Below are 144,179 nucleotides of genomic sequence, written 5' to 3'. Positions count from 1 at the left end.
GGATTAAGATGAGACTATAGGAGCAGCCAGTCCCATTGAAATAAAATGACTATTTAACTAATAATATTTCTTTGAGCAGTACACACAAAAGAGACGGCCCGCAAATGGTGTTTCCTCAAGATGTCCCCTGTGATCATGTTCTTAAAATGTCATGTACTGTAGGAAATGTAATCACAATGTACAATACAATGTACAGTGAAGGGTGGATGAGAAAACAAAGCATTATAAACCGAAATGATTGGACAGCAGTTGGGCTTGCTGTGGGGAGGCTTTCTGTGAACTGTGATTACAGACTCTTGCCAGTATCACTTAATTTATTTAAGCCTACGTATCGTCCTGTTGGCCTTTATCAGAGCTTTTGGGATTTTCTGGCTAGAGCAGTCGAAGATATCATCAAATTATTCCCACCCACAACAAGCAAACTCAGATGTGTGAGTGTGTTTTCTAATTTGGAAAATTGAAGTCTGTTTTGCCGTTGTGCTCATCTGCTTTAACAGTCCAGGACTGTTACAAGATACACATTTTAGGAGATGAATAACTGTCTGAACCATTGTCTTTAAGAAAGATCACCTTCAGTGTTCTGTTGTCTCCACCCAGTGTGTCCCCAAACAATTTGATTTACTGGTTTTAAGCATAACACTTTCAAATAGATCTTTGTTGACTGTTGCTGGGTGCTATCGTCCTCCATCAGCACCGGCCTGAACCCTACCTGCCCTAAGCTCTCTCCTGGTCCCTTGCACTAAGTCTGAATTTGTCCTGCTAGGTGACCTACACTGGGACATGCTTAAACCACCTGACCAAATCCTAAAGCAATGGGACTCCCTAAATCTTTCTCAGATTATTACCAATCCCACAAGTTATGACTCCAAACACCCAGAAAAAGCTACTCTCCTCTACGTTGTCCTCACAAATAATCCTGATAGGTATCAGTCTGGTGTTTTCTGTAATGACCTTAGTGATCACTGTTTTACAGCCTGTGTTCGTAACGGCTGCTCAGTGAAACGACCTGTCCTGATTTGTCATAGACGCTTGCTAAAAAACATTAATGAGCAAGCCCTCCTTCATGGACTGGCCTCTGTAAAATGGTATAGAATCAGCTTGATCACCTCAGTCGAAGATGCTTCTTTTTTGATATGTTAAAGAAAATGAGAATTAAAAGCAGGTTCAGGCCAAAGTGAATTACTTTAAGGAGCAGTTCTCTCTCTGTGGGTCTAACCCCAAGAAGTTCTGGAAAAAGGTTAAAGACCTGGAGAATAAACACTCCTCCTCACAGCTGCCCATGTCCCTTAATGTTGGATTTGGTTGTTACTGACAAGAAGCACATGGCTGAGCTCTTTAATCACCACTTCATTAAGTCAGGATTCCTATTTGACTCAGCCATGCCTCCTTGCCCTTCCAACATTTCCTCATCTCCCACCCCTTATAATGGGACTATCCCCGATGCTTCTCCCTCTTTTTACCCTGTCCCGCTACAAAGTTTCTCCCTGCAGGCGGTCACTGAGTCCGTGGCGCTAAAGGAGCTCCTGAACCTTGACCCCAAAAAACATCTGGGTCAGATGGTTTAGACCCTTTCTTCTTTAAGGTTGCTGCCCCTATCATTGTCAAGCCTGTCTCCAACCTTTTCAACCAGTCTCTCCTTTCTGGGGAGGTTCCCATTGCTTGGAAGGCAGCCACGGTTCATCCTTTATTTAAAGGGGGAGATCAAGCTGATCCTAACTGTTATAGGCCTATTTCTGTTATAGGCCTATTTCTATTTTGCCCTATTTATCAAAAGTGTTGGAAAAACTTGTCAATAATCAACTGACTGTATTTCTGTCTATAGTATTCTCTCTGGTATGCAATCTGGTTTCCGCTCAGGTTATGGATGTGTCACTGCAACCTTAAAGGTCCTCAATGATGTCACCATTGCCCTTGATTCTAAGCAATGTTGTGCTGCTATTTTTATTGACTTGGCCAAAGCTTTTTATACGGCAGACCATTCCATTCTCGTGGGCCGGCTAAGGAGTATTGGTGTCTCTGAGGGGTCTTTGGCCTGGTTTGCTAGCTACCTCTCTCAAAGAGTGCAGTGTACACAGTCAGAAAATCTGCTGTCTCAGCCACTGCCTGTCACCAAGGGAGTACCCCAAGGCTCGACCCCACGCTCTTCTCAATTGACATCAACAACATAGCTCAGGCAGTAGGAAGCTCTCTCATCTATTTATATGCAGATGATAGTCTTACACTCAGCTGGCCCCTCCCCAGATTTTGTGTTAAATGCTCTACAACAAGGTTTTCTTAGTGTCCAACAGGCTTTCTTTACTCTTAACCTTCTTCTGAACACCTCCTTAACAAAGTTCATGTGGTTTGGTAAGAAGAGTTCCCCTCTCCCCACAGGTGTGATTACTACCTCTGAGGGTTTAGAGCTTGAGGTAGTCACCTCATACAAGTACTTGTGAGTATGGCTAGACGGTACACTGTCCTTCTCTCAGCACATATCACAGTTGCAGGCTAACGTAACCTAGACTTGGTTTCCTCTATCGTAATTGCTCCTCTTTCCCCCCAGCTGCCAAACTAGCCCTGATTCAGATGACCATCCTACCCATGCTAGATTATGGAGACATAACTTATAGATCAGCAGGTAAGGGTGCTCTCGAGCGGCTTTATGTTCTTTATCATTTGGCCATCAGATTTGCCACCAATGCTCCATATAGGACACATCACTGCACTCTATACTCCTCTGTAAACTGGTCATCTCTGTATACCCGTCGCAAGACCCACTGGTTGATGCTTCTTTATAAATCCCTCTTAAGGCCTCACTCTCCCCTATCTGAGATACCTACTGCAGCTCTCATTCTCCACATACAACACCCATTCTGCCAGTCACATTCTGTTAAAGGTCCCCAAAGCACACACATCCCTGAGTCGCTCCTCTTTTCAGTTCGCTGCAGCTAGTTACTGGAACGAGCTGCAACAAACACTCAAACTGGACAGTTTTATCTCAATCTCTTCATTCAAAGACTCATTCATGGACACTTACTGACAGTTGTGGCTGCTTTGCGTGTTGTATTGTTGTCTCTACCTTCTTGCCCTTTGTGCTGTTGTCTGTGCTCAACAATGTTTGTACCCTGTTTTGTGCTGCTACCATGTTGTGTTGGTACCGTGTTGTTGTCATGTTATGTTATGTTATCAAATCAAATCAAATTTATTTCTCACATACACATGGTTAGCAGATGTTAATGCGAGTGTAGAGAAATGCTTGTGCTTCTAGTTCCGACAATGCAGTAATAACCAACAAGTAATCTAACTAACAATTCCAAAACTACTGTCTTATTCACACACAAGTGTAAGGGGATAAAGAATATGTACATAAAGGTATATGAATGAGTGATGGTACAGAGCGGCATAGGCAAGATACAGTAGATGGTATTGAGTACAGTATATACATATGAGATGAGTATGTAAACAAAGTGGCATAGTTAAAGTGGCTAGTGATACATGTATTACATAAAGATGCAGTAGATGATATAGAGTACAGTATATACGTATACATATGAGATGAATAATGTAGGGTATACTAGCATGCTGTGTTGTCATGTGTTGCTGCTTCGCTATGTTATTGTCTTAGATCTCTCTTTGTTTACTGTTGTGTTGCCTCTTGTCGTGATGTGTGTTTTGTCCTATATTTCTATATGTTTTTATTTTTAATCCCAGCCCCCGTCTCCGCAGGAGGCCTTTTGCCTTTTGGTAGGCCGTCATTGTAAATAAGACTGACTTGCCTAGTTAAATAAATGTTAAATAAATAACAAATATTTTCTAAATTGCACTAAAGTGAAGTGTTGAAGTGGTTGTATACTTCCAACTGTTTACACAGTGAATTTGACTGAGTCTGTATTATCAGCAGCATTTGAAGACCTATTGGGATCAAAGGATGTGTGAGTTAGAAATTAATTGTTTTTGGAATTTTCAATTCTCTTTGACTGTCTAGCTTTTATTCTGGTGATTTATTATCTTTTCTACATAGTTTATATCTGGTTTTAGTCATTTAAGTTTACGCTGAATGTCACGTGTGCTCCCTCTCCGGTCTCTAGGTCACCAGGCTGCTCATTATGGCACACACCTGTTGCCATTGTTACGCTCACCTGCATGTCATCAGACTCACATGGACTCAATCACTTCCCTGATTACCTCCCTATATATGTCACTCCCTTTGGTTCCTTCCACAAGCGTCATTGTTTCTGTTTCATGTCTGTGTGCTGTTCGAGTTTCTTGTTTTGTATTATGGTCTATTGATTTATTAAAATACTCACTCCCTGAACTTGCTTCCTGACTCTCAGCGCACATCGTTACACTGAATGCATTTTCCATCCTGAAAATCACACTGTTTGGCCCACCCAAGAAACACAATGACAGAAATATCCCTGTATACATTTTTGGCACATTTGAGCTGATCACTTTGTCATGTCGGTGGCTATCATTGGACACTGCATTTCAGTGTGTTGCATAATGGGGATAGAATCAAATAAAATGTTATTGGTCACATATACATATTTAGCAGATGTTATTGCGCGTGTAGCGAAATGCTTGTGTTCCTAGCTCCAGCAGTGCAGTAATATCTAACAATTCACAACAATACACACAAATCTAAAAGTAAAAGAATGGAATTAAGAAATATATAAATATTAGATCGAGCAATGTCGTAGTGGCATTGAATAAAATACAGTTAAATAGAACACAGTATACGCATATGAGATGACTAAGGCAGTATGTAAACATTATTTTAACATTATTAAAGTGACTAGTGTTCCATTATTAAAGTGGCCAGTGATTCCAAGTCTACGTATATAGGGCAGCAGCCTCTAAGGTGCAGGGTTGCACTGGCTAGTGATAGCTATTTAACAGTCTGATGACCTTGAGATAGAAGCTGTTTTTCATTCTCTCAGTCCCAGCTTTGATGCACCTGTACTGACCTTGCCTTCTGGATTATAGTGGGGTGAACAAGCCGTGGCTCAGGTGGTTGATGTCCTTGATGATCTTTTTGGCCTTCCTGTGACATCATGTGCTGTAGGTGTCCTGGAGAGCAGGTAGTTTGCCCCTGGTGATGTGTTGGGCAGACCGCACCACCCTCTGGAGAGGCCTGCAGTTGCGGGCGATGCAGTTGCCGTACCAGGCGGTGATCCAGCCCTACAGGATGCTCTCAATTGTGCGTCTATAGAAGTTTGTGAGGGTTTTAGGGGCCAAGCCAAATTTCTTCAGCCTCCTGAGGTTGAAGAGGAACTGTCTGTGTCCGTGGACCATTTCAGTTCATCAGTGATGTGTATGCCGAGGAACTTGGAGCGTTCCACCTTCTCCACTGCGGTCCCGTCGATGTCTATAAGTGGGTGCGCCCTCTGTTGTTTTCTGAAGTCCATGATCAGCTCCTTTGTTTTGTTGATGTTGAGTGAGATTTTATTTTCCTGGCACCACTCTCCCAGGACCCTCACCTCTTCCCTGTAGGCTGTCTCGGCAATGTTGGAAATCAAGCCTACTTCTGTTGTGTCGTCTGCCAACTTGGTGATTGAGTTGGAGGTATGCGTGACCACGCAGTCATGGGTGAACAGGGATTACAGGAGGGGGCTGAGCCCCCTGTGTTGAGGATCAACGAAGTGGAGGTGTTGTTTCCTACCTTCACCCCCTGGGGGCGGCCCGTCTGAACCCCAGATGCACAGGGCGCGGTTCAGACCCAGGCTCCGAGCTTAATGATGAGCTTGGAGGGTACTATGGTGTTGAATGCTGAGCTGTAGTCAATGAACAGCATTATAACATACAGTTGAAGTCGGAAGTCAACATACAATTAGGTTGGAGTCATTAAAACTTGTTTTTCAACCACTCCTCAAATATCTTGCAAACAAACTATAGTTTTGGCAAGTTGGTTAGGGCATCTACTTGTGCATGACACAACTCACAAGACATCTACTTGTGCATGACACAAGTCATTTTTCCAACAATTGTTTATAGACAGATTATTTCACTTATCACAATTCCAGTGGGTCAGATGTTTACATACACTAAGTTGACTTTAAACAACTTGGAAAATTCCAGAAAATGATGTCATGGCTTTAGAAGCTTCTGATAGGCTAATTGACATAATTTGAGTCAATTGAAGGTGTACCTGTAGATGTATTTTAAGGTCCACCTTCAAACTCAGTGCCTCTTTGCTTGACTGTTAGTGGAATTCTAAATTCCTCTGTATTATTTCCCAATCAGAATTATTACTCTGTCAATGCATTCTAAAGGGATTGTAAGACCCAATATTTTTATAAGAAATGGACAGAGTCCCGGTCTGAAAAGTCAGGTAACAGCGTTTAATTCAAGAGAGTACTGAAGCAAAATACAAAGAACCTTACATTTTAAAGAGAGGACATGAAATGACATCATCAGTTTCTCACACTCTCTCTGATCCACACAATGGCACAGTGTTTTCAGGTCTGGAGATGTCTGCTACTCCCCTCATAAACCAGACATTCCAATCTGTCTAAAAGATATCTTCTCCTCCACTAACGAAATATCAAGGACCATTCTTATCTGTCAGAAAAGATATATCATCCCTCTCCCTTAAACTTCCCGCAAGGTACAGACAATTAATTCGTTTTGCTTACATTTTCAGAAACAGCTTAACCAATAGCCCATACATTTCGTACCATAACATGATAGTATTAGAATAAATGGTTCTAATTGAAATGTATACATTATTAATCATTTCAACAATAATTTCCTCCAACAATCCTCCCTTTGATTAAATATTATACATTCAAATCTACATCTAGTTTTGTTAAACATAAAAAATAAAAATATTAACCCACTTATACTAACCTTATTATAAAGGTTTATCAGATTATCATATGAATAGACACATAACCAACATTATTATAAATGTTTATCCGACTCTTCACCCATCATTAATCAAATCTAACCTTAACCTTAATCTAACCTTTAAACCTACATCAGAATTATAACTCTTCTTATCAAGGATTTTCCGTTACAATCTTTATTAAAAAACAGTCTAATCATTGAAACAAAGTACAATCTAATTCCCCTTCTCAACACTAGTCTCATCAAATATAAATTCCCCAATGATGAAAGATCCAGATTCGTCCACTTCCTCTGTAGACATGCCTTCAGTCCTCCACGGGTCAGAACCTGGAATCTGCCCATATCTCTCCATCTGAATCGTCATTGATTTCTCCAGAGTCCTGGAAATTATAACTTTCATACGTACACACAATTAACCACGTCCGTACAAAACTAACACAGTCACACAGGTGAATGTAGTCCATAACACAGTGATCATAACATTTTTCCATTTTCCAAACATACTATCAAAACCCAATCAGTCAGAGAAGTATCCACCCCAGAGTTTCTGCCAACCCGTGAACTAGGGTGTGTAAACCAGACAAGGCCTTGGTCACTGATCCATCCTAACTGTATATCCCGGAGTCAAATTACCTATACTCCCCCACCCTCTTCAGCCAGCAAACATCCAAGACTATTCTATTCTGCCAAGTCATTCATTACATCTCTAAAATAATTGGTGAAGCGCTGTGGATTTTTAATAGATATAATCGATCCAATCCACATTCTCATTGAGAGTGGACCACCAAAAAATACTTGACTCTAATTCTGCCAGGATCTAATTTATAGCTTTGATCTCATCTGCCACCCTTGGATCCACAATGTTATTAATACAAACCCTATCATCAAAAAAAAAAAAAAAGCTAGTCGGAGTACTTATTTTCTCCCGTTTAGTCAACACAATGAATGTAAAAGGCATTCTCAAAATGTACCAGTACACATACCTCTGTTCAATTAGCCAGTAATACTCGGCCATCATGTCATTCTCCCACACATTCAACAGATGTGAGCCCTGAGCCTCCTTATCTTACTGAAATCCCCAGATCTTGACCAGTCTGCCAAATCACTCATCACCCCATCAGTAGTAATATTCTCTGTCCCATAAGCACTATACCGGGCCAGACAGTATCAATCTCCTCTTGTCACTGTGAAGGGAGGAAGCCTAGATTTCAGAGGAACATGTGGATATAAATAGTGCAAATCCACACAACTGTTGTTATCTGGCTTTCCTGCTTTCATGAATAGCTTTACTATACAGGCTGTTCCCTTAGGTGAATAATTCCATTTCTGAACCATCCACACCGGCTCTTGGCTCTGGACAACTCCACCGTCAGTATCTGCTTTGTCAGGGACAATGCTTGTATTCAGCTGCCTATAGAGCAACCAGCTGCTCTAACTTTTTCTACCTGGAATGCACTAGGTTATCAACTGAAACCCTTACTTTCACTAAACTCCATCTCCTTCCATGCTGGGTATGTAGATTTATGTAGCCTTCTCACATGATGTGATCTATAACTTGTTTCCATGAACTACAGAGACTTGCATATATGTCTTCCATCATAGCTATCTCTTAGTCCTGAACTGCCAAGGAGTCAGACACCACTTGATTTACATAGAACTCCACTGAGACATCCCTCCCTATCCTACTCTCACTTCCTGTTTATCCAGATCAAGTGATCTCTTATGCTTGGTTAATACTAATTTCTCGTTTAATTATGTCAATATTACCCTCTAGCCTTCTCGGGTTCATGTTGTAGGAATAAGATCTCCAACCATACAGTTTAGGATGGACAGCTCACCTATAAAGCCCCACCCTCTTCCAGAAAACACATCATTAGCAAGAGTCAGACACATTTTCACTTCTATGAACAAGAACAGTGAGGAAAGGACAGGTAAGGTATTCTTCATTCGAGAGATGGCCCCCAGAATTCTGTTAATTCCAGTTCTCCTCTCGAACTCTGTTATTGTTCGACAGTGTTAATGTGCCTTACCCTCCCGCAGTGCGATATGAATCCGGGTAGCTCTTTCAGCTAGCTGTCACCAGGAGTCCTATGGTCCCCCCAACAAGCCTATGGGACTGGATTGAGTGACTTCACCTGTAGTTCACCTGTAGTGCATAAAATCTTGGACATACAGGTTTGGTTAACAAACAGTTTCTCATTTGTTCTGTTTATAAGCTAAATTTTTATTTTTTATTAGTTAATTATCCCGTAGGTCACATCCTAATCTAGAACACTATTTACCCAGCCCCCCTCTGTTACCTGGCTCTGCCCAGGTAACAACCTTGCCTTATTCTTAAACAATGACTTAGGTAAGATTTAGTGAATTATCCTTATGTCTGACATCATCATGTAGGAGCCCTTTTTAATTTTCCACATGTCCAATTCTCCCTTGGGCGTCAATTCATGTCAATACTGTACCAATTCCCTGTCAAGTTTCTTATCTACTTTAAAGAACTATCTGTGCTACTTATATATTTCCTTAAATATATATATTCCGATAACCCTTTTCTCTCATATCTCTCACATTCCACTAAGCTCCTAACTGTTTGACTTTATCTACAATCATTGATTTTTAGAAAAAAAAACATGTCTATGAGCGGCTTTTCTCTAAAGTCCTTACATTTCTTTAATCAATCTATCTTAATCCTAACAATAATCCTAAATCATCACAGATGTCCTATATTCCTGTTAAATGTAATACTATTTAAAAACTTATAATAATCAAACAAAGTCTAATAAATGCTAACCATATTAAAAATCCTTCCTACACTAACAAGCCCTCTCCTTCGGGGACCCTCAGTATTCTATCTGACAATAACATGAATTTAATATGTGTTGCAAAGTGTGGAATACCTTATCTACAGTAATTTATCACCCTTAAAAAACTGCAACTTATTTTTCTATGTAATTCCCTGGCTTAATCTATCTTATCTTCCCCTATTTATTCTCAATGATAAATATGACTTTTTCTCTGTTACAATACCAAATCATTAATAGCCCATTCAAAAACTTCACAGCTAATGTTGTAAAACAGAATCCTGAACCACTTTCTCATTTGCGGTTCAAACAGTAATTCTAAGCCCCTCAACCAAAACTCCTTCATTTCTAATGAATTTACCTTAAAACTAGTAACTCAATATGACCACATTCATTATACAAATGACTCTCCCCCGAGGCTGATCAGACCTCAGAAGACAGTCACGATAAGATCAATAGGTCATAAAAATAAATTCACTTGTATAATTAAAACTCAGAAAGTTCCATATGTGAGCGTGCCTCTTTAAAATACCTTTGCACTAAAACAAATAGTCCTAAATGGTTTTATGTGTATATACTTGCAGACCTGTTTTAATATGGTCGTTTATGGCCTCATTCTCCCCCAGGTTATAATCCCAGGAAACATCTAAAATTGAGACCCTTTAAACATCCATTTTCCCAGAAGAACACAACACTCCTAACTAGCATTCACTATGCTAATTCCGATTCAGAACTCAAAAGTGAACTATAAACTTAACCTAATGATGATTCCCCTTTAACTCAAATCATTGATCATAAGTTTTAAACAACGTCAATGTATTTGTTTACTTAAATGAACATGTTACCCTTAGATACAATTAACCCGATAACATTATTGTATTACTTTTTCCCCTCTGCCGCAAATGTCGTACATTTCTCAGTGTAAGAAATCCGTAATTTAATCCCCGATATTTAATAAATATGCATTCGCATTCTCCCATGGCTCCTTTAATTGACTTATTTAAGATAACTTCGATCCGTCCCGGAATGAAGAATCCTACTTAAGCCCGCCAGAATACAATGTTTACCTGAATTAAATCAAACTCCAAAATTGACCATAACTAGCAAACAAATAAACAAATCACTTTTATCAGCTAAAAACAAACTATACGAAAACTCACTACTTATAATGCTTTGGATGGCAAAATTACTCAGAGACTCACGTCCCCATCTGTTAGTTCCTCAAGTAATGTAAGAAATAACACACAAAAAAACGAAATACTGCAAAGTTGCTTAGGAGCTAGAAGCAGAGCTGCCATATCTGTCGGTGTCATCTTAATAACATTATTAATTGTCTGATTTGCTTCTACATGTCGACTAGATGAACTTTACAAAAATCCTGTGATCAAAGGTCACGAAGTTTTGACTGTAGTCGACAGCAAGTTCCTGCAGTTGCTCTTCACCAACTTCCTCCTGCAGCCATCACCTGCATTGTGAGAGACCCTATTGTCATCCAATCATTAGTATGTTTTTGATTGACCCGAACGTGACCAAAGACAGATCTGAAACAGGAACCAACTTTGCAGAAATTCATGTATACAGTGGATATACTGTACACCGAGTGTACAAAATATTAAGACCTCCCCCTCTCCTTAGCCCTCAGAACAGCCTCAATTCGTTGGGTTATGGACTCTAGAAGGTGTCGAAAGCATTCCAGAGGGACGCTGGCCCAAGCTGACTCCAAAGCTTCCCACAGTTTGGTTGGTGGACCATTCTTGATACAAACTGTTGAGAAGGGAACAAACCACAGCGTTGCAGTTCTTGACACAAACACACAAACCGGTGCGCCTGGCACTTACTACCATAACCCATTCAAAAGCACTTAAATATTTTGTCTTGCCCCATTCACCCTCTGAATGGCACACATTCACAATCCATGTCTCAATTGTATCAAGGATTAAAAGTCGTTTTTTAACCTGTCTCCTCCCCTTCGTCTACACTGATTTGAAGTGGATTTAACAAGTGACCTCAATAGGGGATTTTTGCTTTCAACTGGATTCACCTGGTCAGTCTGTCATGGAAAGAGCAGGTGTTCTTAATGTTTTGTACTCTCAGTGTATGTAAATTAATGTATGAATGAGGATCTCACTAATTAATTGTACACACATGATTTTAGTTTGTGAGTGTGTGATATGGGGGTTGGAGAGTTTATTTCGCCATTATAAAGAAAAACTATAAACAATGGCAACACTGGTATTTTGCATTGAGCCTTGCTGTTGGCAAAGCACATCATTGTCCGACCTTTGCCTGTCGCAGATGCACCTCCCCCGATTTCACTCCTCGACTTTCATCTGTAATCGATTGCTTCAGCCTTACTGCTGACTTATCATGGGGCAGAGAGATTTTCTGATGTTGCAGCTTTAACTTGAATCTAAGTTGATTTGGATAAAAGTGGGTGCTTATGAACACTAATACCCTGCAACTCTACATGTTCTTCCATGAGGCAGTGAGAAAACCTAACATGTTTTAATGCTTAAATTACAGTGTATTTATGTAATATACAGTCCTGGCCAAAAGTTGAGAATGACACAAATATTAATTTTCACAAAGTCTGCTGCCTCATTGTCTTTAGATATTTTTTGTCAGATGTTACTATGGAATACTGAAGTATAATTATAAGCATTTCGTAAGTGTCAAAGGCTTTTATTGACAATTACATGAAGTTGATGCAAAGAGTCAATATATGCAGTGTTGACCCTTCTTTTTCAAGAACTCTGCAATCTGCCCTAGATAGCAGTAAATGAACTTCTCGGCCACATCCTGACTGATGGCAGCCCATTCTTGCATAATCAATGCTTGGAGTTTGTCAGAATTTGTGGGTTTTTGTTTGTTTGTTTGCCTTTTGAGGATTGACCACAAGTTCTTAATGGGATTAAGGTCTAGGGATTTTCCTGGCCATGGACCCAAAATATCGATGTTTTGTTCCCCGTGCTACTTAGTTATCACTTTTGCCTTATGGCAAGTTGCTCCATCATGCTGGAAAAGGCATTGTTCGTCACAACTGTTCCTGGATGGTTGGGAGAAGTTGCTCTCGGAGGATGTGTTGGTACCATTCTTTATTCATGGCTGTGTTCTTAGGCAAAATTGTGAGTGAGCCCACTCCCTTTGGCTGAGAAGCAACCCCATACATGAATGGTCTCAGGATGCTTTACTGTTGGCATGACACAGGACTGATGGTAGCGCTCACCTTGTCTTCTCCAGACAAGCTTTTTTTCCAGTTGCCCAAACAATCAGAAAGGGGATTCATCAGAGAAAATGACTTTACCCCAGTCCTCAGCCGTCCAATCCTTGTACCTTTTGCAGAATATCAGTCTGTCCCTGATGTTTCTCCTGGAGAGAAGCGGCTTCTTTGCTGCCCTTCCTGACACCAGGCCATCCTCCAAAAATCTTCGCTTCACTGTGCGTGCAGATGCACTCAGACCTGCCTGCTGCCATTCCTGAGCAAGCTCTGTACTGGTGGTGTCCCGATCCAGCAGCTGAATCAACTTTAGGAGACGGTCCTGGCGCTTCCTGGACTTTCTTGGGCTCCCTGAAGCCTTCTTCACAACAATTGAACTGCTCTCCTTGATGATCCTATAAATGGTTGATTTAGGTGCAATCTTACTGGCAGCAATGTCCTTGCATGTGAAGCCGTTTTTGTGCAGAGCAATGATGACGGCATGTGTTTTCTTGCAGGTAACCATGGATGACAGAGGAAAAACTATGATTCCAAGCACCACCCTCCTTTTGAAACTTCCAGTCTGTTATTCGAACTCAATCAGCATGACAGAGTGATCTCCAGCCTTGTCCTCGTCAACACTCACACCTGTGTTAACGAGAGAATCACTGACACGATGTCAGCTGGTCCTTTTGTGGAAGGGCAGAAGTGCAGTGGAAAAGTTTTGGGGGGATTCAGTTCATTTGCATGGCAAAGAGGGACTTGCACTCTTCATAAGATTCTGGAGAATATGCAAATTGCCATCATACAAACTGAGGCAGCAGACTTTGTGAAAATTAATATTTGTGTCATTCTCAAAACTTTTGGCCACGACTGTATATACAGTTGAAGTCGGAAGTTTACATACGCCTTAGTCAGATACATTTAAACACAGTTTTTCACAATTTCTGATATTTAATCCTCGTAAACATTCCCTGTCTTAGGTCAGTTAGGATCACCACTTTATTTTAAGAATGTGAAATGTCAGAATAATAGTAGACAAAATAATTTATTTAAGCTTTTATTTCTTTCATCACATTCCCAGTGGGTCAGAAGTTTACATACACTCAATTAGTATTTGGTGGCATTAGTAGTTGCTGGGTCAAACGTTTTCGGGTAGCCTTCCACAAGCTTCCCACAATATGTTGGGTGAATTGTGGGCCATTCCTCCTGACAGAGCTGGTGTAATTGAGTCAGGTGTGTAGGCCTCCTTGGTTGCACACGCTTTTTCAGTTCTGCCCACAAATCTTCTATAGGATTGAGGTCAGGGCTTTGTGATGGCCACTCCAATACCTTGACTTTGTTGTCCTTAAGCCATTTTGCCACAACTTTGGAAGCATGCTTGGTGTCATTGTCCATTTGAAAGACCCATTTGCGACCAAGCTTTAACTTCCTCTGACTGATGTCTTGAGATGTTGCTTCAATATATCCACATAATTTTCCTCCCTCATGACGCTATCTATTTTTGAATTGCACCAGTCCCTCCTGCAGCAAAGCACCCCCACAACATGATGCTGCCACCCTCGTGCTTCACGCTTGGGATGGTGTTCTTCGGGCTTGCAAGCCTCCCCCTTTTTCAGACCAGATGACATTTCTCCATAGTCTGGCAAACCTTAGTCTGGCTTTTTTACGATGGTTTTGGAGCAGTGGCTTCTTCCTTGCTGAGTGACCTTTCAGGTTATGTCGATATAGGACTCGTTTTACATGTGGATATAGATACTTTTGTACCGGTTTCCTCCAGCATCTTCAAGGTCGTTTCTGGGATTGATTTGCACTTTTCGCACGTTAATCTCTAGGAGACAGAACTCGTCTCCTTCCTGAGTGGTTTGACGGCTCCGTGGTCCCATGGTGTTTATACTTGTATACTATTGTTTGTACAGATGAATGTGGTACCTTCCGGCAAGGATGAACCAGACTTGTGGAGGTCTACATTTTTTTTCCGAGGTCTTGGCTGATTTGTGATAAATTGTGATGCAGTGAATTGGATTTGTGATACAGTGAAATATAAGCGAAATAATCTGTCTGTAAACAATTGTTGGAAAAATTACTTGTGTCATGCACAAAGTAGATGTTCTAATCGACCTGCCAAAACTATAGTTTGTTAACAAGAAATTTGCGGAGTGGTTGAAAAATGAGTTTTAATGACAACCCAAGTGTGTGTAAACTTCCGACTTCAACTGTATATAATAGTGGAGTACTGTGAATACCAATATCCCTGTGGGCCTCCCGGGCTGATGTTGCCTAGGTTTAAGAACATAAATTGTAGATTAATAATATTACATTTTATTGTATTACACACTGTAAACATATTACACAGATGCCTTGGCCAAAATGTGTTTAACCTGTTGTTGTTAGTAATATTCATAAATACAAAATTAAATTAAATGTTTTATTTTATTTTTATCTGGCCCAGCCACAGACCCCATGCAGTTCCTCCCCAGGGGTCCCCTGGCAAACATGGGCCTGGGAGGATCACATGTACCGTATATTGGCATCCACAAAACATTTTAGTCATCCTGTCGATCCTGGTCTCCCATGGAACTCAAACCCACAACCATGTCATTGCAAGCACCATGTTCTAACAACTGAGCCACTTCTTGAATTCCAAAAAATTGCTTTACTGCAACTGTGGTTTGTGTCTACTATGATTTCCCTTTGTGGCCAATTCAATTGCATCCATTCTGTTACAGATTTCTCGGTCACTCTGTTACCTTTTTGATAGTTCTACCTTTACTTTACTAATCCTTTCTCTTCATGAGGAAGAGAGATTAGAATATATATTTATGACAGGGTTTTGGTAACAGAATGACAAGACACTAGACAATATTTCTTAAACTTACAGAAGGGAAATCATTCTGAAAAATTAAATATAAATGTTGATATTAGTTGGCAGGGGTCTGTACTTCAACATTATTGTGTGTTGATGTACAGTGGGGAGAACAAGTATTTGATACACTGCCAATTTTGCAGGTTTTCCTACTTACAAAGCATGTAGAGGTCTGTAATTTTTATCATAGGTACACTTCAACTGTGAGAGACGGAATCTAAAACAAAAATCCAGAAAATCACATTGTATTATTTTTAAGTAATTAATTTGCATTTTCAAGATGACGGTTCACTAGGCCGTCATTGAAAATAAGAATTTGTTCTTAACTGACTTGCCTATTAAAATAAAGGTTAAAAAAAAATCTGGTTTTACAATGTAAAACGCAATTTCCACATCCATTGTTTAGATTGGTACATTTGTCTTAATCAGACTTAATGATTATTAATGAGATTTCAACACCATGCATACATGGAATAATCGTTTGATCTTATTCAACGTTCTGACTCCAAAGCGTGGAGGGCAGGCCACGTAGCCTATTTATATGCGGACTGAGGCTTGCACGCTCCTATTATGCACAACCAGAATGACAGACCTAGGACACAGACACACGAACCTCCAACTTAACCCGGGAAATATGAACAAAGAAAACCATACATTGAATTAAATAAACATAACTTCTACCTCATGAGTCTCGTGAACGTTCATGTGCACAACAAACATCACGACCACTCAGCGTATAGAAAATGGTTGGCTAAATTAAAATGTATCATAGGCCTATCAAACATGAAACAGACATGTCTACTTGTTGCAAATAAATAGTAGAGGGATGGAATGATGAAACGCTAGCAATTATTGTCCTTGAGATGTTTCTACAACTTGAAAGGAGTCCACCTATGGTCAATTAAAATGATTGGACATGATTTGGAAAAGCACACACCTGCCTATATAAGCTCCCAACCAAGCCATGAGGTTGAAGGAATTGTCCATAGAGCTCCACTGAAGGTCCCCAAGAACAAAGTGGCCTCCATCATTCTTAAATGGAAAAAGTTTGGAACTACCAAGACTCTTCCTACAGCTGGATGCCTGGCCAAACTGAGCAATCGAGGGAGAAGTGCCTTGGTCAGGGAGGTGACCAAGAACCCGATGGTCACTCTGACAGAGCTCCAGAGTTCCTCTGTGGAGATGGGAGTACCTTCCAGAAGGACAACCATCTTTGCAGCACTCCACCAATCAGGCCTTTGTGGTAGAGTGGCCAGACGGAAGCCACTCCTCAGTAAAAGGCACATGACAGCCTACTTGGAGTTTGCAAAATAGCACCTAAAGGACTCTCAGACCATGAGGAACAAGATTTTCTGGTCAAACCAAGATTGAACACTTTGGCCGAACGCCAAGTGTCACAACTGGAGGATACCTGGCCCCCTCCCTACAGTGTAGCACGGTGGTGGCAACATCATGCAGTGGCGATGTTTTTCAGCGGCCAGGACTGGGAGGCTACTCAGGATCGAGGGAAAGATGAACAGAGCAAAGTACAGAGAGCTCCTTTATGAAAACCCTCTCCAGAGTGCTCAGGACATCAGGCTGGGGCGAAGGTTCGCCCTCCAACAGGACAACGACCCTAATCACACAGCCAAGACAATGCAGGGGTGGCTTTGAGACAAGTCTCTGAATGACCTTAAGTGGCCCAGCCAGAGCCCGGACTTGAACTCGATCGAACATCTCTGGAGAAACCTGAAAATAGCTGTGCGGTGACACTCCCCATCCAACCTAACAGCTGGAGAGGATATGCAGAGAAGAATGGGATAAACTCTCCAAATACAGGTGTGCCAAGCTTGTAATGTCACACCCAAGAAGACTTGAGGCTGTAATCACTGCCAAAGGTGCTTCAACAAAGTACTGAGTAAAGGGTCTGAATATTTATGTAAATGTGATATTTCAGTGTTATTTTATACATTTGCAAACATTTCTAAAAACCTGCTTTTGCTTTGTCATTATGAGGTATTGTGTGTAGATTGATGAGAAAATAAAAACATTTAATACATTTTTAGAGAAGGTTGGAACATAACAAAATGTGGAAAAAGTCAAGGGGTCTGGATACTTTCCGAATGCACTATATATTTTGGGGGGTTGCTGTTATTGCCTGTTTTGCATGTTATTTTGACATTCATTCGTGCCACATATCAGTTTGCAAACAATGTTTAAAAAACTGAGTTAATGAAAACTCATACAAACATGGTCTCTTTTTTGCTTTCTTGAGTAAAGCAGCTCTAAAATGCAGGTGTTTCAGCCTAGGTCAGTGCTTTCTGTGTTGGTGGGGGAGCTAGCAGAAAATACGGAGTGTAGAGATTGGTAATCTTCTCTAGTTGCGCTGTGATGGGTTCAGTGTTCTGTCACTCATGGGGACACTACGTCACTGCAAAATGTATAGGTAGAGCTCAAAAATGTAAGCCCCTTGGGTGCTGCCATAGAGTTACTTTAGAAGTGTCCATCCAAGAAGACTCAAGGTCACTGGCCACAGATAAAATGACGGCAAATCACGTTATATCTACCGTAGCTTTGGACTGATCATGTCAACATCATACTTACAAAATCTTAGCTAGCAAGCTAGACAAGCAGTCATCGTTATGAATCTCATTGACAATCTACTGGCAAATCCTTTTCAATCCATGTCATATGAAGAGAAAGTATATAAAATGTATCGGTGCTCATCAGCCATTGGACAGGAACATTACATAACAAGTTGGAAATTGCAAATTCAACAATGAGTGGTTTGGAAGGAATCAGTGGCTAACTGCAAGCGCTGCAAAGCAATCACTAGCCTGCTATTCAGTGGAGTGGGTGTGTGGTCCAAGTCTGGGTTTAAGGGTCTGTTTTCCAAGCTTAAAAGGATAAACATTCACATGCAACACCATGGGACAGAAAAGGTTGAATACATTGGCCATGCTGTCAATCCAGCATGACTTCTGCCGCGTTCAAAACAACTGGAAACTCGGAACTGGGAAATCTCAGATTTCAGTGAGTTCAAGTCAAAAACGAGATCCACTGGGAAAATACGTATCGAATGGTCATTCATCTCTGAATTCCAAGTCGGAAACTCTGGCATCTTTCTCGAGCTCCGACCTGAAGACCACTGACATCATGATTCTGATTTGCCAGTTGTCTTGAAAGCACCATTCATCCAGAGAATGCCAGACTTTGATGACAAAGTTAAAAATTTGCCCACAAGGAGGACCGCTGCGCCACCTTCCTATTCAAGTGAGCACAGAACAACAAGGTGAGTCCAAAAATGTATTGTATGCTACTGCATAAATTATGTAATATGCCAGGGAGATGTATGTATACTGTAGATGTATAGATGTATACTGTAGCTAAGAAAGTAATACTAAGTGTACAATATGCTGTGTTAGTTGCCCATGTGTCTCACCCTAACAATTTGGTCCCTTTTTCCCTCATAACTTAGCCTACTGTTCTGACTTGGTGGTGCACATGTAGCCTATAGCATGTTTTAGAGAAATTGAATTATTTAATATTGTAAGAGCTTTCATCGTCTGCTTATATGCCCCCTTTAATTATCCTACGGTTCTCACTTGGTGTACAGAGAGAATGCTGTAAGAACAGCCCATGTTTTGACTTCTGTTGCTGTACATTTCGAAAGTGCTGAACAAATAGTTATATTGACTACGTCAGTCCTAGCTCGCTCATTAATGTCTAAATCGAAATTACGGATTGCCTCTTATCTGCTCATTGTTCCCTTATGTCACAGTTTGTACATCTCAGGTGTCAGTAGAAACCACATTTGTTTAAGCAAGTCAACCATATCAGCTATGATTTTTCAAAAGGCAGTACATGAGGCTGAATGAACTGTTTTGCTTCCAGACAAGGCTCTGCTGATAGCCAGGTGTAGCAGTGGTAAGGATTATCTCCATGATGCTGAAAAGAAAGCTCTACTGTTGGGACAGCTTTATGTTGGCCCTAACAGTTTGTGGGCACCGTTTGTCATCGTTATAGTGCAATTAATGTATTGTTTAGTATTGTGTTGGGTAATGGCTTTTCTGACATGCACATTTTGGGGGGAGTTTGCCCCATCAAGATATACAAGCTAAGATCGCCTCTTGTGGTATTAGATGGAATTCAGATTTACCACACAGGGCATATGCATTTAAACGTGTGAAAGCAAGAACAACATTTCAACAAGAGAAAAAAAAGCACTCTCCACTGGCGGGAGTTTGGAGAGCGCAAGTGAAGAGCCGTGTCTATGGTGCTTCTTCGCCAATGTAATAATTCATTTTAAACAAATTCCAAATGCAAGCTTCATAAGTAAATGATCACTTTCAAGCAATTGTTACATACCAAAATACCAGTAGGCCTATGTTAGTAATGGTCTCTGGCTTCTGCCTCTGGCTGCGTAATCCATGTAGACTCTGTGACACAAAATGAGTGACCAAACATTACAAAACCTGTCTAGATAAAGTCATCACTCTTAAGTCAAAGTTGAGGCCCGAGTGTTGAGCCTTCAAGTCCAAGTCAAGTCTGAAGTTATTTTATTTCTATCAAGTCGAGTCTCAAGTCATCAAATGTGTGACTGGAGTCAAAAACTCTTCAAACTAGGGCTGCAGTCCAAACATGTTATTTTTACCCCCTCCGCCCTCGTGCTAGCCACTTTCCCTCAGGGGAATCCCCGTCAAAATCGGATGCAGTTTTATTGGAGGTCCAATTCACAAACGCTGCGCCCTCAGCCCTCGATTTAGCTCAAGGGAGCGAGAGAAGAACTTTGATCACTTGTGGGGTTGATATGACCCACAATTCAATGTAAACTGTAGTCACGTGTCAAACTCTGGTGGCTGCGAAGTGTTTATTTATTTATTTACTTTACTAGGCAAGTCAGTTAAGAAAAAATTCTTATTTACAATGACGGCCTACTAAAAGGCAATAGGCCTCCTGCGGAGACGGGGGCAGGGATAAAAAATACATAAATATAGTACACGACAAGAGAAACAACACTACATAAAGGGAAACCAAAGACAACAACATAGCAAGGCAGCAACACATGACAACACAGCATGGTACTGTAGCAACACAAAATGACAACAACATGGTAGCAACACAACATGGCAGCAGCACAACATGATAGCAGCACAAAACAGGGTACAGTACAAATATTATTGGGCACAAACAACAGCCCAAAGAGCAAGAAGGCAACAATACATCACACAAAGCAGCCACAACTGTCAATAAGAGTGTCTATGATTGAATCTTTGAATGAAGAGATTGAGATAAGTCTGTCCAGTTTGAGTGTTTGTTGCAGCTCGTTCCAGTCGCTAGCTGCAGCGAACTACCGTCCCACCTGCCCATAAGAAGTTAATGAAGTGGTGATTAAAGAGCTCAGCCATGTGCTTCTTGTCAGTAACAATCACATGATCACCATTAAGGGACATGGGCAGTTGTGAGGGGGAGGGTTTATTCTCCAGGTCTTTAACCATTTTCCAAAACTACTTGGGGTTAGACCCACAGAGGGAGAACTGTTCCTTAATAAACATTTTGGACTTTAACCATCTGCCTCCTGTGCCTGCATCTGGGTCTCGCCTTGTTCCCTGATAGTATGAACTGGCCATGACAGACCCAGCAGACTCGGACCAGCTCAGCCACGCTGTCTCCCTGCAGGGAGCCACCATTGGTAGACATGAGGAGCTGTTACAGGACCTTCTGCAAGGGCTCCGTTCATTGACGGAATGCCATGACCAAGGGTTTAAGGCTATGTATAGTGGAGCAAATCAGGGAGTCAGAGGCAGTCTGACATCTCTGAGACTCCCCAACCATCCAGTAACTTTTTCCCTATTTGTGGTTAGTGTGTACAGCCTACCCCGGCTCCCTGAGAACCCCGCTTACCTCCGGAGCGATAATTCTGGGGATCCTGGTACCTGCTGGGTTTTCTTTCTCAGTGCTCTATTATTTTTGAGCTACAGCCATCTTCGTTTCCTTCAGACCGATCTAAGAAAGCGTATATTATTACGCTAATGTCGAAAAGGGCGCTCTCCTGGGCTACAGCAGTTTGGGAGCAACAATCCGCCATTTGTTGTCATCTGGAGGATTTCATGGCAGAGGTGAGGAAGGTATTTAAGTCTCCGGTATCCGGGAGAGAGGCAGCCAGTAAACTTCTTGAATTATGTCAAAACTCCCGTAGTGTGGCAGACTACGTGGTTGATTTTCACACGTTGGCCACCGAGAGTGCCTGGAATCCAGAGTCTCTTTTCGATACCTTTCTTCACGGATTATCTGAGGTGGTAAAAGATGAGCTAGCTGCTCAGGAATTGCCGGTGGACCTCAACTCCCTTATCTCCCTAGCCATTAGAATTGATGGACGCTTAAGGGAACGCAGGAGTGAGAGGAGGTCTGGCCTCGGGCACACTTGTTCATCCGCTATGGCTCGCTACCCTTCAAAGTAAACCGGAAGTTCCCAAAGGCAGTTTTTCTGAGAGGATCTGAAGCCACCTGAGTTCCCTCGTGAATCATCAACGACAGGTGAGTTGGATACTCCTGAGCCTATGCAATTGGGAAGAGCTAGGTTCTTGGTTGGGGAACGCTCACGTAAGTTGAGTTCTAACTGCTGTCTGTACTGTGGAGGGGCAGGACATTATATAGCTACCTGCCCTGTTAGGAAACCCTTGTCTCTGGTGGATACAAGTACTCTGGTGAGCCAGACTGGGAGTTCCCTAATTCCCATCACTGCACACCTTTTTTTGTGCTTTTGCTGTGGGGAGACCAATCTAAGTCTCTCCGAGTGCTCATTGACTCTGGGACTGATGAAAGTTTTATGGATGCTACTATTGCTATTGAGTTTGGTATTCCCAGTCTACCTCTCTCGGTTCCCATGGATGCTAGGGCACTGGACGGCCGCTCAATAGGTGGAGTCACCCATAGTACTGTGCCCGTTTAAGGGTTTCAGGTTTCCACAGTGAGACCATACAGTTCCTCCTCATTGAATATCCCTGTGTTCCTGTTGTCTTGGTATTTTCCTGGCTCCAAAAACACAACCCTGTTATTGACTGGACCATGAGCTCCATCCTGGGTTGGGGCCTATTTTGCCATTCGCACTTCAAGCAGCACAGCCTTCCCGAGACGTCTTGCTCAGGACGTTAGCAAGGCTTCGGATGTTTCTGCCATTCACACTGAGTACCATGACATCCTTGAAGTTTTCAGTAAGGCACGTGCTACTTCCCTTCCTCCGCACAGTCCTTATGATTGTGCCATTGATCTTCTCCCAGGCACCACACCACCTCGGGGTCGGCTAAATTCTCTTTCCGTGCCGGAGACCAAGGCTATGGAGGAGTACATAGAAGAGTCACTGGCTACTGGGGCCATCCGTCTGTCTGCATCACCTGCCGGCGCAGGGTTTTTCTTTGTGAAGAAGAAGGACAAGACCCTGCGTCCGTGCATTGACTCCCAGGGACTGAATGACATTACTGTTAAAAATTGTTACCTCCTACCACACCTCTCCAGGGGCCACCATCTTTTCCAAGCTGGACCTTCGGATTACCGACCACCTGATTCTGATACGCAAAGGGGATGAGTGGAAGACAGCCTTCAACACAGCCAGCGGACATTATGAGTACCAGACCAATGCCCCCACTGTTGGGACCAATGCCCCCACTGTTGGGACCAATGCCCCCACTGTTGGGACCAATGCCCCCACTGTCTTCCACGTTTTTGTAAACACTGTTCTCCGGGACATGCTAAACCGTTTGTGTTTGTCTACCTTGACGACATCCTGTTTTTTTCCCAGTCTGCCCAAGAACATGTTCTTCATGTCAGGCAGGTCCTTCTGTGCCTCCTGGAGAACCAATTGTTCATGAAAGCTGAAAAGTATGAGTTCCACCGCTCTACAATCGCCTTTCTGGGATATGTCATTGCTGAGGGTAATGTCCAGATGGATCCTGGAAAGGTGAAAGCAGTGGTGGATTGGCCTCAACCTACGTCCAGGGTGCAGTTGCAACGTTTCCTTTTTCAAACTTCTACCGCAGGCCTGGTGGGCTCTCTTGTTTACTAGACTCAACTTCACCATTTCCTGCTGCCCATGGACAAAAAATGTGAAGCCTGACACTCTCTCCTGCCTATACAGTTCGTCTGCCACACCCTCGGTCTCCAAAACCATTCTTCCTAACTTATGCCTTGCAGCCACAGTGGGTTGGGGTATTGAGACCCTGGTTCACAAGGCACAATGCTCCCAGCCTGAACCTGAAGGGGGCCCGGCTAACTGGCTGTTTGTCACTAACTCAGTCCGGTCCCGGGTTCTGGAATGGGCTCATTCCTCCAAGCTAACTTGTCATCCAGGTTCTCGCTGTACCCTAGCATTCATCCGACAACGTTTCTGGTGGCCCACAATGGTTCCTGATGTCTCTGCCGTCGTCGCCGCATGCACGGTGTGTGCCCAGAATAAGACTCCATGGCAAGCCTCTTCTGGCCTTTTTCCGCCACTACCGGTCCTTCATCATCCCTGGTCCCATATCTCTCTGGACTTCCCCTGGGCTTCCCCTGTCTGATGGCAACACCATCAGCTCTCTAAGGCTGCTCATTTCATCCCTCTTCTCAAACATCCCTCTGCCAAGGAAACGGCCCAGCTCATGGTGCAGCACGTCTTCTGGATTCATGGACTCCCGGTGGATATGGTTTCCGACCGGGGTCCTCAATTCTCATCTCAGTTTTGGAAGGCGTTCTGCACTCTTATTGGAGCTTCGGCCAGCCTATCCTCCGGATTCCATCTGCAATCGAACGGCCAGTCGGAGCAAGCTAACCAGGACCTGGAGACCACCCTAAGATGCCTGGTCTCAACCAATCCCACTACCTGGAGCAGTCAACTGGTCTGGGTGGAGTATTCCTGGAACACCCTTCCCTCGTCTGCCACGGGACTCACCCCATGGAGCATTCAGAAGGGGAATCAGCCTCCTCTCTTCCCAGAACAAGAACCAGAAGTCAACGTACCCTCAGCCCAGATGTTCACCTGCCACTGTCGATGTACCTGGAGAAGAGCTCGGGTAGCACTTCTCGAGACCAACTCCAGGTATTGTCAACAAGCAGACCACCGCCAAACTCCAACTCCCTGCTACCGCAGAGGGTATGACTGTCTACATGGGACCTGCCCCTTTGGGTAGTCTCGCAGACTGTCCCCCCGTTTCAAGGTCCGTTTCCCATCTCTAGAATCCTTAGTTCCACTGCTGTCCGTCTCTTGTTACCCCGTACCCTCCGTATTCACCCTACCTTTCATGTGTCTAAGGGGGGGGGGTACTGTCACATCTTGATCTGTTTCACCTGGCCTTGTGATTGTCTCGACCCTCTCCAGGTGTTGCTTTTCCCTGGTGTATTTATCCCTGTGTTTCCTGTCTCTCTGTGTCAGTTCATCTTGTATGTTCAAGTCAACCAGCGTGTTTTTCCCATGCTCATGCTTTTCCATTCTCTCCTCCTAGTCCTCCCGGTTTTGACCTTTGCCTCTTTTCTGGACTCCATTCCCGCCTGCCTGACCATTCTGTCTGCCCTGACCTCCAGCCTGCCTGCCATTCTGTACCTCTGGAACTCTGAACTGGTTTTGACCTTTTGCCTGTCCACAACCATTCTCTTGCCTACCCCTTTTGGATTGTTAATAAACATCTTGGACTCTAACCATCTGCCTCCTGTGTCTGGGTCTGGGTCTCGCCCTGAGCTTCATAAACATATATTTGGGGATTCTGACATGTTTTGGAATAAATTACCAAACTATAAAACTAGCTTGCCAGCTATGGGTAATTAGCTACCTGACAGGAGTGCTATGTTAGCGTGCTAGGTACATTAATAGCTTTAGGTTGATTGTTTTTAAGCTCAACTTCAAGATTTCCACCAAGGACGTTGCCTCTCCGATCAGCACTCTCTCTCGCTTGTTCAAGTGACATTTAAGGTACACTCGGATGTGACGATGTAAAACGTCATTCAAGGACTGAGGGTTTAGGGCAGAGGGCTGTCTACTTTAAGATTGACCGCAGCCTAGGAGAGTTACTGTTAACCATTAGGCTGGTATGGCATATGAAAACGAGATCCATATTCAATAGAGCACATCGTAGCAAAACTTTTTACAACGGAAACAAAAAAGTGTTTGTTATTGGAAATGTTTACATAGTCCCTCCCTGTTTCAGTACGTTTTCTTTTGTTTGGTGCCAAATGAATACAACCCTGTGTATTTGATCACTATGTTTTTAGACTAACATAGAAAACATTTAGACTAACTTCGACACGCTTTCTTCTCGACCCTGAATGGCATTTGTGTCGAAGAAAATGTGTTATGTATTTACACCCGGGGAACCTTTTCTCAGGACAAATAGATCACGGAGAAGGAGTTATTTTCAAATGTCAGGGTAAAAGCCACCTGTAATTCCCAGCCTCCAGAACTGTAAACCAATTTAGATAATGGATGAGAAGTGATGGGTAATGTCCTGGGGAGAAAAACGTAATGTTGAGGTTTTTGGGAGGAAAACACACCGTGATCTGAAAATGGTAAATGATGCCCCATGGTTTGTCTTTCTCTCTCCCTCTTCCCCTTCTCGTTTTCTCCCTCTCTATCTTTGATCTGCAGTTCTGCTTGATCTACCCCAAGGCCTGTCCCCTTGCTGATAATTATCTGGTCCCACACTAACTTTTGCTCTCCTCCCTCCCCATCCATCCTTTTCTCTCTCCCTCCATCCCTCTCCCTCAATTGTTGATGTATTGTGTGCTGTGCAGTGGGCATGCACTCTATGGTCCGATTGGCTCTAGCACCAGCCATAAACGTCCAGGCATCCCATAATGCACCGTCAGCATTTTGGAGAGATGATCACCTGTTCTTCAGGGCCACATATCAAACAAGAAGCCCTGCTGACTGGCTGCACTAAGGCTAAACTCACCCGGGTCACGGCCACAACCACACATATTGCTTTGTTTACTGGGCATTTTGTCATTATTAGTTTAGACATTGATTTGTTATGGATTTTTGATATACAGTGTACTGTAAGTTAGTGCATTTTACAGGTTGGTAAATGTGAAATATGCCTGCATACTGTACTTATGAATGTCTTGGTGACATGCTCAGCTGTTTTATTTTATCCAACTCGTGTGTCGTAATGCAAGTCAAGCATCTCCCCCTGTTGTGTCTTTGTCTTTAGACTCATTCGTTCAAGAGTAGATGATGTTTAAGAATTTCTTACTCTACTCCATATTACGTGGGAGACTGGTTGGTAGAGATTATCCCTGTAGATTATTCTTCATGTCAACCAACCATTCCTGTTGCGAAGACGCATTCAGGCCTAATGGCTAGAAAACATGCCAGCATTTTCCAATTGAATTGAAGATAGCCAATCGATATCATTGTTGGAAGGAGCTCCACACAGAAAACAGCAGTGAGTTCCATATTTAATCAAGGCATTTTGACACGGATTTCTTGACAGCTGGCTTCTCCATTCTTCACTCTGTCTCCAGTGATTCAAACCATAGCAAAAAGTAGCCAGCGACATATTAACTTCCGCAATACCGATACTAAAGCGAAAGAAATCTGATGAAAATATTGATCAATTAAAACTGCTCAGTCTTGCTATACCATCTGCAGCTATAGGAGTATGTCTGGCCAAGCGATACTGAACTGCTCACAACCTCAAACTATTTTCACCCAAAAAGTCACAAACAAATAAAACATTTATTTGGTTAAAGTAAATATATTTGGGGTTTGACTTGAGCTGAAGCAGCATTGATTTTCCAGGTGAGTCATAGACAGGCAGACAGATGTGTAATATTCATATGTGTAAACATACTGAATTGTAATTGGATGCATTTTACCGCCATATCATACTGTGCTATGATTGGTTAAGACCACCCAAATGGTTAGGTCATGGTCAGTTTGATCCTGGTTGGCGCTACGTGAACATGCCAGTTATAGCTAGCTAATAAAGAGATACGTTAAGAAATATCCTGTAGTACTGCATTTTATTATTTTGTACAAAGTGTGCAAAACAAGACATGGTGTCAGAGTAAAAGGTCTTACAAGATGGATTTTTCTGGAGTTCCTTCACCTCGAATGGACTGGGAGTCAACAAACTTACCAGATGCATGGCGTAAGTACAAACAGCATGTGGAGCGAATCTCTGAAGGACAGAGAAGAATAGGGAAAAACAAGACATGGTCTAAACTCCCAAGGGTCTTGGTATACTCCCAAAAGAAATCAAGACAGAACTCAACACACACACACACACTCCCACACACATGCCACACACACACACACACACACGCCGCACGCACACACACACACAAAATGTACATCTCAATTTGGGATCTCACTGCAATTCTTCCAGGGACTAGATACAATCATCAAATGACTGGAGCAGATTGAGATTGATCTTTGACCCAAACTGTTTCAATAAACATCAAGATCATAAATTAATTTCCAGCAGCAGTAGATTTGTGGGAGGATAAAAATGTAAGCTGTTCTCCAAATTGGATTACTGAATTCACACTGGCAGAGTACGCCAGCCCGCTAGTAACAAACGTCATTTCAATGTCTATTCCATGTTGGTTCAATGTTACTTAATTGAAATGACATGGAAATAATGTTAATTCAACCAGTCGTGCCCAGTGGGATGAGATTGAAACTCATAGTCAGTGGACTACACCAACCAGTCAGCAAATACTACAATATTTGTGAAAGAGATGTAAATATGGTTTGAAAGATTAAAGGGGAAACCTGGCATTTTAAACATCAACAAATACAATGGAAACATCTTAGCTAGGCTAAATAGTTAATTGACACATTTAATGTCAATTCATCATTTTATGTTCCATGGATCGATTAATTACATGACAATGACAATCAATACGATTTTAGTTCACTGAGAATATAACGCTTTCTATTTAGAAAAACAGAATCTCTTCACTGTATTTCTTAAAACCTCTTTATAATCGATGTATTTTTCAACCTTTTGGTCTTTGTGCATTTAATCCATAGCCTTGGTAATGCAGCTCCCAATGCTCACAGGAACATATTTGTTTTTCTGTTCAGATATACTTGTCAATCATCCTTAATCTTCATCAAACACACAAACATGAGGACTGTTGGAAGATAGCCATAAGGCATGAATCATGACATGTGAAACACTGCAGCAGTACCACATTCTTATGATCTGTAAGAAGAACCCTTCATTATTTTATAGTGCAATCGAAGGTGTTTGCAAATGAATTGTACAAACATATGTTAATCATTGGCACACGAGTCAAAACAATGAATTCCTGTTGAGGTTTTGATTGACGCGTCGTGAATGTTTTCAAATAAAAACAAATGTTATTTGTCACATACGCCAAACACAACAGGTGTTTGAAATGCTTACTTATGAGCCCTTATCCAGTGCAATTTTTTTTTTAAGTAAGAAAAGTGTGCTAAATAAACTAAAGGAAAAATAGTAACACAATCAAATATCAATAACGAGGCTAAATACAAGGGCTACCGGTACCAAGTCAATGTGTAGGGGTACGGGTTAGTCAAGGTAGTTGAGGTAATATGTACATTTAGGTAGGAGTAAAGTTAATACGCATAGATAATAAACAGAGAGTAGCAGCTGCGTATGTGAAGAGTAAAGGAATGTAAATGTATGTGAATGTATGTGTGTGTGTGTGTGTGGTGTCAATATGCATGTGTGTGTGTGTGTGTTTTATGTTTGTGTCCATGTGTGTGTCAGTGTAGTATATGTGAATGTGTGGTTAGAGTCCAGTGAGTGTACATCAAGCCTGTGCAAAAAATAAATACGAATAAAATAAGGGAGTTAATGAAAATAGTCTGAGCAGTCATTTGATTAACTGTTTAGCAGTCTTTTGGCTTGGGGATAGAAGCTGTTAAGGAGCCTTTTGTTCTCCGGTACTGCTTCCGGTGCAGTAGCTGAGAGGACAGTCTAAGACTTGGGTGGCTGGAGTCTCTGACAATTATTGGGCCTTCCTCTGACACCGCCTGGTATAAAGGTCCTCGGTTGCAGAAAGCACCGCCCCAGTGATGCACTGAGCCCTACACACTACCCTCTGTAGCTCCTTGTGGTCGAATGCCGAGCAGTTACCATACCAAGCGGTGATGCAACCAGTCAGGATGCTCTCGGTGGTGCAGCTGTAGAACATTTTGAGGATCTGAGGTCCCAAGCCAAATCTTTTCAGCCTCCTATCTTGTTGTGTTTTGACTCTGATAGGTCCTTAGTGATGTGGACACCAAGGAACTTGAAGCTCTCGACCCGCTGCGCTACAGCTGCGTCAATGTGAATGGGGGTGTGCTTTGCTTGCCTTTTTCTGTAGTCCACGATCAACTCCTTTGCCTTTCTCAAGTTGAGGGAGAGGTTGTTGTCCTGGCACCATACTGCCAGATCTCTGACCTCCTCCCTGATACAGTTCTGGATATATATTCTAAACAAGTGATTTGTACATTTTTTAATTTACATTTTAATAATTTAGGAGAAGCTCTTATTCAGAGTGACTTATAGGAGCAATTAGAGTTAAGTACCTTGCTCAAGAAAACATGGACAGATTTGTACCAAGTCAATTCCAACGACCTTTCGGTTACAGGCCCAACACTCTTAACTGCTGGACTACCTGCCGCCCTAACAAGTAATACTGACATATGATAACTGTGTTGGCTTCCTTACCAAAAGAAGTTGCTACTGTATAGAAGGAACTAAACAGAAAGGGACTGACTTGGCAGCCCTGTAAAGGCACAGTGGCAGGGTTGAGGGAACCGTTCCTGCTGAAGAACTTGGTGAAGGCCTCTTCTAGTACATCCTGCTCTGGCCCACCTTGCTGATGAAGCCCAGTTGGACCAGCTCAACAGACAGTTCCTGTACATTCTCATTGGCTAACAAATCACAGCTTACAGTGCATTCAGAAAGTATTCACACCCCTTGACTTTTTCCACATTTTGTTGTGTTACAGCCTGAATTTGAAACTGGATTACATTAAGATGTTGTGTCACTTGCCTACACACAGTACCCCATAATGTCAAAGGGGAATCAGTTTTTAGGAGTAAAAATGTGCTTAACAAGTCACATAGTAAGTTGAATTGACTCACTCTGTGTGCAATAATAGTGTTTAACATCATCTCAGTACCCCACACAATTGTCTGTAAGGTCCCTCAGTTGAGCAGTGAATTTCAAACACAGATTCAACTATAAAGACCAGGGAGGTATTTCAATGCCTTGTAAAGAAGGGAACCTATTGGTAGATGGGTATAAAATAAAAAAACAGACATTGAATATCACTTTGAGCATTGCAAAGTTATTAATTACACTTTGGATGGTGTATCAATACACCCAGTCACTACAAAGATACAGGTGTCTTTCCTAACTCAGTTTCTGGTGAGGAAATCAAATCAAGTTTTAATCAAATCAAATGTTATTGGTGGTATACATATATTTAGCAGATAGTATTGCGGGTGTAGAAAAATGCTTGTATAACGCGAAGGAGGACTGGTGAGGCCAATGGTGACTTTAAAACATTTGCAGAGTTTAACAGCTGTGACAGCAGAACACTGAGGATGGATCAACAACATTGCAGTTACTCCACAATACTAACCTAATTGACAGAGTGAAAAGAAGGAAGCTTGTAACAGAATAAAAATATTCCAAAACACGCATCCTGTTTGCAACAAGGCACTAAAGTAAAACTACAAAAAATGTGGCAAAGAAGGCAAAATCATAGAGAAAAACCTAGTTCAGTCTGCTTTCCAACAGACACTGGGAGACAAATTCAATAACCTAAAACACAAGGCCAAATATACACCAAGATGACGTTGAATGTTCCTGAGTGTCCAAGTTACAGTTTTGACTTTAAATCATCTTGAATTATGTATGGCAAGACTTGAAAATGGCTGTCTAGTAATGATCAACGGCCAACTTGGCAGAGCTTGAAGAATTTTAAAAATAATAATGTGAAAATATTGTACAATCCAGGTGTACAAAGCTTTTAGAGACTTACCCTGCAATTGCTGCCAAAGGTGATTCTAACATCTATTAACTCAGGGTTGTGAATACTTATGTGAATGAAATATTTCAGTATTTCATTTTTTGTTTGTTGCTAAAATGTCTAAAAACATGTTTTCACTTTGTCATTATGGGGTATTGTTTGTAAAAGGGTGATAAAACAATCTATTTAATCAATAGATCAATGAATTCATGCTGTAACACAACAAAATGTGGAATAAGTAAAAGGGTATGAATATTTTCTGAAGGCACTGCAGGTGTCTGTTCAGTTTGTCCTCCAGCTTCCACAGTAGTGTCAGATAATGTTTTGCACTCTCCTCCACCGGCTCAATATTACACTACATCTGAACAACCTTGCATGTCCGTAGTTTAGCCAGACTGTTCTCACAGACTAGACGTAACATAGTGAAAGTAAATCCAGGACACTCAAATTAGTATGATATGTTACGTTAGGTATGGTTGCGTAAGACTGAAGGTTACTTAAGGCAATAACAAAAGAAGGGTGGTTGGTCTGGGTGCATGGGTGGGCATATAACGCAAACCTCTAGCAATCCAAAGGTTGCGTGTTCGAAACTCATCACATACAATTTTAGCTAATTAGTAACTTTGCAACTACTTACTACTTTATTGCTACTTTGCAACTACTTAGCATGTTAGCTAACCCTTCCCCTAACCCTAACCCTTTTAGCTAACCGTTTCCCTAATCCTAATCCTAAACCCAACCTTAAACCTTTAACCTAACTCCTACCCTTAACCTCTAACCCCTAAAGCTTGCTAATGTTAGCGTTAGCCACCTAGCTAATGTTAGCCATGACACATTGGAATTTGTAACATATCATACGTTTTGCAACTTTGTAACACATTGTACATTTTAAGAGTTCGTGAAATATCATACGAATTGTAATTCGTAACATATCATACAAAATGGATGATGGACATCCACAAATGAATACATACAGTACCATACGATACGTAACACATCACACTAAAGGGATTGTCTTGGATTGACAGAATAATACAAAATACTCTGAGACCATGTTGGTTCTTCGGGTTCTGGGGTGGGGGATTTGACAGAGGGGGTGACAATGGGGGATTTGACGAGGGACTACTGGGGCTGCTGGCGAGAGGGCAGCTCAAACGCTAGGTTGTAGATACCATTCCCGACATCCTCCAGGAACTTCTCCAGTTCCAAGTCAGGATACTGAAACAGCTTGCCCTGCACGCCTGCCTTTATCTCAGCGATGATGAGGTTGGGGTCCATGTTCTTAGTGTTCTCCTCTAAGGCATTCTCAGGGATCATATGCTGGTGGCTAACGATGCTGTGTGCAGCTAGCAGCTTCTACAGGGGCACCTAAAATAGAGCCTGGTAGAAAAGCAGCTCTCTGGCTGTAGGCCTCTTAAACAGGTCAGCCTCCAGAAACTTCTGAATAAACTCCCTGTAGGGGGATCTTCCAGTGACTGTATGATGTTGTTGATGCCCTCCTGAAATGGGAAGATTCTCAGTTTCCCTGGATCTCCAACACTGTCATCTCCAAGGCACACATCCCAAAGGAGTAGATATCCATTGCAGTGGTGACATCTACAACAGTTCCGTATTCAGGGGTGAAGAAGTACAGGTTTTTCTGTTCCTTTCTGCAGGTCTTCACACGGTTGTTGACGGTGTGTGGAGCCACTTATACTATCTTGATGAGTCCGTTGTGTTGGATGAAGATGGTGTCACAGGTCAAATGCAGAGTAAGTCTGCGTCACGAATGGCATCCCGTTCCCTATAGGGCTCCCCATAGAGCTCTGGTCAAAAGTAGTGCACCATGGGGAGTAGGGTGCCATTTGGAATTCAACCTAAGAGATAGCGATCCAGGCTTCTTCGCCTGGCTTACTTTTGGGGATATCTTTATCAAATGTCCACTGTCACAAATTCAGGTAGACTCCGCCAGGTGACACGATCATTCATTTTCATGTGTCTGATTTGCCTGACGTTGTGAGAGCCATTTGTGATGTAAGCTGTGAAATACAGTTTCCTTAAGGTCAGGAAGATTTCAGAGCTTCAATCCAGAGATGACTTGAGCCTTACATCAACACCTACCAGAAGCACAAGACATGGGAAGTGATCCATATTGAACTGACAAGACATTCACATTGACAATTGATACAGTGGGAAAATAAATGACAATGTCATTTCAAAATAACCCTTATTCATTTCAGCCATTGCAGTAGAACACGCTATGTGAGTACCTGGAACTGACTGGTAACCTCAATGCATGTAGTAATTAAGTACTTATGTGTTCTCTTCATATATTTTCTCAAAAAAACATAATTAACACAATTAAACACTATTCCTGTATGTAATACATAGGGTTGCTGAAATGCCATGACATATTACCATTATGTTTACAAGCTACAAAGTAGTTAACCCTTTAAAAGAAATTCTGAGAAATGTGTTAGGATGACCCCCTATCCCAGCAGATAAAACGAAACTTCCAGGAAAGCATTTTGCTGTACTAGTGCTTGAACAAAATACGAGATGATCTGTTCAACCAAAGGAATTTCTTTTTTTGAGAGAAAGGGGCCTTGCAAATACGACACATTAGAGTATGACTAAAAGCTCTTGGACAGAAGAGAGTGAGGTTGGGAGCCATGGTGGATGCCCTATGCACCCAAGGGGGCCAAGAGGATTAAGTCAAGTCAGAGTATGACTCAGTAATCATCAGTACTGAAGCAATACAGAATAAAAGTGCACCAATTATAGACATCTACGGATATGATGACTGCTAAACATTTGAAAGATCTGTGCTTAAGTGCTTCAATCTGCTTCCTGTTGTCTGTGTATCTGTTGAACTTATTTGAACCGAGGACCTATCGTGCATCATATCCACTATGTAAATCACCGTGGGAACATTTTGGGCTGTAATAACAAGGTTTGACTTCCCATTTGCTTTCTCCTCTGATTAGCTGTAATTAGTGTTTAGAGCTCATGGATCCTTGGCATCCCTCAGGCTACCCAGAAGACTACAAACCGAGACTGAGACCCAGCATTTCCACTCACATCAGTTACAGCTTGTACATGCATTTCAGGACATACACAGAGTAGCCTATATTTACCTACATTACAGGATAGAGGGTAGGAAATATATCACCATATGTCATATTCATATGGCACAGCATATGATTGGTCACAGTGCATAATCACATAGCGTACATACAGGACATCATCTTTGTTAGAGGGTACTTTGTGTGGCTAATTATGAATGATTGGTTCTGTGCTGGAATGATATATTATTCATGGTCAATAACTTCCACAAAGAATATTATATAGTGTGATATAACTGATATGATAAAGATACTATTATTGTGATTTAAATCATGTAATAAGGAAATGGATGTCTGTATTTTCTTTGCGCACTTTACCTCTCACAGTTGTGGGCTAGTCCATGGTTACATCGAACAATATGGTTACGTGGGGACGCTATGCCTTGGGGTTATTGTCACTTCTCTGATGTCATATTTGGGCTCGATGGGGGGTTGTTGGGTAGGCTACTGAGCTGGAGTGACTCGAGTCTCCGCCGAGCCGCGGTGCTGTGATTGTTGCTCACATACTCCACTCTACAAAGTTTGGCGAGCCATAACCTTCTGAAATCCAACAGCAAATATATTTTTGTTCAGCAACAATTCCATATTCTACAAACACAAAAAAGGAACAGAAGGAACTAATATCCAGAGGGTAAGTTACCGAGGGCCCGGGTGGGTGTAATTACGCATTATGCATTACGTTTTAATTGTTAATATCACATTAAAAACAGGATTGATTTGACCTGTATATATATATATATATATATATATGAATTTGAACGGCATATAATAAAAAGTTGGTTTAATTTACAAACTATAATAATTTGACGCATATCTTCAACTTTCTTACCGTTATTTTTTCTTCGTTCGGGCTTACTTTACGCATAGCCAACAGCCAGTCAAAGGCATATGCACTTTTCTCCTTTTCGTTAGGTGGTCAAACATAACCAAAAATGGAAGCCACCCCGGTTGAAATTTTCAAAGCCGATAAGTGCCATTTGGCGCTCGGCGAAGAATGTTATATGAATTCTACTTCGCAGTCTGGATTTGCAGCAGGTCACAATCTGACTTTGGACTCTGACGGGGAAGAGGAGTCAATGTCCCCAATAATCCCCATTATCACAGCTGTGTACTCCGTGGTGTTTGTGGTGGGCTTGGTGGGCAACTGCCTCGTCATGTATGTTATCATCAGGTAAGGTTTATTTTAATTGATTTGCACACTCACCTCAATATTGCATTGATATCAATTGCCAATATATAGGCTATTGCCAAAGAGTTTAGGCAAATTAAGGGTTACACCAAGTATGCTAAAAATACAACATTTCAGTAAGATGCCCATGCAAACACCTTACCACATTTTCGCACACAAAATTAAACTAAAAAGTGAAGTTTTGAAACATTTGCAACACTTGTGAGCCACCCAGTGGCAGGTGCATGTTTAAACCTAATAGTACATGTACAATCACTATATGATTTGTTAGGCTTGATTATTTTTGTTTCAATCATAACATACTGTACAGTTCTATTGGAAGGAAAATACTTTTTTTTACTATTGGGACTATTTACAATTGGAATGCGACATCTGTTGGGGGCAATGTTGAAAAGTGTTCTAAATGTGTAAATGAAATGTGCCAAGCCTATGAGAAATAGTGTTCTTTGGGCAGAGAGAAAGCGCATTAATTGCATTTAAAACCAATGGCGCTCTATCATGTTGATAGGGTTGCTTGCACCTCGTTGGGTTTTATTTAAGGTGTGTAAAACAGATACAACAGTGCTGGTGTCATACGCAGTGCACCAACGGCTCACAAAGCACTCCAGACTAGAGACAATTACCTCAAATCAGATTGATTGCACATTATCTTCCGGTGAGCAGAATTCCGTATTTTAGACGTCCATGGATGTCTGCGTCAGAACATGCTCGTTGGGCTGTCATCCACAGGGCCTTTCCGTCACCTCGCCAAGTTAATTCCATTGATTAGTAAATAGCGATATACTCTCAGCTCTCTGTTTTATGTAGCCAGCTCAGTTTACAATTGATATATTTTTTTCATCTGATTGACTGATTTTTTCCCTTCTCATTAGACGGAAATGTGCTATCAGAGCGGTGATTTAATTGTCGTACAGGCCTAGATTCAATCAGATCGAGCGTTAACCATTGATAATCAGCATTGGCCAACATCCGCATAGCAGATGTTTTGGCCTTCCTTATTATCCCTACCGCGTTATATTTTCAAAACGGCAATGGTAAGTGTAGAATCTGTCGATGATAGGAATAATGACAGTGTGAAATGGGAGCATGTCCAAGGTATTGATCCAAAAAAGCAACAGTCTCAACTAACTTCTAGTGGATCATGTGTATGGTAACTGACCAATAGTCTATAACGCTATACTGTATGTAAAATGCATTCAGAAAGTATTCAGACCCCTTCCCTTATTCCACAATTTTACATTACAGCCTTATTCTAAAATGGATTAAATACATTTCCTCATCAATGTACAACAAAATACCCCATAATGACAAAGCCGAAAACAGGTTTTTAGAAATGTTTGCAAATTAATTTTAAAAAAACAAAAAAAACAGAGAAACCTTATTTAAATAAGCATTCAGACCCTTTTCTATGATACGAAATTGAGCTCAGGTGCATCCTGTTTCCATTGATCATCCTTCAGATGTTTCTACAACTTGATTGGAGTCCACCTGTGGTAAATTCAATTAATTGGACATGATTTGGAAAGGCACACACCTGTCTATACAGCGTCCCACAGTTGACAGTGCATGTCAGAGCAAAACTGAAGCCATGAGGTCAAAGGAATTGTCCGAAGAGCTCCGAGACGGGATTGTGTCGGCACAGATCTGGGGAAGGGTACCAAAAAATGTCTGCAGCATTGAAGGTCCCCAAGAACACAGTGGCCTCCAGCGATCTTAAATGGAAGAAGTTTGGAACCTCCAAGACTCTCCCTACAGCCAAACTGAACAATCGGGGGAGAAGGGCCTTGGTCAGGAAGGTGACCAAGAACCCGATGGTCACTCTGACAGAGCTCCAGAGCTCCTCTGTGGAGATGGGAAAACCTTCCAGAAGGACAACCATCCCTGCAGCACCACCAATCAGGCCTTTATGGTAGAGTGGCCAGATGGAAGCGATTCCTCAGTAAAAGGCACATGACAGCCCGCTTGGAGTTTGCCAAAAGGCACCTAAAGAACTCTCAGACCATGAGAAACAAGATTCTCTGGTCTGATGAAACCAAGATTGAACTCTTTGGCCTGAATGCCAAGCATCACATCTGGAGGAAACCTTGCACCATCCCTACAGTGAAGTATGGAAGTATGGTGTGGGGATGTTTTTCAGGGACTGGGAGACTAGTCAGGATTAGAGGGAAAGATGAACGGCGCAAAGTACAAAGAGATCCTTGATTAAAACCTGCTCCAGGGAGCACGTGATGCCGCGGAGCTGAGCAGACGTTGACAAACCGAGCTCTTCAAAGTTATTCCATTATTACCTAAATAACAACATTGAAACAATATTCTAACATCGGCTGATAAATTGTCAAAAACTTACCTTCCCAAAGAGCCATGGACCTCCGGCTGAGAGGCAAGAAGGACGACCTAAACGTTGTTGATTCTCAAGATAACGCTACAGCTAGCAAGATTAGCATTAGCCCTCATAACTCAGATGACAGTTTCAGCCTCTTGCGAGCCTGCCGACATGCTTGCTACTCTCCTCTGGGAAATTCAGGATGGTAACAAAGGTCTTTCTCTGAAAATTGACAAGAAATCGGCTGAACTCCATTCTTCCATTGACAACCTGAAATCCTCCATGAATGATCTCCTTTTGAGAACGACTGAGGCTGAGTTACGCATTAGCACAGTTGAGGATACCATCACTCGACATGACCAGATTCTGATACAACTGCAAAAGGACAATGCCTACCTCAAAAACAAGGTAGACCAGATGGAGAACCAGAACAGACGTAGTAATATCCGTGTGGTGGGATTGAAAGAGGACAGCGAGGGCCGTGACCCGGTCCGTTTCTTCACTCAATGGATCCCGGATGTCCTAGGCATAATCAACGTCACTAAGCCATTGGAAATCGAACGCACCCACAGAACATCAGCACCGAAACCCCAGCCAGATGAGCCTCCACGAGCCATCCTGATCAGGTTCCTCCATTTCCAGGACAGAGAGAAGATACTGCAACTCGCAAGAGCCAAAGAGGACATCACCATCGATGGCAAGAGGGTCAGCCTTTTCCCGGATATGAGCGCGGATCTCGCCAGACGTCGCAAGCATTTCAGACCTGCCACCAAAGCACTGAAGGAGAAGAACATCACCCGCTACCTCATCCACCCTGAGTGGATGAAAGTTCAGTACAAAGGCCGAAGCCATCTCTTCAACACACCGGGAGAAGTGCTCACTTTTCTCAAAGAACTGAACCACTTCTGAATCAGGATGGTCTCTCTGGGGGATAAGATACAGTTTGTTTGTTTTTTCTTTTCTGTGCTGTCCTGGGACTGGACTGCTGATATCTTCTTGGAATTTGAATCCGTTTACCCCGCTATCCGGTCGCTATAATTGATTTGTACTTTTTCAACTAACTGTTTTTTTCCCGGGCTGAGTCCTATTACATTTACAGGAGAGTATATTTTGGTTTAGTCAATATCCACTAGGCGAAGCAAATTAGTGGGCTTAGGCCCACTGCTTTCCCCCCCATTTATGTTTCTCCTCTCCTGAAAAGAGACTCAAGCAGCCCTTACTGTGTGTGGGCAGTAAATATTCAGCCATAAATGTCTATTCACAACGTTTGTTTTCAACTTAGAGAGCTTGCAGGTTTTAGTTTACGCCAAGGTTTAGCACTTGAGCAAGATGGATAGCGAGCAACAACGTATCTCTACAATTGTATTCGTGTTTGATTGTTGGGATTGTGGTTCTACAATTGGGGTGGATGGGGTTTCTGTTTTTGTTTCTTTTTCCATGTTTTTTGTTGTTTCTTTCCTAAAGAGACACATAGGTCACTTCAGTGTTCATACTAAAGTTGAAATATTACCTGACTATTTACATACGAGAGATTCCCATTCGGTTATATATTTGCAATACAACCTATGCTTATTCCAAAAAGTCTTAAAGGTCTTAACAGCACGAATAAGAGGAAAAGAGTCTATACATACCTTAAGAAATTAAAGGCTGACATTGTGTTTTTACAAGAAACACATCTTACAGCCAGTGAACACAAGAAATTGAAGAGGGAATGGGTAGGACAATTTTTTGCATCCTCTTTTATTAACCCCAAAGCAAGAGGAACTGCAATTTTGATAAGTAGACACATCCCCTTCTGCGTCAACAACACCATCTCTGATCCCTCGGGCAGGTTTGTTTTGGCAGGGGCATATGATTTCAGAGTCTTGGACCCTATTGAATATTTATGCTCCTAACTTCGATGACCATATGTCTTCCTTCAGGCTGCTCAACCAGGATAGCTACTGGCTGGAGGAGATTTACATTTTTGTTTAGATACAGTTCTTGATAGGTCCTCTGATAAAGCCTCACTTCTTACCAAAGCCGGCAAGCTCACCATGCAATTCATGAAAGATCTTAATTTGCTAGACATCTGGAGACAGTTGCACCCACTGGATAGGGACTACTCTTTTTATTCACACCCACACAACACACACACGCATAGATAACTTTTTACTATCGACCCAACTGTTTCATAGAGTGTTAGATATCGAGTATCTCCCCAGATTGCTTAGTGACCATTCTTCTATGGTATTATCAATCTTCATTCCTACCAAGGTAAATGGGGCATATAGATGGAGACTAAATTCTAAACTCCTGAAGCAACCTGAATTTTGTGCATTCATCAAGGAGCAGATCAATATTTTTTACTTTGACAAACAAACCCTCCGCTCCTGACAGTTTCATTCTTTGGGACACATTGAAAGCCTATCTGAGGGGACAGATAACAGATAAAGGGTTGAAGAGAAAACACGGTGTGGAACTGAATGTCCTTGAATCTGAAATCTCAGAGCTAGAGAAAACCTACCAAAGAGGCCCGGCTAAAGATCTATACAGGCTTTTGGTAAATAGAAAACTGAAATATAATACTCTGAACACATATCAAGCTGAGAGGGCCCTCACTAAATCAAAACAGTGTTACTACGAGCTTGGAGAGAAAGCACACAAAGTATTGGCATGGCAACTGAAAGCAAAGAAAAGTAAGAGGACAATTAATGCTATAAAAACTCTTACTAATGAGATATCTTTCGCCCCTACTGAAATTAATGATACTTTTAAGAAATACTATGGAGACCTCTACACTTCCCAATCAAGCGATGATCTATCAGAGATCGACTCCTTTCCCTCCTCTCTCAACCTCCCATGCCTGGCAGAGGAAGACAGAGAGCGCCTGAGTGAACAGTTCTCAGTTCCTGAATTGTTGGAGGCCATTAAATCCTTACCTTCTAATAAATCTCCTGGGAAGGATGGCTTCCCTCCAGAGTTCTATAAAGAATTTAGGGAGCTGTTGGTCCCCTACCTTTATGGAGGTACTTAAAAAGCCAGGGAGGACAACTGCTTTCCAGAGTCTTTCTCTCAAGCAGTGATTACTGTGCTTCACAAGAAAGGGAAAACCCTGATAAAGTGCGCATCCTATAGACCAATCTCTCTCCTTAACACAGATTGTCAACTGGTCACCAAGATGCTATCTAAGTGACTGGAGTCATGTCTTCCCCTGTTGGTCAACCCGGATCAGACTGGCTTCATAATTAATAGATTGTCCTCCAATCTCAGGTGCTTTGATATAATTCACCTTGCTAACAAAAACAAAATACCTAGTGTCGCAGTCTCCCTCGACAACGAAAAGGCCTTTGATAGGGTTGAATGGCCATACCTCTTTCGCGTCTTGGAAAAGTTTGGTTTAGGTACCGTGTTTGTACATTTAATAAAATCACTCTACAAATCTCCTAAAGCTAGGATTGCTATCAATGGGATTACTTCCTCCTCTTTCCCTCTCTATAGGGGGAACAGACAAGGTTGCCCATTTAGCCCCCACCTCTTTGCCCTCACCATCGAACCATTGGCTGAGGCTATTAGAACGTGCCCTGACATACATGGCTTTGAGGTGGGCCCCCATACCCATAAGTTATCACACTTTGCGGACGACCTTATCTTATTTCTAACGAACCCAGAACATTCCCTCTCTCACTTGCAGATCCTACTACGGTGTTGTAGTTCTTTCTCTGGATATAAGGTCAATTTTGATAGAAGTGAAAACTTACCGTTGTCTGTCTTTGACCACCATACCATCAAGCACAAGTTTACTTTTAGATGGTCGCCTATGGGCTTCACATATTTGGGCATAATGGTGGATGATAACCTGAAGAACCTATCCCCTTACACTTGTGTCTATAAGGTAGTAGTTTTGGAATTGTTAGCTAGATTACTTGTTGGTTATTACTGCATTGTCGGAACTAGAAGCACAAGCATTTCGCTACACTCGCATTAACATCGGCTAACCATGTGTATGTGACAAATAAAATTTTATTTTATTTGATTTGGATTTGGGTTTATAAATTCAATCTGGCCGGCTTGTTGCAAAAAGTGGAGGGTAACCTGTGTAAATGGATGGACTTGCCTCTCACTCTACTGGGTAGAATCAATGTAATTAAAATGAAGGTCCTGCCCAGATTTCTATATTTGTTTCTAGCCCTGTGCCCGCAGCATTCTTTTCCTCTCTCGACAAGCTGACCAGGCGGTTTATCTGGCATGGCAAAACCCCTACGGTTGGCCTGGATAAACTGACCCTTGATTACGGTCAAGGGGGCTTAAGCCTCCCCAATTTTATAATATACTACTGGGCTGCACAGTCTAGGTTTCTGGCAATGGTCCCACTCCCTCATGATTGAACATTGAAAAGTTTGAGGTAAATGATGACACTGGGGCAGAATTGTTTTACAAATGGGACAGAAAATCTATAAAAACCATCACCGACAACCCTTTAATCATACATTCTGTCCTGGCATGGTGCAAACGGCATGAGCTGTTCAGACGGGAGGGATTTCTTTCCCCTAAAACCCCTTCATGGAACAATAGATTGATTCCTATGTTTTTCCAGAATAGTAACTTTAGACCATGGTCTGTGTCACTCTTCTGCAGAATTGTTATGAGGAAGGAGTTCTTATGTCTTTTGATCAGCTGAAACAGAAATACCACTTGCCTAACAGGGACTTCTTTAGCTACCTACAACTACGAAACGTTATTAGAGTGACTCTCAAGGACAATGGAACCTACCTAAGATGTCACCTATTGAACAACTCTGCCACGCAGACCAACCACTGTTCAAGACCATTTCCCGTGTTTACAATGCTCTTATGTCAGGATTAACACTGTCTGAGCTAGATAAACCCTGACTTAGATGGGAAAAAGATCTGGGTATTAATCTTGATGAGGGTCTATGGAGTGACCTATGCAGGGATGGTGTTACATCCACATTGAACTCCAGATACAGACTGATCCAGTTTAATTTTCTCCATCAGCTCTATCACCCCATCTAGACTGCACAAGTTCAACCCTGATATCTCCTCCCTGTGTTTTAGATGTGGCTCAGATGAAGGAACATTCCTCCATTCCACTTGGCAGTGTTCAAAACTACACAGATTCTGGAAGGGGGTATGCGATGCCATATCCTCAATTCACGGGGTTGCATTCCCTTTAGACCCGGAGGTCTGTGTACCGGGTAACTTTACTAACTCGAATCTTAGGCAAAGCCATACTATAAAGCTAACAGAAATATTGCTAGCGATTGCCAAGAAATGTAGTGCCTTGAAATGGAAATCGGATTCCCCCCTGCCAGTTGCAATGTGGCTATCGGAAGTTAATAGTTATATCCCAATGGAGAAAATCACTTACTGCTTAAGTTAGAGACATTTTACAGAATTTGGCAACCTTTTATTGACTATATGGAGAATCTCCCCCCACATCACATTGATTGAATCTCTATATAATCCTCACATAATGTTTCACACGTAATGTATAATATGTAGAGTACGGCAGGTATATGATCCAATATCTCATTATTATTATTTTTAATTTGACTCTTTATTATGACTTATTTATTGTATGTTTGTATATACAGTATATATAAAAAAATACACTTGTCTGTTACTGTCACTTTGTCATAGTGTTGTCTAATATCTTTTCACTTTTGTTTTGAATGTTCTTAATTGGAAAATGCAAAAATAAAATATATTTAAAAAAATAAATAAAAACCTGCTCCAGGACACTTGAGACCTCATACTAATGTGAAGGTTTTACTGTCCAACAGGACAACGACCCTAAGCACACAGCCAAGACAACGCAGGAGTGGCTTCGGGACAAGTCTTTGAATGTCCTTGAGTGGCCCAGCCAGAGCTCGGAGTTGGACACAATCAAACATCTCTGGAGAGACCTGAAAATAGCTGTGCAGCAATGCTCCCCATCCAACCTGACAGAGCTTGAGAGGATCTTTAGAGAAGAATGGGAGAAACTCCCCAAATACAGGCGTGTCAAGCTTGTAGCGTCATACCCAAGAAGACTTGGCTGTAATTGCTGCCAAAGGTGCTTCAACAAAGTACAGAGTAAAGGGTCTGAGTACTTATGTAAATATCATATCAAACATTTCTAAAAACCCATTTATGCTTTGTCATTGTGGGGTATTGTGTGTAGATTCAACAGGGGAAAATATATTCAATCCATTTTAGAATAAGGCTGTAACATAACAAAATGTGGAAAAAGTCAGGGGGTCTGAATACCTTCCGAATGCACTGTATATATGGCTATAGCCATTTTAGATCTTAAAGATTATCTGGGATTCAAACAACAACAAACGGCCACCCAACCCCTTTATGGGGTAAACAGCTGAGGAATGGGGCTTGAGAAATGTAACCACACTCATATGAGAGAGAGTGATGGATGCAAGGACTGACCATCCATGAGATCAGCATTTTTTGTTTTGAAGCTTAGACAGTTGAGACAGCTACTGACAGTTGAATTAAACTTTTGAGACATTTATAAGTCGTCCTATTTTCTTCAAGAATCAATGGCTATATTCACTGAGTGTATGAAACACTAGGAACACCTTCCTAATATTGAGTTGCACCCCCTTTTGCCCTAAGAACAGCCTCAATGGACTCTACAAGGTGTCTAAAGAGTTCCACAGGGATGCTGGCCCATGTTGACTCCAACGCTTCCCACAGTTGTGTGAAGTTGGCTGAATGTTCTTTGGGTGGTGGACCATTCTTGATCCGTGAAAAACCCAGCAGCATTGCAGTTCTTGACACACTCAAACCAGTGCGCCTGGCACCTACCACCTACTACCATACCCATTTTAAAAGCACATGATTTGTCTTGCCCATTCACCCTGTGAATGGCACACATACACAATCCACGTCTCAACTGTCTCAAGGCTTAAACATCATTATTGTCTCCTCCCTTCATCTACACTTTTTGAAGTGGATTAAATAGGTGACATCAATAAGGGATCATTGCTTTCACCTGGATTCACTTGGTCAGTCTATGTCATGGAAAGAGCATGTTTGTACACTCAGTGTATAATGTATTTGAAAGTCAAAACATGTATTTACTAATCGCAGATTGCCACTTTAAAGTATAAATTGTTTAATGTAGATCACTTACGTGTTTGGGACACCATTTAAAAGTATGACAGCTGCTAAGCTAGCCCTGCCAAGTGTCATTTTCTCCCCTAGTTACAGATATAGTTTTTCAGAGATATCAAAAGACCTTGTATGATCATTTTGTATTACTTTTAGTCTGCCCCATGTTGTTGGGACTATCAATAGAAATGAAAATCACCAGGTCAGAGGATGGCAAGATAGACGCTTATTCCTGCGGACGAATGACAAAATCGCCCTCTAGTGGCCTCATGGGTGGAACGTTAGTCATATTGTTCATAATTAATATAAATAAATAAATAAATAAATTCATTATTTATTTTTTAAATGCTGAAAATCCAGTATTTCTCTGTCTCAGTCTTTTGTGATGTATATCATGTCTAATATTTGGATAAAAACTCAAAATGTAATACATTTCAACTCTCTATCTGACATGGTACATGTGTATTCTTTTTTAAAGACCATAACCTGTGTGTGAGGTGTATACTTTTGTGTCAATGTAGATCTGTTTAAGACTACCAAGAAATCCTCTGTGTGACCCTGATTTAGCCCACTGCAGTAAAAGGTTTAACAGATGGAAAAGTTTTCCTTTGGGTTTCATTTCGTTCTTTCATCAGCTGTCGATAACAATAATTGCCTGGGTTCAAAAACCATTCGAAATCTTTCAAATACTGTTGGCATTTGCTCTAGTCTAGACTTTTTCAAACCTCTCCACGGGGACCCACAGCCATTCTATGTACAGTGCCTTCAGAAAGTATTCCTACACCTTGACTTATTCCACATTCTGTTGTTATAGCCTGAGTTCAAAATGGTTGAAATGTATATTTTATCTACACACAATACTCCATAATGACAAAGTGAAAACAGAAGTGTTTGCTAATTTATTGAAAATGAAATACAGAAACACAGCATCTCATTTACATAAGTATTCACACCACTGAGTCAATGCATTTTAGAATCACTTTTGGCAGCGATTGCAGCTGAGTCTTTCAGGGTAAGTCTAAGAGCGTGGCACACCTGGATTGTACAATATTTGCACATTTGAGTCATTCTTCAAGCTCTGTCAAGTTGGTTGTTGGTCATTGCTAGACAGCCATTTTCAAGTCTTGCCATTGATTTTCAAGCCAATTTAAGTAAAAACTGTAACTAGACCACTCTCGAACGTTCAATGTTGTCTTGGTAAGCAACTCCAGTGTATATTTGGCCTTGTGTTTTAGGTTACTGTTCTGCTGAAAGGTGAATTCATCTCCCAGTGTCTGGTGAAAAGCAGACTTAACCAGGTTTTCTTCTATGATTTTTCCTCTGCTTAGCTCCATTCCGTTTCTTTTTTATCCTGAAAAACTCCCCAGTCCTTAACGATTACATTCATAGCCATAACATGATGCAGCCACCACTATGCTTGAAAATATGGAGAGTGGTACTCAGTAATGTGTTGTATTGGATTTGCCCCAAACTTAACACTTTGTATTCAGGATAAAAAGTGAATTGCTTTGCCACATTTTTTGCAGTATTCCTTTAGTGCCTTGTTGCAAACAGGATGCATGTTTTGGAATATTTTTATTCTGTACAGGCTTCTTTCTTTCTTTCACTGTCAATTAGGTTAGTATTGTGGACTAACTACAATGTTGTTGATCCATCCTCAGTTTTCTCCTAGCACAGCCATTCAACTCAGTAACTACTTTAAAGTCACCATTGTTTTCATGGTGCAATCCTTGAGCGGTTTCCTTCCTCTCCGGCAACTGAGTTAGGAAGGACTCATGTATCTTTGCAGTGACTGGGTTTATTGATACAATATTCAAAGTGTAATTAATTTTGTATTACCCATCTACCAATAGGTGCCCTTCTTTGAAAATTGGAAAACCTCCCCTGTCTTTGAAAATCACTGCTCGACTAAGGGACCTTACAGATAATTGTATGTGTGGGGCACAGAGATGAGGTAGTCATTCAAAAATCATGTTAAACTATTATTGCACAAAGAGTGAGTCCATGCAACTTATTATTTGACATGCACATTTTTTTTTTACTACTGAACTTATTTAGGATTGCCATAACAAAGGGGCTGAGTACCTACTGACTCAAGACATTACAGCTTCACATTTTTTATTAATTTGTAAAAAATTCTAAAAACATAACTCCACTTTGACATTATGGCGTATTGTGTGTAGGCCACTGGCACAAAATCTCAATCTAATAAAAATGAAATACAGGCTGTAAACAATAAAATTCAAGGTGTGTGAATAAAGTGGGTGGATCATCGGCGATGGGTGTAACATCAGCCCTCTTTGATTGGTTAGACTGTTTTGATTGAGCGGCCTTGTTTTTAGTTTCTAAACGTGTTTTCATTGGTCAGTTCCTGTGTGGTGATACTGATGCTTTGTCAGGACAGTTGCAGTCACGCAAAATGGTCTCTAAATTCTGCCCATTTAGCTGTTCGCTTTCCATACACCCACTTGTGTTGATACGCCTGTATATGTTGACACACACATGTTCCGGCAGCCATGTTGACTTCCAGTTACCCATGAGTCAAATGTCTGGGGGTCCCTGAGGAGAGATTTGAAAAAGACTGCTCTAGTCTGCCAGATGGACGAGGTTAGCACTCATCACTATTCTATTCTTTCCACTGTGCCATGCAGGCAAGCTCAATCAAGCCCAGATAGATGATTTCAAATAGTATTTAAACTCAGGTATAGACCTTACACATTCTACCCTACATTCTTTACTCTATGCTGTTTTTGAAACAGGTATACAAAGATGAAGACGGCCACCAACATTTACATATTCAACCTGGCTCTGGCCGACGCCCTGGTCACCACGACAATGCCTTTCCAGAGCACTGACTACCTGTTGAACTCGTGGCCGTTTGGCGAGGTGGTGTGTAAGGTGTTCATATCCATCGACTACTACAACATGTTCACCAGCATCTTCACCCTGACCATGATGAGTGTTGACCGCTATGTGGCCGTGTGCCACCCGGTCAAAGCCCTGGATTTCCGAACACCCATCAATGCCAAGATGATCAACGTGTGTATCTGGATGCTGTCGTCGGCAGCCGGGATACCAGCACTGCTACTGGGGGGCACCCAGACCAACAATGGTGAGAAAGCATGCAGACACCCACACAGTCATGAAGCAAGCACACAAAAGAATGCATGCGCATGGATCCACACACGCACACATTTCCGAAGAGAACGTCATGAAAATTTTATGCACAGTTTGCGCTGGTTACTTCATGCCTCTGTTTGAGTGAATCAATGTGCAGAAGTGCCCATCTAATCTCAGAACATTTCGGTCCTATTTTGTAGAGGGGAAGAATGATCAATCTAAGCCATGAGCTTGCCATTATCTTTAAACCATATATTATTGTTTCTAAGCTGTGAATAAGTGGGAAAAAGTGGAAGTTCCCTTTTGAGTTTACATTAGGCATTCCATAACAGCACCGCAGAGTGAGAGGTGAACCAGACACAAAGGGAAATGTATGTGTTCTCAGAACACTTTGTATGAGCCTAGGTGCATTTCATCGGTGCTCTCTCTTTCTCGACCTACTCTCTCCTCTCTCTTTCTCTTCTCCCATCTCTCTCCCTCTAGACACCACGGAGTGTGCCTTACAATTCCCGGAGCCATACGTGTACTGGGACACTCTGATGAAGATCTGTGTGTTTGTGTTTGCCTTCGTGGTGCCCGTGCTCATCATCACCGTGTGCTACTCCCTGATGGTGCTACGACTCAAGAGCGTGCGTCTCCTCTCGGGCTCCCGGGAGAAGGACCGCAACCTGCGACGCATCACCCGCCTGGTCATGGTGGTGGTGGTGGTATTCGTAGTGTGCTGGACGCCCATCCACATCTTCATCCTGGTCAAGGCGCTGGTGAGCGTTCCAGAGACCACCGCCGTCATGGCCGCCTACTTCTTCTGTGTAGCCCTGGGCTACACCAACAGCAGCCTCAACCCCGTCCTCTATGCATTCCTGGATGAGAACTTCAAGAGATGCTTCAGGGACTTCTGCGTCCCGACAAAGCTGAAGAAGGTGGACAAGAGGTTGGGTAAAAAAGGCACCGTAAGGTCCCCGGAGGCCCCAGTTTCACTGGAGAACCCACACGGGACTAGAAAGCCGGCATGACTAGCCATGGAAGTGTCTTTCATTTCTCAAGTTGGAAAGGAAGACTCTAATGATCTGGGCCTAACCCAGGCGATATCAGGAATGTGAGCGCAGCAGTGCTACTGTTCCTTTGTAAATAGCTCAGACTAGATGACTGATGTTCCATTGTTTCTCTTTCAGTTATTTGTTTCTATCTCACAATGGGGATTCGCTAGAATCACCTATTCTCGGAAGAACCTATCAAAAGTGGTTGTTGGAGACCGAGCCATAGAGTGGTGAATGAGGTGAGCACCTCAAGGCTAACTTGGCTATCTCACTGAGAGCCAAGCTAAACTCAATAGCAGATCCTACCTGCAACACGGTAGCATTGCTAGCTCCCTTCTCTCGTCTAGTGCCCCCACTTAGTTTCCTTCGGTCAGCACTGAGCTAGCCACACCACACCTTCACCAAGAGGTAGCTGCAAGCTAACACCCCACTAGCCTTGGGTTTAGCGTACTACTGTGCTCATTATTGCTATCTGTTAGCCACAAGGCTTCTAACTAGCTAGCTTATTACACTGTTTACATGAGCTACTATTTCCTTGCCACCAGCCGCAAGGCTTCTAATTAGCTAGCCTCTGCCATCTACATGTTGTTCTTACAAACGGTGTTGCTTTGTCCATCTAGCAAGCCCTAGCAAGTTCCAAAAAGTAAAAAAACAGGTTTTAATATATGAAATATCAGAACAAGCAATATCAGAAGGAGCAATGTCAATAGAGTCTGAAATATATATATATATATATACACACACAGTTGAAGTTTACATACACCTTATCCAAATACATTTAAACTCAGTTTTTCACAAATCCTGACAATTCCTGTCTTAGGTCAGTTAGAATCACCACTTTATTTTAAGAATGTGAAATGTCAGAATAATAGTAAAGAGAATGCTTTATTTCAGCTTATATTTATTTCATCACATTCCCAGTGGGTCATAGGTTTACATACACTCAATTAGTATTTGGTAGCATTGCCTTTAAATTGTTTCACTTGGGTCAACTGTTTCGGGTAGCCTTCCACAAGCTTCCCACAATAAGTTGGGTGAATTCTGGCCCATTCATCCTGACAGAGCTAGTGTAACTGAGTCAGGTTTGTAGGCCTCCTTGCTCGCACACACTTTTTCAGTTCTGCCCACAAATTCTCTATAGGATTGAGGTCAGGGCCTTGTGATGGCCACTCCAATACCTTAACTTGGTTGTCCTTAAGCCATTTTGCCACAACTTTAGAAGTATGCTTGGGGTCATTGTCCATTTGGAAGACCCATTTGCGACCAAGCTTTAACTTTCTGACTGATGTCTTGAGATGTTGCTTCAATATATCCACAGAATTTTCCTACCCCATGATGCCATCTATTTTCTGAAGTGCACCAGTCCGTCCTGCAGCAAAGCACGCCCACAACATGATGCTACCACCCCCGTGCTTCACGGTTGGGATGGTATTCTTCAGCTTGCAAGCCTCCCCCTTTTTCCTCCAAACATAACAATGTTCATTTTGGCCAAACAGTTCTATTATTGTTTCATCAGACCAGAGGACATTTCTTCAAAAAGTATGATCTTTGTCCCCATGTGCAGTTGCAAACCGTAGTCTGGCTTTTTTATGGCGGTTTTGGAGCAGTGGCTTCTTCCTTGCTGAGCAGCCTTTCAGGTTATGTCGATATAGGACTTGTTTTACTGTGGATATAGATACTTTTGCGCCTGTTTCCTCCAGCATCTTCACAAGGTCCTTTGTAGATGTTCTGCGATTGATTTGCACTTTTCGCACCAACGTTTATCTCTAGGAGACAGAACATGTCTCCTTCCTGAGTGGTATGACGGCTGCGTGGTCCCATGGTGTTTATACTTGTGTACTATTGTTTGTTCAGATGAACGTGGTACCTTCAGGCGTTTGGAAATTGCTCCCAAGGATGAACCAGACTTGTGGAGGTCTAGAATTTTTTTTCTGAGGTCTTGGTTGATTTCTTTTGATTTTCCCATGATCTCAAGCAAAGAGACACTGAGTTTGAAGGTAGGCCTTGAAATACATCCACAGATACACTTCCAATTGACTGAAATTATGTCAATTAGCCTATCAGAAGCTTCTAAAGCCATGACATCCTTTTCTGTAATTTTCCAAGCTGTTTAAAGTCAGAGTCAACATAGTGTATGTAAACTTCTGACTCACTGGAATTGTGATACAGTGAATTATAAGTGAAATAATGTGTCTGTAAACAACTGTTGAAAAAATGACTTGTGTCATGCACAAAGCAGATGTCCTAACCGATTTGCCAAAACTATAGTTTGTTCACAAGAAATTTGTGGAGTGGTTGAAAAACTAGTCTTAATAACTTCAATCTAAGTGTATGTAAACTTCCGACTTCAACTGTAGTAACCAAAAAAGTTTAAAACAAATCGAAATATATTTTAGATTCTTCAAAGTAACAACCCTTTGCCTTGATGACAGCTTTGCACACTCTTGGCATTCTCTCAACTAGCTTCATGAGGAATGCTTTTCCAACAGTTGAAGGAGTTCCCACATATGCTGAGCATTTGTTGGCTGCTTTTCCTTCACTCTGCGGTCCAACTCATCCCAAACTATCTCAATTGGGTTGAGGTCGGGTGATTGTGGAGGCCAGGTTATCTGATGCAGCACTTCAATCCCTCTCCTTCTTTGTCAAATAGCCCTTACACAGCCTGTAGGTGTGTTGGGTCATTGTCCTGTTGAAAAACAAATGATAGTGGGACTAAGCGCAATCCAGATAGGATGGGGAAGAATTCTGTGGTAGCCAAGCTGGTTCATTGTGCCTTGAATTCTAAATAAATCACAGACAGTGTCACTAGCAAAGCACACCCACACCATCACACCTCCTCCTCCATGCTTTACGGTGGGAACCACACATGTGGAGATCATCCGTTCACCTACTCACAAAGACACGGTGGTTGGAACCAAAAATCTCTCATTTGGACTCGTCCTTTAGTAGTGGTTTCTTTTCAGCAATTCGATCTTGAAGGCCTGATTCACGCAGTCTCCTCTGAACAGCTGATGTTGAGATGTGTCTGTTACTTGAACTCTGTGAAGCATTTATTTGGGCTGCAATTTCTGAAGCTGGTAACTCTAATGATCCTCTGCAGCAGAGGTAACTCTGGGTCTTTCATTGCTGCGGCCGTCCTCATGAGAGCCAGTTTCCTCATAGCACTTGATGGTTTTTGCGACTGCACATGAAGAAACCTTTAAAGTTCTTGAAATTCTGTATACCACCCCTACCTTGTCACAACATAACTGGTTAATTCAAAAGCATTAAGAGCAAAAGAAATTCCACAAATTAACTTTTAACAAGTCACACCTGTTTATTGAAATTACATTCCAGGTGCTCAGCATATGTTGGAACTCCTTCAACTGTTGGAAAAGCATTCCTCATGAAGCTGGTTGAGAGAATGCCAAGAGTGTGCAAAGCTGTCATCAAGGCAAAGGGTGGCTACTTTGAAGAATCTCAAATGTAAAATGTGTTTTAATTTGTTTCACACTTCTTTAGTTACTACATGATTCCATATGTGTTATTTCATAGTTGTAATGTCTTATATTATTCTACAATGTAGAAAATAGTCAAAACAAAGTAAAACCCTTGAAGGAGTAGGTGTGTCCAAACTTTCGACTGGTACTGTATGCAAGAAAGCAGGAGAAGGGGGTGCTGAGGGATTATTTAAGATACTCTTTGAAAGTAGGGTTTCAGATGTTTTCAGGAGATGGTCAGTCTGCCAAGTCTCAGGCTAGGCACCGGAACCAGGCCAAATCTTTAGGGAAGCAGTCCTATGCTGCAGCCGCAGCGAGGATCCACCTCTCTAACCCTCCTACGGGAGGTAAGAAGGGTCGGCCAACCTAGGGCTCCCTGCCCTACCCTCTATCTTCAGGTTTAACATTTGCCACCTCTTCCCCCCTTTGACGTTTTCACAGCAGTGGGAAGGCATGCCTCCGTTAAGACAAACCCCTATTCTCTGTGCAGGCGTCAGAGCTATCTGGCACTCCCTCAAAGCTTTCACACAGCTTTAGCATTTTCCTTATCCCATTTTGTACAGCGATTGGTTCACGCAGCCGGGCCACTATTTGCTTTGCCTCCCAATCTTACGGGAGCAAGTGGCTGAGGATATATCTTCGCTCTTGACAACACTCCTCCATGAAGCAGGGCCAAGACATATTTATTACGTAGCTGTCCTACTGCCCATGATTAGAACGCCGCGCTGCAGCTGTTTCCTTCCTCCTCCTGCTATATTGCATGACGTCTTATGTCATGGTGCTGGCTGCTCTCTCCCGAGAAAGCCCACTTCCCGTATCTATCCAGACTGACTTGTTGCAGCCTGGTGGAAGCAACGACCATGTGAGGGGCCCTGGGAGACCCCATCCCCCAAAAACGGTGACACACCATTTGGGGTGGAAGAGCTCAGCTGACACACCCAGGAATAATTGGGTGATGCCGTATGCTTTCCCTCCTATGTTGCCTACCCTTCCCTCTTCCATCTACACGGAGAAAGGGAATAGGGCCTTCCCCTCATCTTCGAGCCCCTCGGTGACTCTCCGGTCAGCAGTTGGACCAGTCCTGACAGCTACTCTCCGGTCACCTGCTTATGACCAGTCCTGACAGCTATCATCATGCAGGATTTATACCCTAGTGAACAAAGCAATTCTCTATCTTTGGAAAGGAGTGCCAGCACCTTATGCATGGTCTCTGTTTTACAGTTCTGCCTTCTTCTTGGAGAAGTGGTATGACTAAGCAGATTGTTTCCTTCCTATACTCTGTTTTCCATTGTCCTAGGCTCCTCTACTCCTGCACAGTTCTGAATGGATTGCAAGTTGCAATATCCCTCCTCTACCCCTGCCATCCAATTAAATCAGGGGTGCCAAACTCATTCCACGGAGGGCCAAGTGTCTATGGATGTTTTTTTGTTTTATTGACAACCTGGTGAGGGGAGTTTCTTACTAATCAGTGACCTTAATTCATCATTTAAATACAAGGAGGAGCTAAAACCGGCAGACATTCGGCCCTCCATGGAATGAGTTTGACATGTTAATTAAATAGTTATCTTGAGACGTGTTTATGACAAAACACCAATAATGATTGGAGAAGAGCTTTTAAATGGGCATTCTGGGATTGGTGCATCCATTTTTTTGGCTATTCGATTTTGTCATGTCTGTCTCCACCAACCAAAATGTGCATGTGCAGAGATCTATTACCTCCTGTGGGATTCCAACACCCTTTTGGGATGAGCATTTCGGATTTGGGGCTAGGGAAAGGCTGTATTCCAGTGGTCACCAACCTTTTCTGAGTCAAGATCACTTTAGAGTCCAAAATCAAGCCAAGATCTACTAATAAGATCTAATAATAACAACACATGCTTATCAAAACACTTTGCTATACTCATTCATTGCAGCTGCAGTGCTAGTTGTAGTGTGAGTGGAATTAGGGAGAACATGCATTTTATGGCTTATAAAAGTATGGAACATTGCTGTGTTGACAGTGCTGAATAACAACTTAAAGATGAAATTTCGTCTAAAAACAGCAGCTCTTTGCTGTATTCATTGAGTCTCTCTCTAGTCTTGGTTTTAAAAGCTTTTAAATCTCACAGTATCAAATTTGCTGTGCACAAGGCTTATTTTTACAGCCTATGGCTTGAGGAAACTATGCAGACATGGTGATCTGAGCTATCTGATTGGTCAGCGGTAGGCCTATAGGTGCACTTGATTTGCTCTCTGGGCCTGCTGGGTATGTGGAGTTCTACTTCAGACGCATGAAATGGTTCAAAATGGGAACACATTGCCTTCCTGGCACTAGGGCTGCCGAATCAAGTGCACCTACCGCCAATAGCGCTAAACAGGAAAATGCTTTATTTTTTACCCAAATGTTTAGCGATCGACTACGAATGCCTTGGAGATCAATCAGTTGATTGCGATTGACCGGTTGGTGACCACTGGTGTATTCTATGAAGTTGAGCCACAGGCCTCTGCATGATGCTGGGTTGGTTGAGGCAAAAGATTTGCTAAATATGAGCGTCAGTCAGAATATCGTTTATAATTGTTTAAAGGTGAAATCCTCAGGGACATAGAATGGGTTAAACATTTTTACCTTGTAATATAGATACTGGTGAGAATTCACTCTAAAATATGTTAAGTGCTACAAGTTTTATTTGCTATTGTCTATAAATGTATGTATTGGTACTCTATTTATTTACATCTTATTGACTGTTTATTTTTTTCCCTTTAATAATATATCTATCTATATTGTATCTACATATTTTTCTGTCTCTTTCTTTGAATTCCAAATGGCATCCTACTCCCTATAAAGTGCACTACTTTTGACAAAAGTACAGTATGTCAAAGGTCAAAGGGAGTACACTACAGAATATAGGAACTAGCAGTGGTGTAAAGTACATAAGTAAAAATACTTTAAAGTACTACTTAAGTAGTTTTTTGGGGGTATCTGTACATTACTTTACTATTTATATTTTTTGACAACTTTTACTTCGTTACGTTCCTAAAGAAAATAATATACTTTTTACTCCATACATTTTACCTGACACCCAAAAGTACTCGTTGCATTTTGAATGCTTAGCAGGACAGGACAATGGTCTAATTCACACACTGAAGAGCACATCCCTGGTCATCCCTGCTGCCTCTGATCTGTCAGACTCACTAAACACATGCTTCGTTTGTAAATTATGCCTGAGTGTTGGAGCGTGCCCCTGGCTTGCCATAAATAAAATAAAAACAAGAAAATGGTGCCGCCTGCTTTGCTTAATAGAAGGAATTTTAAATTATTTTATACTTTTACATTTGATACTTATGTATATTTTTGAAATTATATTTACTTTTGATACTTAATTATAATTAATTATATTTAGTACCAAATACTTCTAGACTTTTACTCAAGTAGTATTTTACTGGGGGAATTTTCTTTTACTCGAATAACTTTCCATTAAGTTATCAAGTATGACAATTGGGTACTTTTCTACACGCTGGAGAATAGGTTGCTATTTTGGACGCAGATTTGTCCTTCTGCATGCTTCTTGGCCATATGTGCCTTTTACAGTTCAGGAGACATCTCCAGGCAACAGTAAAGATTTGATACTACAACATGGAAACTGGTGTCAACTAACTTCCCCTTGAGCTAAATTTGTTGAATTAATTTTTTTTTTTTGGGAAAAGATGTTGGAAATATGAATTCAACTGATTTTGCCTACTGGGGACATGGTCGTTAAGAAAATGAAGGGTTAAGCTTACCGTATGCTTCCCAATCGAAACAGTTTGCACATATATTATGACGACATTCGGTGAAGATTTTGTTTGTTTTGGTCTTTCGACAGATTTTTGTTTGCCAGTTCGTGCAAGTCGAAGTTTGGTACCCGAAGTCTACACCCCTTCGTCAGTGATTGGTCAACAGTACTACTCCTAGTAGGAGTGGGAACTATGGGCAGGATTCTTCAAATAAGTGTTTGTTGTCATTCAACGAGAGACAACTAGTTTTCATGCACATTTTTTCACTTGAGAAATACTGCATCAAACATCTTAGTTAGATTAAAAATTGCCCGACTAAGACCTCCTCTGCAAAAATGTCAAAATGAATGACAGATTTCTTGATTTCTCTATATTGAGAAAGTGTTACTGGGTATGTTGTTGCTACGGTGGCCCAAGAGGGACAAACAACAGTAATATTGCAGTTTTTTGTGTTTTTTTTCCCAAGTGAAGGGAGTATGCGAGTACAGACGTTCATTTCGCCTAGCTGAGTTCTGCTAGACGAACACCAAACCTATGTATGCAGACACCTTTACTGTAGGTGACTTGAGACAGGCTCTTGTGGAAATCCTGGATTTGAATGTTTTTTATTTTATTTATTGACACAGGGCTTACATATCTTTGACATCTGGAGCTATCTCCTGTATGTCAAGTTGCTAATTTTAGGATAACAATCATGTGCTGTTTATATAGCTTGCGCCTGGATGCACATATTCATATTTGGATATTCATATTCTTACAGTAGAGAAACTAAGTATATGCAATCTAAGAAAATAAAGACTGGTGGCCCAAGAGGGACAAACAACAGTAATATTGCAGTTTTTTGTGTTTTTTTTCCCAAGTGAAGGGAGTATGCGAGTACAGACGTTCATTTCGCCTAGCTGAGTTCTGCTAGACGAACACCAAACCTATGTATGCAGACACCTTTACTGTAGGTGACTTGAGACAGGCTCTTGTGGAAATCCTGGATTTGAATGTTTTTTATTTTATTTATTGACACAGGGCTTACATATCTTTGACATCTGGAGCTATCTCCTGTATGTCAAGTTGCTAATTTTAGGATAACAATCATGTGCTGTTTATATAGCTTGCGCCTGGATGCACATATTCATATTTGGATATTCATATTCTTACAGTAGAGAAACTAAGTATATGCAATCTAAGAAAATAAAGACTGGTTTATTTGAATTTGTCATGCACGTGGTTGAATATTCAGATTACTGTATGATAAAATATACATAAATAAATACTGTATGTATGGTACATGTATATATCTTTGCACAGACATAATTTTTTTACAATGAAATGTACCCGTATTTCAATCATGTCAATAAGCATTGCAAACAGGACATAAATTCAACTAAATCCTAAGAGTTGAATTGTTCGATCAAGCAACGTTAGGGAAGTAAATGCTTGATAGTCAACTCCTTTTGTAAATGTTCTAACGCCCACCGGTTCCCCTTTGGAATGTACAGTATATTCAATGACTTTAAGATGTACTGTGTATCTTACATGTCATTCATTCTTAGAGCTATAGCATTCGTATAACATGTGATATAACACGTGGTTAATTCTCAGAGCCATACAGTACATAATAAATACATTCCTCTTCAGTTTTAAAGGTGCAATCTGGGATTGGTACATCCATTTTTTTTGGACTATTAAATGAATGATATATAACCATTGATTCTTGAAGAATATAGCTTGTGAATTAGCTTAGTTCAGCGATCATCCCCCCCATTACCTTTTAGTCATCACAGAGGCACATGCATACAGATATAAGAGCCTCTCTACCTGTGAAAACACGGAAGAACAAAACATTTTAAAATGTGTTTAGAGTTAATGACAACAAAAGACTTTGGGATATGATTCAGAAAAAGAAGAACAGTGATGATCCTAGAACTTGTCCTCATGTGTCATTGCAATTTTTGTAAATATCACTTTCATAACCTTCTTCACTGGTTCAGTTTTCTGTCAAATGGACAGAAGGTGCTCAGTGCAGTACTCAGTATTGAAGTCATTACTAAGGAAGCGTCTCTTGAAATGTGAACAGATCCTGTGGGGATATGTCTGCTATATCTTAGGAGCTGAAGGAGTGCAATTAGGCCAACACTTAGTGTGTGTGTGTGTGCGCACAAAGTTAATGAAATAAAAACATAATGTCATCTCATCTACTACAGTACATCTCATTGACTGGGACGAGCTTTTAATCATATTTATCTCTCAATTAACTTCTCCCTTTTACTATCACAAATATATCATAGATATCAAGGGCTATTTGCATGTGGACATTTAATTAACCTTCTAACTCTTTGGTGTTAAGTCCCCTATTAATGGGACTTTGAGCAGTTCTGGACCGATGCCGACTGGCATTTTGGTGTACAAAGCGCTCTGTGAACATCGCAGGGTCCAGTACCGTATAGTGCCAGAAAGCCCCATCTGTCTGCTTTCCACTACGACTGTCAATGGACCTGACTTGAAGTGTCAGGTTTCAAACCCGACATTTGCATATGAAGTGAAGTGTCACATTTCTTGGTAAATCCACACAAATAATGGATTTCCTCTGCCTCTGAGCGATGGAGCCTGGCCTGGGAGATGTCACATTAAAAGGAACAGTCTAGCAAATCCATCAATCGTGGCTTCAACTTGCTGTGATATTACCAGATGGATCTAGAGCTCTCAACATGAAAAAAATACGAAATAAGTTAGTAGAATTGAACACGAACACTTTCTCTTGGCCACAGAGGGACAAAATCACTGTGTGTAAAGCTGAAGTTGTAACAAGTCTGCAGAATGGTATCTCTGCGTCGCTCAGAGGACAGAGTGGCAGAAAATGCCCTGTCGTCAGTTATATGAAATTCGTCACTAAATATGATCATATTTATTTTTACAGTTAAAAGAAAGGTGAAATCTTAGTTAGTTGTTTATCATTTGATTGTAACCATATAAAACATCTGCAATTTCAAGCACTATTCCCCTACTTTTAGTTATTGTTTTTGGCCATCTCTAAAAAAATAATTACTTTTGGATATGTCTATTTAGGAGGAAATCTACATTTTGCCATAATGTTCAAGAGGCTTTCTAAATGGCTCAAAATAACTACATTCATAAAAAAATTTTTTTACATATAGGGAAAGGCTATCTATATTCCCACTAGTTTTGAATAAAGGATAGATTTATCAAGACTCCAGAGAACTGACATTTAAATAGTATTGGATTTATCATAATGCATTAGTGTCTAGTAGACTCCAACAATGTAGACATCAGCACAATGACATGTCAAACCTGGGTGTACAATGGATCTAGACATGATCCATTTTATGTAGGCTAACAACTTTCAAATGGTTGATCACAATCAGGTAGATGATACAAAGCATTCTGCACACAGAGGCCAATCAGTCATTTGCATTGTTTCAACATCCAGTATAGTTATTTCTGGCTATTATGTAGTTCAGGTATGGATAACTTGTTTCGTTTACACTTTGAGCCAAAACGTATTATGTGAATAGGGTGCTGTAATAGTTCTGGAGCACATAATGTGTGTTACTGGAGCGTCATCTGTTGGAAAGCAAACGTTACTCTCTTAAAAGTATGTGGACACCTGCTCATCGAACATCTCATTCCAAAATCATGGGCATTTACAGTTTTTCTCAACTGCTAAAACACTAAAAACCCATTGGCTGAACAAAGTTCTCAGTTGCCTGCACTCATTTAGCTAATTATGCAGTCTGTTGTCAATACCTTAAACCATTTCACATGATAAAACACCATTTGCAGATCTCACTTCGATTTTTCCGCAAAACTCGAAACACATTCTCATTCTCAAAACACATTCTGCACTCTAATGCACATGTCATCCATACTGGTAAACACAAGTGGCAACAATCAAATACAAATAGAGAACATATGTCATTGATTGAACACATCCACTCAAAATTGATTTAACCTGTTTCAAATGATGCGACACAACCAATATAAGCCAGTTCAGAGAGCAAACAGGCTGTTGAAGGTGGGAAGGAGAAAGTCTGAGAATGGATACTGTAGTACAGTGCATTGTAGGCTGTATACTGTACAATGGATGAATTGTATGGCCCTGAACATTTTGCTTTCCATTTATTAACAGTACTGACTGCTCAATAGATTTTGACTGGTTGCAGGTTCATATCAACAAAGAACAAGAATTACAGTATCACAGAGACAAAGGACAAGTTTGTGAGATGCAGGGTACAGTACTGTAAAAATAGGGGTACAAGGAGGAGGAAGAACAAAAAACAAAATTGCAAAGAGCAAAGCAGAGTAGTAATATCTGATCAATTTTGAGCTACTATGATAGAACATGTTTTCGTTCATCAGAAGACAATGACGGAAAAATATGAATATTTTTTTAGATAAAAAATGTACTTCTCCCTGAGAATTGTATGTTTTGAACAATGTGTTTTCTATATTTTTCGGTGTATTGTTTACTGACTGCTTGAGTGTATATCATTTTGATCACTTTGTTTATGATTTGAGAGCAGTGTTTGATTTTGAACACAGGTAAAACTGTTTTGAGGCGAATGTTTCATTTTGCAAGAGGAGTCAGAGGTTATGTAAATAGTGCTTGAAGATGAGGTTTTGTGTTTAATGTTTTCAGGAAATGGAAGCAAGGTTTCAGAAATTGTGTTTTAGCAATTGAGAAAAACTGTAATATGGAGCTGGTCCCCCCTTTGCTGCAATAACAGCCTCCAGTCATCTACAAATCTTTCTAAAAACAGAAAATGGACCAAATTCAATGGATACCAAACAAAAAAATAGGTAAGAATATGAAGGCTATAAGAATATGTTCATGACTAGCTGTTTTGGGTGCAGATGACTGAACTGCTCACTTTTGTGTCTCTGTCTGCAGGTAATACATACTGTCATGTGCATGTTTTGTTAAACATCTGTATAATACAATTTGTGGGGGGGGGATTCACAGACTTCATACACTGATGAATATAACAGGAAACCTGTTCAATCACTATGCACTGCAAAATCATTCTGGCTGTGGATACGGAGAACATCAACACATTAACATCAACACGCCAGAGGATATACCATGTGACTTGGGGCTATGCTGGAAGTTTACCTCATATTTCATTTTTTTTAAATTCTGCTTTGCCACTAAAATCGTAAACACTGACAACTAAAATATTGTGTTATTGTTGTTATTGTTATGCATATTATCATTAGTAGTTCAAAAAAATTAACCCCAAAAGGTTCTTCGAGGATCCATTTAAATGGGTTCTTTGAGGAACTTATAGGGGTTCCCCAACAGTTTCAATTTGAAGAACCCATAAAAGAATACCCCAGGAACCTTTTCTTTTAAGAGTGTAGTGTAGCTCTGGAGGAAAGATAGAAGTGTGTGCTGAAATAGTGGTGGGTCAGATTCGAACCCATTTTGTATGTGAAGAAGCAGTTTAGACCTGTAGGCCACAGGATATTCATGTTTGTGTTGGATTACATTGCTCCCTCCCTTTAACAAACTCCACCTCCTGGCAGAACCAGGAAGTCTCTCCCCCTCCTACAAACCTTCTAAAACTTAAGAGTTTCCATTTCTGTCTGTATGAGAGTGAACAACAGTCCAAATGGCTCAACAGGGAATTCTGCTGGACCAGTTCTGTTGTTCTGTCTATCTGGATCTACTGAAGGCTATCCCCTGTGGGCACAGTTACTGTAGGAGCTGTAATTGAGGGCTGATGGGATCGGGATGATCCGAAGGAGGTCTGCAGACAGACCTATTGAAGAAGACAGGACTCCAAGCTGCTCCGTGCTATGCTGGACCTGGAGATGTGGCATGTGATTTCTGCCTTTCCCACCCGTACACCCCTTGGGTGTTCACAATAGAATTCATTGAACTTTTAACGTGGCACACCTGTTAATTGAAATGCATTCCAGATGACTGCCTCATGAAGCTGTTTGAGAGAATGCCAAGCGTGTGCAAAGCTGTCATCAAGGAAAAGGGTGGCTACTTTGAAGCATCTAAAATATATTTTGATTTGTTTAACACTTTTTTGGTTACTACATGATTCCATATGTGTTATTTCCTAGTTTTCATGCCTTCACTATTCTTCTACAATGTAGACAATGGTAGAAATAAAGAAAAACCCTTGAATGAGTAGGTGTGTCCAAACTTTTGACTGGTACTGTACATAGGGCAGCAGTCTCTAAGTTAGAGAGTAGTGTACCGGGTGGTAGCTGGTGTTGTGCCCGAAAAGCTCCCCCCTGCCAGAATACCCCCCCACCCCCCTTCGCGTGAACGCGCACGCACTCAATTCTTTATTGCTGCGACTTGCTGGCTAGTTGAGATTTCTGATCACGTTTGGCTGCGTTTCATTTGATTTTTTATGTCGGTTTGATCGCAGGGGAGGCACTAGTAATGTCTGCAGTATTTGTTTTGGCTATTTGTTTCAAGTGTATTATTCTATAAATACATTTCTTTGCCAAAATCCGGCATCTCTCCCATGTCTTATTCGACTAGTAGTTGTTCTGAAATGTTTATTGCTTGCCTACATTTTACTCCCTCCTCTATGTTTAATATAACACACATGCATCAATTATTCATTTCGGTTGCCCATCCTGATGTGAAGTTTGTTCTATGGAAAGTATTTGACTCTGATGTGTGCCACAGAGAGTATTTGACTCTAGCCACAAAATTAAGGAAATTAGGAGGTAGGAGGGAGAATTTTGACAGGGAAGAAAATAGCCTTGCCGTAATCCCCCCTTCTAATTTCCTTAATTTTGGCAAGCTAGAGTCAAATACTTTCTGTGGCACACACTACTGGTCAGCATGAGCTACCAAAATGATTGTGTGCCAGTGTGCCAGGCTTGCAGTCCCAAAATAGAAGGGGGGGCTCACTAATCATTTTTGTATAAAACTTATATTTATAAAACTGTCACAATTATTAAATTAATCATATTCTGACCCAAGACATTTATTATTTGCATAATTGGTGTATTTGGTTGGTAGATCTGGTTGGTCCCACACTGGCCTTTACTGGATAATATTCAATACATTTGATGAAACAATACATGGTTGGAGAACAAAACTGCACTCACACTGGCTGCCCTCAGGTTTCCTTTGGAGTATGTGCTTTATCATTCCTGAACTGTACATATCATTACTTCTGCTTAAATATTTTATCTGTACCGTATCACTCCTGTACTGTACATGACATTACTTCTGCCTATATATTTTCCCAGGGAAGAGAAAACACATTGCGAGCACAACCAGCGAATACCTGAGGGAGACCGAGGCCTCATACCTGGAGACACTTCAATCAGCCGAGTGGAGATGAGGCAGCAGCCAGTGCCGCAGACAGGGAAGTTGAGATGGCCCAGACATCCTTGTTTAACAATAGCCTCATAGCTGCATTTGGAGAGTGTGCCCAAGCCATAAAAGGGAGTCAGACCCCAGCAGCAGACATGTCACTACTACCAAATGCATTGTGAATGCGACTTTCAATTATTGTTAGTTGAATTTAGCCTACCGTTAAACAAATAAAAGAATTTAAATTGTGCAGATTTTGGAGCAATACACTTCTTAATGATGTCACTTGTTAAATCCATTTCAATAATGTGTAGATGAAGGGGAGGAAACAGGTTAAAAAAGTATTTTTAAGCATGAGACAATTTTTTGTTGTTGATTTAACTAGGCAAGTCAATTAAGAACACATTCTTATTTACAATGACAGCCTACTGTGGAACAGTGGGTTAACTGCCTTGTTCAGGAGAGCAGAACTACAGATTTTTACCTTGTCAGCTCAGGGATTTGATCCAGCTACCTTTTAGTTACTACCCCAACATGCGGTAGCCTAGTGGATTGTGTATGTGTACCATTCAGAGGGTGAATGGGCAAGACAAAATATTGAAGTCCCTTTGAACGTGGGTATGGTAGTAGGTGCCAGGTTTGTTTCAAGAACTGCAACGCTGCTGGGTTTTTCATGCTCAACAGTTTCCCATGTGTTTCAAGAATGGTCTAACACCCACAGGACATCCAGCAAATGTGACAACAAAAAAAGTATTGATACAAGTGGGGGTAAGATAAATGAACTTATTTAAAGTTGTGATCAAAACATCTTGAAGCATAGACTCCTATTGGTCAGGCCAACGTTGAACAGTCCTTACCATAGGAGCTTCCTGCTTAAGTTTCTGCCTATAGGCGGGGATGAGCAGAATGTAGACGTGATCTGATTAGCAGAAGGAAGGGCCGAGAAGGGCCTTGTAGCTGTCCCGGAAAGGCGAGTAGCAATGAGCTAGGGTCCGTATTGTGCATGTAGCACAGGAGATGTGTTGATAGAATTTCGGTAGCAATTTCCTCAGATTTCCTTTATTAAAGTCCACAGCTACAATAAATGCGTCCTCAGGATATGCTGTTTCCAGTTTGCATATAGTACAGTCTAGTTCATTGAGAGCAGTCGCAGTGTCAACTTTCCAAAGGTGGGTCTATTGTCAATTCCAGGTAAGTCTCTAAGAGCTTTGCACAACTGGATTGTACAATATTTGCACATTATTATTTTTTATAATTCTTCAAGCACTGTCAAGTTGGTTGTTGATCATTGCTAGAAAGCCATTTAAGTCTTGCCATACATTTTTAAGCCGATTTAAGTCAAAACATTCAACGTCGTCTTGGTAAGCAAAGGTGAATTTGTCTCCCAGTGTCTGTTGGAAAGCAGACTATACCAGGTTTCCCTTTAGGATTTTGCCTGTGCTTTGTTTCTTTTTATAATACAAAAAACTTTCTAGTCCTTGCCGATGAGAAGCATACCCAAAACATGATTTTTTAATTGAACCTTTATTTAACTAGGCAAGTCAGTTAAGAACACATTTTTTATTTACAATGACGGCCTACCAAAAAGCCTCCTGCAGGAATGGGGGCTGGGATTAAAAAGACGTTTAACTAAAATGATGCAGCCACCACCATGCTTGAAAATATGAAGAGGGGTACTCAGTGACGTGTTGTGTTGGATTTGCCCTAAACATAACACTTTGTATTCAGGACATAAAGTTCATTTCTTTGCCAAACGTTTTGCAGTTTTACTTTAGTTCCTTATTGCAAACAGGATGCATATTTTGGAATATTTTGTATTCCTTACAGGCTTCCTTCTTTTCGCTCTGTCATTTAGGTTAGTATTGTGGCGTAACTACAATGTTGTTGATCCATCCTCAGTTTTCTCCAATCACAGTCATTAAACTCTGAAACTGTTTCAAAGTCACCATTGGCCTCATGGTGAAATCTCTGAGCGGTTTCCCTCCTCTCCAGCAACTGAGTTAGGAAGGACACCTCTATTTTTGTAGTGACTGGGTGTATTGATACATCATCCAAAGTACAGTTAAGAACTTCACCTACTTTTTTTTACCCATCTACCAATAGGTGCCCTTCTTGCAAGGCATTGGGGAAAAAACATGGTCTTTGTGGTTGAATCTGGGTTTACCTTACAGGTAATTGTATGTGTTGGGACAGTCATTTTAAAAAATCATGTTAAACACTATTATTGCACACAGAGTAAGTCCATGCAAATTATCATGTGACTTGTTAACACATTTTTATTCCTGACTTAGCCTTGCCATAATAAAGGTGTTATACTTATTGACTCAAGACATTTCAGCTTTTCATTTTTTATTAATTTGTAAAAATGTCACACATTATTCCACTTTGACATTATGAGGTATTTTGTGTAGGCCAGTGACACAATCTCAATTTAATCCATTTTAAATTCAGGCTGTAACACAACAAAATGTGGAAAAAGTTATGGGGTGTGAATACTTTCTGAAAGCACTGTATGTAAATACACCCACATTACTAAAAGCACTTAGGGCTGTCTGGGCTCCCAGTTAGAGAGAGAGACTACATTCAGACAAAAAAGGGTTCTAACTAGAACCATAAAGGGTTCTTCGACTTGTTTCCGTAGGACCTTTTATGAATCTAGGCCTTTTTATGATTAGAGCGGTATAACCCTGTATTAACAGTGTGCAGAACTCAAATATAAAATGTATTTTGATTTGTTTAACACTTTTTTGGTTACTACATGATTCCATGTGTGTTATTTCATAGTTTTGATGTCTTCAATACTATTCTATAATGTAGAAAATGGTACAAATAAAGAAAACCCCTGAAATGAGTAGGTGTGTCCAAACGTTTGACTGGTACTATATGTAGGCTTATAAATGTGCCCATTTGTGGATCTGATAGTATTTCTGATCGACTTAACTCACAACCACTGGCTGTGGAACTTCTCAAGGTATTTTTTTCTTCAGCTCAAACAAAAAGTAAACTAAATCTGTTTTTACATCCATTGAGAATGACAATAGTTCCTCAATGTAGCATTTAAAAAAAAAATCTTTCCTTTTGATTTACCACTGGGCATGAAAGGGGAAGAAAGGGGAAGAAAAAATATTACTTTTTATCCCATGCGCAAATAGCCTACATTTGTGTCTGTCCGGAGCTAAATTTTTTAGTTTTTGTGTGAATTTGACCCCTTTTTCTCCCCAATTTTGTGTTATCCAATTGTTTTTAGTAGCTACTATCTTGTCTTATCGCTACAACTCCCATACAGGCTCGAGAGAGACGAAGGTTGAAAGTCATGCGTCCTCCGATACACAACCCAACCAAGCCACACTGCTTCTTAACACAGTGCCATCCAACCCAGAAGCCAACCGCACCAATGTGTCAGAGGAAACACCATGCATCTGGCAACCTTGGTTAGCCCGGCCCACCACAGGAGTCGCTGGTGCGCGATGAGACAAGGATTTCCCTACCGGCCAAACCCTCCCTAACCACGCTAGGCCAATTGTGCGTCGCCCCACGGACCTCCCGGTCGCGGCCAGTTACAACAGAGCCTGGGCTCGAACCCAGAGTCTCTGGTGGCGCAGCTGGCGCTGCAGTACAGTGCCCTTAACCACTGCGCCACCCGTGAGGCCCAGAGCTCAATTTTATAAAATGTTGTAAGTTTGTTAGCACATGCTTCAGGCTGGACCAAGTTGATACAATGTTTCAAGTTCCTTGCAGACAGGCCATGTGATTTATTTTTAATCAGGACATTTTCTACCTGCAGGCTGCAATGTTTTTATTTGTTGGCTTTATGTAGGCTATTTTCACATAGATGGCAACAAAGTTATGTACTTAGATATTTATAATTTTAATTTCGATTTAGATATAATTTGTATAAATTACATAAATGATTTTGAGATACGAAGACTTTATTATAAAATAAATAAACTGCTCCACGAAAATGTGCATATGAAAATCATAACTGGCACGCAGATCAGTAGAAAAGGGAAGACAAATTGGCACTGAAAATGGAAAAGGTTGCTGACCCCTGGTGTAGCCCATTTCTGGCAACTTCGGGAGCTTAATGGCAGAATCTGAAAGCCAGCAGCAGCGGTAGGAGGAGGTTTGGGAAAAGTTTTCTTATTCTGGTTAGGTGATCTTGATCTCTGGCTCCCTCGAGTCATTTGTGTGTCTTTAAATATTTAATCACAGTGTGCTTAATAAAGCATCAGACAAGCTCAGTAGCCCACATATAATTTATTTTATTTATATATGGAAAAAAAACATGTTTTAACATTTCGGTGGGTGAAAACAGAGTTGGGCCCTGTGGAATCAGTGAAGGTAACCAGAAGTGGTCAGGATTCAGAACAAGGGCCGTTCATACAGTATTCTCCCTGTACACCAAGTCAGAACCATAGGATAAATAAAGGAGGCATATAAGCAGACAATGAAAGACAATGAAAGCTATTACAATATTCAATGATTAAATTTCTCTAAAACAGTGTGTACCACCAAGTCAGAAAAGTAGGCAAAATTATGATGGGAAAAGGGACCAAATTATTAGGGTGAGGCACATGGGCTACTAACAGCTTACTACTCAACATACACAGTATTACGTTCTACAGTATACATATCTCCCTGGCATATTACATAATTTATGCAGCAGTATACAAGACAATTTTGTACTCACCTTGTTGTGCTGTGCTAACTTGAACAGGAAGGTGTTCCGGCGGTCCTTTGTGGGAAAATTTTTACATCAAAGTCTGGCATTCTCTAGATGTAATGTGCTTTCAAGACAACTGGAAACTCTGAAAAAAACAAGGTTGAATCCTGATGACGTCAGTGATTTCCCAGTTGTTTTGAGCGCAGCAGAAGTAATGCTGGATTGACAGCATGGCAACTGTTGAATGTTTATCCTTTCAAGTTTGTAAAAGATACCCTTAAATCCAAACTTGGACCACACGCTCAATCCACTGAATAGCAGGCTAGTGATTTCTTTGCAATGCTTGCAGTTAGCCACTGATTCCTTCCAAAGCACTCATTGTTGAATTTGCGACTTACAACTTATGTAATGTTTATATCCAATGGCCAATGAGCACCGATACGTTTTATCTATAATTTATCTGAATTATTTCTCTTCATGTGACAAGGATTGAAAAGGATTTGCCAGTAGCTTTCTAGCTAAGATTTTGAAAGTACGATGTTGACATGGTCAGTCCAATCAAAGCTATTGTAGATATAATGTGATTTGACGTCATTTTATCTGTGGCCAATGACCTTGAGCCATCTTGGATGGGCACTTCTAATTTAACTCTATGGCAGCACCCAAGGGGCAAGCTCTCCCCGTAGATTTTGTGGTGACGTAGTGTCTCCATGAGTGACAGAACACTGAGCCAATCAAGGCGCAACTAGAGAACATTACCAACCCCTACACTACGTATTTTCCGCTGGCTGCCCCACCTCCACAGAAAGCACTGAGCTAGGATGAAACACCTGCATTTTGGAGCTGCCTGAAGCAAAAGAGACCAAGTTGTATGCGGCTTCATTAACCTTAATGATTTATTTTACATTGTTTGCTAACTGATATGTGACACATACGACCAAAATAACATGCAAAACAGGCTAAATAAATAAATACTAGGTGGGGCTCCAAAGTCTGCCCCACAGGCCCTGACAGACGGGTAGCCACTGGCATGAGGCAAAGGAATGTGTAGCATTGGGGAAAGCAGTGGTATGTGTTAATTGTAGGTAGGCTGGACAATAGAACGAGTCAAAAATTCACACAAGGCTGAAAAACAGGAGTCAAAAATTCACACAATGCTGAAAAACAGCAAAAGAACGTAGGCTGAGCTGGAACACTAGCGGGAGGCCATAGCAAATTAACTGAAACGAACCTTCGCTGAGCCTCTTCTGAGTGGAGTGATGCTTAGAATTCCATTTCGTCTAAATGGCACAGAAAAGCGTAGCCCTTTTTATTTTACCACTACAATCTGTTCTTAGGACGAAACAGAAAAAAAACTACTCGTGTTGAAAGTAAACATCTGCACCTCGATGGTGTCAACGGTGTCAACTGTGTCTGCGTAATGAGTAAGTAGGGAAAAAATGAAAACTTCTATTTATTTTCTAGTGATCGATGACAACCGTGCTCGCTGCCCAGATTTACATAATTACAAATGGTGTCCGACATGAAAAAAATCTAAATATGCACATTGTGAGATATTTGGCGAAATAGACCGGCATGCCTCTCCATAGGAAAACAATGGGCGGAGCTCAGGGTTACGAGGGCAAAAGGTATTTTAGGGCTAGCATTTGATGACAACCGAGCTCGCTGCCCAGACTTACATCATTAGAAAGAGGAGATTCTCCTGATTAAAATGGTGTCTGACTTGAAAAAAATCAAAATATACACATTGTGAGAAATTTGGCGAAATAGACAGACATGTCCGTGTAGAATTTCCCCATAGGGAAACAATGGGGCATCCTCAGAGTTCCAACAGTAATGTGTCATTTCTGATATTTGAAAGGCTAGCGTTTGATGACCACAGAGCTCGACATCAATTCTGAGTTATTTGGCGAAATACAGACATTGCCATTGTATTGGGGAAATAGGGATGTCTAAAAAGTGCAGTCTTTTATTTAACCAGCTCGCTATTTATCTGCTACCATTTGCCTTTTTTGTGTTCAACATTTTGTAACTTCACTTTTCATTATTCACATGTCTAATTATCTGATATGGCAGGCAGGCAGGAAAGCAAAGGCTTTTAAGATCTACCAGATTTATATATATCAATCTAATTTCCAGTGTCTGTGTCTAGGTTTATAGCAAAGGTGAATCTAAAAAAGTTACTACATCCATTTTTGGATCCACATCCATTTTTTTAACCTATTAATTAATGATATCTACCCATTGATTCAGAAAATATAACTTATAAATGCTAACTGTAAAGCCTCTAAACATGGTTGTAAGTGATAAAATGAACAAACAAATATTTTATATTTAGCAATTCTGAGTAATTACTACTTCAGTAAGAATTACTTTACACTTATTCGATGACCTCATATTGACACTTTCGCCCCTATCTAAACCTACTGCCTTTGCTTTACATTAACCCTCAAATTCAACGGATAGGGACGTCCCAAGTATCCCGGATAGCAAGGACCAAAGGGCACCTCAACGGGAAATTTCCCGCCGGGAAAGGTTGCTCGAGTCGAAAATGATGCATTTCATTAGCATGCAATATAACCAATTTATATAGCAATATAACAAAACTTCCCCATGGAGTAAAATTGATGGTCGACCATATCCCGAGTAGCTTAGATATAGGGTTTTACAACCATCCAAAGATCTATCATATAGTCAGGGCGCCTCTTTCATTCTTAGCCAGACATATACAGGCATATTTATTCATGCTCATGGTTAGGAGGATTTGGTGCATTTCAATGTTCGGAAAACAACAAAGAACATGAACACCGGATAACACAATAAAACCTAAAAACAATATAAGGTTAAATAAAAAATCTGAGGCAAATCAGAAAATAAAAGCAAAGAAAATTCAAAACATAAATAAACTATCTAAACCTGCCATGAGTACCCTACCTCGTGTAATGAAACAAAAAACGCTGCAAAAAACAAACAAAAAGCCTACATTGCCGTGACAATTAAGATGACGCCGGTCACTGCTTTAAAGTGTGTGATTGGGTTGTGAGTGCCTTAGAAATAATATATTAGTCCTAAATTAAATGACACCATCGTTTTCATGCTCCAAAAGCCGATTTGTTTCCTTAACTACATGTTTAGTGGTAGCATCCGGGGTAGAATGGAGCACACGGCAAACCTTACTTCATACCGATACTCCCTAACTCTGATGATCAGTTCCCGCATCCTCCTGATAAAGTCATGAGGAGAATCGCCTTGGGCTACGTTGTTTGTTCCAATGTGTACAATCAATAGCAAATGGTACAACTGTTGATGTGTTGCTCGCTCCAGAGTTGTGCCAGGGTGCACCCAGCACTGTGCATCAGGCAATGCAAGTTTCGAAGCCTACAATCTGCAAGGACACAAACACTGTATCCTGATGGGGAAAACATGAAGGTCATTCAAAAGGAACGGCTAGGTTGAGATTACATAAAACAAATACTTGGCTACATACCTGCACCGGCTCCTCTGGAGACAACGTGTCAGCGCCAGGCCTCTCTTAAAGCCAATAGGAACTTGGGGGGAGTATCTCTGGTTTTGCATTCTATAAAATGTCGGTTTGAAGTGTAAATATTGCGGACAATGGACCTGATCGGACAGCTCAGAGCTTCTACTCGTTTATGTCCATAAAAACAAATGCATTGGTGGAAGAAGCAAGGAAGGAGGGTGTTGTCAAGCAAAGCATCCCCTGAGGCTAAATGCCCCAAGGTTTTTATCAGAACAGGCATAGATTAGTTTCACCTTTTTTCTTTTCCCGACATGAGTTTGTTGTGTTTATTAAATTATAGGTCACAACTGTGCAGGGGGAGAGGGGTGGAAGTGCTAAGGAATGCATTCACATATATCTACACACTTTTATACACACATACATTTATTATTATTATTAATTATTTTTTTAGGTCAGTTTCAGCATTAAGGACATGGGTGTATCTGTGGTCCATTTGGCCTGTCCCACAGCTTCCTTCAGTGATGGGTTGTGAGTGGCTCTGTTGATGAACTTCTGGCCAATGATTGACTGTCTATTGTTAATTGATGTGAGTCCAGATATGCTGTGAACGTGGTGATTGCTGATGTATCTTGGTTGTCTGTAAGCCATTTTTATTGCCATGTTTTGGATGATCTGTAGCTGATTCATCTGCTGTGGTGAAGCTGTTATCCAGGCTGGTAGGGCGTATCCAAAGAGATTGGATGTAGCTGATGTAGACTTTCAGCACTGTCTGAGGTGAGGCTCCATGTTTTCTTCCGCACAGCGTTTTTAGGTGGTTTAGTCTTTTTCGTCCCTCTCTCTCTATGTTCGCTATATGGGTTATCCAGTGCATGTTCTTCTGGAAAGTGACTCCAAGGAATTTAGCTTCTTTTTCTATTTTTATTGTTTCACCGTAGAGTTTGAGATCTGTGGGCTTCCTGTTTTTTTTGCTGGTGCTTCTTGTAAAGAGGACACATTGAGTCTTTTGTGGGTTCAGTTTTACTCACCACATGTTAGACCATGTCTCGATCATTTCAATAGACTCCTGGAGTTTTTTTGCAGCAAGTTGAGGACATTTGGAGCTGGACCAGTAGCAGAGGTCATCGGCAAACTGTGAGACTTGGCCTATGGTGGGTGGAGGGTAATAAATATCTGATATGTAGAGTAGAAAAAGTAGTGGGCTTAGAACTGCCCCCTGTGGGACACCTGCTGTACGGCTACCCTATATACCCTACATTATGCAAAACGAATGCCACGGGCCAATCGGCTATTGACTACACACTATACCTGACAGCCCCCCAGCTTCCCCACCCCTTTGTTCTCACGGAAAAACTCCCGCACGCACTTTTGTCTGGCCCTTTCCACACTGCTAATGCAAGACAAAGGACTGAAACAGCATTTTAACAGATTACTGTGAATTACTATGATGATTCATGTTCATTATCTATTTTCATGCTCATGTTTTGAAATTATACTTGATTCATATTTCAATAACTATTATCAATAATCTTGAACATTAATTCAGTCAACTGGTCGAGAAACGTATTATCCCATTACGTTCATTGCCAAATTCATCAACCAACATGATCTAGCCACTCTGCCTTCTCGCACAAAAAGCCAGCTCAACAAGCCCCACCAAAAGCTTGTGCTGTCAGTTGCAGTGACCACCTCTGCCTTCTTGCGCAAGCAAAGGGCATGTTGAGGTAAATTTGTTATCTGCGAGGGTTGCATGATGTAATGTTTTCGAGGGCTGTCTTTTGTGTTTTCTATTATGGTTCTATGAGATATTAAGATGTGTACATAATGCATGTATATTAGAGTTGAGGTTTGCGCATCTGACTAGTGATTATTTGGCCGGGGTTAAATACCTGCTTTTTTTCCCTCTCTAAATTCAAAAGACCACCTACCCCTTTCGATGCGTGGAACGAATGTGGGTGGGACTAGGTCTTCATAATGGTGCTAATTTTAAGAAATTCACAAAAGCTCTGAGGAAGGCAGTGAGGCCGATACGTTAGCTTATTAAAGATCAGTGATACTATAAAGAGAGGTGGGCGGTTTCCTTTTTCCTTCATTTTTTTCTCTCTCCCAAAACCAATATGATATATGTATAACTGTAAAGTAATGAATGACCATTTTAGAAAATCATGGGACATATAGTCTTTTGTTGCATGCTATTTTATGTCAATCAAGGTTAGGGTTAGGTTTAGGGTTAGAAAAATGGTGACCATTACAGCTATATGTAACCGATGTAAAATGGCTAGCTAGTTAGCGGTGGTGCGCGCTAATAGCGGTTCAATCTGTGACGTCACTCGCTCTGAGACCTTGAAGTAGTTGTTCCCCTTGCTCTGCAAGGGCCGCAGCTTTTGTGGCGAGATGGGTAACGATGCTCCGTGGGTGACTGGTGACTGTTGTCTGTGTGCAGAGGATACCTGGTTCAAGGCGAGGAGAGGGACGGAAGCAATACTGTTGTTATACAGTTTTACCTTGAAACCCCTAACCTATTATAACCTATTTTAGGGGTTTCAAGGTAAAAAAAAAAAAACAGTATGGGTTTATAGCGCTCTTGCTCCGCCCTGTGGCCTTCTGTGGGTACTACATAACTCATTCGTGACACTTGTTAGGTTCATAATCTGAGGTAGCAACTGCGTCAGATCTACAGATCAAGGAACTGGACCTGTCCATTTGGTTTGCAACTCAGTGAACCTGCGCAGCATTCGCTCAATTTGATGCCTACGAACAAACAGATTTCGGTGCATATCAAATTATCCAGCAGCCATTTAGAAATAACAAATCGTAAAAAACCTCGGTCTTAATTAAAACATGTATTCGGGAGAACAGGGACATGCATTTTGTTCAGGTTTACACCTTTTTCTGAAAAAAATATGTTTAACCATGACCATAAAATGTTTGATGGCTTTGCGCCAGCCATCGATAAAGCTGTGGGTCACAATAACGTGTTCCCAGGCGAAAAGTGGGCGTGCAATAAACTCGTTTTTATCAGAAAAAAAGCGTCGTTAAAAATCTCATGTGTCCAGCCTATTGTAGGGGTGCCCATGGGGCTGGGAATCAGACATGTCCGGTTCGAGAGAGGCAGGTTTAGGTTTCTAGTGTTAGAGTAGTGCATAAATTGTCGTATGCTGCAGTATAAGGGCGTTATACACCAGTTTCGTAGGTGGCAGAAATGCAACATTTATTGGATGCCAACCGCTGTGAAACCTAATCGAAGAAGAAGTATGTGACGTCAGCTCTATGTTGCTTCCGGGTTTGCTTTATTTTCCCTGACGTTCAGGTAGATTCTTTGTTGTTTTGAGTTATTGGATATTTATTTCAAAATGAACCGTATTTTCGGCCGAGGAAAACCGAAGGGACCACCACCAAATCTCACAGACTGCATAGGGAATGTAAGTATATATGGAAATAACTTGCAGAGTAGTGTCAATGACAAACAAAATAAGTTGGCTTGCTGGCTAGCTAGCTAACTAACTGAATGACAGCTGATTGTTCTAGCAACAATGGGAGAAAGTTGTGACAGCCCATTGAAGACCTATAGCTCATAAAATACTCTTTAGCTACTTAATGTTATCGTGAAAGTTAGTTTGATTCGCGTTTTAACAGTGTCCAAGTGACTTAGCTAGCTAATTAGCTAGATGACCAATCGTCAATAGGGAGTTCAGTAGGGTGATGCTGGTTTCCAATGTACGGTAAAAAAAGTGTTGCTCCAACCAGTTTTATGTTTGACCAAATCAGGGGTTAAGCTAGTGCTATTGACTATAAAAATTGATTGAAGGAAAATATAACATTGATTTAAAAAAAAAACATTATAATTACCAATATGTATTCAAATAACTTTTTCTGTTACCAACATACAAAGATTTTTGACTCTTACAAGATCATTGAAATATGAAAACAGTCTACATGGTTAACTTGGGCCCGTTCTTTCTCTCTTAATAAGGTTGACTCGCGAGCGGAATCTATTGACAAGAAGATTGCCAGACTAGATGTTGAACTGGTCAAGTACAAGGATCAGATGAAGAAGATGAGAGATGGCCCTTCAAAAGTAAGATTTAACCCTACCCTGAGTGAAGCAGATGATGAGCTGTGATAGTAGACATATGTTTACTTAAGTCATTCTATTACACGTGTAGGCTAATGCTGTTCTTGACCTATCTAGCTAGGTCTGATGTCACGTGAATTGTTTCCTGTTAATGTTTTCATCAGAACATGGTCAAGCAGAAGGCGATGAGGGTACTGAAGCAGAAAAGAATGTGAGTAACTTATGAAGGGAGTCTGTCAACGCACCAATAACCTCAAATCAATCAGGACACATCACATTAACCTAATGAACCACATCAAGTAGCAGTAAACCGTCATGATATGAGCGCATAAAAACATCTGTATTGATAATTTCAATCTTGTTTTTCCAGGTATGAGGGCCAGAGAGACAACCTCACACAGCAGTCCTTCAACATGGAACAGGCTAACTACACAATACAAACTCTCAAAGACACAAAAACAACAGTAAGGGGCCACAGTAATGTACTGACTGTAGCACCTAGTCACAATTTACTGTAGTTGTTATGCCAGGCTGTTCTCTGGGTTAAAAATCTCAGATTTTGCATTATAGGTTGATGCCATGAAAATTGGAGCCAAAGAGATGAAGGCGGCCTACAAGAACGTGAAGATCGATCAGATTGAGGTATTTGTCTTTTTCGAGTCCTGATACACTACAACACCATTTGGTGGTCTAACGTAGAAGTGCAGTAGTTTTACTACAGACTCTTGTCTTGAAAGACTCAACATATTTCAGCCATCTGATCTGGGTCATAATTCATCCAGGTAACGTGAATGGCCTATTGTGATTGAGAGATGTTTGGGTTAAGAGTTCCATGTTTTCCTGATGCAGGATCTCCAAGACCAGCTGGAGGACATGATGGAGGACGCCAACGAGGTGCAGGAGGCGATGAGCAGAAGCTACGGGACGCCAGAGATCGATGATGATGACCTGGAAGCAGGTCAGTGCTGTAAGAGTATGACACAGCCACAAGAGAGACAGTACACGGTTGGTGTTGCTCCAGTACAGGATAGGTCTATATTAGAACATTGCTGTAGGTCAATATTTCATCATTTCCCGCCGCACTACAGAGTTTTTAAAATTTTATTTCACCTTTTATTTAACCAGGTAGGCTAGTTGAGAACAAATTCTCATTTTCAACTGCAACCTTGCCAAGGTAAAGGGCTGTTTACTTCAGCACAGTGATACAACAGCAGTCAGTGCAGTCCTTATGTCAATAGACTGCATGTAATAACTGAGCACCAATGGCTGTGTGCGTGTGATCCCAGAGCTGGATGCCCTGGGAGATGAGCTTCTGCTTGATGATGACAGCTCCTACCTGGATGAGGCCAGCACTGCCCCCTCCATCCCAGAGGGCATACCCAGTGACAGGGCACCAAACCGGGTAAATCTCTCTCTCTCTCTCTCTCTGACCACTGTATTCATGTTTACCCAGTTTAGTCTTGAATAATTCACTGGGGCATTATGTTAAAAATCAATCACAACTGACACTGTTTCGTCAATACAGAAGACGGATGCATTGTTCGAAGGGTTCATGTTTGTTTTTAGGACATTACATTGGATGGAGACACATTCTGCACCCATTTAGATATAACTGGAGTTTCCTACAAAATTGTCATTTATTGTCTGTTTTACAGGATGGAGTTCTGGTGGATGAATTTGGCCTGCCACAGATCCCTGCTACATAATGGATGGACAGCAGGCAGAAACCAATGGCAACACTCCCAACTTTTTTTTTTTTTTTTTTTAAATGTATAGCCTTTTTACAACATATACACTGAGTATACCAAATATTAGGAACACCTTCCTAATATTGAATTGCGTGCCCCCTCCACATACCCAACCCCCCAAGAAATAATTATTCAACCTGTCTCCTCCCCTTCATCTACACAGATCAATAAGGGATCATAGCTTTCACCTGGATTCACCTGGTCAGTCTGTCATGGAAAGAGGCTGCTTTGTATACTCAGTGTATATCCGACTGACATGCATTACATGGTGGTGGACAGAGAAAAACAACTTGCCTTAATTAGGTTACCTTGATTGAATAACTAATAATGTCAAAAATATCAATCAAAAATCGATAGTGATGCTTGGCTATGTTCAAAATTATTGTTCTTTGTATGAACAAATGTACTTTTTCCCCCCTCCAAGGTGATTCTTGGTATTTAGATGTTCTAACTTTCTACTGCAGCACTGTATTGCCAACTACCAATAAATATACATGTATTATATATTTCAAATTGTGGTGGTCCATCATGGTGGATTAAAGTAGAGAAGACTAAATAAGTAATTTCACTCTACAATAGAACACTAGTAGTGTGTAGAATTACAATTACTCAAAAGATATAAATACATGATTTCTTTATGCTTTCTCTTCAGGTAGAAATGTTGGACAATGTGGCATTTTGAGATGACAAAAACAGTGCCCAAACTGTATAGCGTACAGTGTTATAGTTGTATGACAGCAACAAAGGCCTTATTTGAGCCTGTAGCTGAGGGGGAAGATATTCTTGTGAAGATGTTCAACAACCTCTGTCTTGTTCCGAAGCTTCTCAAATTCATAGTAAGAAATCTACAAAAACAGACTTCTATTAGTTACAGATGGAGCAAAGAGTAGATCCAAATGAATGCTCTTTTTTGAAAGAGTAGATGTCTAGAGACAGGCAGAACACGAGCAAAGGGGCTGAAATCAGAATTTACAGCAGACAGAACACTCAAAAAGATCAAATCATCAGTGAAATGGGGTATTGAGGGTTGCGGCATGCATTTCCGACCTGAACAACTTCATATCCCAGAAGCCTCACGGCCTCTTTTCCCAGCAGCTGTCTTGTGTTCACAGTAAACCTCTTGTGGCTATCCTGCAAGTACACAACAAAATAACAGAGCGCATGGGCCTGAATAAAATAGCTATAGTAGAACAATTGTATCACCTACAGTGCATTCGGAAAGTATTCAGGCCCCTTGACTTTTCCACATTTTGTTACGTTACAACCTTATTCTAAAATGGATGAAATTATTTTTTTTATCATCAATCTACACACAGTACCCCATAATGACAAAGTAAAAACACGTTCAGATTTTTTTGCAAATATAAAAAAAACATGCCTTATTCACATAAGTATTCAGACCCTTTGCTATGAGACTTGAAATTGAGCTCAGGTGCATCCTCTTTCCATTGATCATCCTTGATGTTTCTACAACTCAATTGGAGTCCATCTGCTGCAATAACCAAGCCATGAGGTCGAATGAATTGTCCTAGAGCTCCGAGACAGGATTGTGTCGAGGCACAGATCTAGGGAAGGGAACCAAAACATTTCTGCAGCATTGGAAGGTCCCCAAAACCACCGTGGCATCAATCATTCTTAAATGGAAGAAGTTTGGAACCACCAAGACTCTTCCTAGAACTGTCCGCCTGGCCAAACTGAGCAATCGGGGGAGAAGAGCCTTGGTCAGAGAGGTGACCAAGAACCCAATGGTCACTCTGACAGAGCTCCAGAGTTCCTCTGTGGAGATGGAAGAACCTTCCAGAAGGACAAACATCCCTGTAGCACCACCAAATCAGGCCTTTATGGTAGAGTGGCCAGACGGAAGTCACTCCTCAGTAAAAGGCACATGACAGCCCACTTGGAGTTAGCCAAAAGGTACCTAAAGACTCTCAGACCATAAGAAACAAGATTCTTTGGTCTGATGAAACCCTATGGTGAAGCATGGTTGTGGCAGCATCGTGCAGTGGGGATGTTTTTCAGCGGCATGGACTGGGAGACTAGTCAGGATCGAGGCAAAGATGAACGAAGCAAAGTACAGAGAGATCCTTGATGAAAACCTGCTCCAGAACCTCAGACTAGGGTGAAGGTTCACTTTCCAACAGGACAATGACCCTAAGCACACAGCCAAGACAACACAGGAGTGGCTTCAGGACAAGTCTCTGAATGTCCTTGAGTGGCCCAGCCAGAGCCCAAACTTTAACCCGATTGAACATCTCTGGAGAGACCTGAAAATAGCTGTGCAGCGACTCTCCCCATCCAACCTGACAGAGCTTGAGAGGATCTGCAGTGAAGAATGGGAGAAACTCCCCAAATATAGGTCTGCCAAGCTTGTAGCATCATACCCAAGAAGACTTGAGGCTGCCAAAGGTGCTTCAACAATGTACTGCTTTGTCATTATGGGATATTGAGTGTAGATTGATAAAGGAAAAAAACTAATACATTTTAGAATAAGGCTGTAATGTAACAAAATGTGGAAAAATACATTGTTTTTACCTGATATCGTCGATGTCATTGGCAGGCAATACATATCCATCCTCATCCAGCTTTATTTCCACATCTGAAACAAACATAGGGGCCGGATTTGTCTCTGCACCTTTATTTTCAGTATAGGTATAACCATAACATTGTCTGAAGCATTGAATTAAAGGTTACATGTGTTGTATCTTAAAATGTGCCGTCTGCATTACCTAGTGTGTAGCAGTATGGAGTGAGAACTCTGGAAGTGAAGTAAGCACGGGCCCCTAGTAGATCCACTAGTCCAGTTTTCACATAGTTGTAGAGGTGTCCGTCAACCGGCATCTCCAGAGACCGACCAGGAGTGAGGAAACACTTGACACGGTACATAGGAAGGAGCCTTGGACCCTGGGGTTAATACAGGGTGTTAAAGGTGAATCAGAGGATAGTGTGCTAGGATTGCAACACTGCAGTTGAGCAGAAGTGGCAATGCTATCATTGAAGCAGTTGAAGTCGGCGGTTTACATACACCTTAGCCAAATACATTTAAACTCAGTTTTTCACAATTACTGACATTGAACCCTAGTAAACATTCCCCGTCTTAGGTCAGTTAGGATCACCACTTTATTTTAAGAATGTGAAATGTCAGAATAATAGTAGAGAGAATTATTTCTTTCAGCTTTTATTTCTTTCATCACATTCCCAGTGGGTCAGAAGTTTACATACACTCAATTAGTATTTGGTGGCATTGCCTTTAAATTGTTTAACTTGGGTCAAACGTTTCGGGTAGCCTTCCACAAGCTTCCCACAATAAGTTGGGTGAATTTTGGCCCATTCCTCCTGGCAGAGCTGGTGTAACTGAGTCAGGTTTGTAAGCCTCCTTGCTTGCACATGCTTTTTCAGTTCTGCCCACAAATTTTCTATAGGATTGAGGTCAGGACTTTGTGATGGCTACTTCAATACCTTGACTTTGTTGTCCTTACGCCATTTTGCCACAACTTCGGAAGTATGCTTGGGGTCATTGTCCATTTGGAAGACCCATTTGCGATCAAGCTTTAACTTCTTGACTGATGTCTTGAGATGTTGCTTCAATATATCCACATAATTTTCCTCCCTCATGATGTCAACTATTTTGTGAAGTGCACCAGTCCTTCCTGCAGCAAAGCACCCACACAAAAAAGTACATGACCTTGGCCTTTCAGGTTATGTCGATATAGGACTTGTTTTACTGTGGATATAGATACTTTTGTACCTATTTCTTCCAGCATCTTCACAAGGTCCTTTAATGTTGTTCTGGGATTGATTTGCACTTTTCGCACCAAAGTACAATCATCTCTAGGAGACAGAACGCATCTCCTTCCTGAGAGGTATGACAGCTGCGTGGTCCCATGGTGTTTATACCTACATACTATTGTTTGTACAGATGAACGTGGTACATTCAGGCATTTGGAAATTGCTCCCAAGCATGAACCAGACTTGTGGTGGTCTACAATTTTTTTCTGAGGTCTTGGCTGATTTCTTTAGATTTTCCCATGATGTCAAGCAAAGAGGCACTGAGTTTGAAGGCAGGCCTTGAAATACATCCACAGGTACACCTCCAATTGACTCAAATGATGTCAATTAGCCTATCAGAAGCTTCTAAAGCCATTATAATGTTCTGGAATTTTCCAAGCTGTTTAAAGGCACACTCAACTTAGTGTATGTAAACTTCTGGCCTGCTGGAATTATGATACAGTGGATACAAATTATAATATAAGTGAAATAATTTGTCTGTAAACAATTGTTGGAAAAATTCCTTGTGTCATACACAAAGTAGATGTCCTAACAGACTTGCCAAAACTATAGTTTGTTTACAAGAAATTTGTGGAGTGGTTGAAAAATTTGTTTTAATGACTCCAACCTATGTGTATGTAAACGTCCGACTTCAACTGTAATTAATATTGATTTGTAGTAACTCGTTACCTCATAGAAAGGGCATTCAAGCTTCACAGTCATGTAGAGTTGGGTCAGTTGGGCCAGTACAATCCGGTCAACCCCCATGCCTTGCTCTGGAACACAAATTAATTTACGATTGTTAAACCAAAGATACTGCAACAATTGCAATTATGAAGAAGAGTAAAGTAAGTGTGGGGCAACTCCATGGTAAAGGACATTTTTCTGTTTAAAATATACCAAACAAGCCTCCCAAATGGCGCAGCGGTCTAAGGCACTGCATCGCAGTGCTTGAGGCATCACTACAGATCCCGGTTGAATCCCAGGCTGTGTCACAACCGGCCGTGACCGGGAGTACCATAGGTCGGCGCAGAATTGGCCCAGCGTCACCCGGGTTAGGGGAGGGTTTGGCCGGGGGCTTCACTTGGCTCATCACGCTCTAGCGACTCCTTGTGGCGGGCCGTGCGCCTGAAGGCTGACTTTGGTCGTCAGTGTTTCCTCCGACACATTGGCACAGCTGGCTCCCGGGTTAAGCGGGTGTTAAGGAGCGCGGTTTGTACGGGTCATGTTTTGGAGCACGCATGACTCGACTTTTGCCTCTCCCCCAGCCCAATGAGGAGTTGCAGCAACGAGACAAGATTGTAATTGAAATTGGGAGAAAAAGGGTAAAAAACAAAAAAACATACCAAACAAAAACATTTCTTTCAATGTTTAACAAACCATATAACTATGCACAATGACTAGCTTTTATCAATTTCCAGACAATTTTACACAAACACATTTATAGGAAGAACTGTGCAGATACAAAGTTTGGTAACAGAATAAAATTGATTTTACCGTAATTATGTTATCAAACTTTAAATATTTTATTTTATTTAATGTGTAAATTGTTCGAAGTAGTCATTGTGTGTAAAGTAGTATTGTTTGTTAAACTTTGAAATCAATGGTTTTTGTTTGGTATACATTTTAAAGTGAGTCTCAGCATAATTGTGGAATTGACAGTGGAATTGCCCTGTGGGCTTATCAATGAGAATACCTTGTAATTTCTGGAGGAAGTAGAGGTTGAAGACCTTGGACACAAAGTTGACAGGGAACCTCTCTACCAGGATGTAGGAGTGCAGCAGGTTGAGGAGTACTGCATCACCTTGGTAACTGTCTGGGTGGGAAGTAAAAGCCATCTTGAGCACATGTCTCTCCATGACCTCCACCAAGAAGGAGTGTGCATAGCGTTTAGGAGGTCCTGGTAGCTGCCCTCCTCCCCTACTCCTCCCTGCAGCAGTCCGTATACAGCAGTGAGCTCTGCTAGGCTCCCCTGGCCTAGCTCCTGCTTCTGTACCTGCTCCAGCATCCCAGGCCCTCCAGTGCCTGGCCAAAGGTGCACAGCTGTCCCACGCTCATCTGGCTCCCATCCAGCCGCTCCTGGCACTCTGATACCAGCCGCACCGCCAGCGTGCTCCAGGGGTCCACGTAGAGGTGTGTGCAGGCCAGCAGGGCAGAAACCAGCCCGGTCTCCTTCAGACGCCTACTCTAGCTGGCAGCACAGCACACTGAAGGGTCCTTCTGGGTCAGCCACGCGGTGCAAGGCTGCCGCTGCCATAGTGGCAGACGTGATCGCCACAGTGCAGAAGAGTGCAGGACCTGTCTGGAGAGCAACTGCCGAGGCAGTCCAGGAAGGCTTTCTCTTCTGCGACAGTGGGTCGGTGCAGCTGGCCGACTGACCCAGTGGCGTAGAAAGAGTCCGTGGCAATGGTGGACTAACTCATACAAGCTGGCTGACTGAGCCTGACAACGGTCTCTGGATACAGCGATCCGCTGAGGTCCATAGGTACGCCACACAGGGGCTCCCCTACCGGAGCACACAGAAATCTGGAGATGCGACCCAGCCCACCTGGAGGACTGAGGTATGCCCTTGTCTGCCCGAGTAGCTGAAGCCTCTGGATCACCTTTAAAGCCATGGTTCTGTTCCAGGACTCACTAGGTGGTTCCAACCTGCATGAGCATGAGAAAAGATGAACCTTCAAAGCCCTGTTAGTTACCAGAACACCCTGAAGGCACAGTGAGGCTAAAACATTCTTTTGCCCAATAAATTACTGGGAGATAGTGTACAACTCCTTAAGTTTAGTTACCAGAATCACTACAGTGAAAGACTACGGTGCTGTGAAATATTTACATTGGATTCAAGTGTTTTCCATAAACACAGGTTCATGGATTGCCCCATTCATTTTGTTAATTAACCTTTCGTTGGTGGTTATCAAACCACAAGCAACATTTGACTAAACATACCATGACCTAGCCATACTGTTAGAAAATTCATACAAATGTCAGCTTTTACGGTGCAACCCATAAACAGGGGATGCTGCAAAACACGTGTAAGATCTAGCCACCGGTCCAGCGTGGTTCTGTAATGAATGTGCTCAGTAGTGATTGGCCCCTTTAATTTAACCAATGGGCTGGGTTAACATTTTTCACTCAGCCACTACAATGCCAGAGTTACCAAAATAGACTCACTGAAGTTGTGTAAGAGAAAGTAAATTTCACGAAGTATAGCAACAAAATAATTGACGAAACAGTAAAGTGCAAGCGGTAATGATTGTTAGTAAAGCAACAAATGTTCATATGGTTTGGTCTTTTTTGCTGTAACAGTGCCAGACGATTGACTGCTGCTATGTGCATCTTTAGGAATTAATATATTGATGACCAGGATCTGATACTAAACTAATGTATCTAGATAACATCCAGGCTGCATTTACACAGGCAGTTTAATTCAGATCTTTGGCCAATCCTTTTTCCTAGATATTCCTCTGAAATGTGTGGTTGCCATCTTTAAGATGACTCTATAGAGTTAACCGATTTTAGTATTATCTAGGAATTTCAAACTAACAGTCACTGTAACCCTCTTCGACACGTCCACACACGCTAGGTGGAAAGGGTAATGACTGAGAAAATTCCTTGTTGGGAAATAACATACCAGCACAGGAGGAAGGGAACCATCAGCTTACTAAACATAGCATATTATTTCAACAGTTAATTCATGATTTAAATAGGGTAAAGAACAGAGCAAAATACAAGTTGATAGTCATTTATTTAAAGCTTATATTTATTATAAAATGTAAAAATTCAGCTAGACCAGACCATTTGAGTAGCATAGGAGCTTGCTTCCAGAGTTGCATTTTCCATTTCACGTCACAGACAAGTACATTGTTTTGCAAATTCACCATCACCCGCTACAATTCTCAATACAGATGTGCAAATCTGGCAGTATTGAAATGGGACCTCAAATACGGTCAAAGCCATTGTTTCACCTTGCTAAACATGGATTTATTAGAGCTGAGACATGCAGCAAGATGGTCTAGCTGGGGGTAAAAGAGTAGAGGGGTCAGAGAGAAACCATAATACGACTGGCATGGCTGTGGCCTTAATCATCCTTGTCCTTGGCTCCGTGTTTTAGGATGCGTGTGAACTCCACATAGTTGAAGTTGCTCTTTTTGTCAATAGGTGCCTCCCTGAAGAGCTCGTCCACCTCCTCGTCTGTGAAGCGGTCACCCATTGTGGTCAGCAGCTCTCTGAGGTATTCCTCCTGGATGACACCTGAGGACAGACCGGGTGATGCAGTGAGACAGGTATGCGAAAATGCCCATGTCATAGTTACTCCCATCGGGTGGTGATGCATGGGTTATTCATTTGTTGACTCACAACCAACCCATCAGCATTTTTTATTTTTAAATGCCAAGCATCTGGCCAACCCAATATGAAACAATAACCAAGACATTTTATCGAAGTTGACAGAGGCATATTTCTGTATTTACAATCCACAGCCCACTCAAGGGTGATATTTTGAAATTAAGTTTCGGGGTAGGGATACTAAAGGAATAAAACAAAAATGCCCAATGTGTATTTGTAAGCATGAATTTCCCATATGGACCAGAGCCCTCACCTTTCAGCCTAGTACATTTCTATGACAAATCCCAGGGCAGGCTAACTCAGGGCTAACCCCCTTTATCCTGAATAAATTCTTAGCCATGAGTTGGGGACCAATGAAGTCAGATACCCTCCCTTTCGCAAAGATAGTCATCATCCCCTTCATTTGAGAAAGACACCTGATAAAGTATTTACAATTGAAAGTAAAACAATGTTAAAATAGCCATTACACATTGAATGGCAGCATTTGCATTCCAAACTGTTTTTCCACACTATTGTATTTAGAAATGTGCAAAAGGATAACTGACAGCCAACCAACCAGACATAACCCATCGATGGCAGTTCCCATTCAAATCAAGACTGGCAGCCATGGCTAGTTTTATTAAAATTACCAGGGTTGGAGGTTCCAAACCCTTCTATAGATATGTCTATGGCCACAACGTGTTCCACAGATAGGAGCGAAAGGAGTGGGAAAAAGCATGCCAAAGACAGTATTAAATAAAACAAAACACAGCAATTCTACAAGCCCATTTAACACCACAAATTAAAATGATAGAGTGGCCCATGGATTGACGTTTCAACATTGTCTCAACGAAAAGTTTGGTGTTCGACTAGCCATGTGCAACATGCACCCGCAATTAATTACAAGCCTGCTAGAAATACAAGAATTCCAGGTCAGGCTTCAGCCATACTACGATGGATATTGCTCATCCATTGTAGTATGGCTGAAGCCTGACCTGGAATGTGTAGCTAACTGAAGCTGGCTAGCTTTATAACAGCCTGAGTAGATCTAGCTTGCTTCATAGTATACACCTCTGGTTTAATCATTTTGGGAATAAACCCCTGGGAGTCATGGTTTACCCACCGGACCAGATGTTACCGGGACAGCCCAAAAATCCAGTCTATGCAGCTAAGACAGACTCATCAGGAATTGTATCTTCATCAAGAACCCCACAAACACATTCTCACCCTTACCGGTCAGGCAGATGGCATCTAAGAATGACGTCTGATACCAACAGGCTCAGCGAGCTTCTATCCACAAGCCATTAGACTGCTGAGCACTTGAACCGGACTGAGCACCTGCTCTGATTCTCTGCACCTTAGCACGCACACTCATGCTACAAACACCACAACTGCTGCCACCAGACCAATTATACTGCTCAATTTACACACTTGCCCCCCACTAGACGTGAAAATATTGAACTATAAATGGCACCTTTTTGTGTAAGTTACACTTTATTCTACTGCCATTTACTTGTCATTGTTGCATTGTCGAGAAGGAACTTGCAACTTAGCGTTAGACCATGCATAGGACTAATAAAACTTAAGTTCTCTACACAACTACAGCATCCATTATCAGTCTCTACAACAGTATGAATCAATACAGGCCGACACTGACAACATTCCTTTCCACTTGGAATAATTCCTTGAAGAAAAACCCAATGATTTGTTATAGACTTACCTGTGCCTTCTTCATCAAAGCAGGCAAAAGCGTTTCTGATGACGTCCTCAGGATCTGTGCCGTTGAGCTTCTCTCCGAACATGGTGAGGAACATGGTGAAGTTGATGGGCCCAGGCGCTTCAGTCATCATAGCCTCCAGGTAATCATCAGTCGGGTTCTTCCCTAAAGAACAAACAGTGCCACATTAGAACAGATTGCATTCAACTCCCTGTTAGTTTTACAATAATATCAGCATAAATGGTTTCAATCATATAAATAAATGGTAACAGGGTAGTAGGGAATGTTGGAAATCAAATCAAATTTTATTTGTCACATACACATGGTTAGCAGATGTTAATGCGAGTGTAGCGAAATGCTTGTGCTTCTAGTTCCGACAATGCAGTAATAACGAGCAAGTAATCTAACTAACAATTCCAAAAAAAACTACTGTCTTATACACAGTGTAAGGGGATAAAGAATATGTACATAAGGATAGATGAATGAGTGATGGTACAGAGCAGCATAGGCAAGATACAGTAGATGATATCGAGTACAGTATATACATATGAGATAAGTATGTAAACCAAGTGGCATAGTTAAAGTGGCTAGTGATACATGTATTACATAAGGATGCAGTCGATGATAGAGTACAGTATCAACGTATGCATATGAGATGAACAATGTAGGGTAAGTAACATTATATAAGGTAGCATTGTTTAAAGTGGCTAGTGATATATTTACATCATTTCCCATCAATTCCCATGATTAAAGTGGCTGGAGTAGAGTCAGTGTCATTGACAGTGTGTTGGCAGTAGCCACTCAATGTTAGTGATGGCTGTTTAACAGTCTGATGGCCTTGAGATAGAAGCTGTTTTTCAGTCTCTCGGTCCCAGCTTTGATGCACCTGTACTGACCTCGCCTTCTGGATGACAGCGGGGTGAACAGGCAGTGGCTCGGGTGGTTGATGTCCTTGATGATCTTTATGGCCTTCCTGTAGCATCGGGTGGTGTAGGTGTCCTGGAGGGCAGGTAGTTTGCCCCGGTGATGCGTTGTGCAGACCTCACTACCCACTGGAGAGCCTTACGGTTGAGGGCGGTGCAGTTGCCATACCAGGCGGTGATACAGCCCGCCAGGATGCTCTCGATTGTGCATCTGTAGAAGTTTGTGAGTGCTTTTGGTGACAAGCCGAATTTCTTCAGCCTCCTGAGGTTGAAGAGGCGCTGCTGCGCCTTCCTCACGATGCTGTCTGTGTGAGTGGACCAATTCAGTTTGTCTGTGATGTGTATGCCGAGGAACTTAAAACTTGCTACCATCTCCACTACTGTTCCATCGATGTGGATGGGGGTGTTCCCTCTGCTGTTTCCTGAAGTCCACAATCATCTCCTTAGTTTTGTTGACGTTGAGTGTGAGGTTATTTTCCTGACACCACACTCCGAGGGCCCTCACCTCCTCCCTGTAGGCCGTCTCGTCGTTGTTGGTAATCAAGCCTACCACTGTTGTGTCGTCCGCAAACTTGATGATTGAGTTGGAGGCGTGCGTGGCCACGCAGTCGTGGGTGAACAGGGAGTACAGGAGAGGGCTCAGAACGCACCCTTGTGGAGCCCCAGTGTTGAGGATCAGCGGGGAGGAGATGTTGTTGCCTACCCTCACCACCTGGGGGCGCCCGTCAGGAAGTCCAGTACCCAGTTGCACAGGGCGGGGTCGAGACCCAGGGTCTCGAGCTTGATGACGAGCTTGGAGGGTACTATGGTGTTGAATGCCGAGCTGTAGTCGATGAACAGCATTCTCACATAGGTATTCCTCTTGTCCAGATGGGTTAGGGCAGTGTGCAGTGTGGTTGAGATTGCATTGTCTGTGGACCTATTTGGGCGGTAAGCAAATTGGAGTGGGTCAAGGGTGTCAGGTAGGGTGGAGGTGATATGGTCCTTGACTAGTCTCTCAAAGCACTTCATGATGACGGATGTGAGTGCTACGGGCGGTAGTCGTTTAGCTCAGTTACCTTAGCTTTCTTGGGAACAGGAACAATGGTGGCCCTCTTGAAGCATGTGGGAACAGCAGACTGGTATAGGGATTGATTGAATATGTCCGTAAACACACCGGCCAGCTGGTCTGCGCATGCTCTGAGGGCGCGGCTGGGGATGCCGTCTGGGCCTGCAGCCTTGCGAGGGTTAACACGTTTAAATGTCTTACTCACTTCGGCTGCAGTGAAGGAGAGACCGCATGTTTCCGTTGCAGGCAGTGTCAGTGGCACTGTATTGTCCTCAAAGCGGGCAAAAAGTTATTTAGTCTGCCTGGGAGCAAGACATCCTGGTCCGTGACTGGGCTGGGTTTCTTCCTGTAGTCCGTGATTGACTGTAGACCCTGCCACATGCCTCTTGTGTCTGAGCCGTTGAATTGAGATTCTACTTTGTCTCTGTACTGGCGCTTAGCTTGTTTGATAGCCTTGGAGGGAATAGCTGCACTGTTTGTATTCAGTCATGTTACCAGACACCTTGCCCTGATTAAAAGCAGTGGTTCGTGCCTTCAGTTTCACACGAATGCTGCCATCAATCCACGGTTTCTGGTTAGGGAATGTTTTAATCGTTGCTATGGGAACGACATCTTCAACGCACGTTCTAATGAACTCGCACACCGTATCAGCGTATTCGTCAATGTTGTTGTCTGACGCAATACGAAACATCTCCCAGTCCACGTGATGGAAGCAGTCTTGGAGTGTGGAGTCAGCTTGGTCAGACCAGCGTTGGACAGACCTCAGCGTGGGAGCTTCTTGTTTTAGTTTCTGTCTGTAGGCAGGGATCAACAAACTGGAGTCGTGGTCAGCTTTTCCGAAAGGGGGCGGGGCAGGGCCTTATATGCGTCGCGGAAGTTAGAGTGCAATGATCCAGGGTCTTTCCACCCCTGTGCCCGTCTGATAAAATTTAGGGAGTCCGATTAGCCTCTGACCAGAATGACCTCCGGATAAATCTTCGTTTGCAGAGAGTTAAATAAAGTTTGTTCAGAGCCATCTTTTTCTGAGTCGTTTTTTTAGATAATGGGTCTACATTTGATTGTGAGGAATTCTAAATCAGGTGAACATGAGTTCCTGATCCACTCCGTTACACTGGTTGTTACCAGAAAGATGCAGAACACAGGATCCGTTAGCCATCTTTCCGCGAAAAACATATTCTTGATGTCCTCTGTACTGATGGTGAGTTGAGCTGATCTTATATTCAGTAGTTCTTCTCGGCTGTATGTAATGAAACCTAAGATGACCTGGGGTACTAGTGTAAGAAATAACATATTCGTAAAAAAGTAGTTCAAAAATGATGCATAGTTTGTAAGAAATAACCTAGTTTCCTAGGAACGCGAAGCGAGGCGGCCATCTCTGTCGGCGCCGGAAGTACATATGCATGTTCTTTGTGAATGCGCGACTGTTTCAATGGAATGCCTCTTCTAAAACCAACTTACCAGGTGGGAGACAAACCCAACCTTAGCCTGGGGGTAAATATACTGCAACACCTTACATAACAAACCTACACCATTTCAGCAAGACGGACTGGGTCCACAAACACTACAAAGTTTAATGCTAAGCATTGAACAAAAGAGATATGCAATCATTTAAAAGAGAGTCCAACACAAGCACACTCAAGAGATATCACAAATCATCCAGTGCCTCAGTTTCACATTAATTCACTCGATGTTCAAGAGAAAACCATGGACAGATTTCAGCTCAGCTAAGGGAGGCTTCAGAGACTCACCTAGTGAGGCAAGCATGTCATGCAGGTCCTCCTTGTCGACAAACCCGTCGCGGTTCTGGTCAATCATGTTGAAGGCCTCTTTGAACTCCTGGATCTGAGACTGGTCGAACATGGCGAACACATTGCTGGTAGCGCGCTGGGGACGCTTCTTGGTGGTCTTTCCCTTGGCCCTTTTGCTCGACATTTTGGCTGTTTTGTGTGTTTACCTGCGAGGCTGAAAAGAGAATATTCCTGAATAAGACCATAGCACCAGATTTGTAAAATCCTAGAAAGTTACTTACCCTTTCAATCAGACTTAGAAATAGTGTTATGATGTCAATGAAGTTCAATTCTAGGGAGATTAACATTTGAGGATACATAAGGGTCTACAAAAACAAACAGGGAACCTGGCTCGTGTCATTACCCAAAATAAGATTTGACTAGTCATGCCCAGCTTTGTGGCTATGGGCTAATCTAAGTCGGACTCTGGCAAATTATTCCCCGGAGATGTGTCCTCACTGTGCTATAAATGGAAATGTTCTACTGCTGTGAAGGTTGTTTCTAGCTGTTCCCTTTGCACAGGATAGGAAAAACTACAGATGTGAGAATTCCCTTTTCAGGCAAGTTCAACACCATCTTATTCGAAGAGTTAGAAGGCCCCTGCCTCGAATATGCCTCCCTTCCTAGCAAGTAAGAGGGAGCCAGTGGTCCATGCCATTGATTCACTATTATGGCAACACAGCTGGATAAAACCAATTCAGTGACCTAATTTGAGGTTGAACAATGATAGGGAGACTGAATTCAGGCTGAAGTTCTTTCCAAGACCACATATCCTTTTCTATTGAGGGTAGGTGAGAAATCTAGTGACAGTCTAGGCATCATTAACATTCTATATGATATTTTGAGAAATAACTTAGCCAAGTTAGAGCTATGTCATGAATGGGGCCAAAAACTGCTGCCAGCTGTTAATACTTGCGTAACCTAAAGTAATGTAGATAGTAGTATCGTAGAAATTAACATTAAGCACAAATATCAATTTACACAAATTTGGAATGACTATGAGCAATAAGCTACAGATAGACAGCTGACGTTAGGACTTGTGTCCTGAACAACATTAGCATGAACAACAATACTGGAATCTGCAGTTAGCCTTCAAAATAAAAGACACCCATTGAAACTGATGCAAACAGCTATAACTGTGATCATGCCACAATAGGACTAGATAACGCTAAACAAGGTTTGAACGTTATAGAAATAGTTAGAATTTGACCAAAATGAAATAATGATCAAGTCCCACTGTATTTGAATACAGAATTTCATTGGGGGCATACTTATAAGCACTCTACAGACTAACCTATGAATTGTTCTCCAATGAAATGGGGTATCAGCCTACCCAGTGACACAGAACACAACTTTGTAGAGTTTACACAAATATTAGCATCTTAGCTCTTATTGCCAGACTCTGAAACAGCCACTGGAAGTCATGCTAGCAGATAGCACAATGACTGAAAGTCCATGGGTAACACTAGTTAGAGGTAGTTTCATGAGCCAATGCCAACTTCCTTCATACTGGACTGACATAAAAATGGAATCCACAAGTTAATCTGACTCATTGCCGAAATCCTGAAGTACCCCAGTCAGCCTGTGTATGGAACATTAATATTGCAATGTACACCCATGAAATTGGTTATCACCCTACTCAGACACTCAAAGAACTATGTAGGGTTTCCACAAGTATTTGCATCTTAACTCGTGGGACTGAAATCAGCTAAATTAAGCTCAGTCAACCAATGTGCATTCCAAAGTCAATGTCCAGCTATAAGAGCCAAGACGCTAACATGTGCGTAAACTCTACAGTTGTGTTTCTTGAGAGTCACCGAGTAGGCTGATAACCCATTTCATAGGTGCACAACACAGACTGTAAAGTGCATAGAAGTATGACCTCAATGCAACTCTGAATTAAAATACACCCACAGCGCGATTTCAGATTTTATGGGGTCAAACTAACGGTAGCTTGTTGAATTTATAACATGCCAACCTTGGGTAGGTAGTATGATCAAGTCCAATTGTCTCATGATGCCACAATTTTTATCCGTTTGCATCAGTTTCAATGGGGAACTTTTATTTTGAAGGCAAACACCGATTCCACTGTTCACGCGGGTCGCAACACACTGGTGACGTGAGCGACATTGTTGAGATAACATTACGAATCCCAGGACGTCCGCTACGCTAGTTACTTGGTTTTGGTACACATTTGGGTCGTTATAATAATACTTACCCAGCAACCGTACGGTCTGTTATATGTAATTTAACACGATAAATGTGCTAATTAGAACGAAATGTCAATTTCTCCCCATGCAGGAAATACTGTAATTTTGGCAGCTAACAAGCCGATATAGCTAGCTTGCTAACCCCGCTAGCTAAATCAGCCAGAAAACACATACATTGATAGTAACACACGTGTAGCTTCGACATTTTAAGCTATATAACTGACAGTTCAAAAGTAGCATGGAATTAACGAGTGAAATAATACTTCTTACGTTCAAATAAGCATATATAAGACCTACCTAATTCCGAAAAAAATGGATAGTCAGTTAGCCCGTGCTGCCCTCTCTCTCAACCACCGCCCTAACTTCCTAATAATGGTTTCGCACAGGAAATGCAGGCCAAACCAACTTCGGGAAATGGGGAAGACTTTACAATGTCTAAATCGTTTGTATTTGTATTCAATTATATTTTGCACCGTACAACAAAATACATATTTAGATATGTCTTTAATGTTTGTTTTTTTAGCTTTGACTATACATAGTTTATGTAAATGCTCGTAAATCATTTCATTTTTACTTTGGTAAACACCCACGAGGTAATGGTGTTTTCTCAAAAGACATTCTTGACATATGCCCAAATACGGAGAAAATAAATGCATCTTCCTGTGCCTAATCATGAGTAAGATAACGTTGCTTTGGTGACACGATTTTAATTATATTAAAACTCGGATTTCACAAAACATATACAAAAATAGAATGATTATAGTTAAGCCATTTTCAAAACTTCTACACTAGTTGAGCCCCACCCCCTTGTCATAGGCCAAAGGAACAGCAAACATAATTATTATTACTTATTTATTTGTACCTTTATTTCACCTGGCAAGTCAGTTAAGAACAAATTCTTATTTACAATGATAGCCTACCAAAAGGCAAAAGGCCTCCTGCAGGGATGGGGGCTGTGATTAATAAATATATATATAAAAACTCAGCAAAAAAAGAAACGTCCTCTCACTGTCAACTGTGTTTATTTTCAGCAAACTTAACATGTGTAAATATGTGTATGAACATAACAAGATTCAACAACTGAGACAAAAGAAGTTCCACAGACATGTGACTAACAGAAATGGAATAATGTGTCCCTGAACAAAGGGGGTGTCAAAATCAAAAGTAACAGTCAGTATCTGGTGTGGCCACCAGCTGCATTATGTACTGCAGTGCATCTCCTCTTGGACTGCACCAGATTTGCCCGTTCTTGCTGTGAGCTGTTACGCCACTCTTCCACCAAGGCACCTGCAAGTTCCCGGACATTTCTGGGGGGAATGGCCCTAGACGCCACCCTCCGATCCAACAGGTCCCAGACGTGCTCAATGGGATTGAGATCCGTGCTCTTCGTTGGCAATGGTAGAACACTGACATTCCTGTCTTGCAGGAAATCACGCACAGAACAAGCAGTATGGCTTGTGGCATTGTCATGCTGGATGAGCCTGCAGGAAGGGTACCACATGAGGAAGGAGGATGTCTTCCCTGTAATGCACAGTGTTGGGATTGGCTGCAATGACAACAAGCTCAGTCCGATGACGCTGTGACACACCGCCCCACCATGATGGACCCTCCACTACAAATCGATCCCGCTCCAGAGTACAGGCCTCGGTGTAACGGTGTCTTAGGCGTCTCACAGTACGGACATTGCAATTTATTTCCTTGGCCACATCTGCAGTCCTCATGCCTCCTTGCAGCATGCCTAAGGCACGTTCACGCAGATCTTTTGGTGTTTTCTTTCTTTTGGTGTTTTTCAGAGTCAGTAAAAGGCGTCTTTTAGTGTCCTAAGTTTTCATAAATGTGACCTTAATTGCCTACCGTCTGTAAGCTGTTAGTGTCTTAATGACCGTTCCACAGGTGCATGTTCATTCATTGTTTATGGTTCATTGAACAAACATGGGAAACAGTGTTTAAACCCTTTACAGTGAAGATCTGTGAAGTTATTTGGAGTTTTACAAATTATCTTTGAAAGACAGGGTCCTGAAAATGGGACATTCTTTTGTTGTTGCTGAGTTTATATAAATATAGGACAAAACACACATCACGATGAGACAATACAACACTACATAAAGAAAGACCTAAGATAACAACATAGCAAGGCAGCACACATGACAACACAACATGACAACAACATGGTAGCAACACAACATGGTAGCAGCACAAAACATGGTACAAACATTATTGGGCACAGAAAACAGCACAAAGGGCAAGAAGATAGAGACAACAATACATCACGCAAAGCAGCTACACCTGTCAGTAAGAGTGTCCATGATTGAGTCTTTGAATGAAGAGATTGAGATAAAACAGTCCAGTTTGAGTGTTTGTTGCAGCTCGTTCCAGTCGCTAGCTTTAGTGAACTGAAAAGAGGAGTGACTCATGGATGTGTGTGCTTTGGGGACCTTTAACAGAATGTGACTGGCAGAACGGGTGTTGTATGTGGAAGATGAGGGCTGCAGTAGATATCTCAGATAGCAGGGAGTGAGGCCTAAGAGGGTTTTATAAATAAGCATCAACTAGTGGTTCTTGGGACGGGTATACAGAGATGACCAGAATTATCCATAATAGTTCTATTTAACTACTTATAAGTTTGGTTGTTCATGGTATGAGCTACTGCTAGTTTACTACTATGATCCAATAACCATCTTTTAAATGAAAAAGCAACGCATTCTGCCTGTTCCCAAGAGAGCTGGAATGGTTCTTAGTCTGTTGAACAGTAAAACACTTTCTTCATCAGCAAGTTCAGCAGATGGGAACCACTACAGTGACAGGAATGAGCAATGGCGAACTCATCTTGAGACCATAATGTGTTCATGTTTACTGAAAGGAGACAGAGGGTCGCTGCTCCAAACTGGGATGGTGAGGAGAGCTTAACATGGTTTACATTCGCAAAAAAAACAAGCTCTAGGCTATGTCTAAACAAGTAACAACAATACATTTTTTCAAGTATTTCTGGGATCCATGAAGACAAACAATAACATTAACATGTATAAAATAATAGTACATCTCTAGACCATTAAACCAATACGAATACACTTGATTCAGTTAATTAATAAGTCATTGATTAGTGAATTTAGTGTGTTGTTCCTGTCTGACCAAAATCAAAGAATCTTGCCTGGAAACATGACCTCATTTTGCACTGCCCATATTCAACCACTTGAGGGTACTAGTCTCATAGGGGGGACTAAAACAAAGTTTCCATTCATCATTACAATCAATCAACTTCCAGTAGGAGTTTCACATGAAATCCTTCTGACTTTCCATGTTCTAACACACCCACTCCTACCCACTGGTCAATAGTAGTGCACTATATAGGAAATAGGGTGCCATTTGGGCTCCCGAGTGGTGCAGCAGTCAAAGCACTGCATCTCAGTGCAAGAGGTGTCACTATAGTACCTTGTTTAAATCCAGGCTGTATCACATCTGGCTGTGATTGGGAGTCCCATAGGGCGGTGCACAATTGGCCCAGTGTCATCGGAGTTTGGCTGGAGTAGGCCTTCATTGTAAATATGAATTTGTTCTTAACTGACTTGCCTAGTTAAATAAAGTTGGGACACAGAACATAGTAGTACCATCCCAATGATTTACTGCAGGTTGTGATAGGATGAAGTCATTAGCCCACAATTGTATCACATTCCTGGTTGGGAAGGCACTTGAGATTTAAATGGAAGAGTGAATCATTTTTTGAGGAAAATATCATCCATATGAGTTATGATTGCCATGCTGTCAGGTAATTGGGGTTTTTCTTTAGATTAGAGTAAATTACTGTAGTTTTAGTTGAAACCCTATTGAAAAGGAACACAATTTCCTTTGATGTTCAGTCACACAAAGACAGCTGGTCTTTTGTTATGTTGTATGTACCATAGAGATATGTGATTCAATATGACGTTCTATGGTAAATGTACCTCCATAGGTTGTCTGATTGGTCAATGCTCTCTCTATCAGTAGGAACTACTGAAGATTCCAAAAAATGCATTCATGATCTGTATTCTGGAAATAGCATTACGAAGACATGTGTATAGTGATGCAAGGAATAAGGCAAAGGCTAAAAGTGGATGACCGGTCTTGGAAAGTTGTTCAAGCAAAGAAAGAATCACAGACTAGTGGTTTTATAGTGTTTTGTGTAATCTGTAAGATCATTCATCGCCTCATAACAAAGCAGGAGCCATAACAAAGCAGGAGCCTTAGATATATTCTGAACAATAAATTATCAACATTTGATAAAATCTGGCAGCCTTTCCTCTCCTACTTGGACGAGTCGGCGCTGTGAATTTGTACTTATTAACGCTCTCTCAATTGTAATATTTTAATCTACCTTTGAGCAGTTGGGGGGGATAAAGGGGGGGAATAAGGGGGGGAATATGTGTGGGGGTGACATCTACCCTCTTTCTTTCTACATGTCCTTGTTCTGTATGTCGTATTTTGTATTATTTGTAAAACTCTGGGTCTTGTTGTTCATGTCTGCTCTTTTATGTTTAGATAAGAATTGTATACCTGTCTTGTTTTCCTATACACCATTCTTGTGTGTGTTCAAAAAAATATTTGAAACAAAGCAGGAGCCTTAGTATTCAATCACTACTCAGAGGATGTCACATTTGTCACATTTGTCAAAAGGCAAGGAGTAGGGCTCCACCCACACGATAAAACATGGGGATGTGCTCTCTCTCTTTCATGCAAGCACATACAATGCTAACTGGCATTTGTTATATGTGACACAGGCAACAATAACATGGCTATAGTTAGTCACAGACACATCTGAAGCTCTCTTAGATATTGTGAGCAGCCAAGATAACCGCTAGTGAAGTGTAGGATATCGAACATTGGCACAATATGAGATGGAAATTACACCATTTATTCCTTTTTAAGATAAAGTCCAAGTTATGGGGTCAGCCCAATGAGATTGATCAGAGTAGTATATAGGGCTGCCAGGCAACCAGATGTTGAGGTGTGAGGCCTAAAGTGACCTTTCTAAATGTGAATATGATACAATGACAAAAACCCTGATAGTCATTAATACATCTAAGGTCTTCTGTAAGAGGAAATACCCATGTTTAAATACCAAATGTATAAAGTATTCCATTATTGGGACACTGATGATGAGTTAGGCTATACTCTTTCTAATAAGTGGTGTCAAACATACAGTAACACTGACTAATGATGAAAGGCTACACATTGTTTGTACAGTAGGCATTGTCTAAAATATAGGCCAACAGGTAGGTAGAGTCATTTTTTGGCGTTGCAAATAGTCGCACTCGTCAATGACCAACATATTCAAACGTCGCTGGAACTAAGTTGGGTCTGCCGCTGTCTTCCTGGAGTTGCGATAGCTTCAATCCGCTCTGCACTCGTCTATATTTATCGGGTCTCCACGCCATAAAAGGACGTAACTGCGGTTTGGCTATTCCATAGAGTGCCAATATTATTTTTGTTGTGTAGACGGCTGCCCTGTCCTCTGCTACCGCACCTACCTGCGGCGTTGCCTGGATATCAAGCTTCGTTGACTTACCTGGAGTTGGATCACTTTTTCCTTTGCTTGCAGCAGTTGGTGGCTTTTGGGCCTAGGTAAGTTATCTCGATACGAGTATCTGATACGATTTCTGCATCATCAGCTAAATAGAAGTAACCAGAGGTCATTTTTTCATAATTCGTTGTTGAGTATTTTATGTTTAGTGTGCATTTTGATGGTGTGATTGTTTGCAATGTGAATCCTGTGCTATGCCAGCCTCGCACTGCAATTAGGAATTTCAGATTCACAGGCTCTTCTCATATATTAAAATCATGCCCTATTGGATTGAACAACTACTGAACCAGTGCACCTGTTGCCCTCCACTCATGTCAGTTAACATCCTATGCTTATTGCCGTTTAGAACAGCCATAAAGTATTTTCAAAGCAATGGAATCTGGAAATGTATTGATTTCCATTAATAGGAAATAGGCCTAGGCTACACCAGTCAAGTTATTTGGAAAAACCCACAAAATATTTTAATTCTACATCTACCAAATCAATTTGGCTAATTTTACTATCAGAAAAAGTTGTGCATTTTATTCCTTATCCACTGATGTTGATAGTAGGCTACACTTGAGTTGTGTACAGAGCATGAAGATATTGATCTGGCACAATCAATATAATTTCCCCCCCAATCCAATAGAGACAATGAAGGTCATGACCTTTCCTCTGTGATTATTTCAAGTAACATAATACAATAACAACAAGTATCATCAAGACAAATTGTAAATGAAACTGAAACAATAAAACAACTAATAGCTTACAAAAGTACATTTTGAAGCAGTGATTTAACTGTATTGAACAAAACCATTCTCAGACACTAGCTAGGCAGACTACAAGAGACTGAGAATTCAGTGCTCGTGCCAGGAACACCGTGCAGGATGTCTGGATCCATACCTTTCTACCAGAAACAGCACCGCCACTATGACCGTTGCTACCGCAGCAAGGAGGTGGAGTCGGCTGTTAGCCAGTACCAGTCGAGCAGCAGCAGCTATGCCACCCGCAGCAGAGCCAGTGCCAGTCTCAGTGCCAGCAGGGGGTAAGGAGGAACAGGATGCCCTGCAGCACAGTAGCTCTGGCCCATATCCATGCATTCCCTCCATGCTGGTGTCAGAAGATGGCCCTGCTGCCCTTGTAACCCCATCACCCCCACCCACCTTACTTCCTATCTCATACTTCTGGTAACTTTTCCCATGCCATCCATGGCCTCCACATCAGTCGGTCATGCTTAGTAACCCTAATTTCTCTACGTTAAATAATTACTCTTCTACTTCCTGCTTCTACACCTGCGGTATTAATGTTTGACCACTCCCATTAACATTCTTCAACCTTATCTGTTTTCTCTAAAACCATTCCACAAATATAATGTCTGTGAATCCTGCATGAAGTTCCAAGTAGCCTGTTGCATGGATACTGTGTATATCGGTGTCTGTTGCACACTGCTCTGTCTGCTTTTGAACTAATGCACTTTTTTTTTCTTTTAAGACAACCTTCTCCTAGTTCCCACTATAGTTCAGTTAAACAGAAATAGAACGTCTCAGATTCACATTGGCTCTGTCGTCATAAATGTTTGGTGCGGGCTGGGTATAATCAAGCTTTTAAGGAATGCACTGTGTTGCATAATGAAGTGTTATTGACCTTTGCCATGACCTATAGACTGAAATAACATCCTGACCCATGCATAACATGTCTTTAGGAATGTGAGCTGTGGTGTAGATTCTCTGCCCTAGTTGTCTAAACCCCAGTTTTAATGGTTTACTTCCTTAAGGACTTGTTTCCCTATTAAGATATTTGATTTATTTTATTTCACCTTTATTTAACCAGGTACGCCAGTTGAGAACAAGTTCTCATTTACAACTGCGACCTGGCCAAGATAAAGCAAAGCAGTACGACGAAAACAACAATAGAAAAATCTATATACAGTGTGTGCAAATGTAGAAGAGTAGCGAGGTAAGGCAATAAATAGTCCACAGAGGTGAAATAATTACAATTTAGCATTAACACTGGAGTGATAGATGTGCAGATGAGGATGTGGAAGTCGAGATACTGGGGTGCAAAATAGCAAGCGGGTAAGCAATAATATGGGGATGAGGTAGTTGGGTGTGATATTTACAGATTGGCTGTGTACAGGTACACAGATCGGTAAGCTGCTCTGACAGCTGATGCTTAAAGTTAGAGAGGGAGATAGATATAAGGCTTCAGTGATTTGATTTAAAAAAACTAAATTGCAATTCTTTCCTGTCATTGGCAACAGAGGACTGGAAGGAAAGGCGGCCAAAGGAAGTGTTGGCTTTGGGGAAGACCAGTGAAATATACCTGCTGGAGCGTGTGCTACTGGTTGGTGTTGCTATGGTCACCAGTAAGCTGAGATAAGGCGGGGCTTTACCTAGCAAAGACTTATAGATGACCTGGAGCCAGTGGGTTTGGAGACGAATATGTAGTGAGGGCCAGCCAACGAGAGCATACAGGTCGCAGTGGTGGGTAGTATATGGGGCTTTGGTGACAAAACAGATGGCACTGTGATAGACTGCATCCAATTTATTGAGTAGGGTATTGGAGGCTATTTTGTAAATGACATCGCCGAAGTCAAGGATCGGTAGGATAGTCAGTTTTACGAGGGTGTGTTTGGCAGCATGAGTGAATGACGCTTTGTGGCGAAATAGGAAGCCAATTCTAGATTTCATTTTGGATTGGAGATGTTTAATGTGAGTCTGGAAGGAGAGGTTACAGTCTAGCTAGACACCTAGGTATTTGTAGTTGTCCACAAATTCTAATTCAGAACCGTCCAGAATAGAGATCGACCGATTTATGATTTTTCAACGCCGATACAAATTAATCAGACAATTTTTATTTATTTGTAATAATGACAATTACAACAATACTGAATGAACACTTAATATAATACATCAATAAATATCAATTTATCCTCAAATAAATAATGAAACATGTTCAATTTGGTTTAAATAATGCAAAAACAAAGTGTTGGAGAAGAGAGTAAAAGTGCAATATGTGCCATGTAAAAAGCTAACGTTTCAGTTCCTTGCTCAGAACATGAGAACATATGAAAGCTGGTGGTTCCTTTTAACATGAGACTTCAATATTCCAAGGTTAGAGTAGTATTTATAGGACTATTTCTCTCTATACCATTTGTATTTCATATACCTTTGACTATTGGATGTTCTTATAGGCACTATAGTATTGCCAGTGTAACAGTATAGTAACAGTATAGCTGCTAAGAGCTGCTGGCAAAACCTCATGAAAGTGCTGTTTGAATGAATGCTTACGAGCCTGCTGGTGCCTACCATCGCTCAGTCAGACTGCTCTATCAAATCATAGACTTAATTATAACATAATAACACACAGAAATACGAGCCTTAGGTCATTAATATGGTTGAATCCGGAAACTATAATTTCAAAAACAAAACGTTTATTATTTCTGTGAAATACGGAACTGTTCTGTATTTTATATAACGGGTGGCATCCCTAAGTCTAAATATTCTTGTTACATTGCACAACCTTCAATGTTATGTAATTATTATGTAAAATTCTGGCAAATTAGTTCACAATGAGCCAGGCTGCCCAAACTATTGCAAATACCCTGACTGCGTGCAATGAACACAAGAGAAATGACACAATTTTGCCCTGTTAATATTGCCTGCTAACCTGGATTTCTTTTAGCTAAATATGCAGGTTTAAAAATATATAAGTCTGTGTATTGATTTTAAGAATGGCATTGATGTTTATGGTTAGGTACACATTGGAGCAGGGACAGTCGTTTTTCGCGCTTTTGTTAAATCATCCCCCCAGCGTTGCATCGATTATAGCAAAGCAGGACACGCTAGATAAACTAATATCATCAACCATGTGTAGTTATAACTAGTGATTATGATTGATTGATTGTTTTTTATAAGATAAGTTTAATGCTATCTAGCAACTTAACATGGCTTCTACTGCATTCGTGTAACAGGCAGGCTCCTCGTGGAGTGCAATGAGAGGCAGGTGGTTAGAGCGTTGGACTAGTTAACAAAGTTTGCAAGATTGGATCCCCCGAGCTGACAAGGTGTAAATCTGTCGTTCTGCCCCTGAATAAGGCCGTTAACCCACCGTTCCTAGGCCGTCATTGAAAATAAGAATGTGTTCTTAACTGACTTGCCTAGTTAAAGGTGTAAATATATATATATATTTTAATCTGCAAAATATGCGCCCAAAAATACAGATTTTCAATTGTTATGAAAACTTGAAATTGGCCCTGATCGGCCATTCCGATTAATCGGTCAACCTCTAGTCCAGAGTAGGGATGCTAGTCAGGCGGGATGGTGCGGGCAGCAATTTGTTGAAGAACATGCACTTAGTTTTACTAGCATTTAAAAGAAGTTGGAGACCACAGAAGGAATGTTGTATGGCGTTGAAGCTCGTTTGGATGTTTGTTAGCACAGTGTCCAAAGAAGGGCCAGATGTATACAAAATGGTGTCGTATGCATAGAGGTGGATCAGAGAATCACCAGCAGCAAGGGCGACATCATTGATGTATACAGAGAAGAGAGTCAGCCCGAGAATTGAACACTGTGGCACCCCCATAGAGACTGCCAGAGGTCTGGACAACAGGCCCTCCGATTTGACACACTGAACTATATCTGAGAAGTAGTTGGTGAACCAGGCGAGGCAGCCATTTGAGAAGCAAAGGTTATTGAGTCTGCCGATGAGAATGCGATGATTGGCAAAGTCGAAAGCCTTGGCCAGGTCAATGAAGAAGGCTGCACAGTACTGTCTTTTATCGATGGCGGTTATGATATAGTTTAGGACATTGAGCGTGGCTGAGGTGCACCCATGACCAGCTTGGAAACCAGATTGCATAGTGGAGAAGGTACGGTGGGATTCAAAATGTTCGGTGATCTGTTTATTAACTTGGCGTTCGAAGATTTTAGAAAGGCAGGGCAGGATGGATATAGGTCTATAACAGTTTGGGTCTAGAGTGTCTCCCCCTTTGAAGAGGGGGATGAAAGCGGCAGCTTTCCAATCTTTGGGGATCTCAGATGATTCGAAAGAGAGGTTGAATAGGCTAGTAATAGGGGTTGCAACAATTTTGGCGGATAATTTTAGAGAGGGTCCAGATTGTCTATCCCAGCTGATTTGTAGGGATCCAGATTTTGCAGCACTTTCAGAACATCAGCTGTCTGGATTTGGGTGTGAAGAAGAAGGGGGGGGGGGGCGGGGGCAAGGGCAAGTTTCTGCAGGGGGTGCTGAAATGTTGGTAGGGGTAGCCAGGTGGAAAGCATGGCCAGCCGTAGAAAAATGCTTATTGAAATGATCGATTGCTGTAGATTTATCGGTGGTGACAGTGTTTCCTATCCTCATTGCAGTGGGCCACTGGGAGGAGGTGCTCTTAATCTCCATGGACTTTGTCCCAAAACTTTTTGGAATTAGTGCTACAGGATGCAAATTTTTGTTTGAAAAAGCTAGCCTTTGCTTTCCTAACTGACTATATTGTTTTCGGGAGCATTTGACATTGATGAGGGGTGGTTGTTTGACCGCGGAACCATTACGCACGCAGGCAATGAGGCAGTGATCGCTGAGTTCCTGGTTGAAGACAGCAGAGGTGTAAATAGAGTGCAAATTGGTCAGGATTATATCTGAGGGTGCCCGTGTTTATGGATTTGGGGTTGTACCTGGTAGGTTCCTTCATAATTTGTGTGAGATTGAGGGCATCTAGCTTAGATTGCAGGACAGCCGGAGTGTTAAGCATGTCCCAGTTTAGGTCACCTAACAACAGTACCAACTCTGAAGATAAATGGGGGGTGATCAATTCACATATGGTGTCCATGGCACAGCTGGGGGCTGAAGGGGGTCTATAGCAAGCGGCAACGGTGAGAGACTTGTTTCTGGAAAGGTGGATTTTTAAAACTAGAAGCTCAAATTGTTTGGGCACAGACCTCGATAGTATGACAGAACTCTGCAGCCTATCTCTGCACTAGATTGCAACTCCGTCCCCTTTGTCAGTTCTATCTTGTCGTAAAATGTTATAGTTAGGGATGGAAATTTCAGGATTTTTGGTGGCCTTCCTAAGCCAGGATTCAGACACGGCAAGGCCATCCGGGTTGGTGGAGTGTGCTAAAGCTATGAATAAAACAAACGTAGGGAGGAGGCTCAATGTTAATATGCATGAAACCAAGGCTTTTACGGTTACAGAAGTCAACAAATGAGAGCGCCTGGGGAATGGGAGTGATGCTGGGAGCTGCAGGGTCTGGGTTAGCCTCTACATCACCAGAGGAGGAGTAGGATAAGGGTACAGCTAAAGGCTATAAGAACTGGTTGTCTAGTACGTTTGGAACAGAGAGTAAAAGGAGCAGATTTATGGGCGCAGAAGAAAAGATTCAAGGCATAATGTACAGACAAGGATATGGTAGGATGGGAGTACAATTTAGGTAAACCTAGGCATTGAGTGACGATGAGAGTCTGGAGGCATCATTTAAGCCAGGTGAGGTCACCGCATGTGTGGGGGGTGGAACAAAAGGGCTAGCTAAGGCATTTGGAGCAGGGCTGGAGGATCTACAGTGAAATACGACAATCACTAATTAAACAGCAATAGACTAGGCATATTGACATTAGGGAGAGGCATGTGTAGCCGAGTGATCATAGGGTCCAGTGAGTAGCTAGGCGAGCTGGAGACACGCCGATTCAGACAGCTAGCAGGCCGGGGCTAGCAGGCTAGCAGATGGGCCTCCGGGTGACTTCGCAACGGAAGAGCCTGTTGAAACCCCCTCGGACGGTTATGTCGGCAGACCAGTCGTGATGGATCGGCGGGGCTCCGTGTCGGCAGTAAAGGGTCCAGGCCAATTGGCAAAGGAGGTATTGTAGCCCAGGAATTGGCTGGGCGGATCTCTTCGGCTAGGATCTCTGGAAGGATCTCTTCGGCTAGCTGGGAGATGGGCCTAGCTCGAGGCTAGCTCCAGGCTAACTGGTGCTTGCTTCGGGACAGAGGCGTTAGCCAGGAGTAACCACTCGCTAGCTAACTGCTATGATCCAGTGTAAAGGTTCAGAGCTTGCTGTAGGAATCCGGAGATGTGGTAGACAAAAGGCAGTCCAGATATGCTCTGGGTTGATATCACGCTGTGCAGACTGGCCAGAATTGACCAGGCTGAGGCTGGCTGATGTCTGAGTTAACGGTGATGACCGCTAGCAGTGGCTAACTGACTACTAGCTAGTAGCTAGTTAGCTGGCTAGCTTCTGATGGGGGTTCAGATCCGCACCACGTTGGGAGAGGCGGGTTACCTCTGTTCAGTCCGTAGATGGAAATTGAGATTAAAAATATAAATTATATATACGACGAAAACGATATATACACGGGACAAGACAAAACCGACGTCCGACTGCTACGCCATCTTGGATCGATGACCTTGGTTCATTGTTCAGCCAGTACATCCATTGGGGGCTTCCTCTCGCACTTAACAAATATGCTATTTTGCGTGGGTGCATAAGGCTTTTTAGCATGCTTCTCTTAGAGCCTTCTACTGTGTTGTGATCTGGAGACATGGTTTGAAGTTGGCTATGAGTTAAAGTTGTATTTGGGGTCAGCAGCAGGTAGCCTAGTGGTTAGTGTTGGGCCAGTAACTGAATGGTCGATGGTTTGAATACCCGAGCCAACAAGATGAAAAATCTGTCAATGTGCTCTTTCGCAAGGCACTTAACCCACATTTTCTCCAGGGGAAACAGTGTTTAAACCCTTTACAATGAAGATCTGTGAAGTTACTATGGCTGACCCTGTAAAACAACACATTTCACTGCACCTATCAGGTGTATGTGACCATAAAACCTTTTTTGGGGTGTGGATTTTTTCCACCTGTGGATTTCCCAGAATTGTTGAATTCAGTGGTCATTAATCTCTTTCAGTGGTTTGTTATTTGCTGTTTGAATTATTTTATTTAAGGAATTATTGATGCCATATAGGAGTATTTACGAGACTATTCTGGCAATCTATGGCCGGCCTAACAACAGTGGTTGTGACTATATTGAATGATGTGTTGAAATTTTGGCGGTCTCACACTTATGAACACCTGGCATCTCTAAATACACTGGCCTTGACAGTGTGCATAGGAGGTCAAAGGGTGTCTGTGAAGCGAATGGTGCCTCATTTGGGCCTTTATGGTTGAACCTCATGCTGTCAGGAATTTACCCAGCTTTCCCTGCCTTATGATTAGTGACACCATTGGTTGAACCAGAGCACTCTATCTTGTCACATAGAAATGTACTTATGGCAGGGAATAGAAATTGTGTATTGACAAGACGGATTCAAATCAAACCAAAATGCCTCAGTAAGTGACATTTTCTCCCCTGTTGATGTTTGAATTGAATAGCCTTTTGCTGTTAATATAGTCTGATGGTGACATAACAGAAGTAATGGATATTTTCCTGGTATTGTGCAGACATACCAATTGTTCCATTAGGAATACTCATTGAATGGGGATTGCCTTGCCTGTATTCCCATTCATCCTTATCGTAATCTATCAACATTTATTTATTTATTGATCTTTATTTTCCCAGGTAAGATTACTTATTGTCTTTTACCGCAATGACCTGGAGAAGATTTACAAGGGGAGGAGAGGGGATAAATGAGCCAATAGGAAGCTGGTGGTGATTAGGTAGCCATGATGGATGGTAGGAGGGATAGATTTGGAATTTCAAATCAAATTAACTTTTATTAGTCACATGTGCTGAATGCAACAGGTGGTAGACCTTACAGTGAAATGCTTACTTTACGAGCTCCTAACCAATAATGCAGTTTAAACAAAATATGAGTAAGAATAAGAACCTTTAACCTGTCTCCTCCCCTTTACCTACACTGGTTTGAAGTGGATTTAACAAGTGACATCAATAATGATCATAGGATTCACCTGGTCAGTCTGTCATGAAAAGAGCAAGTTTTGTTCACTCAGTGTACATTGTATGCACACATAGGAGATACATATGGCAATGTTTCATATTGTCTAGATTTTTTTGTTGTTGCCTATAAGGCACTGTACTGTTAATTACGTGTTGATTTACTTGTGAGAATCAATTTGGTGTAACCTAAATAATGGTTGTTTTGGATGTTTGGTTTGTATTGTCAGGTGTGTGGGTTTTCAACTGAGATCCTTTGTAAACTCAGCAAAAAAAGAAACGTCCTCTCACTGTCAACTGCGTTTTATTTTCAGCAAACTTAACGTGTTAATATTTATATGAACATAAGATTCAACAACTGAGACATAAACTGAACAAGTTCCACAGACATGTGACTAACAGAAATTAAATAATGTGTCCCTGAACAAAGGGGGGGGGATCAAAATGAAAAGTGACTGTCAGTATCAGGTGTGGCCACCAGCTGCATTAAGTACTGCAGTGCATCTCCTCCTCATGGACGGGACCATATTCGCCAGTTCTTGCTGTGAGATGTTACCCCACTCTTCCACCAAGGCACCTGCAAGTTCCCAGACATTTCTCGGGGGAATGGCCCTAGCCGTCACCCTCCGATCCAACAGGTCCCAGATGTGCTCAATGGGATTGAGATTCGTGCTCTTCTCTGGCCATGGCAGAGCCCTGACATTCCTATCTTGCAGGAAATCACGCACAGAACGAGCAGTATGGCTGGTGGCATTGTCATGCTAGAGGGTCATGACAGAATGAGCCTGCAGGAAGGGTACCACATGAGGGAGGAGGATGTCTTCCCTGTAACGCACAGCGTTGATTGCCTGGAATGACAACAAGCTCAGTCTGATGATGCTGTGACACACCGCCTCCAAATCAATCCCGCTCCAGAGTACAGGCCTCGGTGTAACGCTCATTCCTTCAATGATAAACGCAAATCTGACCATCACCCCTGGTGAGACAAAACCGCGACTCGTCGGTGAAGAGCACTTTTTGCCCGTCCTGTCTGGTCCAGCGACAGTGTGTTTGTGACCATAGGTGATGTTTTTGCCGGTGATGTCTAGTGAGAACCTGCCTTACAGCAGGCCTACAAGCCCTCAGTCAAGCCTCTCTCAGCCTATTGCGGACAGTCTGAGCACTGATGGAGGGATTGTGCATTCCTGGTGTAACTCGGGCAGTTGTTGCCATCCTGTACCTGTCCCGCAGGTGTGATGTTTGGATGAACTGTGCAGGTGTTGTTACACGTGGTCTGCCATTGTGAAGACGATCAGCTGTCCGTCCTGTCTCCCTGTAGTGCTGTCTTAGGCATCTCACAGTATGGACATTGTTTATGGTTCATTGAACAAGCTTGGGAAACAGTGTTTAAACCCTTTACAATGAAGATCTGTGAAGTTATTTGGATTTTTTTCAAATTATCTTTGAAAGACGGGGTCCTGAAAAAGGGACATTTCTTTTTTTGCTGAGTTTATTTTTTGGGGGGATTTTATCATCCTCAAGTGAGGGACATCAAGGAGATTAACATTCAAAAGCTTGTTCAGTACATGAGGGCAAATTTGGTCATGATCGCCACCAGTTTTTTTTTTTATTCACAGGACAGGACACCTACTCTCCTATGACCACAATGTTTAGTTTCATTCCATCTCATTGGTCTTTTTTAAAATGTCCTATGTTTAAAGAATTTGATGTTTCAAAACTGCACACTGGTGACTACAGACGATCGACCCGGTCTTAATTCAAGTCTTTTATTTTGTCATTGCAGACATGTCATTACACAGCATGAACAAGCAATGCATATCTCTTATAGCTAGACCAGGTTTGTTGGTAGTCATCGCTCTGCTGTGCAAAGGCTTTTCTCTTTCTTCTTTGCACAGTTTGAGATATTTATTAGAAACACAGCTAAACCCATCCAAGCCACCCTCCCTTGTTGATGACTAATGTACCCAATAATACAACCTTTCTCCTCTTCATCCAGCCCTTCAGATTACATTGACATGACTTGATGTTATTACATTGTGTTAGGTTGACACTGCTGTATTAACATTATCCTGTGTCTTAGACTTAGTGCATCGTACTCTGGGCTGGAGGAGAGCAGACTGAGCCCAATCCCCAAGAGAGCCAAGCCCACCTACCTGGCTATGGACAAAGAGAACCAGATCATCGGCTATGTAGTGCCCATCTTCAGGGGCAGGTAAACGAATCAACCACCTATGAGCCTTAGCGATGCGGAGAAGTCAGGGACATTTTGATTTCAGTGAGTGATTCTGACCAAGGACCATGAAAATGACCCCACTGCCCACTCTCCTCCCTGGCTTTGCTCTGCCACCTTAGTCAGGAGTATGCCAGTGGGCTTTCAGATACGGAGGAGGCCCGGATGAAGGAGAGTGCTGGATACATGGCCCGGAGGAATCTGTTCACCAGTGGGTTAGAGATGGAGAGGACGGAGCAGACGTCTAGGAAGGTGTCCGTGCGCCAATCAGCCGAGCACATCTCCCTGAGCAAGCGGGTTAGTGCAGGAGTTTGATGTCATAGAGGGAAGTTTTCCTTTATCCCATCGCATTGAGGAATACGGCATAATGCGCTCCTTCGTGACATCATAATGGGAATATTGAGTCTTTGTCATGTTGTAGATGTCAGTAGGGCTGCGCAATTAATCGAATTCACATCAAAATCGCAATGTTTACATGTGCATGATCCATTTTGCAGAAGCGTTCAATATTTTGAAACGCCACTCAGCCGCATGTAACAGGCTCTCCTCTAGCCGCAGCCCAATTTGGTGACCGGATCATTGGCGAGTGGGTGTGTCGAAAGGAGTGGGTGTATGGAAAGCGAATCAGCTAATTGGGCGTATTTGTTGCCACTCAAGACTGTTTTATGGGTTTGATTAGGCTGCAGAGCGAACCGAGTTGCTTCTTACTGGGTATCACGATCGTGTTGCCGGTGGTAGCTAACGTGCCAATTTTTTTTCTCTCACATTATTTTATGTCAAGTAGAATAGCAGCCTACACAAGAAATAACTAATATTGATAACCATCTAGATGTCACCTTGATTACATACAGCCTACTAATAAATGGGACAGAGTGCCCTTCGCTCTAGCTTGACAAGCACTACCGTCTGGCAATGGCGTGGGAAGTAGCTACCTAATACCCTAAATCAAGGGAACAGTCAAAGTAAGCAAACCCATGAAGCAACAGTACACCCATCAGTACTTTTAATAAAAACATGTATAGGTTTATAATTATTTGTGTTAAACTAACAGTGAAGTCCGACTCATCCTCTGGCTTCGAAACAGAAGTACGCGGTGTGGTAGATCAATGTAAGGTTGTTTAATGGTAAGAAACGTAAGTACAAAAAACACAGCTCAATCAAAACCGTCTAACCTATAGCAGAGCACTTTCGACACACCCACTTCTTTCCACACGCCCACTACTTTCCTTTCGACACACCCACTCGCCCATACTCCGGTTGCAATATTGGACTGCAGCTACCCACTCTTCCCTCTTGTAGCTGCGTCACACAAAAACCCACCCCCTGTCACTCAAGCAGCGCAGTCACTCCTCCTAGTTGTTAGATTCACTCTAAAGTTGCATGCTGTTTTGTTAGGTCAAATGCAGTCAACACATTGGGCGGGATTAGATTATGCTCGGGCGAAAGTGGGGAGGGAGGAGCGCCATTCTCAAATCAAACAGATCTGTGCCGCTCTGACATTTTTTTCAACAAGGCAGCATGGTGCATCGCCCAGAAACATACACCATCTCTTTTCCAAAAAATAAATGTTAGAAAATTCTAACTCGTTTTCATTTGGAAGGGAGATAAAGCTTGAGGGCAATCACTTTTGCATGTGAAAACACAAAATTCTTAGACTTTGAGTGAATCCTACTCATTACTCCACTTGCTTCTACGTCACTTTGTTTGGAGCCAATTTTGCGGTGTGTTTTGAACGGGGCACCTGGCTCACGCCTGGGAGGCAGCCCAGTTCCAAAACGAATGCAATCAACTATTGCCCGGTGCAAATCCCGCCTACACAGGTGCCAGGCGAGATTAATCAAACCCCTGTATTGGTCCAAACATGAACGTTGCTTCTTTAAATATGAATAATTGTATTTCTAGAATTCCAACAGTTCGCCGACGTGTTTGGAATGATATCGCATGTCCAATCGCAATATTTGGTAAAACAAATCGCAATTATGTTTTTTGGCCCATATCGTGCAGCCCTACAGTAGATGCCGGAATTCCTTTGTGACATCACATTGGGGAATGCTGGATAATGCTCTCCCTCGTAACATCATAATGGGGTAGTTTTATGACTTCAGACTGAACAATATCTTCTCTTGTTACACCACAGAGCGACATTATTTCCCTCATCGACAAAGAGAAGAGTACAAATGTATGATCTTAATTTGATCAACATTTTGTTTATTAGACAGCAGTAAATGCAAACTTGTAATGTATTCAAGGTTTTAAAATGCTTCTAAAATAGAAAAGAAATGATAAATGAATGTTTACTGGTCATGAAAAGCATGCAGTATAATAGAGCTAAATGTGGAATAATCTTAAATGCGTAGTTCTGACTATACTCTTCTTCAAGGTGATATTAAAACCAAGTAGTTAGAACATTTATTTAACAATCCCTTAAACGGCACGTAGTTATCAATGGTTTCAGCGGAGCTGGGGTCTCCTTGGCCCCCAGCAGCCAAATCAAACGCTCTGCACTGTTTTACACTGACACGTTATTGATAATGACCTTTTCACCTTTATGACATCACAGAGAAGAATATTCACCTTTGTGACATCACAGAGGAGAATAATCACTAAATTACTATCATAGATGGGAATACCGTAAGAAATCTATTAGCAAAGTATCACAGGAAATGTATTGTCATAGGAGCAATGTTTCTTTCCATGGATTAATTCTACTCTGCTTCCCCTTCCCTTGGAAGGTTACTTGTGTCCCTCATTCAAATGTTTATGTCAAGGCATATCCTGCCCCATTCACTCAGGAGGATCATAAAAGCTACAGTGTCCCTTGATTGGGGCACACACTGTACTTAGTCTATCACCTTTCTGCCAGAACGTCATGCCACTGGGTGCTACATTCAGTGTTCAGAGAGCATTATAGGATTATGTGTTAAGGGTTATTGGATTCAGCTCTAAGAAATTAATTGCCAAGCAAATGCCTAGTAAATGCTTTGTTTGCTTCAAGGATGCATCGCAAATGTGTTATGAATTCATGGGGAATGCCTCAAATGTTTTCTACAGGCTTCTGGGGGTATAGTGTTTTACAGTTGCACCTGAGAATGTGTTATTGTAAAGGCTTTATAAATGCCACACGAAGGCTCTATAAAGGTTAATTGAACACACTGATCCCCAGATCTATGAGAACGAGGAGTACCACAAGTGTATGAATGAGGATAGCCTGATGCATGCCCCGGAGTTTGTGATTAAGCCTCGCTCCCACACGGTGTGGGAGAAGCAGTGTGTCAGGCTGCACTGCACCGTCTCTGGATGGCCTGACCCACGCGTTGTCTGGTGAGTACTGCACACATACACACTTAGGCACGCACACACACACCACCCTGGATAAACCTTGACATGACCAACTGATCACTAACACAATACACACCAAATCAATCCCTTATGGATAGAGCATCAGCAATTGTTGTCCTCTCAATCCTATCCTCATGTCATTGCACTAAAATACTATAAAACCTACCTAGCTTCTCTGTCTTGTCTCTCCTTGATTCTGATCTGTACTTTTTAAACTCTATTTTCCTCCTTTTCATAATCCTCTCTGCTTCCGGTGCCTTCTCTTGTCTCCTCCTGTCCTCATTTCACAACAAGGTACAAAAACAATGTGACAATCGATCCAATGGCCCGCCCTGGCAAGTATAAGCTACAAAGCAGCTACAACATGCATTCACTGGAGATCGACAGGTAGGCACACCCCCAAAGCCACAGGGTCTTTCAGTATGTGTCAATCGTCCCAGAGTAGGAGTACTGATTTAGGATCAGTTTTTCATTTTTAGATCACAATGTATTAGATTACATGGACAGTGGATCTCTGATCCTAGCTCAGCATTCATACTCTAAGGGTGCTTTCACACTTTGGTTCCTTTCAGCCAATTGTTGTGTACGGAGTGCGGTTTGCTTAAATTTATGTGCAGTGTGAATGCTCCAAAGGAACTCAAACCCCTCAAAAGAACCCCAAAGCGAACCAAACTGAGACCATCTCGAGAGCTGGTCTGAGTTCGGTTCACTTGAAGTCTCCGGTTTGGTTCCCTTTTTTAGTAGAATGTGAACACAAAGCTTACCCGGTTAATTTATCATTATTCTCACACCTAGCACTAGGCTACTGCAACACAGTTTTCCCTGCTATAACCCATCAGATTGGTGCCAAAAACAAATGTGCAGGTTGGCAGTACAATTTGGAGTACACAATTTTCAATTAAAGCATTATTTAATCTGCAATTATTATTCTGCCATTTATCCTATTACCAGTAATTTTACATGTAAATATTATATTTAATTATAATATGTATGTCTTATTTTTTTAAACTGAATGCAAACTATTAACTTCCAAAATGTATGTAGGTACATCTCTGGCTTTCTGATAACAGGTTCTAATGGTATGGCTTGTCGTGCACTGTGTATTTACCCAGAGTGCATTTTTTATTTTTTTATTTAACCTTTTATTTCACCTTTTCATTTAACTAAGCAAGTCAGTTAAGAACAAATGACGGCCTAGAAACAGTGGGTTAACTGCCTTGTTCAGGGGCAGAAAAACTGATTTTTACTTTGTAAGCTCAGGGATTCAATCTAGCAACCTTTCGGTTACTGGCCCAACGCACTAACCGCTAGGCTACTTGGCGCCCCAAAATGAGGGGCATTGAGTGAATGTTGGAAAAATATCTAGTTTCCTTTCTAAACATAGCAATGTCAATGCAAATAGGACTCAGACCACAAAATAGGTGAAGTTAACTAGCAAAAGAGTTGAGTCCTCATTCAAAGGTAAGGGCAGTGTGAATACAAAGAGAACGGAGTTATTTTGATTTTTTTTTTTACCCCAGAGTTCACTTTAAAGAGGACTGAGATCAGTTATTTTATAGAAGAATATACAGTGCCTTGCGAAAGTATTCGGGCCCCTTGAACTTTGTGACCTTTTGCCACATTTCAGGCTTCAAACATAAAGATATAAAACTGTATTTTTTTTGTGAAGAATCAACAACAAGTGGGACACAATCATGAAGTGGAATGACATTTATTGGATATTTCAAACTTTTTTGACAAATCAAAAACTGAAAAATTGGGCGTGCAAAATTATTCAGCCCCTTTACTTTCAGTGCAGCAAACTCTCTCCCAGAAGTTCAGTGAGGATCTCTGAATGATCCAATGTTGACCTAAATGACTAATGATGATAAATACAATCCACCTGTGTGTAATCAAGTCTCCGTATAAATGCACCTGCACTGTGATAGTCTCAGAGGTCCGTTAAAAGCGCATCATGAAGAGCATCATGAAGAACAAGGAACACACCAGGCACGTCCGAGATACTGTTGTGAAGAAGTTTAAAGCCGGATTTGGATACAAAAAGATTTCCCAAGCTTTAAACATCCCAAGGAGCACTGTGCAAGCGATACTATTGAAATGGAAGGAGTATCAGACCACTGCAAATCTACCAAGACCTGGCCGTCCCTCTAAACTTTCAGCTCATACAAGGAGAAGACTGATCAGAGATGCAGCCAAGAGGCCCATGATCACTCTGGATGAACTGCAGAGATCTACAGCTGAGGTGGGAGACTCTGTCCATAGGACAACAATCAGTCGTATATTGCACAAATCTGGCCTTTATGGAAGAGTGGCAAGAAGAAAGCCATTTCTTAAAGATATCCATAAAAAGTGCCGTTTAAAGTTTGCCACAAGCCACCTGGGAGACACACCAAACATGTGGAAGAAGGTGCTCTGGTCAGATGAAACCAAAATTGAACTTTTTGGCAACAATGCAAAACGTTATGTTTGGCGTAAAAGCAACACAGCTCATCACCCTGAACACATCATCCCCACTGTCAAACATGGTGGTGGCAGCATCATGGTTTGGGCCTGCTTTTCTTCAGCAGGGACAGGGAAGATGGTTAAAATTGATGGGAAGATGGATGGAGCCAAATACAGGACCATTCTGGAAGAAAACCTGATGGAGTCTGCAAAAGACCTGAGACTGGGACGGAGATTTGTCTTCCAACAAGACAATGATCCAAAACATAAAGCAAAATCTACAATGGAATGGTTCAAAAATAAACATATCCAGGTGTTAGAATGGCCAAGTCAAAGTCCAGACCTGAATCCAATCGAGAATCTGTGGAAAGAACTGAAAACTGCTGTTCACAAATGCTCTCCATCCAACCTCACTGAGCTCGAGCTGTTTTGCAAGGAGGAATGGGAAAAAATGTCAGTCTCTCGTTGTGCAAAACTGATAGAGACATTCCCCAAGCGACTTACAGCTGTAATCGCAGCAAAAGGTGGTGCTACAAAGTATTAACTTAAGGGGGCTGAATAATTTTGCACGCCCAATTTCAGTTTTTGATTTGTTAAAAAAGTTTGAAATATCCAATAAATGTCGTTCCACTTCATGATTGTGTCCCACTTGTTGTTGATTCTTCACAAAAAAATACAGTTTTATATCTTTATGTTTGAAGCCTGAAATGTGGCAAAAGGTCGCAAAGTTCAAGGGGGCCGAATACTTTCGCAAGGCACTGTATGTGGAAACAACTTGACACTTCATATGGGCCAGGTCTTCTCTCTGTGGTGGCTCATTGCTGTGAATTAACAGATCCTATTAAACAACAGCCATCTCTGGCCATGGTATAATGTCAGTATGATGTCACCACCACGTCCCTAAAGTCTTTTAAGGATCCGCCCCTTTTTTTCAAATTTTCGCCTAAAATGACATACCCAAATTGAACTGCCTGTAGCTCAGGACCTGAAGCAAGGATATGCATATTCTTTATACCATTTGAAAGCAAACACCTTGAAGGTTGTGTAAATGTTAAAGTAATATAGGAGAATATAACACATTAGATCTGGTAAAAGATAATACAAAGGGGAAAAAAAATGTTATTTTTTGTATTTCTTTTTGTACCGTCTTTGAAATGCAAGAGAAGACCATAATGTTATGCAAGCCCAGGCGCAATTTACTAGATGGCAGCAGTGTATGTGCAATGTTTTAGACTGATCCAATTAACCATTGCATTTCTGTTCAAAATGATGAATCAAGACTGCCCAAATGTGCCGAATTGGTTTATTAATACATTTTCATAACTGTGCACTCTCCTCAAACAATAGCATGGTATTATTTCACTGAAATAATTACTGTAAATTGAACAGTGCAGTTAGATTAACAATAATTTAAGCTTTCTGACAATATCAGATATGTCTATGTCCTGGGAAATGTTCTTGTTACTTACAACTTCATGCTAATCACATTAGCCTACGTTAGCTCAACCGTCCTGCGAGGGACCCACCGATCCTGTAGAAGTTCACCCCTTCATGGTGTAATACAATCACCCCTCTCAGGAAAGGTCATAGTAGGCCAGCGTGTGTGGGCAGACTGACAACCCTGGGGATGCTTGGATGGGCTCACACTGTGAACTCGTGGGACAGTGGATTTCAGTTGTTAGAAATATGATTTGAAATGTGTGAAATCAATACCCCTCTCTGACTGACACTGTATCTGTCGGTCCGTCCGTCAGTCTGCCTTTCCATCTGTCAGTGCCCTTTGCTCTGTTGTGTATCGACAGACACCAGGAAGCTGTTGGTGAAGGCCATACATTAACCGGGCCTTTTCGCAGCTTGCCTTTTGATAACAAAGAGGACGTCAAAAGATAAATTCTCTGGCGATAGAGGGATCCTGTTGTGGCTTGTTTTTTAAGTCATTTCATCAAGGACTAAACACTTAAGTGTCTCGAGCTGTTTCAGACCGAACAGCTTTTGAAGTTCTGTCATAGTCTCAAACTAAACCATATGTGTTGTATGTACTAAGCAGTGTAGGTAATCAGCCATGGAAAGTTGGATAGCATGTTTCTGTGACAGAATCTAACCACACATAACTTTCATACAGAAACCCATACCACCTGACACGTTATGACATCAGTGTCTATTTATTCCCAGAGTATTCCCGGCCTGGAGTTCTGGAGCATTTTACAGTCCCAGCTCACATAGCTGTGTGTTGATTTATATGGCTGAGTTGGGTGGGGTGGGAGTATTTATGTACACTTGAACCATTAGGAGACAGAAACGTGTGTGTGTGTATATGAGACATTGAGTCAGCTGGTCTTCTCTCTCTTCTCGTTTCAGATGTGATTTTGATGATACTGCACAGTATCGTGTTTCTGCCATGAACAGCAGGGGAGAACTCTCTACCTTTGCCTCTGTCGTTGTTAAGAGTATGTTTATAAAGTATAGTTCTCAAAGTCTGGTGCTTCCACAATAAACTAGACAATATTCCCCAGTATCACCCCATTGAGTAGATACGCAGTGATTTAACCTAGTTTACGATCTTTCTTTAGTGCTGCTTTAACTTGGTCCGGTTTCAAGTCTCCTCTGTGTGAAAGGATCACATATTTCTGTTGACTACAACACCGCAATAACATGCTAATAATAAGTACCTGTGTTCATTCTACTCTAGGATTCAAAGGAGAGGTAGAGGAGGCTCTCCCCATGCCCAGACGTAAGTCAGAGGAATATAATTTATTGGAAAAATATACTCAATACTCATAAAATAATATAATTTTATTAATACCCATCCATATGTATTTATGGATGTGTGCATACCACCTTACTAAACAGTATTAACATAACCTATTCAGAGTATGCTAAGCTGGAACACTGTGGTGGGTTTTGAGGAGGGGGCTGGAGGGAGGTGGTGGGGGGGACCTGGGGATGCTATGGGTGCTCTTGCACGAACAGCTTTTTCGTTCCCTTGACGCTGGGCGCAGGAAAGTCAACAGACAACGAAGGTAACAGGGTCACTAAAGCTCTGCGCTGGTTTGGTGGTGATTTTGTCAATTTGGTGAATTCACTGAGTCACTATTATGTGCATCTGTTTGGAAAGATCCTGTGATAATATCTTTCAATTGCCTGGGAAAGACCCACCGATGGTTCGGCACGACCAAAAAAAGCACCACATTTGTCATAAACAACAGAATACCTGGACATGTTGGCAAGTGTGGGATTTTTGAAATTGTATGCAAGTCATAGAGCCTTGAAAGTTAAATACTGTAAACTAGAGTGACATCGAGAATACATTGAGACATTTACACTGTGGTTTGCAACCTGGATCATTGATTTGAGACTATAGATTACTGCACTTAGTAGTTGTTTATTCACATTCATTACCCTTTTTTGATTCATAAACGGGACTTGGATTCTAAAATCGGACACATGTGGGTTTGAAGTCTTTATCTCCTACTGGGTTTAATATGTCAAATGTGCATCACTGTCTACTGCATGATGTGACCACCCCCCCAGTTTCCCCAGTGCTGTTTGTATACAATCTGCAGTGACTCTTTAGTGTCTGAACACTGTACTTAATGATGTTAATGGGGGTTTTGTGTTGTCCTTCGGGTACATGGTCTCCCTGTACATGCCTCTGTCTGTTTGAAGAGCTTGGCCTGTGTAGGGTTCTTTTTTATTTCACTTGTTCTTGGGTGGGGAAGGGTAAAATGTAAGGCTACCGGATAATATTTAGTTACATCATCAATCATCCTAAAGTGTCTAAAATGTATTTTGTAGCTCAAAGTTACTATAAGATGGACATGAAATGTGAATGGGAGAAAATGCTATAGGCCAGTGTTTCCCAAGTCGTCAGTACCCCAACAGTACATATTTGTGTTATAGCCCCGGACAAGCACACCTGATTCAATTCGTCAACTAATCAAGCCCTCAATTAGTTAAATTAGGTGTGCTTTTCCAGAGTTACAAAAAAAAGTGTCCTGTTGAGGATACTCGTGGACACTGCTATAGGAGATACTGACTTTGGTTGTTTTACACATGCAAAGAGACAGTGGCCAGGTAAACACAAACAATGCATGGCTTTGCTGTCTAACCTTGTTCATAGATTACTTACAGGGAAGTAAATCAATGTGTTATTTTGAAATTTGGGTGAACTATCCCTTTAAGAGCATTTACTTGCTCTTTGTTCGTCCATCCCTTTTGATTTGAATAATAATGCAGACCGGTGTCTATTAAGGCAGCTCCCCGCACCTCTCTGATTCAGAGGGGTTGGATTAAATGCGGAAGACACATTCTCAGTTGAATGCATTCAGTTGTACAACTGACTAGGTATCCCCTTTCCTTTTTCCTAAATTTGAGGTGTGTCACACAACGCATACTGTTGCATGATGGGAACAAAATAGCAACCTGACCTCTAACCTTACGTTACTTGATGCTCCTTCCTGTCAGATGGCATCGTCTCTGAGTATGGCATCACCTTCGAGACCCACATCGTGGACGGGTTTGGCGTGTCATTCGGACGGGAGGGCGAGACCATGAGCCTGGGTGCCATGGTCATCATTTCCCCCAACCTGGCACGTTACCAGCCCGAGGTGCAGTGGTACAGAGACGGTAGGTGACGCCCCAGAGATCTAGGAACTCTTGGCGGAGGTTTAATAAGGTTACATGGACAGGGAAGATATGATCCTAGATCAGCACACCTATTCTGAGCTAGTTGATACATATGCCCCTGGGCTATGGGATTTATTTGAGATGCTCCTTGATGAGGAAGGCCTCTGACGATGGTAGGGCAGCCATTTTAACCTGATCTCGCTCCTTTGTTTCTTTGTCTATCAGATGTTCTTCTGCAGCCCTCCAAGTGGTGTCAGATGCACTGGAGTGGAGACAAGGCCACGCTGACCCTGACACACCTGAACAAGGAAGATGAGGGGCTCTACACCCTGCGCATTACCACCAAGACTAAATATGAGACATATTCTGCTTACGTCTTTGTCAGAGGTGGGGACCTTTACCATGAGCAAAACTGAACACCACTGCTCTCTGTCACATTATCACTCCTCAGTCGATTACATGCCTTGTTTACTGATTCGCAAGTTTAACTGATTTTATTTTTCACAGTGTGTGTGTGTGTGCTTTGAGTGCAGACAGTATGGCCACTTGTTTACCCCCTCTCTGTTTCCATTGGCCAGTCTCATGTTCTATAGTGTGATTAACAGTTTATCGTCAACGTCACACAGACATCTCAACTGGCACCAGATAACAATGTAATCATGGTCCGTGTGTGTGTTCTTAAATATACATTGGAGTTGAACCATAGCAGTCTCTGGTTAAACTTACCTCCGCATATAATGGAACTCACTCATTATGACTATAGTAGAGTCAATCAACTCCTGTCACAATCTCTGGCCTGGTTTTGTATAATATGGGGAAAATGATGCACACTGACGCCGCCAATTTATTAAGGTCCACTCTTAGCACCTTTTTTTCTATCTAGAACCATGTCTCCATAAGATAACCCTTTTTCGGTTCCATGTAGAACAGTGGAGGCTTCTGAGGGGAGGATGGCTCATAATAATGTCTGGAACGGCACGAATGGAATTGCAAATGGAAACCATGTGTTTGGCATATTTGATACCATTCCATCGATTCCTCTCCAGCCATTACCACAAGCCCATCCTCCCCAATTAAGGTGCCACCAACCTCCTGTGATGTAGAACCCTTTTTACAGAGGCTTCCTACATGGAACCCAAAGGGGTTCTACTATTGGGGACAGCTGAAGAACCCTCTTGCAACCACCCTTTTTTCTAAAAGTGTATTGACCTCTGTTGTTCCATGTTACTCATTCTCTTGCTAACAGATGAAACTTGTGCTCTATAGAGTGGATGGAAATGGGCCTTTCTCTCTCTGTCATGGTTCAGGGTTGCTCTGTAAAGGAGAGGCCATGTACAGTCGCTCTCTGTGGACACAGAGACCCCATTGCAGTCGAGAGAAGGACAAGGCTAGGCTATTCTCAGTGAGCTCAGATCTGAAATGGGTTTGGCTCGGAACAGAGGTAGATGAGACCTATACAGTATCTTCTTCCAGGAGAGACAATTGCCTGCTGAGTCTCCTTATAAGCCACAGGGCTTTCTTGTTCTCGCTCTCTCGCTCCATCTTTATCTGTCTCTTTCACTCTCTATCTTACAGACACACACACACACACACACACACAGTAAAATATAATACCAGGCAGTATATAGTCCTACAGTATATACAGCTAACGTAGACATATACATAGACATACAGTCCCCAGACCACATAAGTGGCTAATTTTGTTTCTCACTTTATTGAAAGCATGTGTTCTGTCTTTTTAAGCATCACCTCTCTTGTCCCCTTTAACTGAGAGGCACGCTGCTGCTATTACTGGGATGTGTTTAACTTAAAGGCTAGTAGCATTCCTGGCACTTAGCTGTGGAGCCACGTAGTTCAGCAGGCGGGGTACAGCACTATATGTCGGCACTGTATCAAAACAACAAGCCTCAATCAAAGTACTGTACATTATAGAGATCGTATCATGCACTATGGATTCTATATGTAATTCTATGCCTTATAACTCAATACAAAAAAGTCAAGGAAATGTACATCAACTGTGTTTTGTACACACTGGTTGTGTGTTTTGTGTTAGTCTGATAAGATATTTTACTGTGTGTGTGTGTGTTTGCGAGAGAGAGAGAGAGAACTAATGAGAACGGAGGAAGAAAATACTACACCAGCACATTTGACTGGCAATGTGTATGTTCCTGTATCAGATGCTGACGCGGAGGTGGAGGGAGCCCCTGGTGCCCCACTGGATGTGACGTGTCAGGACGCCAGTAAGGATTACGTCATCGTGACTTGGAAGCAGCCGGCTGTGGACGGTGGCAACTCCATCCTGGGCTACTTTGTGGACAGGTCAGTACCATCCCCCATCACTACATGCCCGTTCTGTTAGGGCCCCTAACCTTAAGGTTAGGCTCCACAATGCCACCCAGATGAGAGACCTCAAGAGTGGAGTCGAAGGGAAAAACCCTTGGCTTATCATGACACGGCTAGGAGAACGTTTCTCTCCCTTTTTAGCGCCCCTTGTACCGCCAGTCACTCCAGTTACAACTGCAGATAACCTAGAAGAAGAGGGACAGATGTTTTTCCTGATCATGTGACCTGACCTCTAAAAAAACAAAACATGTGAAATGACCTCGTTATGGCTATAACAAGGGCCCAGAGTTTTTCCCGATCTTACCAATAGACCTAACTCCGGGCCTTATCAAGAAGCCCGTACCAAGTTTGTTACTGAATGTCTGATGGAATGAATTCTGTCTCTTTGCGCCCTGTGTTCAGGTGTGAGGTTGGTACCACACACTGGAGCCAGTGTAATGACACCCCCATTAAGTTTGCCCGTTTCCCCGTGACTGGGTTGGTGGAGGGGCGCTCCTACACCTTCCGTGTGCGTGCCGTCAACAAGTCTGGCATGAGTCGGCCATCCCGCACCTCTGAGGTGGTGGCAGCTATGGATCCTGCCGACCGCACGCGTATGAGAGGTATGGTGGGCACCCCGATCTGGCATCTGCCCCTCCCTGTCTGTATGTCTTCTCTCATGGTACTGCTAAAGTCTTATGTTGTGAGTATGTAACTTTGTGATGTCTAAATGGTTTTAGTATTATGCATATCTTTTCTTGTTTGTAACTATGCATCAGTAACATTCTCCTCTTCCCATGGCCTTCAGGTTCCTCTGCACCCTGGACCGGCCAGATCATTGTCACTGAGGAGGAGCCTGCAGGTAGGAACGAAATGCTTTTGCACTCTTCAATGATGATCAATACTCTCATGCTGCTATAGTTCTAAAAAAAAGACCTAGTGTTCTTTGATTGGAAGGATAATGAAAGCTCTAGTCTAGATCAATAGCCTGGTTGCCAGTCTGTTGCTCTTGCCAACTCCTTGTGGAATTGTCACGTTTGGCTTAACAATGACACTGGAATAGGCAAGAGCACAAACTGATCTGGGACCAGGCTTTGAGATCAAACCCCTTATACATTATTTTTCACATTACTCTTCCTATCAGAGGGTGTAGTCCCTGGCAGACCCAAAGAACTGGAGGTCACTGAGGCCACCAAGAACTATGTGGTTCTGAGCTGGAAAGCCCCTGGAGAGCGAGGCCACGAGGGCATCATGTACTATGTGGAGAAGGTGAGGAATAAATACTGAAATCATATACCTTATCTGTAGCGTGACTCATCTGATCAACTTAACCATCACTGTTATCCATAACAACCACCATATCAAAATAATTCAATAAGTAATCATGATTCTGTTATTTTTGTATTTCAGAGTTTCTATCTGGAAATAGAGTATTATATACTGTGGTACTGCAGGTTTGGAGGGTTGGTTTTTGGAGGGTTTGAGCCCTACTCTTAACTGCTTTGCGTTGCATTGTGTGGTTAGTGTGTGTCTGGTACAGACAGCTGGCAGAGGGTGAACACAGAGATCCCGGTGAAGTCTCCTCGCTACGCCCTGTTTGACCTGGCTGAAGGGAAGGCCTACAGATTCCGTGTGCGCTGCTGCAACTCCGCTGGTGTGGGCGAGCCTTCAGAGGCCACCGAGGCCACCACTGTCGGGGACAAGCTGGGTGAGGGGTCACACTTCACACGCCACCGGCACCAACCTCCGGCCCTGCAACACGAATACCTATGGACCGAATCCTAACATTCTATACAGTACAGGAAAAGTACAGAAATGTATCCACTCACTACTGTACTGTAAGCCGCTCTGGATACGAGCATCTGCTAAATGACTAAAATGTCAAATATACACATGTAACACAAACCATCCTGTACATCCTGCATTTAGATCAATGCATCTATACCTCAAGTTAGGATTCTGCCTAATGTGCAATCCCCTCCTTATCAGTCTACCTGGGTCCTAGCAAGCTATCAATAAACATTCTAATTCTAATTTGACACGCACTCATTCAAAATGGAATCCTAATGTGCTTTCATTTGATCTTAGTTGAATAAACCTCTCCTGTCCCCAGATATCCCATCTGCCCCAGGCCGTGTAGTTCCCACCAGGAACACTGACACGTCCGTGGTTGTGTCCTGGGAGGCTTCCAGGAATGCAAAGGAGCTGGTGGGATACTACATCGAGGCCAGCATCGTGGGCAGCAACACGTTTGAACCCTGCAACAACAAGCCTGTCAAAGCCACCAGGTACAATGGTCCTTCTAACTGTCCTCTTTGTTTCAATTGTTGTTTTACTGAAATGTTGACCGTAACTCAAATTTGGTGTTACAACCGTAAATTATGTTGAGCTCAAGTTTGACAAAACAATTTCCTCACTCAAATGAAAATGTCCAAAAATGTATAAAACGAAAAAGCATGTCTTTCTCAAAGCGTTTCTGTGTCCTGGTACTCACAGGTTTGTCTGCCACGGTCTGGTGACAGGAGAGAGCTACGTGTTCAGAGTGAAGGCACTGAACGCCGCTGGGCTCAGCGAGTGTTCTCAGGAGTCTGAGGCTATCAAGGTGAAGGCTGCTATTGGTGAGTGAGACAGAGGGTGTCATGGCACACCCTCACAACAGGATAGGATGGGTAGTGTTTTTTAGGAAGACTATGACGAGCCACAGGCCTATACAAGGAACCTATTTTTGTTTGTTTGAAATTCTATGAAGGAATCTACAGTAAGGTATGATGTTATGGTAGGACCAGGGAAGCCACTTAGCTCTATGGAGATTTGATTATTGAGTCTTCTGCATATTCTTCACTGTTACTTTTTAGTTTATATGTCCATGATGAAAGAAATGCAATGTGCCCACACTGAACATGGGTTGAGCTGATGTGTTGTACCATTCTATTTTTTTCTGTCGATCGAGACATCACATTGTCAGCTCTGTGTGCCATCAGCATTAGACTCCTCCCACATGTTATTTTCTATGCCCCCCCCAATGAGTCCTAATCTTACCCCCCTGCACAACCTGAGGCGTGGCCAGGGTCAGGAGTTGTAGACTTCCTCTAACTTGGGTCAGTGTGATCCAGCTCAGCGGTGGTTACAAACCAGCCCCCCTTGGTTCCTCTGTCACGCGCAATCCACCCCCTACCCAAACAACCAACCATCCCCACCCCTTACCTGTCCTGGGCACGAGATGTGTCAGCCACCACCACCCCACCTGTTGTTAAAGGTACCCCCCCCTACGCCCAACCACCAATCCCCTGATTTATGCTGTGTGTGTCTGTCCATTCTACTCACTCTCATCTGGGAATACTAGCTCTGGTCCAGGGCATTAGTGTGGCTCAGTGATACAAGGCGCACTAATGCCCTGGACCAGAGCTAGGGATATATACTAACCTGACAGCCCTGCTCCTTTACACAGTTGTCCCATAATGTCAGTTTGCTCTGTGACTAACCAGGCTTCCAGCTGTGAAACGGCACTCAGTCATTGGCAAGCTTTGTGCCGCGCAGCAGGCTCTGTTCTCCCCACACTTAGTGACAAGGTCAATGGATTTCACTCCACAGTCCATTACAACCAATAGCAGTCTGTAGATGGGCTTAGACCCATTTGTGGTAGTGTCTTACACGATGAAAGGTAAATAATACTCACAATTGAGGCGAGGTTAGTATTGTTAACCCCCACCCAAAAACAACTACTCCCCAGGTCCGACGATGTGGACGTCGATTAAGGCAGCCCCCCCTCACCTCTGATTCAGAGGGGTCGGTTTTAAATGCGGAAGACACATTTTCGGTTGAATGTATTCCGTTGTATCCCCTTTCCTTCCTTTGTTAGTGAACTTTTCTGTCACACATGTTATCAGAATATATTAGGAAAGAATAGCTGTACCATAGATCTTACTCATAACAATTTCCAATAGTTGTCTCCCAGTACATACACTTGATCAGTTTAGGCCAATGTAGTGCATATAATGAAATCCACTGGCATATAGTGTGGCTTTTTCATGAAGGGTTGGCACAAAGACTGCACACACTCACTTTCTCCCATCACACACTCGTGCTTTGTCTTTTAACTCCGCAACTTGCTTCCTCACGCAGATGTCACTTGTTGGCCATCTTGTCTTCATTTTTCATAGTCTGTCAGATGAAGATATTTTACTGCATTTGATAGGGTATTGGTAACATTTCTTGCTCTCTCTACCTTCTGAGTGTTCTGATTTGAGCTGTTTGGTTGTGTGAGTGGTTGTTCTTCTTTGCCCGTGTAAAATGGCTTTTCGATTTTCTCTGCTAACTCCTTGTAGGGGGCGGTATTCCTCACGGTGTGTTGCCGGAGGGGGGAGTTACCAACGGGTGGTAACGTGGGCTGACTAACGCTGGACGGGAACGCATGAGGCTGTTCAGTAACCCCCTTACACTACGCTGAAGTTCAATGCTCAGACTGACAGTGTGCCTGTGGCATGGGGCCGGGGGCCACTAGCTCCTCAAGGCTGCAGTAATTTAAAGCAAGGGAGGCAGGGGCCTAGTCACAGAGCCAGGCCAAGACCTCCGATGAGGTTAAAGTGCCAGTGGCCAGGCAAACACATAAGTCCTCTGTAGATGCTTCAGCCAAACAGGGGACAGAGAAAGAATCAGCCCAGGACAGACTCAGGTGAGAACATGTACATTTTAGTATCCAGAGTGATTTTTACAGTAGTGAGTACATACATTTTTGTACTGGTCCCCGTGGGAATCAAACCTACAACCCTGGTGTTGCAAGCACCATGCTCTACCAACTGAGCCACATGGGACTACACTCAGTCAGGCCACGCCAACCCTTATATCATCTGAAATAAAAATGTCATCTTTTCACCTCAAGGAGTTTTGTTTGTGTTTTAAACCGTTTTATTAATCTGTCTTGAAACATTTTTATCACTTTGGTAAGAAGGGAGAAGACTAGATTTTTTATTTTTATTAATTAAAATTCAGTTTTTACCCTAAGGTAAGTTTCTATAACAGCTTTCACAGGTTTAACTACACCGTCACGTGGCCGTTCAGGCTATCTACTGGCCACCTCTAGCACAGGGCTGCTTCACACACACAGAGGGGCTTTTGGTCCTCCCTCCACACCCTCAGTGTTCAGGCACTGTGCTGACCACCTCTCAACTTACTGTAGCCTGGCTGGCTCACACATACTCTGGGCTCTTTTGGCCCACCGTCACCTTGGGAGATCAGTGCACATGAACACACAGGCTAGCTCCAGCTATGCCGCAGTGCCTATCACAGTGTGTCTCTGAAGTGGGTCAGCCAATCACAAGACAGAAATGGACACCTATGACCTGAGACCTTTTTGGTAGTGTACTTCCAAGTCAGATTCTTTGCCATACCCCCACCCCCAAATTATGGAGAACACCATGTCCATGTGACTGTGACAGGTCAATTTATTATATGTAATATTATCCAGTCAGCTATATGCGCTCCCTCTATCAAAGACCTCCTCCCACACACACACACACACACACACAAACACAAAGACCAGCCACTGAGATCATGTGTCCTCACAGCTCCTGTGGCTAAAATATTTTGTCCCATTCAGTCCAGGTCCCTGAAATGTGTGTCCCCATAATTGTCAATGTGTTATGACATAGTGTCTGGTTGAAGGTTAAAGGTTATCTTACAAAAAGTATCTGTGACACAACCTGTATGGCATAATAATGTTAACTGACATTAACTGACAGAACTTTGAACCAACCCACTGGGCCCACACTGGTTGAATCAATGCTGTTTCATTTCAATGAAAATATGTGGAACCAACGTGGAATAGACGTTGAATTGACGTCTGTGCCCAGTGGAATGTTCAGAAATGTACAAGGGAATGAGTGCCTAATACGTGCTCTAAGAAAAGAGAATGTTAGCAGGTCTAAGTGATGGAAGACTGAAGCTCAACCAAGAGCATTAAGCTTCCGTCTCCCATGACTTCATAGTGTCAGAGTTGACACAGCATGATGCTAACTGGAGTCCTCTGCTGTTCCAGCGTCCCCTACTCCACCCTATGGCATCAGCGTTCTGGAGTGCGTGCGGGACTCTATGGTGTTGGCCTGGAAGCAGCCCACCTTCATCGGAGGTGCTGACATCACCGGCTACTTCGTGGACTACCGTGAGGTCATCAATGGGGTGCCAGGGAAGTGGCACGAGGCCAATGTCAAAGCTGTTAGCGACCGAGCCTACCGAGTGAGTCAGCCATTTTGCTTCTTTGTGATTTCGCTACCCTCTTTAACATGAATTTTCAGCCACCTTTTGTCATATCGGGAGAAAAGGGAGAATGATTTTTCACGGTCTGTCTAGGTGTCTGACTTGAAGGAGAACAGGAAGTACCAGTTCCAAGTGCGCGCTGCCAACATGGCAGGTGTGGGCATCCCGTCTCTGCCCAGTGAGACATTTATCTGTGAGGAGTGGACCATTGCTGTGCCAGGTGGGTAGTGCCACTATAATTCACTCACAAGCCTGATGAAGTATGATAATTACACTTTAACATATAACAATTAATAACACATCACAGTACAAGTTATACCTCAAAGATATGTGTAAAAATACATTTAAAAAAATGAAATCATTGACTTGTATTATAATCTTTTGTGGTATTAGGACATTATTTCTGTACATTACCTTGTCCATGGTAGCCCTATTGTCCCTGGTCAAAAGTAGTGCACTACAAAGGGAATAGGGTGCGAGTTGGGACACTAGCCTATGATATGTCCGTTTTCTTCAACTCTGAAACGAATTACCCCTAATTTCCCACAGGACCTCCCCATGATCTGCAGGTGACAGAGGTGCGCGCCAACACTCTGGTGTTGCTCTTTAAGCCACCAGTGTATCAGGGCCGTGACCCAGTCAACGGATTCTACGTTGACATTAAGGAGGCTGATGCTGAGGAGGAGGCCTGGAGAGGAGTCAATGAGAAGGCTATCTCCACCAACTACATGAAGGTCAGGACCCTATCCCCTCCAATCACTCCAATCACTAAAGTTTCCCCTGTAACCGGTTTAGGATCAGCTTCCCCCTCCCCCAATACTAACCTTAACCATTAGTGTTGAAAATGCTAAATTGACCCAGGATCAGTGTCTACGGGCACCTACACTATTTCTATCCACTTAGTCAGTCATACCATTGAGCATTCGAATTAAACATTTGAATCCAGATTGTGTGATGCAATATGGTGACATAGTCGACATGTAAATAGGATGTGATTGGTGGAGGTGTTTGTCAGTTAGAGGGTGCGTGTTAAGGGATTTTCAACACTACTGCTTTTCTATGTGAGAAAATTTGTATCAGTAGTAACATATTTGGTGTATGTGACTAACATGTCTATAATATGACTCTTTTACAAACAGATTAAGATTCTAAAGGAGGGGGTAACCTACGTGTTCCGCGTGCGTGCTCAGAATAAGGCAGGTGTCGGAAAGGCTTCTGAGCCCACAGAACCAGTCCTGGCTGAAACCAAACCAGGTAGGACCATGTTAAAGACCCCTCAACAGAGCAGGTGGGAGAGAGGGATGGACAGAGAATGACATTGTTATACCAGTAAAGTCATACCTTTAAGTCTTCCTGCACCTTTGCATATTTGTGTCTTTTGAGTCTCCAGCCATATTTGACTCTTGTTGTGTTCTCTCAGGCACTACGGAGATTGTTGTGGACATTGATGATGATGGAGTGATCTCCATGAACTTTGCCTGCTCAAACCTGACTCCAGACTCCAAATTTGTGTGGTCCAAGAACTACAAAGAGATCACTGACGAAACCCGCATTACTGTGGCAACCAGTGGGGAGAAGTGTGTGTCTGTCTGTGTGCGTGAAAGAATATAAGGTTTGCTAACGTTTCTACAGTAGCCTGTGTTAATTGTATCCCCTCAGGTCCAAGGCCATCTTTAACATGCCTGCTGAGGATGACATCGGCATTTACTCTTGTGCTGTCACCCACACCAATGGCGAATCCTCCAGCTACACCCTCTCAGCGGAGGGTGAGTCCCACCGTGTGTCCGTGGTACTGTAACACTGTTCACGTTATCACTTTGGAAGCTAACTTAGCAGGCTAAGAGGTTAGCAGAGCTCCATTTGCTTCTGGTTTCTACTTTCTAATCTCTGATTAATCTTTGTGTCCTTTTTTTTTGACAGAGTTGAAAAAACTGCTGGAGATCAGCCATGACCACAAATTCCCCAGTAAGTAACATATTATTACCGATGTTCTCAAAAATGTTTCCCGTTGTTCATTATTACATGTTCCACTGTCCCTGCTCCTCACGTACTGTTGCACTTTCCTCCCCCCTCCAGTTATTCCCTTGAAGACCGAGCTGGCTGTGGAGCTGCAGGAGAAGGGCAGAATTCGCTTCTGGCTGCAAGCTGAGAAGATCTCTGCTAATGGAAAAATAGAATATGTGTTTAACGACAACACTCTCTCCCAGGGAGAGGTAAGTAGGCAACGCTTTGGGGCTGAAATGAAAAAATACTCTCCGACGTGTGTAAAAGAGGTCTTCTGACCTCAGACGTCTTGGATATATAAATAAATGGAATTTAAAAAACTACTGTAATTGATGTTGTTCAGGTAAAGTATATTAGACAATACTGAAAATGCCCTTTTTTTCTTTTCAGAAATACAAGATGAACTTTAACAAGGACACAGGTGTGATTGAGATGATCATGGAGTCTCTGCTCCAAGAGGACGAGGGAACCTTCACCTTCCAGCTGCAGGACGGAAAAGCCACCAACCAGTCCAGCCTGGTGCTGATTGGAGAAGGTAGGACTAACTCCGGCTGTCCTTTTCTCCTCCTCCAATCACCTTCTATCATTCTCACTCTCGCCTGAGTGCCAGTTTGTGCTATCATGCCAACTCCTTGTCACGGCTTGACAAGTACAGCAATGGAGTAGGCAATAGCACAGACAGATCTGGGACCAGGCTATCACCCCTCTGTTATAAAGAAAAAAAACAAGCCCCACTATGGATCAGAAGTTAGATCTTAACATACTCCACTAGGGGGCAGTAAAGGATTACTATGAATGAACTACATACAAATGTATTTGTTTAAATAATATCCACATCAATGTACGAAACACATCATAATAACTATATTACAAGAAAGATGAATATGATTTGTAGATACAGTTCTGTTTCCTTTCCCCAGTGTTCAAAGGGCTGCAGAAGGAGTCTGAGTTCATGTGCAAAGAGTGGCACAGAAAGCAAGGTATGGGATTTATTTTTAATCAAGAAAATAGAATAGCGGTATGTTATGACACAAAATTGTAGACTACTGAATAGTTCCTGCTTTGTTTTGTTTTTTTGCAGGCCCTCATTTTGTTGAGTACTTGAGTTATGAAGTGACCCCAGAATGCTGTGTTTTCCTGAAGTGCAAGGTAGGAAAAGAACACACAATGTGAAGTATGGGTTTTATGAAAATAGACCAGCTCAGCTCAACTTTCCAGATGAGATGGTACTACCAGGGTGTAGCCGGGCAACATCTGGACAACAACCTGAACATTATAGGTGTCTTTCGCCTCCCGCAGGTTGGAAACATAAAGAAGGAGACGGTTGCATTGTGGTACAAGGATGGGCGTGAGGTCAAGGGAGACGGGAATCTCACCTTCACAGAGGGAGTGCTCAACCTGGAGATTGCTCAGGTGAGAGGAATTCTAATGTTTCATGCATCTCATACATGAGAAAGTACAGGGACTGTAAGACCATACTGCACAACACCTGTCTTTACAGCTCAGAGAGTATTGTTTTGCAGATTTCGGTATACTATTTGAATGGCTCTTGTGTACATTAAAGGCTAGGTAAAGGTTGGAAAATATCATGTTTCAATGATTATACTTGCACATGTATTAACATACTATGTATTGAATATTTTAGTGATGTTATACAAACATTGTGTTCATTTGCGTACTGTATGTAACTATGAAACTGTATCATTGCACGTCTATGTTCATATATCATAAATACTGTATGTTCCTCACACGTCATGGATACAAGATTCATTGGTGATAAGTTGAGCATCAGGTGGTCTAAAGAGGTTGAAGTTTATTATATTAAAGAAGTTTATTTTACAGTAATCTTCTGGCTACAAGATTCATTGGTGATAAGTTGAGCATCAGGTGGTCTAAAGAGGTTGAAGTTTATTATATTAAAGAAGTTTATTTTACAGTAATCTTTAAAAAAAAGAATGTCTTTATACAATAGCCTAATACATCACTCTTAACTGAATTGATCAACATTTCTCACATTTCCAGTCCCAGCATCTAACCCAACCCTATGAGGTGCTAGCTATGTGTTCTATGGAGAATAATGCATGACGTGGAAGGTAAACGTATAGAGCCCCGATTTGATTATACCACACTATAATGTAACCCATTTGCTGCTAGAAATGTGTTCCAACATCCACTGAAGTAGCTAGCAAGTTTACTAGGTAGCTACCGTAGTTGCCTTTGTAACCAAACAGACTTGTTAGTTTAGCTAACCAAATCATCAGTCCTTGCTGTAGAGGGGTTGGCTGACGGTCACAAAAATGATGCGTGCCTGCACATCAATGAGCCATGTGGCGTTATGATTCTGAACTGTCAGATAGCTAGCAACAATGACAAGAAGTTGTCATGTGGGGAATCGTATGTGGCTCGTTTCAGCTCGTTGTAGCTTGTTATTGCTACCATGTCTTGTTTTGACTCATGTCATGTTTATGCTAATAATATGGAAAAGACTCACTACTGTAGCTAGTTAAACAACAACCACAACAATGTATTTGAGACAACAAGTGCAAATGTATTTATGTTTTCAATAAACATTTGGAGACGAAACATAGTTTACATGACAACAATCTAAGCCAACCCAGTCGGTTTTGTTGCTAAACAACCAACCCGTCTATTATGAAAATTTAATTCAACAATATAACAATTATTGATCCTAACATCTTCAGAAATCGGTGATTCTGACAGCTTTTGGGGCACATTCTTGCCACGCTTCTGTAAATAATTTAACATCCTTATACAGTACCAGTCAAAAGTTTGGACACACCTACTCATTCCAGGGGTTTTTCTTTATTTTTACTATTTTCTACATTGTAGAATAATAGCGAAGACATCAAAACTGAAATAACACATATGGAATCATGTATCCCAAAAAATATAAATATATTTGACATTCTTCAAAGTATGTCAAATATTCAAAGTAGCCACCCTGATGACACATCACACCACCTCCTCCATGCTTCACGGTGGGAACCACACATGCGGAGATAATCCGTTCACCTACTCTGCGTCTCACAAAGACACTGCGGTTGGAACCAAAAATCTCAAATTTGGACTCATCAGACTAAAGGACAGATTTCCGCCGGTCTAATGTCCATTGCTCGTGTTTCTTGGCCCGAGCAAGACTTCTTATTATTGTCCTTTAGTAGTGGTTTCCTTACAGCAAATCGACCATGAAGGCCTGATTCACACAGTCTCCTCTGAACAGTTGATGTCTGTTACTTGAACTCTGTGAAGAATTTATTTGGGCTGCAATCTAAGGTGATTACAGTAACTAATGAACTTATCCTCGGCAGCATAGGTAACTCTGGGTCTTGCTTTCTTGTGGCGGTCCCCATGAGAGCCAGTTTCATCATAGCTCTTGATGGTTTTTGCGACTGCATTTGAAGAAACTTTCAAAGTTCTTAATTTTCCCAATTGACTGACCTTCATGACTTAAAGTAAGGATGGACGGTCATTCCTCTTTGATTATTTGAGCTGTTCTTGCCATAATATGGATGTGGTCTTTTACCAAATAGAGATATCTTCTGTATACCCCACTACCTTGTCACAACACAACTGATTGGCTCAAACACATTAAGAAGGAAAGAAATCCCACAAATTAACTTTTAACAAGGCACACCTGTTAATTGAAATGCATTTCATTCCATGAAGCTGGTTGTGATAATGCCAAGAGTGCAAAGCTGTCATCAAGGCAAAGGGTGGCTACTTATATTTTGATTTGTTTAACACTATTTTTGTTACTATATGATTCCATATGTGTTATTTCATAGTTTTGATGTTTTCACTTTTAATATTATTTTACAATGTAAAAATAAAGAAACCCTGGAATGAGTATGTGTTCTGAATTTGTTTGACAGTGTTTTAAAAGCCAATCAGGAGATGAGAGAGGCAAGACTTGCACTGGTTCAGCGTCACAAATAGAACTGACTTCTATTTTAGCGCTTGGCAACACAGGCGCTCATTGGCGGGCGCGAGCAGTGTGGGTGCAATGATTGAATAACATGCATGTGTACATTTATTTTGCAACACTCGCGCACACAAAAGCAGCAAGGACTTTTCACAAAACTGCATTCAGCAAATGACAGAATTACGAGAGATAGCTATGTACTGTCCCACAAAATTGCTAAACATATCAAGCCATTCGCTGAGGGCGAATTCATTAAAGAATGTTTTAATTGACTCGGTAGCAATACTTTGCCCCGACAAGAAAGAGCTGTTTGGAAATGTTTCCCTGTCAAGTTGAACAGTGACATGGCGCGTTGAGGACATCGTCACTGAGAATATGGAACAACAGTTGAAAGACAAGATTCCGCCTTTGGCCCTGGATGAGAGCAGTGATGCACATGACATGGCACAGTTGTTGATATTTTTACGAGGCAAAACCCCAGAGTTTGAGATTACAGAGGAGCTTGCTTCAGTGCAGTCAATGAAGAGCACAACCTCAGGGAAAGATTTATTGGGGGAGGTTCATAGAAGTGTGTGGCAATGCTGGGACTGCGTTTTGAGTGTGACCACTGACGGGTGACCAAACTTGACAGGAAAAAAACGTTGGCCTTTTGAAAAGGATGCAAGATCAATTAGCTGAGCTGAACCCAGATCAGAAAAATGTTTTCCTGCATTGCATTACTCATCAGGAGGTTCTCTGTAAATGTGTTCTGAAAATGAGCCATGTTGTGGATGCAGTCACTAAAGTGGCAAAATCTTTAAACCACAGGCAGTTAGTCTCTCTGTTGGAAGAGACAGTCGGGTCCTGCAGATCTTCCCTACCACAGAAACGTGAGATGGCTGAGTTTGGGGAAGGTGCTTAAGAGGGTTTAGGAGTTTGGAAAATGAAAGGAAAATATGTGGATTTCCCTCAACTGCAAGATAAAGAATGGCTGATTTTGCCTTCACCATGAACATCATGGCCCTCGTGAATAAACTCTAATTCCAAACTACAAGGGAAGGGACTTTTTTCACTTCAGATGTACAGCCTTATCAAAGCCTTCAAGGGAAAATGACTCCTACTGACCTATCAAGTAGAAGCCAATAATCTCACCCACCTTCCGACACTACTAGTCTGTTCCCTATCAGATGACCAGCGGAAGAAGTATACATCGCTGCTGCGTGCTTTGAAAGGTGAGTTTTGTCGTCGTTTTGAGGATTTCGAAGTGTTGGAAAATGACATGCTGTTGGTTTCCTCTCCTTCCACCTTCAATGTGGATAACGCTCCCACTGACCTGCAACTTGAGCTGATCGTTCTTCAGTCTGATGCAGTGATTGTTTTGAATAGTTCTCCAATGTCACTGACGAGGTTCTATGAATCTCTCGATGAGAAACTTTCCAAAGATTATGAGTCATGCTCAGGAGATGTTTGCACCAACCTATGTATATGAACAGACATTTTCTGTGAGGAACTATAACAGGTCAAGGCACAGATCATCTCTTACTGACTCACCTCTCAGCAATCCTGCGCATAGCGACGTCAAAAACTATACCTGACTTCACTGCTCTAGTCAATGCCCTTCAGAGACTTCACTCCTCACTGATTGGGTTGTTTAAATGTAATGTTGAGCTCTCCCTTTCTTGTGTTTTTGTGTATACCCGTTAACAAGAGTTCTGTCCGTGGTGCTGAATGCACAGTGTACTTTTACCTAAGTGTAGTTCATTGCATGTTTTAATAATGAAACTTCCTATCAAAAGGAGAACATGGATGTGGTTTATTTCTGTGCATGTTAAAAAAGTAAAATAAGTACTATATCTGGATATGATTTACAGTAGATATATCTGTCAACACAGTCATGCACATTATGTATAATCATGTAATATGATTCTGTCCCTCCGTGGAAAATAATTGCCCAGCCCTGCCAAAAGTGGTCATTCTGCCATCTTCTTGTTTTTTGTTTGTTTTGAGAATGCTTTTTTGCTTTCGCGTCCTATAAATGTGTCCTGCAAGCACCCATAGCAGGGGAGAAAAGCTTGCCTTTTCGCTTGAGATTTTCATTTTCTTCCTTTACAAAATGGTGGCTGTGCATTTTAGATGTGTGTCTCAAACCTAGCCTTCTCTTATAGATCTCAAAGAAGGATGCCGGTGTCTATGAGATTGTTATGAAGGATGACAGAGGGAAGGACACTTCTACGTTGAATCTGACAGAACAAGGTGACTAAACCCTCATACCTCATTGTCTGTACAGTAACGCCACAAGTCTGTCATTTTTACAAAGTTATATTATGGTCACATTTCTGTTCTCCAGGTTTCAGAGACTTGATGAATGAAATGTTCAGTCATATCGGTAAGTACATGTGTCACTGTCGTAGTAGAAGCATCATCTTAAGTTTTACTTGTGTTCAAAACATCCCTAAAGTGTCCCTCTGTAAAGTTGAGCTGTGTAACATTGTGCTGTGTAAAGTCTTTAATGTTGCACTTTGAAACTTCTCTATAATGTTGCACTGTGTAACGTCTCTGTAACCTCCGCTAGCCAACTCCTCCACCGCACTGAAGATCCAGAGCACAGAGGAGGGCATCAGATTGTACTCCTTTGTCAGCTACTACAACGAAGCGCTCCAGGTCACCTGGCACCACAAGTGTGTACTCTCCTTACTTCTCTGTGTTTTATGTCTGTCAATGGAGGCTGGTGGGAGGAGCTATAGGAGGACGGCCACATTTTAATGGCTGGAATGGATGAATTTAAACGGAGTGCAACGTGGTTCCCATGTGTTTGATTCTGTTCCATCAATTCCATTCCAGCCATTACAATGAGCCTGACCTCCTATAGCTCGACCCACCATCCTCTGGTGTGTGCATGTAGCACACAGACTTACTACTCAGCTGAAGTGTCCCCACTTGCACTGCCAAATAGCTAGCTTTTCGGTGGCGCCGACTTGGTAAGCCACTTTGGGATGTCGTTCACGTGTGCTAGCAAGGCGGTCCTGCGTTTCGAACCTCTGTGTGAGGTGAATCAGGAGGAAACGGTACTCGCTAAGCAAGCAGCGTGATGTCAGTTACAGATGGTGCCGTGACCCGGATTTGCAGTTGTGCTCAGCTCAACACTGGGGCCGCTGTGTTGTAAGTTTGGAGGGTGAATGTAGTGCATGGAGATGTTTTGAAACATGCTCCTCAGCCTGAAGTGTCCCTACTAGCACTGCAGAATAGCTAGCTTTTCGGTGGTGCTGACCGCTAAGACGCTTTGGGAGAGCGGTCACGTGTGCAAGCAAGGCAGCGGTCCTGGGTTTGAGCCTCGGTGTGAGCTGAAATCAGGAGGAAGCAGCACTCGCTAAGCAAACAGTGTGAAGTATGTTACGCGCGTTTGTCTGCATGTGTGAGTATATTTGCAAGTAAATTTCACTGTCAGGTGTGTGTCGTCTGATGCAGCCTATATGTGTGTAAGTCAGTGACCTGTTTTCCTCTCTCGTAGGGATTCAGCGATAGCCTTCACAGACCGCATTAAGAGTGGTGTGGTAGGAGAGCAGCTGTGGCTACAGATCACAGAGCCTACAGAGAAAGACAAGGGCAAATATGCCATTGAGTTCCACGATGGGAAGGGCGGTCTGAAGAGGACTGTGGAGTTGGCCGGCCAGGGTGAGACTACATCTGCTTCCCAAATCGCACCCTATATTCCCTATATAGTGCTCTAATTTTGACAAGGGCCCATAAGGCTGTGTGGTCAAAAGTAGTGCACTATGTTGGGAAAAGGGTGCCATTTGGGATGCGGCCTACATCTAGGTTTGAATTAGGCAGCTTCCCACCACACCAATGCTTTGATAGGCTTATTAACCATATTTTTTTTATTGCAGCATTTGATGACGCATATGCTGAGTTCCAGAGGCTCAAGTAAGTGACCTAAAATGTGTGGATTTTTGTACATCAACAACAACAACAAAAACACATTGTGTAAGCCTATCTACATGTTGTGGATGTGTCAGTAAGTACTGTCCTTCTTTTCATGTCATTGCTATTTTTGGTGTTCCTCCCTGTTTGCCCAGCCACTCACTCTCTCTTTGCATGTACTGTTTAAATAGCAGGCAGTCTCTGATAGGACTTGAGGAAGGGAAGTGGGTAGACAGATGAAGTCTTTGCTTAGACACGCTTCCTGGCTCCAAACACATTCTCTGCATTCGTTTCTCTTACCTTTGTTCTTCAATTTGTTCTGTCTCTTCCACTGTCAGAGCGGCCGCAATTGCAGAGAGAAGTAAGTTCTCACTCTCTCTCTCTCTCTCTCTCTCACACACACACACATACGGCACACACCTCAACTATTAAAAACGTTATTATAAGATGGGGATGAGAGGACTGCTCACTGTATTTTTAGTGGGTACTGATATTTTCAAACTGATCTGAGCTCAGTGGCCTAATTTTGGTGCTCCTTTTTTCAGATCGTGCTCGTGTGGCGGGAGGCCTGCCTGACGTTGTCACCATACAGGAGCTCAAGGTAACCATGTCTGGATGGATCTGTATCTGTCTATGCATGTCCACAGTCCCAAACTGGCCATGCAGGCTTGATAGTGTATGACACTACTATGGTTGCATCTGAAATGCCACCTGTAATAGGGATTTTCAAAGTGAATAAAAGAGCAGAACAATCACAGATAGCCAATCAAAATCAATCTGGTTTAATACAAGTTGCAACAGGGAGGCACCTCCAGAACAGAAGCAGAGAAAATGTCTAGAGGGCCCTCTCTGAGAAGGCCCTTTTATATATTAATCACACAGCACCGAATGTTCTGTAAACACCAGCCTGTCAGGCTTGTAGGAAATCATAACATCAGCTAATACAGAATCACACAGTGTCACAGATATATTATCAGTGTGTCCTTGAATCTAGTCTGGTGTCAAACTTTAAACATAACATTCAACACTGGCAGACATTTGATACTGGCAGTTAAACAGGTCAATACTTAGTAACAACAGATAATTATAGACTAACGGGTGCAAACAGAGGTGTAAAGTAACAAATTATAACTACTGTCGTTACTGTAATTGAATAGCATTTGTCTTGATGAAACTACGCTGGCGAGTAAATAATCCACCTCTACCCTCTATTCTATTGACGAATGTACAATCACTGGAGAACAAACTGGACGAACTCCGTTCGAGACTATCCTAACAATGTGACCTGAAGAACTGTAATATCCTGTGTTTCTCTGATATTTGGTGAACAAAAACATGGATAATATTCTAGCTGGTTATTCTATGCATTGGCAGGGCAGAATGGCAGTAAGCTCAAGGGGAGTGGTGTGGGTCGCTTTGTTAACAACAGCTAGTGCACAATATTTAATATTAAGGAAGTCTCAAGGTTCTGGTCGCCTGAGATAGAATGCCTCATGATAAGCTGTAGACCATACTATTTACTAAGAGTTTTCATCCATATTTTTCGAAGCTGTCGATTTACCAACACAAACCGATGCTGGCATTAACACCGCACTCAACGAGCTGTATATAAGCAAACAAGAAAATGCTAATCCAGAGGCGGCACTCCTAGTGGCCGGTGATTTTAATGCAGGAAAACTGAAATCTGTCAACTAATTTCTACTGGCATGTCACCTGAGCAACTAGAGGTGGAAAAAAACAAATTTACTCCAGACACACATACAAAGCTCTCCCTCGTCCTCCATTTGGTAAATCTGACCATAATTCTATCCTCATGATTCCTGCATACAAGCAAAAACTCAAACAGGAAGTACCAGTGATGCACTCAATACGGATGTGGTCCGATGAAGCGGATGCTAAGCTACAGGACTTTCACTAGCACAGACTGGTATATGTTCCGTGACTCATCCGATGGCATTGAGGATATTAATAAGTGCATCGACGACATTGTCCCGACGGCATACATTCCCCAACCAAAAGCCATAGATTACAGGCAACATCCGCACTGAGCTAAAGGCTAGAGCTGCCTCTTTCAAGGAGAACCCTCCTACGAACCATCAAACATCAATACAGGACTAAGATTGAATCCTACTACACTGGCTCTTACGCTCGTCAGATGTGGCAGAGCTTGCAAACTATCATTACAAAGGGAAAAACTAGCTGCGAGTTGCTCAGTGACACAAGCCTACCAGATGAGCGGAATATCTTCTATGCTCGCTTCGAGGCAAGCAACACCCAACCATACATGAGAACACCAGCTGTTCCGAACGACTGTATGATCACTCTTGCCCAAGTAACCCGCCTAGATAACTAATGTACCGTAGCACTCATGTCGGTAGCCATGAAATGCTTTGTAAGGCCGGTCATGGCTCACATCAACACATCATCCCGGAAACCCTAGACCCACTCCAATTCGCATACGGCAGATTTTTAATGGAATATCTACGTAGGCGTACAGATGCCCATTATCAGCAACCATCAGTCCTGTGTTCCAATGGCACGTTGAGTTAGCTAATCCAAGTTTATCATTTTTAAAGGCAAATTGATCATTAGAAAACCCTTTTGCAATTTATGTTAGCACAGCTGAAAACTGTTGTGCTGATGAAGGTAGCAATAAAACCGTCCTTCTTTAAACTAGTTGAGTATCTGGAGCATCAGCATTTGTGGGTTCGATTACAGGCTCAAAATGTCCAGAAACAAAGTGAAGGCTATTCCATGCGAGAAATTGCCAAGAAACTGAAGATCTCATACAACGCTGGGTACTACTCCCTTCACAGGACCACGCAAAACGTCTCTAACCAGAATAGAAGAGGAGTGGGAGGCCCCGATGCACAACTGAGCAAGAGGACAAGTACATTAGTGTCTAATTTGAGAAACAGACGTCTCACAAGTCCTCAACTGAGAAAAAAGAGCCATATCTCAGACTGGCCAATAAAAATAAAATATGAAGATGGACAAAAGAACACCAGTATATTTTTGACAGATCGTTTTTTTGTTTTTGTTTACATACATGTGCCTTTTTAAAAGTTTTTTTAAATTTTTATTATTTACTTTTTGATTAAAATGTTAACTCCTATCTCCATTCCCCAATGGGAATGCATCGGTGTGCATATCCCCGCACATACAATCATGTTTATTACATATCAAATACAGGAAAAGGAGAACTCAAAAAATGTCCCATTACAGTACCCTAGTATTCACTTACATTTGATCAGAGCTCTTGTCAAAAGTAGTGCACTATAGAGGGAATAGGTTGCCATTTCAGATATACCCTACTGTATATGTATGTGATCCCGTCTCTCTCTCCCACCAGGCCCTGAACCTGACCTGTAACATTTCAGGCGACCCCGTGCCTGAGGTCGTCTGGCTGAAGAACGAGAGGGAGATAGTGTCGGACGACCACTACATCATGAAGTTCGAGTCGGGCAAGTACGCCAGCTTCACCATCACCACGGTGAACACGACAGACTCGGGCAAGTACAGCATCCTGGTGAAGAACAAGTACGGCACAGAGAGCGCAGACTTCACCATAAGTGTCTTCAGCCCCGACAGCAAGAAATAAGGGAGAAAGAAAGAAGGCCGGCAAGAAATAAGGGAGACTTCAATCTTTGCGTAAATATCATGTATAAAAAACAGATTGAGTCCTGAGCATTGGTTTGAGATGGTTTTTATGGTACTATACAAAGTATTTAACTCTAGTTTGAAAAGGTGTATCGTTTTACTCTGAGCATGAAATGTCCAAAGGTTCAGAGAGAAATCAGAGAAGAGCTGTTTCAGCATTTTCTTTCAGAATTACAAAAAAAAAACCTATACTATACTAACGGTCCAATCGTCCTTTATCTTGACACAACTATGAGTTTAGTTATACATTCATAGCATTTTCCCCATGTATTATAATTAAGGCTGTCAATCAGCTAACTCGAGTTAAGGTTTTGTAATTTAAGTGCACACATTTCTTTTTCACAACTAATCGCATTGTCTGAAAGCGTTCAAAATACACTGAAAACATCCCAAATACATCACCTATTCAGCTAAAAACAATGCGATGTCAAAACAAGTTGACATTTAGGTTAAAGAAAGTGTGCTTAATTCATCTACTTTATTTTGAGTACTGTTACTTTGGACAAAATCAGACAATCTTAAAATACAGCTCAATTTGAGCAAATTCAGAATTTGTGATTAATCACAGCAAATCCTGGAATGAACTCGATTACATTTTTTTCATCGTTTGACAGCCCTAATTACAATATCCCACTAGGCGCACACTGGTTGAATTAATGTTTCCACACCATTTCAATGACATTAAGTTGAACCAACATGGAACAGACATTAAATTGACGTCTGTGCCCAGTGGGATGTTGCTATAGCTAAAAAAAAAATATGAATTTAAGTACTTAAAAGGCACGTAGACAGTTTGTGTTAATTCAAATTACTCAGTAGTGTTATTACATCACTCCTTCTGTCACTGTAGTGATTTACTCCACCTCCTTGAATTATGACACCACGGCTTCTGATTATGACATCACTTCCCCTGACACGTAGTAGTGAATTAACTTCCTCTGTCCCATCTCACGAGAAGGGCTAATAAAATGGAGCATGTATTTCCTCACCACCTCTGTTTTCACTGCGTTGTTCCCTCTCTATGGCACCCCACTCTTCATTCTCCATTCTCTACCTCCACTCTTCTTCAGTCTCCTTTTCACCAATGTACTCCTGGTCCCTTGTCTGATATTGTCTGTTGGTCATCGAGTCTCCGAAGGCCAAGAAGGCATCTATCAGGAACATACACACACACTTCTCTTCTTACACCAGGGATTCAAACTCCGCTCCTTGAGGACTGCACTCCTGCTGCTTT

General features: G+C 42.0%; 4 protein-coding genes and 2 pseudogenes across 7 annotated transcripts; 3 read left to right on the top strand and 3 right to left on the bottom strand.

The window, feature by feature from the left end:
- Positions 1-28,736: 28,736 nt before the first annotated feature.
- Positions 28,737-33,663, bottom strand: LOC112215153 (annotated as a pseudogene).
- Positions 33,664-35,241: 1,578 nt separating this feature from the next.
- On the top strand, positions 35,242-50,081 carry LOC112216569 (annotated as a pseudogene).
- Positions 50,082-75,315: 25,234 nt separating this feature from the next.
- Positions 75,316-78,550, top strand: LOC112215664 (charged multivesicular body protein 5). Its single transcript, XM_024374883.2, has 8 exons — positions 75,316-75,643; positions 76,195-76,299; positions 76,461-76,507; positions 76,667-76,760; positions 76,867-76,938; positions 77,146-77,254; positions 77,583-77,698; positions 77,952-78,550. Exons 1-8 carry the CDS (start codon positions 75,575-75,577, stop codon positions 78,000-78,002), a joined length of 663 nt encoding a protein of 220 aa, XP_024230651.1. The 5' UTR covers positions 75,316-75,574; the 3' UTR covers positions 78,003-78,550.
- A 104-nt stretch (positions 78,551-78,654) lies between these two features.
- LOC112215663 (FAST kinase domain-containing protein 3, mitochondrial) lies at positions 78,655-85,403 on the bottom strand. Of its 2 annotated transcripts, XR_002948247.2 has the most exons (6): positions 83,506-85,403; positions 82,500-82,585; positions 80,771-80,945; positions 80,577-80,640; positions 79,092-79,175; positions 78,655-78,889 (listed from the first exon to the last, which is right to left on the bottom strand). XR_002948247.2 is itself a non-coding variant. In XM_024374881.2 (5 exons), the coding sequence occupies exons 1-5, from the start codon at positions 83,666-83,668 to the stop codon at positions 79,151-79,153; spliced, it is 513 nt and encodes a 170-aa protein (XP_024230649.1). In that variant the 5' UTR covers positions 83,669-85,403; the 3' UTR covers positions 78,655-79,150. The 2 variants fall into 2 exon arrangements, 1 of the variants encoding a protein (XP_024230649.1); XM_024374881.2 differs by having other exon boundaries at positions 78,655-79,175.
- A 131-nt stretch (positions 85,404-85,534) lies between these two features.
- On the bottom strand, positions 85,535-94,219 carry LOC112215662 (myosin regulatory light polypeptide 9). The gene is made up of 4 exons (XM_024374880.1): positions 94,112-94,219; positions 91,566-91,779; positions 87,850-88,011; positions 85,535-86,057 (listed from the first exon to the last, which is right to left on the bottom strand). Exons 2-4 carry the CDS (start codon positions 91,747-91,749, stop codon positions 85,885-85,887), a joined length of 519 nt encoding a protein of 172 aa, XP_024230648.1. The 5' UTR covers positions 91,750-91,779; positions 94,112-94,219; the 3' UTR covers positions 85,535-85,884.
- A 4,950-nt stretch (positions 94,220-99,169) lies between these two features.
- LOC112215661 (M-protein, striated muscle) lies at positions 99,170-143,936 on the top strand. Of its 3 annotated transcripts, XM_024374878.2 has the most exons (37): positions 99,170-99,409; positions 100,171-100,392; positions 110,308-110,439; positions 110,580-110,754; positions 113,621-113,778; positions 114,091-114,183; positions 118,597-118,685; positions 118,928-118,969; positions 120,703-120,864; positions 121,090-121,251; positions 123,042-123,183; positions 123,610-123,809; positions 123,995-124,048; positions 124,331-124,455; positions 124,711-124,894; positions 125,300-125,474; positions 125,683-125,804; positions 129,221-129,417; positions 129,532-129,658; positions 129,988-130,172; positions 130,578-130,692; positions 130,859-131,015; positions 131,098-131,204; positions 131,359-131,403; positions 131,515-131,651; positions 131,833-131,977; positions 132,363-132,422; positions 132,524-132,591; positions 132,742-132,855; positions 137,530-137,617; positions 137,712-137,750; positions 137,937-138,042; positions 138,873-139,036; positions 139,252-139,288; positions 139,624-139,646; positions 139,831-139,886; positions 142,638-143,936. In XM_024374878.2, the coding sequence occupies exons 2-37, from the start codon at positions 100,235-100,237 to the stop codon at positions 142,884-142,886; spliced, it is 4,392 nt and encodes a 1,463-aa protein (XP_024230646.1). In that variant the 5' UTR covers positions 99,170-99,409; positions 100,171-100,234; the 3' UTR covers positions 142,887-143,936. The 3 variants fall into 3 exon arrangements, with proteins under 3 accessions (XP_024230646.1, XP_042155093.1, XP_024230647.1); XM_042299159.1 differs by lacking the exon at positions 100,171-100,392 and having other exon boundaries at positions 99,172-99,409; XM_024374879.2 differs by lacking the exons at positions 100,171-100,392; positions 110,308-110,439; positions 110,580-110,754 and having other exon boundaries at positions 99,172-99,409.
- The last annotated feature ends 243 nt before the right edge of the window (positions 143,937-144,179 follow it).

The sequence above is a fragment of the Oncorhynchus tshawytscha genome, linkage group LG16, assembly GCF_018296145.1.
Source record: "Oncorhynchus tshawytscha isolate Ot180627B linkage group LG16, Otsh_v2.0, whole genome shotgun sequence".
Lineage (NCBI taxonomy): Eukaryota > Metazoa > Chordata > Actinopteri > Salmoniformes > Salmonidae > Oncorhynchus > Oncorhynchus tshawytscha.
This window is presented reverse-complemented; position numbering and strand designations above follow the sequence as displayed.

Bases quoted from the DNA above. Each gene is read 5' to 3' on its own strand.
- LOC112215664 (XM_024374883.2), top strand. From the start codon at position 75,575: ATGAACCGTATTTTCGGCCGAGGAAAACCGAAGGGACCACCACCAAAT. The intron at 76,761-76,866 runs GTAAGGGGCCAC...TTTGCATTATAG, and splicing joins TCAAAGACACAAAAACAACA to GTTGATGCCATGAAAATTGG. The intron at 76,939-77,145 runs GTATTTGTCTTT...TTCCTGATGCAG, and splicing joins TGAAGATCGATCAGATTGAG to GATCTCCAAGACCAGCTGGA.
- LOC112215662 (XM_024374880.1), bottom strand. From the start codon at position 91,749: ATGTCGAGCAAAAGGGCCAAGGGAAAGACCACCAAGAAGCGTCCCCAG. The intron at 88,012-91,565 runs GTGAGTCTCTGA...TTTGTTCTTTAG, and splicing joins TGACATGCTTGCCTCACTAG to GGAAGAACCCGACTGATGAT. The intron at 86,058-87,849 runs GTAAGTCTATAA...GTCTGTCCTCAG, and splicing joins CTTTGATGAAGAAGGCACAG to GTGTCATCCAGGAGGAATAC.
- LOC112215661 (XM_024374878.2), top strand. From the start codon at position 100,235: ATGTCTGGATCCATACCTTTCTACCAGAAACAGCACCGCCACTATGAC. The intron at 130,173-130,577 runs GTCAGGACCCTA...TTTTACAAACAG, and splicing joins TCTCCACCAACTACATGAAG to ATTAAGATTCTAAAGGAGGG. The intron at 132,423-132,523 runs GTATGGGATTTA...GTTTTTTTGCAG, and splicing joins AGAGTGGCACAGAAAGCAAG to GCCCTCATTTTGTTGAGTAC.
- LOC112215663 (XM_024374881.2), bottom strand. From the start codon at position 83,668: ATGGAGAGACATGTGCTCAAGATGGCTTTTACTTCCCACCCAGACAGT. The intron at 82,586-83,505 runs GTATTCTCATTG...TTTGTGTTCCAG, and splicing joins CTTCCTCCAGAAATTACAAG to AGCAAGGCATGGGGGTTGAC. The intron at 79,176-80,576 runs GTAAAAACAATG...GTGTACTTGCAG, and splicing joins AATGACATCGACGATATCAG to GATAGCCACAAGAGGTTTAC.